General features: G+C 39.2%; 2 protein-coding genes and 1 pseudogene across 8 annotated transcripts; 1 reads left to right on the plus strand and 2 right to left on the minus strand.

Moving 5' to 3' along the window:
- Positions 1 to 1,443: 1,443 nt before the first annotated feature.
- On the minus strand, positions 1,444 to 55,158 carry LOC127426986 (spermatogenesis-associated protein 20-like). Of its 6 annotated transcripts, none has more exons than XM_051674251.1 (17): positions 54,894 to 55,028; positions 52,959 to 53,170; positions 48,728 to 48,865; positions 48,500 to 48,564; positions 48,237 to 48,391; positions 47,995 to 48,138; positions 47,321 to 47,522; positions 46,990 to 47,120; positions 46,523 to 46,627; positions 46,059 to 46,133; positions 42,732 to 42,944; positions 42,363 to 42,555; positions 40,653 to 40,821; positions 33,877 to 34,085; positions 27,223 to 27,422; positions 24,069 to 24,149; positions 1,444 to 2,121 (listed from the first exon to the last, which is right to left on the minus strand). In XM_051674251.1, the coding sequence occupies exons 3-17, from the start codon at positions 48,838 to 48,840 to the stop codon at positions 1,951 to 1,953; spliced, it is 2,226 nt and encodes a 741-aa protein (XP_051530211.1). In that variant the 5' UTR covers positions 48,841 to 48,865; positions 52,959 to 53,170; positions 54,894 to 55,028; the 3' UTR covers positions 1,444 to 1,950. The 6 variants fall into 6 exon arrangements, 5 of the variants coding, with proteins under 5 accessions (XP_051530211.1, XP_051530210.1, XP_051530207.1 ...); XM_051674250.1 differs by having other exon boundaries at positions 52,850 to 53,170; XR_007894886.1 differs by lacking the exon at positions 52,959 to 53,170 and adding an exon at positions 15,753 to 15,997 and having other exon boundaries at positions 1,987 to 2,121; positions 54,894 to 55,158.
- A 7,114-nt stretch (positions 55,159 to 62,272) lies between these two features.
- LOC127426816 (ATP-dependent RNA helicase DHX8-like) lies at positions 62,273 to 81,376 on the plus strand (annotated as a pseudogene).
- A 1,000-nt stretch (positions 81,377 to 82,376) lies between these two features.
- On the minus strand, positions 82,377 to 120,674 carry LOC127426992 (ETS translocation variant 4). 2 transcript variants are annotated; one of them, XM_051674266.1, is made up of 12 exons: positions 120,063 to 120,674; positions 119,298 to 119,388; positions 118,977 to 119,024; positions 113,911 to 113,964; positions 99,889 to 100,018; positions 99,575 to 99,769; positions 98,871 to 99,151; positions 91,889 to 91,957; positions 91,261 to 91,308; positions 90,051 to 90,223; positions 83,399 to 83,500; positions 82,377 to 83,273 (listed from the first exon to the last, which is right to left on the minus strand). In XM_051674266.1, exons 1-12 carry the CDS (start codon positions 120,117 to 120,119, stop codon positions 83,046 to 83,048), a joined length of 1,476 nt encoding a protein of 491 aa, XP_051530226.1. In that variant the 5' UTR covers positions 120,120 to 120,674; the 3' UTR covers positions 82,377 to 83,045. The 2 variants fall into 2 exon arrangements, with proteins under 2 accessions (XP_051530226.1, XP_051530228.1); XM_051674268.1 differs by lacking the exon at positions 120,063 to 120,674 and adding an exon at positions 119,854 to 119,981.
- Between the last annotated feature and the right edge of the window lie 23,505 nt (positions 120,675 to 144,179).

A 144,179-nucleotide genomic window follows, 5' to 3' on the forward strand; every position in this document is an offset into this window, starting at 1 on the left:
TCCTCACAAATCTTACACAGTAATGATCTCCAAAGGAACGATTCTCTTAGAGTCCCAGCCCATGAGCAACACCAGAGATATTCTTCAAAAAATACTTAGACTAGAGAAATCTGTACATAGAGGCTCCTTCTTATCTGAAAGTAATGGATGTATCCTTTCACTGAATAACTGTAAACAAAACACTGATTCCTGAAAGAACCACTAACACACACACAAAAAGAATGTATATGCCCTTCCATAATTTTTACACGAAATAAACTCAGATGGTTCCACAGGTCCCAGAAAAAAGCAGACACTGGGCTAGAAGGAATGAGGAAAAAATAAGACAGACGAAAGCATGGTTATACAAACTCCTGACAAGTCACAAAGACAGGACTCGACAGAACTAGAGCAGAGCCCCCTCTTCACCTTCCTCCTCCGCAAAAATCTGCACTCGTCTGCACACAAACACTGTGAAACATGGCTCCCGGCAAATCTACAAGAGGGGAATTGGCAGCTAAAATCAGCCTCTACTGATGGTAGATATGTCTGCATTAGCTTGCTGTGCTGCTTTGCATGCAGAGCAGGTTTTCTCTCACAAGGGATTGGATTATGGTAGGCACAATTGCTGAGTTTTGCCCTTTGTTGTCTATTTCCTAGAACTGGGCAATAAAAACACTCAATGTCATAGTCAAACAGCCATCTGTAAAATGCAGTGATCATACTGACACAGGAAAGAGGGCAACACACAGAAATTTACCCATGGCTGGTAAAGTGGACAGAGGAAGAGGACAGGATCTGTCTCAGTGAGAGACGCATCCCTCAGCATCTCCTGAGAAATAGAAAAATGCCACAAAATTCAATGGTGTTGTTTTCGCTTGACATATGTGAAAATTTTTACAAGTATAGTTCATCCAAAATTAAAATTCTGTCATCATTTACTCACCCTCATATTGTTCCAAACCAGTTGTTCTGTGGAACACATAATTAGACGTTAGGCAGAATGTAGGCCTCATTCACCATTCACTTTCATTGTGTAGAAAAAAAGATGCAGTGAAAGTTAATAGTGTATGAGACTGTCATTCTGCCTAACATCTAATTTTGTATTCCACGAAAGAAGGAAAGTCAGGTAGGTTTGAAATAACAAGACGGTGATTAAATAATGATAATATTTCTGGGTGAACTATCCCTTTAAAATAAGACTCATTTGCTTTGCAAGTGCAATGCAGCAATAAGACATATTTTATCTTTTCTTTAAAACTCATCTTTTTTTTTTAGTAATTCCTATTTTAATTTCACTGTTTGTGTTGCATTAGATGCATTAGACTACATTTAAACTGCACTAACCATTCAAGACTGCTGGTATTTATGCCAAATCACATCTATCTATAAGTGTGAGCAATGTGTATTTTACAGAATCAATACAAAGGTGCATAAATGAACAAGATCACAAAAGGTTACTCAGTGAGAATTTATTATATTCTATTGAGTCCGAGATCAAGCATATATACATTGTACTGTATGTCTCATTCCACATATACTGATCTCTACATCTAGTCTGTTCAGCAGTGCGTTGCTTATTCAGGGCTGTAGTGCATAGATGAAACATTGTGGAAAAACATGCCTTAACTTTAAGAAAGCAGGTTGTCATAAATCACTCACACCCCTGAGACAAACCTATGAAAGATTTAGTCTCAGCGTTCCACCTCATATTATTAGGTTATTGTATTTCCATCTCCCAGACTACTGGCCTGTAAGATAGGTCTAAGAATGAGGCAGAACATCACAAAATAGGGCAACCCCTAGAGGTTTGCCTTGCCACTGTGTAATGTCTTACTGCGCATTTCATTTATGACTGTTTTTTATGTCTGCAGTTCGCTACTGTTTAATATTCTGAGACATTTAGCGGTCTGACTCAGGAAAGACCCCACAGTGATGGTCTTCGCTGCTTGTGTGGTGTGACGGCAGGTCTCACTCCAACAGCAGTCTCCTGAGCTCCTGTGGGCAGGTGATGGGGAGGGCACAGGTGAAGTTCTCGCACACATACGCAGTGGCTTTGCCATCCTGAGGAACCAGGGTAGAGAGGATAGACAGCCTCTGGTAAAGGAAGCCCTCTGTGTTACCATCTGCCAACATCAAGACCTGAAAAAAAAAGAGAGCGAGAATAAAGGCGCGGCCATATTTGCTTTCGCACAGCGAAATACTCAATGGGAATCCGTGCGATCGTAAATTTCGCACAATGAACTTCCGGTGGTGAAGAATTTGCCCTTGCGGATTTCGCGTGGAGTTCAAGTTTGGTGAACTTAGACAGGCTAATTCGCCACATTGACCTATAGGAAGTTGCTTGGTTTGGCAGTGACCACTGTGCGGGCGGTGCTTCATACATAGCTACACTGAATATTCACAATGGACAAGGATATCATTTTAGCTGTGAGTTTCTTTTTAACTTCACTCTCCCAGAGTACAAAGAGCAGCATAAAAAGAGGCTGCTTGGTAGTTATTTTTTTGCAGATTTCACACACACTCAATGTCTGCCCATACCTTCTTCAACTGTGGAATTTTGCCGTGCTAATGTAAATGTGGCCACGCCTTAAGCTTGCTAAAAGGACCAGCTTAGACCAGCATGCAGGTCCATAAATGTAGCCTAATAAATACAGTGCGTTCATAAAATATTCAGACCCCTTCATTTTTTTCAAATTTTTGTTATGTTGCAGCCTCAAGCTAAAATGCTTTAAATTATTTTATTTTTTTCACATCAATCTCCAATCAAAGTGTAGAAACATCTCAATAATGATTCAGAGAAATGGGATGCACCTGAGCTAAATGTCAAGTGTCATAGCAAAGGGTCTGAATACTTTTGTCAATGTGATATTTCAGTTTTTTTTTTTTTAATACATTTGCAAAGTTATCAACAATCTGGTTTTTGCTTTGTCGTTATGGGGTATGGAGTGTAGATTGATGTGAAAAAATTTATACATTTAAAGCATTTTAGCATAAGGCTGCAACATCTGAACACTTTATGAACGCACTGTATATATACTGTATATATATATATATATATATATATATATATATATATATATATATATATATATATATATATTATATTTTATTGTCAAAATATTTATTATAATAATAATAATGTATTTTTTAATTTATTACAAACCAAACCCGACCCGAACGTGAAGTTAAACTTTGAAAAACTGACCCAAACCTGGCCTGAAACCTGACAGTTTAAGTCCCGTCGAGCTCGGGTCGAGCCTCTACCAGCATTCCATGTTGGGGACCAGCAAAAAATAAGGGGGGAAGGGAGGAAAAGGGAAGAAAAACAGAGGGAGGAGGGCAAAGACTGAGTCATAACTGTCCTCATGATAACAATTAGGTGGGATAGTGGGTGAGGGTGAGCGCGGCCCATATACTCTTACTCTAATGCAAAATTTATGACACCTATGGCTCGATATGCCTCCTTGGCTAGTAATAACCCATGATAAAGTACAGGGCAGAGTGATTACAGTGACAGCCCTATAAATGGTTCATTTCTAGGGTCTTTGTTTATATTTGGCTCCTCTATTTCCTTGGGGATTGAACAAACCCAGAGCCATGTGTGAGATGAACCTGATCTGTCCTTCACATTCACATTTTACAGTCATCAGGATAAAAACACCAATTCCACATCTATTCAAACAATTACACAACCTTTCACCACTTTGCAACATATAGTCACTGACCGTATAATAACCATGGGAACATTATAGCCACCTAAGCAAAGCTATGTAAAGTTTCTCTCTTAATAATTCAATTCTATTGATCAACGCAGACTGTAGCATAACACCCCTCCCATTCTTTTAGCTCTCTAAATGGGAGGAAAGTCTGAAATAACTCAATCGGAGCCAAGTCTAGTCAGGGGGGCTGGCTGGCACAGCAGCAGGGGAGGACACTTGTGGTAGCTATACTGGCTTCTGCCTCTCGAAGCAGAGGAAAAGAAATTGAACGCTTCAACCAAACAATACCACAGCAGGTTGAGAGACAGAGCACAGAGAGAAAGCAAGAGGCTGAGCTGCCCAGTGGCAAAGAGTTACCATAGGGAAAAGGATGAAAGAGCAAATCTACTTTTCCTCAGCGAGACAATTTTATTGCCAAGCCAAAAGCTGCCATTGCATGAAATCCAGGAGGAGGGCACGATTGGACTCGTGAATGTGACAGAGGTTAAATTTTAGGATGGCTCTCGAGGCAGAGCTTAGAACCAGCTTTTTGTAGAATATTCCAAGCCTAGCAAGAGTCTGCTTCTAGTTCCCCGCTTCTAGTCCCCACTCTTGGTCTTCACAAAGGACTTCCTCTGTGTGATTGTTTTGACAGGCATGGTTAACAACTCAACTCTGCAAGTTGTCCCTAAACCTGTCCCTGTACTTCTATGCACAATATATAGTTCCTGTCTGTTTGTGAGGATCTTCCCTTTATTGCAGCTCAGGGGCAGAGACAATTCTGCATCATTACTTTTCTGCTAGCAGCCTGGCAAGGCTTTCTGTTATATTTGCCGTGACCTCATACAGGCTGTCTGCAGACTGACTCAAAGAACTGAATATATACTCCGTTACTAGTGCCACACTTTGTGAAGTATTGCATGTTCTCTGACTGCAATTTGAAACATTACTGTACTTTTGTACTCTCTTGGCTACCTGATCTCCTGTCTGTGCCCCTAGTTTTAGCCCTTAGTCTCATGTTCTTTGGAGTAGTCTGCTAATGTTTATGGCTTTCTCCATCCTATGTCCCTACTGCTGTGTTTTCGATTACGTCTCAGCTTCCGTGTTCGTTCATTTACTATTAAAATCCTTCTAGCCCAGGATCTATCTCCCGATTCACAAATTCCCATGAGCTAAACCATGATTCCATCCTTGCAAGCATGCACTGATATCCTTCTTCCAGACTGTCAGCTCCTACCTAGTCTCACCTAAACACACATACCAAACACATACACACACACACAGCTGATTAGTCTGGGGAATTGCATAAGCTTTCTTTGCTGGCAGGTTGGAGGCTCTCAGGAGAGTGTGAGGCTGTCAGCGCATACAAGTGGAGCACACAGCCATTAGTCATTTAATTATCTGCAGTAAGTTTATTTCTTGGTAGGACAGGAGCAGAGCATCATGACCTGACTGATTCCCGTGTCTTTGTGTACGTATTTCAAAGATAAAGGCCAATGTACAAAATAAGTATTTGGAGCATAGTTAAGTCAGTGTTTCTAGGGCAGATCAAAGACAAGCCATCAAAGGAACTATTTAATATGTTTGATAAATATATATGATTTGTATTGTCATCTAATGAAAAAACATATGCTGCAGCAGACTAAACAGTCAAAATATAAATTTCATTTTTCAGAATAACAGCCTCAATAACCATTTACTTTCATTTAATGGAAAAAAGATGCAATAAAAGTAAACATCTCCTTTTGTGTGCCACAGAAGATGAAAGCCATACAGGCAGAGGCGTCATGTTCATTCAGACTGAAGGGACACATGCCCCCTTAGATTTTTAAGCCAAGAGGATCCATTTTGAATGGATAATTTGAACTTTCAAAAACTTATTTGTACCTTCGATAATTGAATTAAATTATTATTGCATGTAAAAAATGTCTGTGGCAGAAATCTTTATTCACATGTCTAAATTCTGTCAGTCCAATCGATTCACATACTGTATGTTCCACTAAACGTGGCGTCCAGTGGCTGCTTTGGAGATCGCACTCACAGGGAAGGTCGAGCAGCACCAAGAGAAAGCGTGGTGTTATTGTAATAGAAACTAATAATTACATCAACTTCAATACATTTAACATTTGCCAACTATGTCTGATCTCTGTGGAACAGTCCATCAGTTTTTTTTTATAGTCTAATATAGAATATGTTTATGTTTTTGTTCGATCGGTCTCTGTTCATTTACTTTGGTGCTGAAATGCATTTGACAGGTTTTGTGGTGTCTTTTCACTCATTTCTTCATGTTTAAAGAAAGCAGCGGCTTGTCTTATTTCAGTGTGAATAATGTCCTTTTAAGTCATTATAAAAACTTTAAGCACGAAAGGTGGTTTTACATTGTTACTCGGTAGCCGCGGGTTCTGGCTGAATGGATGGAAGCAGCAGCACTTGTGTTCACGAAATATCAGCCACTTAGTTTCATGACTGCTTACAGCATACACTATGCAAGATAAAACTATTTGATCTTTATGTGGCTGCTGCGTGTCATTGAGCACTCAGACATGACTTTAATCAGCCAGCAATTAGCTTTTATTATGTCAGTTCCCTTAAGAACAATCTGATTGATCACTCACTTTTTCCTATATAGTGTATAGGGTACTGTTTGGGTTTATCAAGGGAAACAAATAAAAGGAGTATATTATAAAGTAAATTGCATAATTATACTAGCTAAATTCTTTTTACACAAAGTTAAATTTATGAAGACCCAATCTGTTTTCAATATTCTTTTTTTTTTGAATGAAGTACATTTGTTTTTTAGTTAATTAAGATCCATGAAGAAGAAGAATGCAACTAAATTATTTAATTTATTACAAAGCCTTGGAATGACCTAACTTTGGTTTACAAAAAGAATGTATCTTATTTATTTATTTTTTTCACTCTTTTTCCTCTTCTTTCTTCAATGTTAGGAAGCAATATTACATTTTATTTATTTCATTTTCTTTGTTTTATTAGCGATCACTTACAGTGAACACGGAATACAATATTTACATGATTGCCTGATTAAGAGAGAGGAAACATTTTTTATTGAGCTGAAGCAGTTGTGGGCATTGTTGCGCTTGTGCTGGCACATTTTGCACCACCTCTCGTGTCGTCTATGGAAAGTGCTTGCAAAAAGAGGTGGCAAGATCACAAAAAAGTGAAAACTGCCTGAAGACATGAGATGTGCCCTCTACCTCATCAAATGTAACCAAATGCAACCATTACAGATAGAAATGTATTGACAAAAAATTGCAAATGTAGTGTCGGGGGTTGGGGGTCGGTAGGAATGGAGTTGCAGTGGCTGATCTTTGTGCCCCCTCAAAAAAAAAAAAAAAAAAAAAAAATTTGCATAACGCCCCTGCATTCAGATTTGGAGTAACAAGAGGGTGAGTAAATGACAACATAATTTTTATTTTTAGGTGATCTATCCTTTTAAGCTTATTTTCTTACCCAAATGGCAAACACATTTTTCTTGTTTTAAGCATAAATATAACAAAATTTAGTCCGGTTGATGCTTTAGGAAGTTTAGATGTTAAGGATGTTTGGATATTTTTCCAGATAAACGAGATAAAAAAATACTCATTAGGAAAATTATCCTTTTTTTTTTTTTTTTACTAATTAATCTTGGTTAATGTAAATTTTAACATATCCTTACATTTTCTAAATGAAAAGCTGTATACATTAAAATTTGTAAATGCATTATGAACTAATAAACTAACAATTCACAATTGTATTTTCAAAAATTAACATTAACCAAGATTAATAAATGCTATAATAAAATATTTTTTATTGTTTGTTCATAATGCCTAATGCATTAATGTTAACCAACAGAATTTTATTGCCAAGTGTTACCATTTATTTTTGCACAGAAAACTTAGTACAAGACTTCATCAATTGCAGAATGTACTGTATAAGGCTACCACCAACTCTGTCACACCATCAAGCATGCCACAATCAACAAAATTAGACTCAACAGAAGCAATGCGACAGGGAGAACATTCCATTTCCAGTAGGCTCACAACAAAGGAAAAAGGGCAACTACCCAAGCAGAGAACATTCTCTTCTTTTCTATTTCATCTTATCTACAGCATAACCTCAACAGAATCTGCTCCTCTGGTCTGAGTGGCCAGGATCCTCCAGGAGTCTGTGGAGGATTTAATGATGTTAAGGGTTGACAATTCCTGCAGGGTTGATGCATAGGTCGGTCTGCGCATATATCAGGATCGGCTCACAAGATGGTCAAAGCATCTCTTATTCTGACTCATGAGACGTCCGGATCCCAATGCGACATACATAGGGAGACTGCACCATTTTTAAAAAGACTAAGCTAGCTGAAAATGAGGTGCGCTAGCTTGTCCGCCTGAAGCCAATTTCCTATAAAGTTATCTCTTGGGTTGCTCATTAAAGCTTGTCAGGGATTTATCTGGTAGCAAAGAAACTCTAAAGTGACTTTTTCCCATGAGGTGGAGTACCTAAGGAAATGGTCTCATATGGAGGGTGAAAACTTGCAGGGAATTTTAATTGTTTGACTGAAGTCTTAAGGAAAAAATTGTCTCTCTATGCTGTTTTTCCGGGGTGATCTGAGGTAATCAAACCATTAAGTTCTCAACTTAGTTTAGGTGACTTAAAGGAACTAGAAGTGGTAAGGTAAGGCAAGGCCTTAAAAGATTTGTGCAGTAACACCATTTTAAATCATCTTAAGAATGACTATAGGCATATACGGCAGTGTAAAGCAAAACCCAGTAAAACATTTTGTCAAAATTAGTTATGACTGAAATCATCTCTTAGACTATGATTTGTCCCGTGAAAGACAGATTCTGCTCAGATGTGCTCAAAATCAGAAAAATAAAAAATATATAAAATTAAAAAAAAAAAAAAAAAAAAAAGGCACAAAATCCACACACAAAAACCCATTTAAACAAACAAAACAAAAAAAAGTTTCAGTGTAGGCGTAGCTACTGCATTTTGCCTTGGTAGGGCAGTATATTCTCATGTCTATGACCTGGAACCTACAGTGAAAGATAAATAAGACTAAATATAACACAAGTGTCTTGTCATGACACTAATTAACAGAGACAAAGACCTTGTTTAATCTGAGAGCAGTTGATTTAAAGAAGTCATCCCTTAAGGGGCCATCTATCTCATGGTATGACACACCTTAAAAAAAAGTTTTTGAGCACAGCATACTGTCAGCACACACCACCACTAAAACATCTAAAAACCCTAAAACATTTTTTAGAATCAACCTTACTAATTGACTTGTCAGTTGTTGGACAACTAGTTGACCATTGTGAACCATACAATACATTTCATAATGTTCAAGGAGATTAAATATATATATATATATATATATATATAAATCAAACTTTGACTGTTTTCTTTGCTTTATTTAAATTTAGGGTAAAGGAGAGCTAAATGATTCCCTCTAGGCATCAACAATATTCACTCTTGACTTAACATCCAATCATTACATTAACTAGGATTGTGCAAATGCACTAAGAGAAGGGTACCAAAAAATCTGCTTATATCTGCCAAAATCAGTAAAACCTAGAACAAATAAAAGATGAAAAAACAGAATAAATCTTACTCAAATCTCAGGGTATTTAAGTGTTGAGCATTCACTCTCCTGAAAGCGAGACCATTTCACATGGATCACTCCTTGAGCAGTTCAATATATCTTCTGTATAATATCTATCCATGCATCTCTTACTGTAATGCTTTGGCATATATTTGGGGTTGAGAGATATTACAAGTTAAGCATATCGAGTATCACTCTCGGGGGCTGATTCTACACATGTCAGGCATAACTGCAAGTATTGCGGAGTGTGCGGGGGAATATTTTACCGCCCTGTCCCCTGAAGATGAACATGCAGAATGAGATTCTTTATTAGACATGATTGATGATGATGATGATGATGTGTGACTTGAGTTTGGAAATATGAGTCGGGGCGATTAGATGACATCAAATATGTTTATAAAGACTAGACAAAGACAGATCATGGACTCTTGAAAATTGATCAAAACAGAGTGATAGTGCTCATTTTTAAGCAAATTGCTGGTACTGGGTGTAACCCTTTCTCAGATTTTAAGAAAAGACAAGGGATTGTGAATCACAATGGTGCCTCCTAACCAGATCCACCATTGTGTTGTTTCAGACCTTTTCCGAACATTTGCTACAACTGACTTCTATCCTTCTGTACTCTTTAGTTCTCGCTGGGTTGCCTCGGGACGTCTCTGACTGTTGTCACGTCTCTGCGGTCTTGTTAGAGAATCAGAGCAATTTATCTCAGTAATCAGACCAGAAAGTCAAGATCTCTTTGTGGTACAAAAGGCAATGCTCTACTGCAGGTATACTGAAATTGTATAGTTTGGTGACCACTTGTGTATATATATATATATATATTAAAAAAAAAAAAAACAACATACAGGGTGACCAGGGATTAGTGAATACAATTATCTGATACTTAATTTTTTATTTGGCTTTAAAATATGGATTATTCTACAACTTTAGCTGTGTTATACCATCCTCCTATTTTTATCACCTCATTCATCAAAACAGTTATAAGTGCAAGGAAGTCTTTAAAAGAAACGAACAAGACCATGTCAATGCATATTTAAACATGTAAATCTTATTTTAACACAAATGCATTTAAAATATTCATAAAAGTAAGTTAGTGTTTCAACTATGTTCTCTTTACATACAAATACTGTATCTTGTAGAAAACAAATTCACAATACAATAATACATTTTTAAAGTAAAGAATGTGCTTTCTCAAAGTAATTTGATGCAGGATTCAGTAGTTTAAGATTACCATGAGATGGTAAGAAGGCAAATTCATCAACCCCTTTTGTGTTATATTGACTGTTTTGTGTTAACACTTAGAAGTCTGCTGTTATCACAAATTATTGTAGCTAAATGGAACACACATAGTTTGAAGTATGAATGTGTATCAAGCAGCTTGTCGCTACACACCAATGAATGATGACTGATGCTTAGCTCTATGATTACTGAGAAAAAAAATATTGGTCAATCGTCAGTATCACCCATCATAATCAATGGCAGTGAAGACTCAGAAGTGGCAACTGAACTTTCAGAAAAAGTCTGGATTGCAGGCCAGCTTTAGCCCACAGGCTCTACTATACTGCCAATATCCCATCTTTCCTTTATCCCACTCTGCACTTAAATGAATAGTTCACCCAAAAATGAAAATTACTGTCTATCTTTCCAATAACATGAATGACAAAGCTCACACAAAGCTATCTTTGTGTGATTTGTGTGGCTTGTGTTTGTTTTAAAGCTTGAAAGCTTCTGTCCAGATCCACTGTAATAGCATGGAAAACAAATTAACTCCTTTTCTGTTTAGCGGAAGAAAGTAAGTCCTTTTTGGATGAATTATTCCCTTAAAAGAAATTACTAAAAAAAAAAAAAACCCTAGATGTTAATTCAAAATAAATTAAACTTTTAATTGAACAACCCCTTTCTTTGATGATTACACCTGGACAAATAGTGTAAACAGCTTTAATATGCTCATGTATTTGGCTGGTCTAAATTAATCTTAGAACAGGCTCTTTCCCTGAGGACAAGGAAGTCAGGTGACTGCAGTGAGCAACTGGTTGCCATCATCAAGGAAATGGAGTGCCTGTTCTAATGCCTTGTATTCTACTATAACAAGCCCCACAAGGACACGCACCTGCACCGCACCACCTTTATAATCAAGCCTTGAGCCTAATTAAAGTATATGAATCATCATGTCTGCAGATTGCAATTGGTGGAATTAATTGATTTCGAAGGGTGTCTTGAATTCAAGAGTCCTCCAGCAAATTTGAATTTAATAAGAACAAATGAGATACAAAAGCCAGAGATTATTTTATTGCATATTCCCCGCAGTTAAGCCCTCTGCCCTCAAATCAAGGACCAGATGACACAATAATTGGATTGCAATGAAAAAACATGATCTAGCCTTGATGGCTAACATATAGCGAAGAATGCATCTTTTCTAGGTGTGCATTCATAAACTTTTACTACACTTTGCACAAAATGTTCAGTGAGGTTGAACTTGCCATTATCACATTGAGAGCACAGCAGGAAGCGATCAGGGAATACCCAATCCTTACAGTGGAAGAGGAATTATTCATTTTTGTGTTCAAGTCAAGCGTGTAAAAGTCTCAGGTCACGAATAGAGAATTAGTATGAGAATAAAGAATCAGATCACCATAGGGCCTGTTTAGACACGTGATCACATGTTCATAAGCTGAACCAGTTTTCATGGAACAGCATCCACCATCTTCAATGCACCTATATACCCTGAATATACCCTGGCAATTTTGTCATCAATAAAGACGTTCAGATCTGCAATTCTACTCTATATATCAGACGTTGTCTCTTAAGCCACATTTTGGAATTTTGACAGCACAATAATAATGCATAATGTCTATTGCATTTTGTAATCTAAGTGAAAGCTCATTTAAATGATGGCATAGTATTTGGTTCTAAATAAAACCAATTAGAGGAACCAAATTGTTGATTTTTGGACAGTGTTTCCTTCCAATCATATGTAATTGGTACTGAAAATTACAGATTCATTACTCTGATAACAAAGTAAAATATGCAAACTTCATTTGAGGAAATGACAAACTTTAAGACATGGCCTCACCACTGGCAGTTCTTGCAATGCTACTTTAATAAAAACACGATGGCATTTTTTTTTTTTTTTTCTCAGAAGCACCAGTTTTAACAGCTTGCTAACCTCTAAACATATAAAAAACACTTGGTGAGTTAGAGACATACAACTCTCGCTCGTATACAATGTGCAACAGACTGCAGAAAGGGTGATAATTCTAACGTTTTATTTTTATTTTCAACATTTTAAAGTATATACAGCAATTAAAACACACATCTGATCTCCGCCGTGTGTGTGGACAAGACTCGAGCTGGGAGTTGATTAAAGAAAGAATTGATTCTTCCGAGGCGTTCAGAATCGAAAGTCGGCTTCGCTCATGGGAATCAATTCCACTTAGAGGCATGACATGATCTTTTGTCATTCATCTTTTTAATCATAAATAGTGTGAAGTATGCATAATATTGCAACATTTATTGTAAAAATTCACTTTGCCTTTCTTAAGAGTCGGGATAAATAGTCTTCATTTCATTCAAGAATTTCAAGAATTCATGTTAAGTGCTTTTATAAAATTATAAGCTTCACATTTCTGCCTTTAAACCCCCCCAAAATTGGCCTCATTCACTTCCATTGTAAGTGCCTCACTGTAACCGCCTCACTGTAACCTAGATTTTTGCTCGTAAAAAAAAAAAAAAGGAGGGACAAAATATTTTTGGTCGGTAATCAACATTATGCCATGAATGCTGTTGATTGATTTTAACTTGCATTGAACCCGGAATATTCCTTTAAGGCCTACATTCGTTTTTTCATTAAACATTTAATGCAAGCAGGATTTTAGCATTTTAAAGTCTGCTATATTCTGTGTTGCATGAATTATGTTGCTTATATACATTAACACATGAATGTAAACCATCAGCTTTGTACACAGCCAGGGTAAAATGTACCTTATCTTTGTGTGTGGAAGCATTTTGTGAATTAGAGGCTGTTCTCTGTAGTCCTTTATAATAAACGCGCTGCGCCAGTGAGACACGGATTCCCTAAGCGCGCACTTGAATGCCTTCGCTTGTGCTGCTGTAGTCCAGCATGAGATACATTTCATTTAATAGAAATCTCAATAAAAAAAATGCTTTGGAACTCAAGTCCCCTTGGGTTTAGAGGCACCTGGGCAACGGCCCAATCGGCCCTGTGGTTAATCCGTGCCTGGCCCCCAAATATCCACTGACTCTATGTCTGAAAAGGATGGAATTAATCATCATTATCAATTACAGACCAAACTAAACAAACATGGCTGATAATACAAGAGGTAGCTACATACTACCACATCCCACTAAGTGCACATAAAAAGAAGCCTACCCTTGTATTCAAGACAGGCAACCCAGAGAGTGGAACTTTGAATGAGAAACCTGTTTTGATAAACCTTAGTGTGTTAAGGTTAAGTCTATCACATCCATATCTACACAAACACGTTGCAGGGTGAGCAAGTGTCACATGAAGGGTTTTGGTTTAGAGAGCGATGCAAAGCCTAATGTCACTCTAAACACTCTCGCAATGTATGAGCAGGAAATCTCATCAACTCCAAAGTCTCCAGGCCTCAGATTCAATTTCACTTTTTTTGTCACATAGGAAAGTAGATCATGCCTTATATATTTGGAAGTAATATGTACAGTATGGAAGTGTGTTTGTGTATGTGTGCATGTGTGCGTGTATGCATGCATGTGTGTGCGATCCATGATCTTTTCTAGGCCAGGATTGATATGACTCTAATGAGGAAGAGCAAGCTCTGTTTTCCTTTGTTTATAAAGATTACCCAAAGCCATGGAGAAAAAGTGCAGGATCTGGCTGATTCAGTGAGTTAAGATGACAGCTCTCATTACATTAATGAATGTCTTGACTCTGCAGGTGAGAACCATTATCCCTTTCTGAATCAATGTTAATGTTTTGGTTTGGACGTGTTGCTCAAAACAAACATAGGAATTTTTATAGCGCCACAGAGATGCTTGCGAATTCACTAAAGAGTTGTGGCACTTTTGCGCATAGTATTTCAATGAAAAAACCTGCATATTCACTAACCACACATCTTGAGTAAACAACTAAGTCATTTTTATTCCTTTCGGCGCAAAAACACCTCCGTTCACTGTAAATTAGTCTCTGCATATTAAGCTGGGATAAGAGAATATATTTTAACATACAAAAAGTTACACACTTCAGCTTTAACAATGGAGCTTTAATTAGAAGGCTAAAAGACATCTTCTAACATTGAGCCTTGCATAACAGTGTGTAACAATTTTTTTATTTTTTATTCCTGGGTAGTAAGTGTTATTTCCTAATTGCGTATGCCTCAAAAGTATAGAAAATGTCTATTATTCCCCACAAACTTTGCTTTTGTGACCAGGACAGTGATATTTTGAAATTTACCTATTTTCCAGAACATTCCAGATAGGTTCAGTGCTGAGTAAACTTGGAGTAACTTCTAGAACTTTCTAGAACTTTCCAGTGATATAAATAGTAGTATAAATACAGGGGCCTTAAGCCCACCAGTTCAGTTTAGTTCCAGCTGCCTAAGTGGATACATATCTGCATTTTTCTGAGATGGCATCAAGAGGCTGCAAGCATCCGGCAGACGCATTTTGCTATGTCTGTGGCCAATTTATCAAGACAAGAGTGAAAAAGTACTCCGTGGAAGCATCTGCTAAGATGTGTGAGGCCTACAAGGCATATTTCGGCATGCTTGTCAGGGATCAAGACAAACCCTGGGCACCTCATTTCACCTGCGAGCACTGCAAAAAAAAAGAAAACTCTGGAAGGTAAGATAGACAATTGTTTCTCGGAATTTTGTTATCAAATTTGTTAATCTTTAAAATTTTAAAAGTTTTTAATTTGAAAAGTTTTACAATTTTCAATGTTATTGAAAAATATCATATATGAAAAATTCACATTAGTCATGGGTGAAATACATTTATTTTTGTAGGATGGTACACAGGGGAAAAGAGAGCCATGAAGTTCGTTATCCCAAGAATTTTGCAGGAACCCACTGACCACTCAAGCAACTGCTACTTCTGCATGGTGGACCCTTCCAAACGTCTGACTGGCAAGAATGCACTTGCTATCACATATCTGGACCTTCCTTCATCCATAGCACCGGTGCCACACTGCCATGAGCTCCCCGTACCCACTCCTCCGGAGAGAGAGCAGCCGTCTTTAGAAGAGAGCAGCAAGTCAGAGAGCAAGGAAGATGTTGTACATCCAGATGACGATTTCAGAGATGGAGCTGAGGAGAGAAACCCATACTACCCCAACCAAAAAGACCTCAACGACTTGATTAGAGATCTTGGTCTTACCAAGTCCAATGCTGAGCTTTTGACATCTAGGCTCAAGCAGTGTAACTTTTTGGATGAAAGTGTGCAAGTCGCAGATCAGAGGAAGCGTCACCAACCTTTTTCCAGCTTCTTCACCCGTCAAGATGAGCTCTGTCTGTTCAAGGCAATCGGAATCGCCTGTAACCAGAATGAGAGGCGCCTCTTCATTGACAGCTCATCCAGGAGCCTCAAAGACGTGCTGCTCCATAATGGTAACAAGTACCCGTCTCTTCCCTTGGCTCATTCGGTGAACCTCAAAGAGGATTACAACAGCATCAAGACCTTGCTGGACACCTTGAAGTATGATGAGTACATTTGGGGGCTGAAAGTGAAAGTGATTTACAGTATAATCGTAAATCTCGAAAAACTACTCACTTCTAAATCTTTTGTAGTCATTTTTGTATTACTTTAGTATAAATACATGTTAATTGGATTCATATGTTGTCATATGTTGAATTCATAATTAAGAAATAACACTTACTACCCAAGAACAAAAATTGTGTTACATAGTGTAATCAGTGTTGTGCTTTTAAGATCAAGCTAAAGATGTCAAGTTAAAAATAACGTTTCAATAAAAATAAAAAAATAAAAAATTTTTTTTTTAAATGCATTCTGTTCCATTCCTTTGAGATTTTCTAGTGATTTAACAATGCAAGAATGCATATTATGCAAATGCTCAATAAGAAACCTATCTGATCAGGGTCAGGTGAACCAGAAAGCACACTAATTATATGGGGCTTACTCAAGTCATTCAGGCAACCCAATGACAAATTGATTTAAAAAAAAATCTATTCTTTTATTTTTTTTATTTTTTAAGTTATACAAGCATTAAAAGTTTTGTTTGCTCAAAACTGTTGTTCCAAACATATATAAACACAACTTTATTTTCCCATGGAACACAAAAGGAGATGAAAGGCAGAGGCTTCAGTCACCATTGACTTTCATTGCATCTTTTGTCCAATGAAAGTGAATGGTGGCTGAGGCTAACATTCTGCCTAACATCTCCTCATGTGTTCCACGGAAGAAATAAAGTCATAAAGGTTTGGAACAACATAAGCGAGAGTAAATTATGCCACAATATTTGGGTGAACTCTCCCTTTAAATGCAAGAAGTAACACTTTTCTAAAAACCACCCAACAATTTCTCAACACCAGAATATGCCCGTTAAATCAGTGGTTTATCCAGTTCTCTAAGAATAGCAATACCCCCTGATGTTTTAAGGCAGGGATGATGATTTGACTGCAGGTTCAACTCAATAATAGAGAGTCATCTATTTTTCAGTAAGCCTGATGCAGCCGGATCTTTCAATCATGTCCAAGTCAATTAAACAAACAATTCAGACCAGGGTCCATCTGAGGCTTTGTCACAGCCAGGCAATGAGAAGTGTGTGTGTGTGTGTGTGTGTGTGTGAGCAGTCTCTTTATCAGTGCCTGACCAGATGAAGTTCTGTATCTGTCATTTTTTTTTTTTTTTTTTATTACTGGCTTTACTAACTCATTACAGCCTCTTTTGGTCATCTTACTGTGCCTAGGCAACAGGGGCCAAATTCTTCTCTTCACTTAACAAATCCAAGGGATGTGTGAGACCTGTTTAGCATGTGGACTGAACACATGAGCACATGCAGTTGAATTTAGATTGAAAAGGAAAACAAGACTGGGTTGCTGTGTTTTCAGAGACTGTACAATTTATGCTCTTTGCAGAAGTTATCGTGCCAAAGTGATAAGCGAGACTGTGTTCAGGAAAGTATAGTGAAAGGAACTCTTAGAGACCCACAGTGCCTTGTGCGTGTCATCATGATGGATTTGTTTGAGCTCAAATGCTCTTGGAACAAATGAGTGAGACTCCATTTACTCAGTAGGTCATAGAGATATGCGAATCACCTGCACACGTGCTCCAGATTTTTCCTTCAATTCTGTGCGATTAAATGTCAATGACACACACCAAAAAGTGGAGCTCCTATAATTAGTCAACAGCAAATGTGCTTATTATGAGAATAGTGGCAGAGATGGATTGGCATAAATCATTGAGAGGAGAAGGACTCCATGGCATACACTCCAGAATTATCAAAGCACAGAAAGAAAATAACTCAAAGGAAAATAGAAAAAACTCAACTCATAGTCATAGCTAACAAGCTGAATTTTACAACTGGCTAAGAATAAGAAAGATTAGATATCTTAAAGTGTGTTGAAGAACTTAACTGTGTTAACTGCATCTAAAGCCACTTTTCCACCATCGGGACGAATGGTTCCGAGCACGGTATGGAACGATTACAGTGGCATTTCCACTGAAGCATGGTTCGGCACGATTATAAACAAGGAAAGATTAGCTAACCATACTCAATCGTGCTCGGTCGTGCTGGTGGGATGACTTTAGTATGTGGTGGCTCATTTAGTGTATCTTTATCATTTTATTATGATGGTTTAAGTAGTATTGTAGGCTACACTTGTTTTTCTACATGCCTTTTTCTTCAGGGAAGTAGATTACTAGCTCAATTAAACTCAAAATACATCAATATATTCTCATATACTATTTTCATATAATACTTATAGAACATTTTGTCAATAAATATCCTTTTTAGCTTGTCTGGGAACTTTTAGCTTTCTGCATCGTGTACGGTGGAAAACACAAGCCCTCATGATGGTAATCCTCTTGCCTTTTTCTCTTTACTTTCCTTTTTGAGACATGGTCTGTGTCTTTGCTGTTTGTTAGAAGAGTAAAACCAGGGAAAAAAGTCCTAAAAAATAGAAATATGCGATCATCCTCCATAGCACGCTGCAGTCGCTCTAATGTTTACCTCTCACACCGTCGCCAACAGATGGATCTGTTACGTAGATTCTCCTGATTTCACAGCACCATAGTGGGAAAAACAACTGTAACTGCAGCTGCTGGCCTGGATCGGCATGGAACGTTACGGTTTTGCAATGAGAACTGTTCGGCCCAATGGTGGAAAAGCGGCTTAAATGCTTACAATCTGGATAGATATAAAAGAGCATAAAAACTAAATGAAACTGCATTCATAAGGCATTTATCTTTTGTAATTTAACATATTTCTAAGTGAAACAGAATTAGAGTAAATAAATCTTTTAAATAAATCTTAGAATAAAATAAAACCTTTACGTCATGAACTTATGACGTGGATGGGACGTGACATTCACATCCTCACATTTAAATTCGGTTTCATTAAGAAGTGTAATGAGCAAGACACTGGATGTGCACAAGCCTTTGCCCCATCAAGGAGGATCAATTCTAATAAATGATGCAACATCAGGAGATCAGACTCAGCCTTTGATGCAAGACGAACAATATAGAGTTCACTGATGGAGCAAAAGTTCACACACTTGCATGGTCATGACCGACCTTAGATTCTCCCAACATATCATCATATGGAGCCACCTGCTGTAGCAAAAGCAAGAGAGAAAAACAGCAGGGCCCCAAACTATTTTCCATGTATGACACCCATCATCAGTTCCCTTTAAAAACCAACCCATTATTCCAGCTTTAAGGAAAGGCGGGTGAGGAGTATCTCTCTAGGCGTTTTCGCATATAATAATGGATGCTAGACTATGTGGTGATGTAATCCTCACTGATCAGGGCACTACATTTATGTCATGTTCACTACGAGAATTGTACGAATTATTGGGCATTAAATTGATTCGGACCAGCGTTTACCACCCCAAAACGGACGGCTTGGTTGAATGATTTAATCAGACCCTGAAGAATTTGATTCATAAGTTTGTGCATGAGGATGCTCGAAATTTGGACAAGTGGCTTGAGCTCCTATTATTTGCAGTTTGAGAGGTCCTGCAAGCGTCCACGAGGTTCTCCCCATTTGAATTATTGTATGGGTGTCGACCGCACGGCATGCTCGACGTTATACAGGGAAATTGGGAGGTGGGACAAATAGCAAAAACTAAATTCAATACGTTCTTGACCTGTGAGCAAAACTCCACACACTGGGGCAATTAACACAGGAGAATTTGCTCCAGGCTTAAGAATGTCAAAGCTGGCTGTATAATAGGGGTACTCAGCTACGGGAATTTACACCAGGAGATAAAGACCTTGTATTGCTCCCCGCATTGAGCTCTAAATTACTCGTCAAGTGGCAAGGACCCTTTGAGGTCACACAGCGAGTTAGGGAAATCAATTATGCTGTGAAACGAATGGATAGAGGTGGAGCACGTCAGATTTACCACCTCAACCTCCTAAAACCGTGGAGAGAGGCGGTCCCCGTGACTTTGGCGATGGTGGTTCTGGAGAGGGAGGAGCTCGGACCAGAGGCCAACTTAAAAGAGTCACCCCGGTAACTTGTGGGGACCTTCTCACCATCCCAAGTCATGGAGGTTGCCAGGTTGCAAGGAGAATTCTCCGACGTGTTCTCGCCTCTTCCCGGTCGTACGAATCTCATAGAGCGCCATATCGAAACGACCCCAGGGATAGTGGTACGTAGTCATCCCTACCGATTACATGAGCACAAGAAAGAAGCGGTTTGGGAAGAATTAAAGGCCATGCTGGATATGGGGGTAATAGAAGAATCCCACAGTGACTGGGCCAGCCCGGTGGTTCTGACTCGGTCTGGTTCTGTGTGGATTATAGAAAAGTCAATGTGGTGTCTAAGTTTGATGCGTACCCGATGCCTCGGATTGAGAGCTGCTCGATCGGTTAGGCGCAGCTCGCTTTTATTCGACACTGGATTTGACGAAGGGATACTGGCAGATCCCCTTAACTCCCATGTCCTGTGAAAAGATGGCATTTTCCACACCGTTTGGATTACACCAATTAGTAACGCATCCGTTCGATTTGTTCAGGACCCTGGCTATGTTTTAACAGCTCATGGACAGAATACACAGACCACACGCTTCTTATGCCTGCGGCATCTGAGGGCTGTCCTGAGATCGTTGAGACAGGCGGGACACACAGCAAACCCAAAGAAGTGCACAATTGGAAGAACGGCTTCCACTTGGGTCATGGGCAGGTGCAGCCCCAAATTGATGAGACCGCTGATTTCATGAACAGTGATTGCAGCCTGCCCGAGACCTAAGACCAGAGACAGTTCCTGGGGCTGGCTGGCTATTATCATAGGTTTGTGCCTAACTATTTGACCATCACCAGCCTGCTGACTAATCAGACTAAAAAGAGGGCACCAGATCCGGTCCACTGGATGGAGCCCTGTCAGCAGGCCTTCACGCTGGTGAAGCTGCACTTTGCGGCGGGCTGTTATTGCACTCTCCCGACTTCACTCTCCTCTTTATCTTGCAGACAGACGCATTGGACAGGGGGGTGGGATCGATACTGTCCCAGATGATGGAGGAGGAGAAGCGCCCCATGATGTACATTAGTTGTAAGCTCTTACTGAGGGAGACCAAGTACAGCACAGTTGAGAAGGAGTGTTTGGCTATCAAGTGAGCAGTCCTCACCCTCCGGTACTATCTGTTGGGGTGTGCTTTCACCCCCTGTTCGGACCACGCCTCACTCCAGTGACTCCATCGCATGAAGGATACCAAAGCGCAGATCACCTTTTTAAGTTTGAGGTGGTCCACAGGCTGGGGGCGCAGATGGCTGTTGTGGATTTCCTCTCCAGAAAGTAAGTGACAGTCCGGACTGCTCCCTGGCCTGAGTCAGACGTTGGGGGTATGTGGTGATGTGGGCTTGGCCGAGCAACGTCTGTGGAGAGCAAGGCCGGGAGAGGAAGAGCGGTAAGGATTGACACCTGTGGGAAATTATCTCTAACAGCTGTTTTGTGTTGCAGTGAGAGCTGGAGAGGGATAAAAGGGAAATCCAGACCGCCGGAGGGGAGAGAGATGCACGAAGCTGCGTGTGTGTATGCAGTGTACGGCTGAAAAGCATTATTTTGTGTGTTACACTGAAAAGTGTATATAAATAGACTCACATGGATTATTTATCCGGCTCTCGCTTCCTCCTTCACAAAGAGAGCAAGAGACTTGTCACAGACTACTATAATAAATGGCAAAAGATTAGACCCTGGTGTATATTCTGTTGTGCTTGATATTGATATTTCACAGTTAAAACCTGTAAGGCCAGATTCAATGTGCATGTATGTATTTGCTGTCTGCGAGAGAAGAGAACAGACGGAGAAGCGCTGGGGAAAAGGGCAGGAAGAGTAAAAGGAAGAGCAAAAAAAAACAAAAAAAAAAAAACACAAAGCCAAGCCTAAGGCTAACGTCTATGGAAAACTCAAACTATTTACTAATTATTCCAAAATTCAAAGTGTGGTGTGGTGGGTAGCTATTGACCATGCCTTGTATTATGTGCATCAGCACACATACGTAAAAAATCGGACAACTTCACCTTTAGCTGGAGATTACTTTGTTGAACTCATTAGCATGACTGTGCTCCAATGCATATTACTTTCTGTGTAAACCAATGAATGTGCCATGTACAGAGAAAAATGTCCACATACAGTGAAAGGCCACTACAATATTTAAAAAGGTCACGTTACATCAGCAACTTTAAATAATCAATAATGCTCCAAATTAAAAAACCTAGTTTATGTCTAATATGCAAAGTTTAAAAAAGTGACTGACTTTTAGGCTTATTTTTAGACAATACAATTAATAACAAACTTTCAATTTAGCTAATATTATCTGAGATTTATAATTATGGTTTATGGAGATAATGATATTTTTTAATTCAAAAATAATGAATTAACAATATAATATTAAATATATTATACTACAACAATAATACATAATAGAAACAAATGTGAATAGAATATTTATATGATTAGTTCATATTTTACTTTGTTGAGTACTCATTTTTTATTCATAGATTTATAATATTGGTTTTGGAGAAGAAATGCTTGCGCTTCACTGCTTCCAGCAGCTCATTCAAACAAATAAAGGATATAAAATGTGCACTCCTACAATAATCTACATTTTACAATATAAGGGCTCCGGACTAAAATAATGACTTTGGAGCAATTGGCTCCTAAACTGAAACATTAAGGAGCCAAATGGCAGTTTTTAGTAGACAAATCAAAGATTTTCTCGATGTAGATTGCTGTTCAGAAACAAGATAGAAAGCCGAAGAAAAGGAAGTCAGCTGATAACCCATTCATCTAAGGTTTAATAAACAGTATATATGGTTGAGAAGATAAGTTTGAATTCCCTTTTGTCTCATAAATGTTCACACCCCTTTCATAATTTATACAAATATGAGAGATAAAAGATTTTTTTTATTTAGTACTGCTCTTCAGAATCTACATTACAGATATTTACATATAGTATGCATATAGTAGTGTGTTGTCTTCTTGACCATCAATGAATGATTGCACCTTGTGTAATAGTTGTGTACAAGTCCCTCAATTGTCCTAAGTGTCAAAAGCTTGATATTTTATATATATATATATATAGTGAATTGTTTGGCCCCAGACACAGAGACTACAAGAGTGCAAATTGAATAAAATCCCAGATGCAGTTTATTGTGCTACTCCAATCCCAATCAATAATTACCAAAAGAAAAAAAGTGGTACACAATACAGGACTTTTAATTATAAATAAGCCCGAAATACACATAGGAGTCTTATTTTGAAATGTCTGCGCTCCCAGTTGTGAGCTCACTCACAACTGGGACGGCTGATTCGCTGAGAAAGTGAATCTGATTCAAACTGCTAACCTGAGCTCCTGAGTTCAAACCCCCCTTCAAACCCAAAGATCCGGTTCAAAAGAGTAATTTGTTCACGACTCTCTCACGCTGGGTTTGTTGTTGCGTGCGGAGCAGCAAGCTCGTCAGAAACAGAACGGGTGAAAAGCGGCTCGAGACACACTGGTTGTGTGCGTTCAAAAATATATTAAATAACTCACAAAATGATATCTGACGAAACCGCATATGAACATACACAACCCGACTGTCGCCAATGGCGACTAGATTTTAAATTATTGTCGCAATCAGTTATTTTTGGTCGCATTTGTGACCATTTTAGTCACAGTCTGGAGCCCTGTATAAACAATTAAAAGTAAACATTGTCATATTTCATCAACACTATATCATCAACAGTTGATCTTTAGTGATCGCTTGTCATAAATTTCCGATATGGTTTAATGATTGTGAACTGCTCTACAACAGCTGAAAACACTCACAAGCCCCCACATGCTTGGAGAAAATACAACATTGCCACGTTTTCACTCTGAGGGATGCAGCGCATGCATTCATTTAATTAAATCGTATTCTTTTGAAGTTTGATAATCACTTTAGGTCATATCATGATTCCTGTCTTTCCGCTCCCAAATTTAAGACCTCTTTAAAAGAAAATTAAGACTTTTGTTGCATCATTTAGATATTTAAGACTTTTTAAGACCTTACATTTTGGAAAACTGAATTTAAGACATTTTAAGACTTTTTAAGGATCCGCGGAAACCCTGGTAAAGCACACTTACTTTATGGGGTAGAAAAAGGGAGTTGACACAGGAAATCAAACTTGCAGTGTCTTCGGCATCAGGCTGGCCACAGATAACAATCTACAAGAAAAATAAGATATTGTTACACTGACCAGAACAACTGAACAAAAAAACAAAAAAAACTTGTGAACAGAAAGACTTATGAACAGCAGAATGAACAAATGAGAAAAGCATGAAAGAGATGAAGAAAGGGTCAGTGGTGCTTGTGCAGCACTGTAATGAGGTGGGCAGGTGTGATGCGGAGCAGGCTGCCCTTAGCTGGACCTCTAGCTTGTTATTCCTCCTTCTCTGATGACTTCTCCGCTGGTGAGCTCTGATGGCCATGACACGTTCACAGCTTTTACAACTGTCCGGGAACAGGAGAAAACTTGGGAAAGTGCCCTGACAGGAAAAACTTTTATCCAGCTACAAGACCAATCAGTCTAAGGGATGTGTTAGTCGGAATGTGACTGATCCAAGAGCTAACAATCCTGACAGAGCAGACTGATGACTGGCTATGGATGCTACACTCATATTTTTTTAACAAACAGGAGCTACAAGGGTCATACCATGTTTAAAAGACCATATGTTGTGTTTTGGATGCTGATCACTGTGATGGAATGCTGGTGTACTGGCGTCCCTTCCGAGCATCCATACCTTGGTCAACCAGCTAAGTTTGATGTTGAACAGTATGGCTATTGCTGGTCCACAAGCTAGACCAGCACCAAAGCAGACCAAAAACCAACAGATATTCAAGATGGTTTAAGCTGGTCTTTTCCGCAGGGCACTTCACTAATACCCAAAAAGCTGATTTGGCATCCAAATTTCTAAGGGTTAAATATAAAGTATATACAATTTTTTTTAATTTGAGTCACACTAAATTTGTTTAAAACTCAGCTAAACATGCATGGAAACATGAATAAATACAAAAAAGCATCAAACAACCAGCAGAGAGGGCGCAAGCCTGCAGGCTAATGCATCAGAAGTGACAGTCCCAACTGAAGAGAAGTTCACTCTCAGGTTTTCAGAGCATTAAGTGAAGAGGTTCTTCAGTGGGACTGGATTACATATTCAGCCATGTCCTTAAGTCCATCTAGCACTTGCGATCACATGGTAATATTACCATGGTAACATTAAATCTATTAGTCCACCATGTTTTAAAGACCAAGATTACTTAGCTTGTCATCAAGCTAAGGAATCTGGGTCAACGCATCTCCTTCAGTCTGTGGATCCTGGAATTCCTTGTGGTGGGTTTGAGCACTGACTGAATCATATCTCATCATTGAATGATGAGAAGGTCTACTTGGATTAGGTGGAGACAACTCCAAGAAGGTAATGGTGGACTTTTTGGAGATGATGAATAGGGCCCCTAAGTGAGTAACAACAATCAAGTTCACATCACAGAAAACTGTCCCAAACATGCCTTGAAAAGATCCGGTTGGATCCCTAGATGCTGAGATCTTTTCACCATGCATGCACAATTGAAAGCATCCTGTCAGGGTGTATTAATGTCTGATACAGTAGCAGCACCCTGGCCTGCAGGGACCTGCGGAGGGTTGTGCGGTCAACCATACATATCACCTGTGGTGTACCGATCAACCTGCAGGACATCTACACTAGATGGAAGAGCACTAAGGTGAGAAAAATCATTAGGGATCCCAGTGACTTGATCAATGGTCTCTTCTGTGTTCAGGAAAAAGCTTTAGGAGAACTCAGAAAGGTTCAGGAGGAACTAAATTAAATTCAAGAAATGTGGATCCTAAATGACGACCTCACTAACTGTAAAATAAAAATAAATAAATAAAATTAAAAAAAACACTTTTCCACCTTAAAGGGATAGTTCACCCAAAAATGAAAATTCTCTCATTGTTTACTCATCTTCCTGCCATCCCAGATGTGTATGACTTTCTTTCTTCAGCAGAACACAAATAAAGATTTTTAGAAGAAGTTTTCAGCTCTGTTGGTCCATACAATGCAAGTGAATGAGTGCCAAAATTTTGAAGCTCCAAAAATCACAAAAATCATCATAAAAGTAATCCATACAACTCCAGTGGCTTAATCCATATCTTCTGAAGCGATTTGATAGGTGTGGGTGAGAAATGGAACAATATTTAAATTTTCATCCCTGCTCAGTCAACCTCCACTTTCTTCTTATTGTGTTATTGATGATTCACCTTTTTCATGCAGATGCCCTCTACTGGGCAGGGAGAAGAATTTATAGCACAATAAATTCACCTACCATATCACTTCTGAAGATATAGATGTAACCACTGGAGTAGTATGGATTACTTTTATGATGGCTATATATGTTTTTTGGAGCATCACAAGTTTGGCACCCATTCACTTGTATTGGATGGACCTACAGAGCTGAAATGTTTTTCAAAATGTTTTAATTTGTGTTCAGCAGAAGAAAGAAAGCCAACAATTATTTTAAATGTACATAAACAATAACCATACATTGTGGTTACTACATGGTTAGTTCAGAACGATTACAATAATCAATAAATGCTCCATTTTGCCATTACTCCACCAACATGATTTGCATTATAAACTATTTTGCATACTGAGACACCATTGTGTCACTGATTTTCAATTATTGGTGCTTTTATTGTTTCTGCATTTTATTCACATTTAAGGCCTATTCTCATGGCAATAAAAATAACATTTCATAGCCATTGCATAAGATGGGCATGATACAACAGGTAGATTTGTTGTGTAGACAGACCAGACAAAAAAATAACAAAATAAAAAATAGGATTAGTGCCAAATATTGGATCTCTACATTACACCTTGTAATGTAAATGCAGCCTAACTGACATGTCAAATCAATTGACAGTAGTAGGTTCTATATAAACATATCAGTATGAATATAGTGTTTAATAGCTTATTAATTTCTTTAGTACTTTAGCAGCTTTAATATGGCTTTCACAAAAAGCCATTTTTAATTTGAACTTAATTTATATTAATTTTGAATGATTAATTTAAATTACTAAAAGTATATTCTATATAAATACAAGTATAGTATGTTTAATAACATATTATTTTCTTCTCTCATGTCAAAATTGGCACAGAGAATTGTATAACAGTGAAATTTTGCTGAATTGTCACAAAACTATTTGCTTTAATGAGCAGCTGTTGGGTAAACTGAGGTTACCTGTTTAAGGGTGTAATGTTGGGCCATTACACTGCGGACCATTTCTGGCAGTGCGATTGGCACTTTAACCAGTCTATCAGAGAAGGCAGCCAGTAATTGCTGAGAGCGTTGTATCCAATCCTGTCTGCCTGTGAGGTGGGAGAGCCGCAGCAAGTTCATGGCAGAAACGGAGTTTGCACTGGGCTCAGCACCATCCTGATCTAAGAAAAAGAGACACAATGGGAGTTTTTCGGTCAAGCAAACAGCCCAATGCAACAACCTGTATGTTTTCCATCACAATGATGTAAACAGTTTAGCTCTGGAAAAACTGGCATCATAACATCGATGGTTCCAATATCAATTTAGCCGGGGCTCATTTATGAAGTCACGCAGGGCTTAGAGTGGCTGGTATCACGAGTAAAGTGGCTCGAGCTGTGAGCTGATTTACTTTATCTGCTCTTTGTTTGTGAATGCGTGTGCTGGGAGTGGGTTCCCGTACCCTGTGTCACAATGTAATGAGCTGATTGCATCTGGGAACTGAGAGGGACTGAAGCGATGACTGATGAATAACAGAAATGCTGTCCCAACCAAACACATGCAGACGATACCTGGTAGCTCGCTCTTTGGAAGACAGAAGCACCATACACATACAAAACTTATCTAATAAGAGGACATAGGAAAGACTTTTATTCTTTTTATCTAAAGCAAAGCTAACCTAATAATTGGTTTTCTTTGAGGATGACCCCAAAGGAAGGTTTTGTTGGATTTAGATCACACCTTTAGCATTTGTCCCCAAATGTCCTCAAAGGGAGGTTTTGTCAGAGTTAGCTAATTTCTCTGGACAAGTTAGAGAGTTAGCTGATTTCTTCTGTCCCTGAACTACTGCTGTAGTTATCCCCACACACATCAACACACATGATCTTTCATAAAGTCAATATGGAAAATAACAGACCATAATCTATAATAATGCAACCACACTTCACAAACAACTTCAGTTTTGCACAGCACCAAAAAACCCAGAAGATTCTCAAGCCCAAAGAAATCCTATAGGTTTATGTGACAAGGAGGAGGGCGTTGCCAGGCCGTGAGGGTACACGGCCGGGCACTGAATCAGCTGATCAGCGGGAGAGACAAGTTAAAGGGGGGCCGGAGACACCAGTTTGAGAGAGAGAGATGCACACGGCCACGCAGCATGTGTGTGTGTTTGTTATGTTTGATTTATGTTGAGTTTGACATTAAACTTTACATTTACTGTTCAGCTAGTTCCCGCTTCCTCCTTGCCATCCTTTTACCTGTTACAGTGGTGCCGAAACCCAGGAATTAAGGGAGAAAGAACATCGCCATGGATCCCTCACCTCTGGAGGATGTGGTCAAGACCCTCGCAGCATCCACCAGATGCAACATCAGGCCCTCCTCGAGCTGTGCACTGAGCAGGAACAGCAATTAATTGCGCTCCTCCAGGTCCAAGCGGAGGACCGGCAGATGTTCCAGAGCTTGCTGCACCAGGAGGGTGCTTGCCGCCGTGACCCCGGACCCCGTGATCGCCCCGCCCCAGGTCAATGGGCCCCCTCAACGATCCGGAGGCCTTCTTGGAGCTCTTTGAGTGGACAGCAGGGGCATAGGGATGGCCGAGCACCCAGTGGGCGGTCCGATTGATTCCACTGCTGTCTGGGGAAGCCCAACTCGCGGCGCAGCAGTTACCAGTGGAGAACCTCCTGGTGTACACCGACTTGAGAAAAGCCATCTTGCAATGGGTCGGCCAGACACCCGAGCAGCAGCACCAATGCTTCCGCTCTATGACCATTGGTGAGCATGGCCAACCGTTCGCCTTTGCCCAACAGCTCCGGGACGCCTGCCAGAGCAGGCGTGGAGCCTGGGTCAGTCTGTTGGTGCTGAGGGGAGCTCAGGCCATTTCCGGGACCAGTGCCCGCTGATAGAGGTGGGCACATTGGTTCGGGTCCCCAATGCACCACAGGCCGCCTCCGATCGAGCTGGGACGTACCGCATACCTGTGAGTATTAAGGGGGGTACATACCAGGCCTTGGTGGATTAAGGTTGCAGCCAAACCTCCATCCATCAATGCCTAGTTCAAGACGACGCTTTGGGTGCTAGTCACAAGGTGAATGTAAGGTGTGTGCATGGGGGTATCCAAGATTATCCTGTAGTGACCATGATGATTAAATTTCGTGGACAAAAGCATAGTGTCAAGGCTGCGGTTAGTTCGCGCCTTACTCATCCGCTAATTTTGGTCATGAATTGGCCAGCGTTTTCCACTTTATTAAGGGAAATTTGTGCAGATGGGTCCTGCAACAGAGCGTCTCGGTATGGACTGTGATGTGCTGGCTGGGGAGGTGGAGCCTGGGCCATCTACGTCAGCTCCACATCAGGATGACGTAAGGGTGGGGGAAGTCTCGGCTTCCCCAGCCCTTAGAGGATTCCCTGCTGGGGATTTCCCTCTGGAGCAGACGTGAGACGAAACTCTTAGAAGTACGCCTTCAACCAAGTGAGAGTGAATGGTGGTCACCGCCTTCAGCCAGACATTGCACTCGCCTATCTGTACTTTTCTATTAAAAATGACTGGTTGTATCAAGTGAAGCAGGACACCCAGACAAAGGAAGATACAACACAGTTATTGATACCGAAGAGCTGCCAAAAATGTTATTCCAGATGGCTCATTATAATCCGATGGCGGGTTAATTAGGGCAGGAAAAGACACTGAACCGGGGATTCGCGGAGATGTTCGCAGATGGTGTGCGGCATGTCATGAATGTCAGCTGGTGAATCCGCTGGCACCCCAAGAGCGCCTTTGCAACCGCTTCTTTTGATCAGGGTCCCCTTCAAAAGAATTGGTATGGACCTCGTCGGGCCATTAGAGCGGATGGCATGTGGGCATCGCTTTGTGTTGGTTCTGGTGGACTATGCAACACGATATCCAGAAGCAGTGCCTCTACGCAACATTTCAGCACATAGTGTTGTGGAGGCACTCTTCAGAATAATCTTCCGAGTGGGGATTCCAAAAGAAATCCTCAATGATCAAGGCACTACTTTTATGTCACACACAACACGAGCTGTTTGAATGATTGGGTATTAAATCAATTCGGACAAGCGTGTTCCACCCGCAAATGGATGGCTTGGTCGAGCGGTTTAATAAAACCCTGAAAAACATGTTTCGTAAGTTCGTGCACGAAGATGCATGGAATTGGGATAAGTGGTTTGAACCCGTTATCCGCCGTACAAGGGGTCACGCAAGCCTCCACGGGGTTCTCCCCATTTGAACTGTTGTATGGGCATAGGCCTCACGGTGTCTTAGATGTTGTGAGGGAAAATTGGGAGGAGGGACCTTCAAACAGTAAAAATGAAATTCAATACGTTCTTGACCTGAGAGCAAAACTCCACACATTGGGGCAACCAACACAGGAGAATTTGCTACAGGCTCAAGAATGTCAATCCCGGCTGTACAACAGGGGAGCTTGGCTATGGGAATTTACACAGGGAGATCCCACATCAAGCTCTAAATTTCTTGCAAAGTAAGTCAGGGAAGTCGATTGTGAGGTTATACGAACAGATAGGGGCGGAGCACGGCAAATTTACCACCTCAACCTCTCAAAACCGTGAAAAGAGGTGGTGCCGGAGAGGGAGGAGCTCGGGCCGGACATGAACTTAAAAGCCAATCACGGCACCCCGTTCACTTGCGGAGAACACCTCTCACCATCACAAGTCACCGACGTGACTCGGTTGCAAAGAGAATTCTACGACATCTTCGCCTCTTCCCGGTCATACGAACCTCATAAAACACAATATCGAAACAACCCCAGGGGTAGTGATATGCAGTCATCACTACCGATTACCTGAGCACAAAAAAAAGTGGTTTGAGAAGAATTAAAGGTCATGCTGGATATGGGGGTAATAGAAGAATCCCACAGTGACTCGGTCCGGTTCTGTATGGATTATAGAAAAGTCAATGTAGTGTCTAAATTTGACAAGTATCCAATGCCTCATATTGACAAACTGCTCGATCGGTTGGGTGTGGCTCGCTTTTATTCGACACTGGATTTAACGAAGGGTTATTGGCAAATCCCCTTAACACCAATGTCCCATGAGAAAACAGCCTTCTCCACACCGTTTGGCTTGCACTAATTCGTGACCCTTCCATTCGGTTTGTTTGGAGCCCCGGCTACATTTAAGTGCCTTATGGACCTGCACTCTGTGTATGCCACTGCCTATCTGGATGACATCATTATATACAGTTATGATTGGCAGCGCCATATGTAGCATCTGAGGGCGGTTTTGAGGTTGCTGCGATGGGCGGGACTCACGGCAAACCCCAAGAAGTGCACAATTGGACAGGTGGAGGTACAGTATCTGGGGTTCCACTTGGGTCACGGGCAGGTGCGCCCCCAAATTGAAAAGACCGCTGCGATTTAGGCCTGCCCGAGACCCAAGACCAAAAAGGAGGTGAGACAGTTCCTGGGGCTGGCTGGCTATTATAGGAGGTCTGTGCCCAATTATTCGGACATCACCAACATGCTGGCTGATCACACTAAAAAGGGAGCCCCAGACCTGGTCCAGTGGTGGGCCGTTGTTACATGATCCTGATTTTTCTCTCCCTTTTGTTTTACAGACCGACGTGTCGGACAGGGGGTTGGGAGCCATATTGTCACAGGTGGTCGAGGGGGAGGAGCATCTGGTGCTGTACATTAGCCGTAAGCTTTCAGCAAGAGAGGCAAGGTACAGCACCATTGAGAAGGTGTGTCTGGCCATCAAGTGGGTGGTTCTCACCCTTCTGTATTACCTCCTGGGACAGGCTTTCACCATCTGTTTAGACCATGCCCCGCTCCAGTGGCTCCATTGCATGAAGTATACCAACGCGCGGATCACCCGTTGGTATCTGGCTCTTCAGCCATTTAAGTTCGAGGTGGTCCACAGACCGGGGGCACAGATGGCTGTTGCAGACTTTCTCTCCAGAAATGGGGGGGGGATATGTGGGGGATATGTGGTTATATATATATATATATATATATATATATATATATAAAACAGAAAAAAATAAAAAAATAAAGTGATTACACTAAAGTGTTTTTTATCCAACTGCATAAAATGTAGAGTGCCAGTTGCTTTGGGAGGCAATCCGTCTTCCACTGACATAGAAAGAGGTGAAGGGACTCTGTTCTGACACGTGACGGCACCGCATGGCTCTTTATGGAGCCAACTCTGCACGCCTGGCTCACTACATAATGGCCCAGTCACTCAGAAAAAATGAAAGATCTGCCTTATTTCCATTTTAATTTATCAGAGGCAACAACAAAAACATAACAGTTAACTTTCCCTCATCCATATCTCCTTGGTGTCAGTGCCATTTTCACAGTGCCATCAGTCAAAAACTCAGGCACGGCGGTGTGACTACATGCTCACATCAGCTCGTCCTTCCAATTCCAAGGGAGAATATATGGAACCAAGCCATTCGGGACATTAAGCCCCGGTGCTTATACACTTTGAAAGTATGTGTGCGGCTATTTGTATTGACGTGGGAGAAAAATAGCATGAAAAATCACCATCACATACCAGTTCCACAGCACTGTCGTGCAAAAGGTGATGAATGGCACAAAGTGTGGAATAATGTGGTTGTGATGCTTCTTCAAGGAAATATCAATTGCTTTAACAATGCAGGCTTTGATGTACAGGATCAGCCTTCTATATTGGTAATTTTTTTCCAGAGACGTGGAGGGGTGGAGGAGGAGATATTAGAATTTAACAGAAGCAGGAAGATGGACTGGAAAAGAAAATAGCAAGAGAAAGAGAAATAGGGGTACTCTTTGGGAAAGATGGAAAAAGAGAGGAGAAGGATATTACAGCATAACGAAAGACAGTAATGAGGTTATATAAGGGGAGAGTAGGGTGGTTTCAGCAAGGTATGTCAGGCTGAAACACAGTTACCCATGCGAGGCTCCATAAGGCAGAGAGTGGAGTGTGGAAGAGTGCAGTGGTGGTGCTGTCAGTGACTGGGTGATAGGGCGACAGCGGAGCACAGTGACAGCTAGAAATCTCCATTACTCTTTCCATGTAAATCAAAACCACCTACACACTCCCAAAGCAAAAAGCCCAGACCTGACAGATACATTGCCTTTCCACAACCTTTGTACCAAAGAGGTCTATAATACCTGGAGAGAGCTATCTGTTCACATTTCCATTCATCTCAACGCAGTTGCTTGGCTGGCACATGAATAGCTGCCATCTTTGTTCAAGGGCACTGAGTTCTGGACACTTTCTAATTTGCGAAATGCCATGTGAATAATCACTCTGGAGCCTCAGGAAAAAGACTTCCTAACAATGTTGATTGGCTGATGGCATCACAAGAATGCGCACAGTCCCAAGCTCTTCACTGGCGACTATCTTGTCTGTGCATGTGCTGTGATGCCAAATGCAGACTTTTAAGAGCCCTCCAAAAAAAAATCAGGCACTGCCAAAACATCTACAGTATTTTTAAATGCTGCTTGCAAAAAGTTTTATGAAGTCAAAATACAAGGCTACTTTTGAATAGCTGTCAATGGAGAAAGATGCTTTTTACATCCAGAATGGTGTAAAATGGCATCTACTAGTAGAGGCTGTCAGTCAGACCTTGACTCCATGCATTGTCCAGAGCAGTATCACAAATGATGTCATAATGGTGCAACTCACCCTGTTTGAGAGCCAGCAGTAGTGTTGGATCTGATGGGTCACTGCAGAAGTAGCCGCTGCCCTGGGAATCCCAGAACAGCTGATCCTGTCTCTGCTGGAGTTCTTCAGCCCATTGCAACCAACGGACCCGCTGTGTGGCCTCAAACAGGTCCAGCAGCCCACACACCACAAAGGCATAATCATCCAGGAAGCCCGCAATGGGGGATGCACTAAAGATCACATTTTAGAAGATTAAGAGAACATTAGTGTAAGGTCAAAATTTTTCTTTCTGTGGTTCCGAAAACACTATGAATTCCATGTATGTTTAATGTTGAGTTGACCTACATAACAGTACAATTAAAGTGTGTAATTTCTGGGACAGAACAGTCAAAAAGCACAGAATGTAATTATTATTATTTTTTTCACACTGCACAGCCCCAAGGGGATGAATATACATTACACACATTCACAGGGTAAAGTTCCCCCATTAATTGCACCCTAATTCAATCTAATACAATTGTGTATGTTCACATGGTACACTTTTTCTTATTTTGCTGAGCTTCATATTGATTTGCTGCCAACATAGGCCATTGCAATTCAAGACAGAGAATCTGTAAGAAATGTCATCTAGTCTGTCACCCCTCTCCAATTCTTAATCAATGAGTGTGATAGTCCTCTGAAAGAAGATTTTTGCTGGAATTTCAGCTAAAACACTCAGTAGGTGCAACATTCTCTTGCAAAATCGAGTGGTTTTAGGTTGGCTAGTGATCTGCCGCCTTTTTAGGATAGTCTACCCAAAATGAAAATTCTGTCATAATACACTCACCCTCATATTGTTCCAAACCTGTTTGACTCTCTTCTGTAGAACATAAAGGGAGATGTGAATCAGAATGTTAGTCTCAGTCACCATTCACTTTTAAAGAATTCTGACTAACATTCTGCCTAAAGGTGCGGTCACACATACCATCTCAAAGGTAATCCACGTGATCGTGAATTTCGCGGAATGGACTTCCGGTGGCAAAGTATTTCCTTGCGCTGATTTTGCCTTGAGTTCAAGTCTGGTGAACTTTGACAGGCAAAATCATTGTGCTGACCAACAGGAAGTGGCTTAGTTTGGCGGTGACCTCTGTGTGGGTGGTGCTTCGTACACAGCTACAATGAGTGGCAGATTGACTTAAGAATGAATTGCGGCCAGTAAAAGTGAATTTTTTTCCCACGAGCTTTCTGCGCTGGTTTAGCGTCCGATTCACTAAAAACATGCCCACAAAATCGCTGCTGAACACAATTTGCATGCGCAATCCTGATCTTGCTGTCCGATTCTAAGTGCTATATAGCAGAGAATGCCACAGACAACCACATCTGGCACACCCTGCTGGGACTGTACAGCATCACTTTGATCCAGATACCTCGTTCATCTCTTAAACATGCAGAACGTGTGCTTGATATATGCCAGGTTATAATGTTCTTCTTCATCATTTGATTAATTACTGCTGATATGATCAGTTGAAAATGTTCACAAACATCTCTTAAATAAAATTCATTTTATAGCCTACTTCCTTTTGGCAGTAATAATGCAATTTAAATTGTGCCAGGCAATTTTTGTGAATGAAGCACAATCTACACTGAGCCTAATTGAAATAGAAAGGAGGCGTGTTTGCGCAGAAAGGAATGACAATGACTTCATTTAAATACTCAAGACACAGCACAATTTCAGTGCTGACTGCATCTGCTATAATAGAATCCGGGTGGTTAGTGAATAAGATGCAGGTTTTTTGCACTGAAATACCAAGCGCAAAAGTGGCGCAACTGTTTAGTGAATCTGCCCCTGAATATTCACAATGGACAAGGATATCATTTTAGCGGTGAGTTTTTTTTTAACTTAAGTCTCACTGACTATAAAGTGCAGCATACATTTTTTTTTTGCTGGCACACACACTCAACGTCCGCACACACCATCTTCACCCACAAAATTTAGTCAAATCCTTTTGTGTTCCTTAGAAGTTGTAGAAAGTCATACAGGTCTATAACTACCTGAGGGTGAGTAAATTATAAAATAATGTACATTTTTGGGTTAACTATCTCTTTAAGATGCAAAAGCTAAGCTGCGTCTGTTGCTTGACATGCATACAAAAGGCATTTAGTGGGACCTTTGTGTTATAAAAGCCACATGAAATTCCTTTTGGGTAGTGTAACCCAAGAAGATTGTAAAAGTCTTTGAAGTTCAAAATAAATGTGATTCATCAGAGCACATCAGGGCCCCTTCAGCCCTTGTTCTCAGACCCTTGAAGAGGGGTGGCACTGTGACCAGCTGAGTGTGAGGTAACAGATAGTGACAGCTCTGAAGATAACACACTGTTGGCAGTAGGACAGACAAGTCAGTCTAAGGCTGTGAATGTAACCTCCATGGTTCTTAGTTCACTACTAGTTCAAACAACTGACATTCCGAGGGATAAAAAATGTCACTAAGGTGCCTGTGAGGAGAGCGCCCTCAACATCTGACCCTTTTATGTCATTGCCTCAAGCTGTCAGATCTAGTCCACTATTCACCTGTCATGAACAGTAAGTGTCAGGAGGACCTGGATAAAAACAATAATGCTTGATGACTATTGCTTCAATTGTTGGACTCCTTTGTTGAATCAAAAGGTCTATAATACTTGGAAAAAGCGATCTGTTGTTAGGTTCCATCTATCTAAATGAAAAGTCAGTCCCATGCTTTTAAGAGCCCTTCAAAAAGTACTTTAATATAATAAAATATTTGCGTGTTACAATAGGGAACACTTGGTATTCATGTCTAAATGCGTGTTAGGATTGTGTTTCCATTGTGGACTGTGTGTGCCTTTTTAAATCCCCCTTCTTTTCTGAACAATCACCATGAGAGACTGAACTGGCCCGGTGCCTCGAGGAAATCTCGGCTGACTACTACGCAACGGAGCTGGCCAGGTGTCCCGGAGCGAGGTAAGCTCACTGAAGAATGTACTGATGACTATGTTAAACACACACACTTAGTTACAAATGGGATGAGCGGCAGGGTATGGACCCCTAGACAAACAATAGGCAGGTAGGTGGAATAGAACGGTTTACCTGTATGAGCCCACTGTTAACCCTGTTTGTAACAAGTGAAATATATATGTCTGCAAAAAATAACAAATAAAGAATACATGACTACTTTGAATAGCTGTCAATGGAGATGGAGATGCAGTTTTTTAGTTTTACAACTTCCTTAAAAATACAGACCAGAACAGAACCATTATAGTAGAAAACATCCCATCCTCAACACACTAAAATCAAAAAGGACCAATCAAATGATGAGCCACGATACAAGCAGTGATTCCAAAGGGAATTGTGTTCTTGATTACAGAGCATTACACAGCTTAAAGACAGGACAAAGCATCTCCACTGAAATGCTTTTTGGGCCCAGATGGTGTAGTTACGGCATCTACTAGGGCTATCTGGAAGAGCCAAACCTTGACCCCTGGTTGAACCATGAAGTAGGTTTCTTCTCTGGGACACTCAGCCCATAGCAGGGCTTCTGGGTTCAGAGAAAAATATGATTCCTCTGTTTCAGTTATTGAACTCTGAGAGGTCTGCTCCTGAATTCCTAGGAAGACCAGTGAGACAACAAAACAAATCAGCCTGCCAGTCATTTTTTAATGAACTGCTCTCCCTTCATGTTTCCATTCCCTTCTTTTTTGGTCTTTCTATTCTCCCCAGGTGATACAGTCTCTTCAAAGGGCAACAAAGCTACATCATAACTTTCACACAAACCTGTCAGGAGACTCAAGGCATAAAAAGAGCTAAACTTTATCTATCTCAGCAGTCAGCAGGCTTCTCGCTCCAACCTGATATATCTACACATCAATACTTACAATGCAGTATGATTTTTATATAGCTGAACAAGATTTGGACCATTTGCTACATTCCTTAGGATAGCACCACAGTCACCAAACAGTTCATGAATAATTCACCTGCCACTACATGTTTACCTGGCCTTCATACAACAGCATGTTTCTTCTATTAAAATAAAGACCCTTAATTCCATTTGAGAACTTAAAGGTAAGATAACCTGTCTTATTTGTATTTATTTTTTTCAAACATTGATGCTAGATTTCTCTCTAAATGTTTTCACTTGTTCTGGATGATGCAGAGGGCTTTCACTGTGGATGTGGAATATTAGGAACAAAGCAAGGGTGAAGTTACTCGTGAGGATGATATCAGGCAAATCTGGTACCAAGAAACATCACATTCCCAAGTAATTGAATGATCTTCAATCTGCTTGCTGAGATAAAAAAAACTTGCAGAAATGTCTAAATTTGGTCATTCCAATTGAGTCGAACCTTTCGCAGATCATTTGCTTTAAACAGAAAATTCTGTTATCATCTACCCACCCTCATGTCACTCCAAGCTCGTATGAGTCTCTTCCCTGGTAACATAAAAGCAGTGAAATCTGCTCTTGTCCATACAACGAAAATGTATGGTGATCACTGGAATAAGTTTAATTTAAATGTTTACAAAAAAAAAAAAAATCACATTTTAGGACAGGATTTGAACAACGGTCCCATGTCTTCTTACACATATATAAAGACATGTACATATGTCTTATCTCAACTATGCACCAAGTGATTTAGAACTGCTACTGGTACCCTCTCAAAAAAAATAGATGCATGACACTCCTGGGGCACTTTATTCTCTGGGAGAGAAATCCTCCAAAGAAAATTAAATTTTTAAGTTTTACAACTTCCTTAAACAGACCAGAACAGAACCATTAGAACACATCCCATCCCAAAGGGAATTATGTTCTTGATTTCGGAACAAAGCCTGTTTAGATCAGTGATTAATGCTGTGCAGATTAACTTGGGCCTACGCTTGTGAGCAGTCAGCATTATGGGATGACTGATGTGCTGACACGGAGTGTTAATGAGAGGTACAAATGAGAGGTTTTCCCAAGTATGAGGCCAGTGAATCTCTATGTGCATGTGTGGGTGATTTTATAGGTGAAAATCTTTGTTTTGTGCTGATTCTGGGTCATTCCTACACTGGCAGTATATGTGTCAAGGCAATTAAGAGCTGAAAGCAGACTGAATGTGTGCTAGTTTTCTTGGCCTGCTGCAAAGGCAAACATGCTCGCATCGTAATATGTAAGACAAACAGGTACTGCTTAGTGCTGGGTATCACCAGCCACCTCACGATACGATACGTATTGCGATACACATCACGATACGATATATCGCGATACATCACAATATCCTGGATCGATTTCGCTTTTAATTTCAATTAATTTGGGTATAGTTCAGTTATAATGTCCGTTTTGCTTGCATACAGTATGAAAGAAATTCTCTTTCAGCTAATGCTCTTATTCATTATACAGGGGACCTTCTAACATGTTAAATTACGGACATATCAATTTAACAAATTTGATTTTATCCTTAGTTTTTCATCATTTTGGTGACATTTTAGCTTTTTTTTAAATGTAGTCCATGTATTACATAAATAAATATGGTGTATTGAAATTGCATATATTATACTGCATATATACAGTATATTGTTACATGTTTGTTGTTTACATGCCTAATTTGTCCTATTTAGAAGTATTTATATGTAGAACAAGTGCTAAAATGGTACCGTCTCTTTAAGACCTTTGGTAGGGACATTGACAGTAGTGTCTGTTTGGTCTAATGGCTTCTTTACAGCATCAATGCTATGTGTGATTAGAATTAAATGTTTCTTTTGTTGTTTTTGATAAATAAGTGACTGTAGAGAACAGAAAGTATATTAAAAGATACATTATTAAACATCAAATGGTTTGCTTTTATCTAGTCTTTGGACTAACATTACAGAAAGAGTCAAAAGTTTTACTCTCAGCATGCAGTGAAAAGATCTCGGTACTAAACTTTTATGCCACTACACCACTCAAACACTGGTGAGTGAAATCTAAAACATTACCAGCCAGTGGCTAATCACAGACATTTTTTGTAGCAAATGGGAAGTATTTAAGCACATCTGAATGTTGGGGATTGCACAGCCCTAGTACTGCTACAGTCCGTTTCCATATTCTCTAATAACAAATTTGACAAATAAAGACATTTCATTTTTTTAAGTCTCTTTGTCATTTTAAATTGGCCTATCTTTTTATAACAAAGGGGTATTGTATGTGAGCTATATATAAAAAAAATAAAAATACAAAAATAACAGTTTACAATGCAGTATCATGCTTAGAAGTTACAGTATATAAATCTCAGTGCAACTACAGGATATACAGAGGGGTCCAAATGTCTGAGACCACATAGATTTGGGATCAAAAATCTAATTTAAACCTGGAAATAGACAGAAAGTTGCAGGTAAGACAAATAAATGTTACAACATACATGTTTAAAATATATATTTAAGATTCTGCACAATTTCATGGTCAAATAAGCAAAATGTCAGCAAATTGTGACATCGACCACGTTAACTCTTTTGTACAAGATTTCCTTCCTCCATTGAAGCACACAAGACACCCTTTTGAACATTCTCAAATCATGCTGGGATAACATGGATCATCAGGTTTTTCACAAACTTGTGGAGTCCATGCCAGCTTGAGAGCATGCTGTAATTAAAGCAAAAGGGCACCATACAAAATACTATAGTATTTCTGAATTTCAGTCTAAAATGCTCATAGTTACGCTGATAGTATCATTTTAACAGAATAAAATGCATTAAATTAGAGAAATGCAAAATAGTATCATTTTCAATAGCAGTCACAGATTTCTGGACCCCACTGTATGTATCTTTAGTTCTGGGGAGCTAGAAACATTCCTTACACTTGCTCCACCTCCATGTTATTTCCACGATAACAGGAATGGAGAATCCTCTGGCCCTCTTCCTCCCAGAGGTGTTCTTGAAGAAAACAAGCAGCCTGCTCAGCTCTTTCCAGTAGAGCCTTGTCCCCCAGCACAGCTCCGACACGTGCAAACCCAGACAACATCAGCCCTAACCAACCAAACAAATGGGAGTAGATACAGATTACACATTAAGCTTTGAAAAAATTAACCAAAGAAAATAAGCTGGAATGCTGAAGCCCAAAGTAAACATTTTCTTTCTGTGGTTGTTCAAGGAAAAGTAGTTAAGCGAAAAACGAGCAAAAGAAGGAATACACAAAAATGTAAATTCTGTCATTATTTCTCAAATTCATGTCATCCAAAACCCATATGCTGTTGATGCCTGTTAAGCTCCGGAAACGACAAAAAAAAGAAAAGAAAAAAAAAAGAAAAAAAAATCCATGTCTCTGGAGCCATATGATAGCAATGTGTGATAAACAGACCGAAATTTAAGACATTATTCACTAATAATCTTCCCCTCCAGCTGTAAATTTGAGAACCAAAAAGTTGTATGAGCTACTTTTATGGTGCTTTTTTCTTTCTTTCTTTCTTTCTTTCTTTCTTTTTTTTTTTTTTTTTGGAGTTTAACAGATATGGTCAATGATGAACTGTCGTTGTTTGATTTTTCAAAATATGTAATTTTTTTTTGCTCCACAAAAGAAAGAAAGTTATACGGGTTTGGAATGATTTGAACAATAAATAACGACAGAATGTGACGAATTTAGACGAATTATTCCTTTAAAGAACTAAAATACATTTTTAAAACTTTTGGGAAGATTTCTGTCTGTGTGCCCCTTAGATACTTAAATATCTCTTAACTCGACCTAAAAACAGTTTGAAAAGGTGCAATAGATGCCACCCAAGACAGAGAGGCTTTGAAAGTAGACAGTGAGACTATAAGATCTAAAGTAAAGTGTGTTCAGAGGGCTGGGAATCTCTAACAATAGTCTTGTGCTCTGTGTGCCTGTACCCCTGGCATGTCTCGCAGCTTCGTGAGTGATCAGCTTTGATTTATGCAAAGGGTTACTCTGCAGGTAGCAATATCCAGTCAGTATAAATTAAAAATGTAATGGAGTGTAGCTCTGGAAGGGAACAGTTTCATTAAACAATGTCTCAGGCTTTCTTTAATTAAGATATCAGCTCATTAGTCACTGTTCTGTGGGAGCTTTAGTCAGCAGGAGATCTAAAGGGGCCTTGGCACCCTGTGAAGGCTTTGATATCCTTTCATTAAAGACAAAAAGGCAAAGACCACAACCCAGAGGTCCCCTCTATGTGCTTTAAAAGGCCTGGCACCACATCTAAGTGGCTGATAAAATAACTCTAATATTATAATGTTGCTATTAAAGAAAACCCAATCAAACATTTCTTACGAAGGTTGTCGAACACTGAACCTTGTTCCCTGAATGTAATCAATAAACACGTAAAGTGCAAGTATAGGAAAGGGGTATAGCCTCAGGGGCTACATGCATTGCAAATTATCTTCATGCCTCAGCCATTTATTGATTAATTAATGGCTGTTTCCATTACAAAACACACTATGAAATGCAATTAACTCTAATTGGAGTCTTTACCTGGTTCAGTGCTCTCGGATTTCTAGCAGTATATTACTGGCTGACAGATACCTTTCCTCCAATCAGGATTAAAAAATCTTACCATTCCAGGACGCAAGCATTTTGGTGTCAAGGTGAGGAGGTGGGCGGGCTCTCCGCACCTCAGCCAGCTTGGCCCGGGCATCGGCCAACAGCTCGGACAGCCTGTCCACGCTGATGCCAAAGTGAGCAGCGGTGAGCTCCACCGAGTAACGCACAATCAGCACATTTTGCCCCTGCAGCTCTTCGTGAGGGTCCTACAGGAACATAAAGAGCAACAAGAATGAAAGATCAGCAAAACAAATCGGGAAATCTTCTTTAAAAATGAATATGCATCATAAAATCTGCTTTGTTCGCAAATGAGGTGTTTGCAAACATTAAACACTAACATTTTAAAGGTTCTGGCTCTCACAAAACCCTCAAATTCCCAAACCTGTGCAGGGTCCACGTTGCCTTGCTCTTTCACACCATAATGATGCATGAAGATATCCGCCTGCGTTGCGCTTCCTGTGGTGCCTTGCACGATGTCAGGAAGCAGTTCTCTGATCTCTCCTGCTGTCCACACACAGAACGCTCCCTCTCTCTTCTCAGTGGACTCTGCCGTGGGGAAGGAATCTGCATCTTCAGCGCTATAGAACCCACCAGACTGCAGAGGGCAGCACAATGCTCAAAATCAAATGTGTTTTATGTATTTTTTGCCAACTGTAGGCTATTTGCAAAGGTACATTGTGGTTTCTTGTGGGGATTATTACTTCTTGGCCACCTCAACACTACATCAAGTTATCATACGCACACAGTGGATTTCTGGATGCTGTATGATATATGACAAGTGGATCAAGTGGATCATTTACAGTGCAGAGATAAAGTTTAGGCCAAGCTTTTCAGCAATGGTTTAAATCCTTTTGCAGAGTTCCCTTCCCACACATTTTGAACAATACTTTCCATGACTTTTCCAGTCAGTCATGATTGAGATAAAGGACTTATAAATAATTTTATAGAGACTGAACTCATAAGCCCCGATTTACTAAAGGTTTGCATGTACAAAAACATGTGCAAACTTGAAAGCATGCTAAAAAAAAAAAAAGGTCAGAGCTGATCTACTAGCATAGTCTTTTAAAGATTGTCTTTCAGATGCGCAAAATAGCACGTCTTGGTAATTTTTGCGTGTTTCCCCGAAATGAATATACAATTTAGAGGCGTGCCTCCAAATGTGCATAATAAATGCAAATGAATCTTAGATGCCTGAAAGTAATTTCCGAATCTGAGACTCCCAGAGCAAAAAGCTCAGCGAATATTGATGCTGACTACCACCCCTGGAGTCACGAGTTCGAATCCAGGGTGTGCTGAGTGACTCCAGCCAGGTCTCCTCAGCAACCAAATTGGCCCGGTTGCTAGGGAGGGTAGAGTCACATGGGGTAACCTCCTCGTGGTCACGATTAGTGGTTCTCGCTCTCAATGGGGCGCGTGGTAAGTTGTGTGTGGATCGCGGAGAGTAGCATGAGCCTCCAGTGCTGCGAGTCTCCGCGGTGTCATGCACAGCGAGCCATATGATAAGATGTGCGGATTCACGGTCTCAGAAGCGGAGGCAACTGAGACTTGTCCTCTGCCACCCGGACTGAGGTAAGTAACCACACCACCACAAGGACCTACTAAGAAGTGGGAATTGGGCATTCCAAATTGGCAGAAAAGGGGATAAAAAAAAAAAATCTGTGGGGGGGGGCCTGGGTAGCTGAGCGAGTATTGATGCTGACTACCACCCCTGGAGTCACGAGTTCAAATCCAGGGTGTGCTGAGTGGCAGTTTGTGCCAGCCAGGTCTCCTGAGCAACCAAATTGGCCCAGTTGCTAGGGAGGGTAGAGTCACATGGGGTAACCTCCTCGCGGTCGCGATTAGTGATTCTCACTCTCAATGGGGCGAGTGGTAAGTTGTGCGTGGATCACGGAGAGTAGCATGAGCCTCCACATGCTGGGAGTCTCTGCGGTGTCATGCACAACGAGCCACGTGATAAAATGTGCAGATTGACGGTCTCAGAAGCGGAGGCAACTGAGACTTGCCCTCCGCCACCCAGATTGAGGTGAGTAACCGCGCCACCATGAGGACCTACTAAGTAGTGGGAATTGGGCATTCCAAATTGGGGAGAAAAGGGGATAAAAAATAAATAAATGAGTAAAAAGAATACATCAGTGGTCCCATGGCTCAACATGTACATAATATTGTATTTTCTTTGTGCATTATGAACATTTCAAGTGAAGAGAGTCATGTGCATTCTCATCAACTACTGTTACACTTGTTACATAGCAGGGATTTTATGATGATATCATACAATCCTATAAATAAACATATAAATGCAATATTGAATTAAAAAAAACATTATTTAGTGAAAGCTGTACTGGAATTCTATTTGGTCCAATTACCACACGCAAAAGCCTCCTTTCGGACGGTGTGTCCAACATATTTGCACGTAGTTATTTGCGCAATTTTCTTAGTAAATCACCCGCAAAATGCCCACAACGAGCACACGCAATTTGATAGATTGCACAAGCAAATTAGCACCAGTTATTTGAGATCTTATTAAATCGGGGCCATAAATAGCAAATTCTTGGCAGTGAAATATTTTAGAGCTGAGGATAACTAGAAAAATGTAAATTCAATATCAAAATTATCCTTTTACATGACAGGATTTTATTAATTTCAATCCTTTCAATACAAGTTCAGCTCAGTCGACAGCATTTGTGGCATAATGTTGATTACCACAAAACATAATTTTGACTAGTCCCTCTTTTTCTTTAAACAAAGCACAAATAGAGGTTACAGTGAGGCACTTACAACGGAAGTGAATTTGACCAATTTTTGGAGGGTTTAAAAGCAGAAATGTGAAGCTTATCATTTTAAAAAAGCACTTACATTAATTCTTCTGTCAAAACTCTGTGTATTATTTGAGCTGTAAAATGTCATTTTTACAGTCGTTTCAGTGTTTGTTGACATTAAATTAAAATTAGCTATGACTTTACACAGAAAGGGTTAGTAAGTGATTTTATCACACTAAAATTATGCTTACATGCATATTGTTTATGTCTTGTGGCTATACTTTTGAAACAGTGAGTATTTCAACGTTTACGGATTGGCCCCATTTACTTCAATTGTAAGTGCCTCATTGTAACCCAGATTTTTACAGGTTTTTTTTTAAAGATAAAGAGAGGCAAGTCAAAATAATTTTTTGATAATCAATATTATGCCACAAATGCTGTCGATTGAGCTTAACTTGTATTGAACCCTTGTATATTCCTTTAATATCCTTTTCCAGGCCTGGAAATCACAATTTTAAATTTCCCTGATAATTCCAGGTTTTCCATTATTTTTGAAACCCTGCTTAAACAAGGGTATTTATTCTGGGTCAAGGGGAGATTTTCATGAAACCTAAACCCTGCAATGTACAGGACTGTGAGCCCTAATGTAACTCTCTCGCACACAAATACAGTACACATGAATTAGACGCATAGTGCACTTTGCTGGTACTTAATTACAACATGCATCTTCACAAAGAAGAATTTCATAATTTAAGGGGGTTTTAATTGTGTGTTGTTTTTTCCTGTCAAACCATTCATCATCATAAGATGGCTGCCACCCTGTGCTGGTGCATTGAATTGGTTTGACCTCAAAAAGGGCTCCAACCAGGTTTTTTCAGTGCTTTTGTGGGTTGGTGCTGATTCAGCATGGATGATGCCAACAGCAGGTTCTAATAAGGGAAAATATGGCTTACCTTGTCGTTTAGGTCTCTGGAGACGTAAAGCAACACATCACGAGCCACATCTGCAAAAAGGTGTTCCCCAGATACCTGCAGACATCAACAGCCACAATAACACTGCACCCAATAAAATGTATCAGTTGCTCCATTAGAAAACTCTTAAAATCATCTTAACCTGCTTTATGAAAGCATACTGTGACAACAATAAATGAGGCTTGAGATATAGATATATAAATATAGAATAACAACTGTGGCTTGTAGTTTATTAAACACAAATAGCATTAACAGAAAGATGTAACACCAGTACATACACCCCTTAATATAGTGTCTTGAAGTACAGAACTGTTTATTACAGAAAATAAGTGTCATGCTGGACACAAACAATAATCTTAAATAACTGCACAAATATGTATAGAAATTATTATAATACCATAATATGCACAAACACGCATACTGTAAGCCCACACAAATATTCCTACCTGATAAGCAGCGATGTAGGCCACAGCAAGCTGTCCTTGATCATACAACATCTTCTCAAAGTGAGGAACATGCCATGAGGAGTCTGTTGAGTATCTATGAAAACCCTGAAAGAAAGAAAGGGAACGCTTTACAATGTTCCATTCATTAACATTAGTTAATGCATTAGGTATCAGGAACTAACAATAAACAATATATTTTTACAGCATTTATAAATTGTTGTTAATGTTAGTTAATAAAAATAAAATTGTTAATTGTTAATTCATGTTAGTTAATTATGCATTAACTAATGTTACCATATACAATTTTTGATTTTAACAATGTATTAGTACATACTGTATGTTAAAATGCTGTAAAGGTGTTGAGCTATATGAGTTATAAAAGAAAGCTCATGAAATAAAAGGAATTAAGAATCTTAAATAACAGACAGGTTCTGAATACACAGTTTCTCTTAGAGCATGCATGTCACCTGTGCCACATGGTCATGAATGCCCCCTAGTGCCATCATTCTGAGAGTGTGAAGGACCATCTCCAGCGCTTCTGCTCCTTCAGAGGTGGCACGATTTACTGCCCAATATGACAATAGGAACATCAGGTTCACTGTAGCAAAAAAAAAAAACTGAGCCATAATACATTCTTCATGCAGATAAGTACTTAACAGGTAAATGACTCCCAAACAGGTGGTCAACAGGATCTTGTCTCGACAATTTTGTACCTCTGTCGTAATTAAAAAATAATAACAAACAGCAAATTCTGTACAAGTTGCAAAATCCTTTCAATTCATTTCAATGTTTGTTTACCTGGTGACGGGAACTTTGGTGCCTCTCGAAAGCCTCCATATTCTTCCTCATAAGAGTGAGCCAGCTGCTGGAAACATCTGTTGGCAACATCTGGGCCAAATGGAGGAGTTTCTCCAGGGCTGGCAGAGATTGCTGTCCCCTTCCTAAGGGCTTCCAGTACCCTCTCTCCACTGGACTCTAGAGTTCCTCTGTTACTCTGCCACTAAAACACACAATATGCACATGTATGCATTTGGCATATGCTTTTATCCAAAGCGACTTACAGAGCATTCAAGGTAAACATTCATTTTTGGATAATGTACATGGATAATGGCTGACTGTACATTATCCCACTTATTACATGGCTACTATCCAAATAAATCAATAAATGATTGAAACAAATGCTTGACCAATGCTGGACTGACAAAATTTAGACAACATGAAAATTGTTATCATAACTGGCCTGATATAAGTCATAAAACAAGTGGTTTTCCTATTATTGCAGCAAAGAACAAGAGGGAAATTATTCTCTTTTGACACCGAAAGATCTTAGGGGAATAAAGACGAGTCAGAGAAAGAAGTCAACTGTGTAACTAGACAAACGTTAGTGTAGAGGAGTGTAAGGTGTTAGAAGTTAAAAGTATGATATGGTTTAAAATTCAATCTGAGCTGAAACAGCTGTTGGCTGTTTTTACTTGTTCTATGATTCGTAAGAGGACGGTTTTCAGTCCAGGTCTTCTTGCGCTGTCTCTGGGTGGGAAGTAAGTGCCACCTACGAACGGCCGGAGATCTGGCGTGAGCCACACACTCATTGGCCAACCACCACCGCCACTTGTTGCCTGGGCCAAAAGCAATTAATCCAAATAATTATTCTTTCATTATGCATGACCCTTTATAATTTACAGTATCATAAACAATAAATTCTACAATTTCAAACCTGTACAAATGTCATGTAAACTTTGTCAACATCAGGCCTCTCCTCTCTGTCCACTTTTACACAGACAAAGTTCTTGCTGAGGATTTGTCCGATCTCCTCATCTTCAAAAGATTCCCTCTCCATCACGTGACACCAATGACAAGTGGAATAACCCACTAAAACAAGAGAAAGCACTGTAATATGTATGCCAGGCCTATGCGCCAAACAACACTAAAACATCGTGGACCAACCATCATAGGCACGTTTAACATTTAGGATGTTACCTGATAGAAAAATGGGTTTGTCCTCACTCTTTGCCTTATTAAAGGCTTCTTGCCCCCATGGATACCTGTTAAAAAAGAAAACACCAGGAAATTATAAAAAATAAAATAAAATAAAAAAAATTAAAATACATTTACTTGTGAAATATATTACAAATCTATTCACAACTTTAAGTAATCTGAACTGTGGATGTGATTCCCATTAAGCCTGAAGATCCCAGATCTCCTCACCAGTCCACAGGGTTGTGTGCATGCTGCAGTAGGTAAGAAGACTTCTCCTTAATCAAGCGATTGGTGTGTTTTGGAGTCTTTAATCTGTTTGTTCCATCACTCCCTGATGCCATGCTGAAGCAGACCGCTCCAGAGGATCTACATCAAATGCAGATGGGTGATCAGAGAATGTATCTGTGATAAATAAGCATGCATTAAGTGATTTGTATAACATTTTCCTGGATCACAATCTTTTGTTGGTCCTGGAACAACATTTCTAACAACCAACCATAGCAAGGGCCAGCTGTCACATCAGTTCATGGGACCCAGGACAAAACTTTTACGGGTATGCCCCACTGCCCCGGGCCTTATGAGTAGGCTATATACTAGGGCTGAAACGATTAATCGACGTTATCGACAACGTCGACAAAAAAAAATTGTCGACAAACATTTTCGTTGCTGAATAGTCGTTTGATCTCATTTAACGTAACATGAGATCACATTAAACTCTAATGATGGCGCGCGATAGCATCACTGCAGTTTGTGCCTGATTGATGAGAGGAAGAATTACACACTCTAAACTTTCAAACAGACACACTTTAAACTTTCAAAACAGCTTTAGGTGATGTAGATCGCAAAGTATGAGGGAATTACAATGCAAAAATACAAAATAAGTAAATACAGAAGCACTCTCATTGTGGAATAAGCGGAGCCGGAGCTCTTTAAAGGAAACACCCCAGCATTACATCATAAATGCAGTTATATTTAATGCGTTATAGCTTTATTAAAGTTCAAATAATACGGAAGCAGATCATGTAAATAACTACAAACTCCGAAACTGCCATTTCTCTGTGTGGTCAGTGCCTCTTCTATGAGTTGCGCGAAAGTCCCGATCTAAGGGGGAGAGACTGCATCCGGCTGAGGCACACTCTGTCACGGGGATGCTCATCCCTCGAGTGCGCATGCTTAATGCAGCTAGATTATAACGTGATGGCTTGTGACTTACTGAATAATAATATATGCGTCACTGTGTGTTTCTTATCGTGAAGAAAATTGCCAAATTGCAACTTTATTAATAAGAGAGAGTTTGTTTTTTGTGAGTTAAAGTTGGATTGAAGTGATGGCGCCGCAGATGGCTGCCTCGGTGTGGAGCTCCTCAGTTCTTCTGTTGTTTTTGTTTGTTTGTCCTGTATTTAGTCATCTTTTCCCAGTCAGTTTTAACAGAGACGAACTGCTGAACATTCGACAGCATGTACCAGACAATCTTTTCCCAGTTTTCGAATATTCTGACGTTTTGCTAGACATTTTAGTTGGAGGCGCAGCTCTGCTGTTCAAGAGATGCGGGCGAGGGAGACGAGCCGGTGCACTGGTCAAACTCCGTTGGCACGGATTTCGAACAGCGCTGCCGAGCATTCACTTAGCGAATCTCCGCTCTCTTCCTAACAAAACAGACGGACTACATCTCCTCACCTGCACAAACAAGGACTCTTCAACCTCTGCTGCCTTGTGCTTCACAGAAACCTGGCTGAGTGAAGCCATTCCGGACAGCGCGTTACATCTGCCAGGCTTCCAGATGTTCAGAGCGGATCGCATTGCAGAGTTAACGGGGAAAACGAGAGGCGGTGGAACATGCTTTTATATCAATGAAAGTTAGTGTACAGATGTAACAACGTTAAAGAAGATGTGCTGTCCTAATTTGGAAGCGATCTTTATTAACCGTAAACCTTTCTACTCGCCGCGGGAGTTTTCCTCGTTTATTCTTGTGAGTGTGCATATTGTACCAAACGCGTGTTTGAACACAGCGCTGCAACAGCTGGCTGATCAAATCACAGACATGTAACAACAATACCCGGACTCAGTTATTATTATTATTATAGCAAATCCCACACGTGAACTGCCCAAATACAAACAGCACATCACATGCCCCACCAGAGACCAGAACATACTGGATCATTGCTACACAACAATAAAGGATGCATATCGCTCTGTTCCTAGAGCAGCTTTGGGACTCTCTGATCACTGTCTGGATCATCTTCTTCCAACCTACAGGCAGAAATTAAAATCAACCAAGCCAATGAAGCAGAGCGGGAACTACAAGCCTGCTTCGATTGCACGGATTGGAGTGTTTCTGAGGATGCAGCCACAGACCTGGACGAGCTCACAGATACTGTTACATCATATATCAGTTTCTGTGAGGATATGTTTATTCCTATTAGGACTTATTTAAAGTTCAACAATGACAAACCGTGGTTTACAGCAGAGCTCAGGCAGCTTCGTCAGGCCAAAGAGGATGCTTACAGGGGTGGGGATAAAGTATTGTACAATCAGGCCAGGAACACACTGAACAGGGAAATCAGAGTGGCTAAAAGAAGATACTCTGAGAAGCTGGAAAACAAGTTTTCAGCTAACGACCCGGAATCAGTGTGGAGTAGCATGAAACAACTCACAAATTACAGGACTCCTACCCCCAACCCTGTAGGGAACCAACAACTGGCTGACGACCTGAATGTGTTCTACTGCAGATTTGAAAGGCCCAATCTCACACTCCACACCCACTCTGACCTTCACTTCACACAAACACCAACACCTCCTGCAACCCCCCTCCTCCTCCCCCCTCCTGCTACTCAACCTGCACTTAAGATCTGTGAAGATGATGTGAGCTGCGTCTTTTGGAAACAAAAGACAAAGAAGGCTTCAGGCCCAGATGGCATCTCACCAACGTGTCTTCGATCCTGTGCTAACCAGCTGGCCCCCATCTTCACACAGACTTTCAATAGATCACTGGAGCAGTGTGAAGTCCCATGCTGCTTCAAATGCTCATTCATTATTCCTGCCCCAAAGAAACCAAAAATCACAGGATTAATGACTACAGACCTGTCGCCCTGACATCTGTGGTCATGAAATCATTTGAGAGACAGGTGTTGGCCCACCTGAAGAACATCACTGGATCCTTTCTAGATCCCCTTCAATTTGCTTATCGAGCAAACAGGTCTGTGGACGATGCAGTCAACATAGGATTGCATCATATCCTGTAACATCTGGACAGACCAGGGACATATGCAAAGATCCTTTTTGTGGACTTCAGTTCAGCTTTCAACACCATCATCCCAGCTATACTCCAGAATAAACTACACCATCTCTCTGTTCCCATATCTATCTGTCAGTGGGTTACCAGCTTTCTGACGGACAGGCAGCAGCTTGTGAGACAGGGGAAACTCACTTCTAACACCTGTACTATCAGCACTGGTGCCCCCCAGGGATGTGTGCTCTCCCCACTACTCTTCTCCCTCTACACCACTGACTGCATCGCCAAGGACCCCTCTGTCAAGCTCCTGAAGTTTGCAGACGACACCACTGTCATCGGCCTCATCCGAGATGACGATGAGTCTGCATACAGAAGGAAGGTTGAACAGCTGGCTATCTGGTGCAGTCAAAACAACCTTGAGCTGAACATGCTCAAAACGGTGGAGATCATTGTGGACTTTAGGAGAAACACCCCAATACTGACCCCCCCCTCACCATTCTAAACAGCACTGTGGCAGCAGTGGAGTCATTCAGGTTCCTGGGCACTACCATCTCACAGGACCTGAAGTGGGAGACCCACATTGACTCCATTGTGAAAAAGGCCCAGCAGAGGTTGTACTTCCTTCGCCAGCTGAGGAAATTCAACCTGCCACAGGCACTGCTGTTTTACTCAGCAATCACTGAGTCTGTCCTCTGCACTTCAATAACCGTCTGGTTTGGTTCAGCTATGAAATCAGACATCAGAAGACTACAAAGGACAGTTTGGACTGCTGAGAGGATTATTGGTGGCCCCCTGCCCCCCCTTCAAGAACTATACTGTGGCAGCGGGGGGCGTGGTCAAGCATCTCTCCGGAGAGAGAGAAAGCAGTAAGGGCGCTTACACCTGAGCTAAATTATGTCTAACACCTGTCTCTAATTTCAGTGAGCACGGGGAGAGCGGCATAAAAGAGCCACACCGCCAGTAGACGCGGTGAGAGAGAGACTGGTGCAAGAAAGGCCACGACGTGACATTCTGTTTCATGATTAGTGTATTGAACTGGAAGTGTTTAAGTAAATGTTTGCCTGTAAACCGACGAGTGTGGAACTGTAAGCGTCAGAGTGCAAGATTAAAACTCCTACCTGAACCAGGAAATCTGCTTCTCGCCTCCTCCTTTCTACTAAGTAGTGTTACACATACACTTCCAGAGTGAGGATAAAGGCTGGAAAAATCACTCTGGACACCACTCACCCTGCCCACTACCTTTTTGAACTGTTGCCTTCTGGCCGACGCTTCAGAGCTCTGAGCACCAGGACCGTCAGGCACAGGAACAGTTTTTCCCTCAGTCTATCCATCTCATGAACAGTTAAATTGACCCATTGAGCAATAACTATGTGCAATACACAGTTTAGTCTTTCTTAAATTTATCCAACACATCCAACCTCTTCTGCCATTTCATTCCTCTGAAAAAAAACAAACAAAAAAAATGAAATTTGCACTGTATATAACAGATTTGTATTTACACTGTACATAACATATTGTATTAGATTTGCACTACCCATGTGTATGTATGTATGTATGTATGTATGTGTCTGTACGTATGTGTATAATTAGTTTTATTTTTTATTTTTTTATTATTATCTATTTCTTGCTGCTGTTTTTGTATTGTTGTACACTGGAAGTTCCTGTCACCAACACAAATTCCTTGTCTGTGTAAGCACACTTGACAATAAAGCTCATTCTGATTCTGAAGTGAACAAAAAGGTGAGACAGGGTAGTCTTCGCCCCATTATACACTGCAACAAAATACGTTTTTGATTTGTTTTTGTTTTGGCTTGTTTTCCAATATAAATATCTAAAACTCCTTTAATACAACATACATTCACATTAGGAGCTATACTGCAGAAGAAGAAAAAATGTTATCTGAGAATGTTGCATATAATATTAAAAATAAAAATATTTTACAATATCTAAAAATCCTTTAAAAAAAGATGCATTCACCTGAGAAGCAGCATATAAGATATTTAGACTTGCTTTTAAAGAATAGATCTTGAATATAAGTATATTTTGGTTTTTACTGCACTCACAGAAGTATAACCAAGTGAAAAAATACACTTATATACAAAATACACTTATATTTAAGATACATTCTCTTAAAGAAAGTCTAAATATCTTATATGTTGCTTCTCAAGTAAATGTATCTTGTTTTAAGGATTTTTAGACTATTTTAAATGGAAAACAAGACAAAAACACAACGATAATAGGATTTCTTGCAGTGAATTTCTTTACTGAATTAAACTTAATAAAAGTATTTTTTCTCCCCTTTAATTCAGTGAATGTCATTTAAAGGTATTTTTAAAATATGGTTTTGTACTCTTTATTGTTAGTAACCACGTTTTAAGCTGGGGCACAAGCTGAATAATCGGGTAAGAGCTAATGATTAATCATTGCAATAATTGCCGAATAATCGTTCTAATAATCGATTATCAAAATAATCGTTAGTTGCAGCCCTACTATGTACAATAGGGGACTCATCACAGGGCCCAGGATCACGTTACATGTTGTGACACCACTCTGACCACGACACTGATCTCTGTAACAACCCTAACTTTGTCAATAAAATCAGAGGGCAATGATTGGTTGATCAGTTGAAAGATGTTGCAGGACCAATCAAGGACACTGATCCATGGTGCCAATGAAATAGCAGCAAGTTGCCTTTATGGCCTACATAGACAACTTCGATCAGGTCTCTATGCTGCTTTAGGGGGCATTCAAAGTTTACGTTGTATAAATGGTTTGCATCTCAAATAAGATCTCATTCTGACAATTCTATACTGCCTACTAGATTACTAGCACTTTCAATGTTTTCAACTTGTAAACAACCCTGAAGTTCAGGCAGAAGCTTTCCTGCATGTAAATAATAATGGGTTGTGTCTCACAGTATGAATTAAGCTACCTAGACAGCATTTTTAGTACATCATAGGCGCATTTTAACTTTCTTGCTATGTCTAGGTAGACAGTTCGTTTTGTTTTGAAACACAATAGCCTAAATGTCTCTGTGCTAGCTGCAGTGCTAACGGCGCTTGCAGTGTTTTATAATCTGTTGTGCAAGCAAACGAGTGGTTACCCGATCCGAATAATTCAGCTTGGGGAGCATGAAAGTGACTGTCAGAGGTCAGTGCCTACCTGAAGCTGTCCCAGGACAATTTCAAACGGTTAGGCTCTAACTTTTGGCCAAACTGGAGGGCTTGTGCTGGTCCAGAGCAACGGCTCTTAAATAAAGTGTGAGGTTTGTCTTTTCGCAGAAGGAATCCAGTGACGAGCCTGGCGTGTGGGATGTTTTTGATGGTGCTTGATGATGGAGACCGTACGAAGCCCAGTCTCAGCATCATAGATCCGCACCGACCTGACCGTGCTGCGGATTCACGCAGGCAACTGTCAGTAGAGTGAACCTGACATTCACAAAACCGCCACTAGATGTCGCTGTAGTGCCACATAAAAAAAATCTAGTACATGTTTGTTGACACCATGTAAATAGAGAAATATTTGCCATAGTACTATTATTTATTCATATAAAGCCATTAAAAAAACACACACACACACGAAGGGAAGTGATATTAGAAATGTTATAGTTTACCTGTATATATTCACATAGAGATTTTTGTTGCCATGGCAACAAAAAAATTAAGAACTTAATAGCTCCAGAAGTAAAAAAAAAAAAAAAAAAAAAAAAAAAGACGAATTGATTTTTAACAATAACTTATAAACCTTTCAAGACAGACCTTCCGTGAGCTCCGATGCTGTTAGTCCGTGGTATATGCTTCTGTTGAAGCCATCCGTCTGTGTTACGTCAACTTCATTGTTTAGAAATTGCGTTTAGAGTATTTCTCAGTCACTTTGGTACATTTCTCAGATCACCGTTGCAATTCTCAGAACTACTTGTTCAACCTCCACTTCATCTAGTCACTTGTGCACATCATAAAAGCAATTTCTCATTCTTCTGAACAAATTGCCAATGCTTTGGTACATTAATGCAACTGATTATGTACAATTGTCTGCTGTTTCCTACATTATCAATTGCTTATGTCATGTTGATCAAAATATATTATACTGGTTCTCTGTTGAATAGTTTTACCCCCCAAAACATCTAGGCATTAGTTCATTGCATAAGTCATTAAATGCAAAATGGTTGAACCAGTTGTCATAATCTTTCAGGCATATTTTCTATACATTTCTATTAGACATTTTTTGTAAATGTGTCCTGAATTGATGAATTGCTGTTATGTGAATCTTTACTTTCACTAATGAAGGGGAATGTGTGAAGCGTTAGATCAACCAATGATCAACCAGTTCTCTAAAACAGCTCAGAGGTGCTATTGCATCAGATTTTCTTTTCTTTTTTTCCTTTTTTCTGTATCGCAATGACATCGTACTGCAATTTGTTGACAGACCAACAGTAAAAGCGTAAAGGTGAATCCTGTCCAATCTCTTGCAATCAGTATCCCACATACAGTTATGTGTAGCTTTGTACTGTTGGAAATGCAGCCTTGTGCATTTTCAATCATTGTCATCAAAACCGTAGCCATAGTTTACATCAGGAAATACTGACAGAGCACACTGTTATACTGACAACATGGCTAAGCATTTTTACTATCTTGTTTGTGAACAATGACACAAAGACTTGTCATTCTGGTGGCACTGATATGTTTAACGACATAAATACACCGATCAGCCACAACATTAAAACCACCTGCTTAATATTGTGTAGGTTCCCCTAGTGCCGCCAAAACAGCGCCATCCCGCATCTCAGAATAGCATTCGAGATGCTATTCTTCTCACCACAATTGTACAGAGTTATTATCTGAGTTACCGTAGACTTTGTCAGATCAAACCAGTCTGGCCATTCTCTGTTGACCTCTTTCATCAACAAGACATTTCCATCTGCAGAACTGCCGCTCACTGGATGTTTTTGGCGCCATTCAGAGTAAATTCTAGAGACTGCTGTGTGTGAAAATCTCAGGAGATCAGCAGTTACAAAATTTCTCAAACCAGCCCTTCTGGCACCAACAATCATCCATGCAATTATCTAATCAGCCAATTGTGTGGCAGCAGTGCATTGCATAAAATCATGCAGATATGGGTTAGGAGCTTCAGTGAACCTGAAAGTTCGCATCAACCATCAGAATGGGGAAAAACTGTGATCACAGTGATTTGGAGCATGGCATGATTGTTGGTGCCAGATGGGCTGGACTTAGTATTTCTGTAACTGCTGATCTCCTGAGATTTTCACACACAACAGTCTCTGGAATTTACTTAGAACTGTGCAAAATACAAAAAACATCCAGTGAGAGGCAGATCTGTGGATGGAAATGCTTTGTTGATGAGAGAGGTTATTAGAGAATGGCCAGACTGATTCAAACTGTCAAAATCTATAGTGTCTCAGATAACCGCTCTGTACAATTGTGGTGAGAAGAATATAATCTCAGAATGCTATTCTGAGATGCAGACTGGCACTGTTTTGGCTGCACGAGGGGGACCTACACAATACTAGGCAGGAGGATGTTGTGGCTGATCAGTGTTAATAATATTGAGCAGCAGCTGTCGGAATTGCATTGGAGTGAAGTCACCTCCCCTCTTCCAGTGATTGGCTAGAGGAGGAACTGTCGATAAGAACTAGTGGACCAATAGGGACGCAAAACGCCCCATGATTTACATGAAACTCAACTCACAATTTTGGAAAACCAAGCACAGAACTTGGAAGCAAAAGTAAAGAAAAATACAGCGTAAGCATACAAAAAAAACAAAAAAAAAAAACTTTTTTTTAAATTAGAGGACAAAAAGAAAACAGTAATAACCAAGGAAAACATGATTTTGTTTGCAATTCTGATGACTTTGCTTTAATTTTTCTGTTGTTTTTTTTTGCAGCATATTTTAAATGTCTGTGCTAATTATTTTGATCTGCGCCTTTTATTTTTGTGCTTTTTTTTTTTTTCACGCTTGTTTTTTGGATCCGTGACCGCAATACATTTGACGGGATTTTGATCCCATAAATTCCCTCTTCAGTTATCCAATTTCCACAGGCAGGCTCTTTTATGTTGGCTTCTAATTTACAAACATAATGTCTTCCCCACAAACATTTGATATGAAATAATAAAATATAAGATATAAAAATAAATCAATCTTCTATAACAAATAGGTTAAACACAATATTTTGCTGATATCACAATTGGTAAATGAAAAAGGCCACTTAGTTACATACACAGAATTCTTAAAGACATTTGGTATCCCAATACCAGCGTGAGAATATAGTATTTGTATTTGTATATCATTTGTATTTGACACAGTACCAGCATGTTTTTTAAGACTATTGCAAGGTAGCAATGTATCCAATAAACAGTCAATGTTTAAGACAGATGTTATGTTAAATGGCATCAATATAAAATATAACAAATGTAATAACAGGTGTTTTAGACATATGCAACTTCTCGTAGCAAACTATTGGAATAACCACTTTGAGAACATTAATTGGGAATTGATTTGGACTTACAATAACAAATACTTTGTCAACAATAAAGTTAGTGAAGTGTTCTTTAAATTATACATTTAATCTATCCATCAAACCACTTTCTAAAAATATATAGAAATGATCATTCTGAATACTGTGTATTTTGTAATACTGGCACAGAAACATTTCTACATTTATTTTATGAATGTATTTATGTAAAATTATTTTGGATTGATGTTGAACATGTATTTGATATGTTATGTGGGACTAAGATTAATATACAGAAAAGAGAAGGACTAACAAATCATAAAGCCATCAGGACTATGGTTATCAACAATGCCTTAAAAAACCTCTCTTTAATTTATATATTCATGTGCACTTATTTATTTTGCTATTCTTGTGACAAATTATACTCTTCATGTTTTTGTACCTATTGTATGATCATTAAATAAAGGAAGAAAAAAGATATTTTATATATATATATATATATATATATATATATATATATATATATATATATATATATATATATATATATATATTATATATACACTGCATGAATATATATACAGTGTATCCGGAAAGTATTTACAGCGCTTCACTTTTTCCACATTTTGTTTTGTTACAGCCTTATTCCAAAATGGATGTACATGTACATAAGTATTCACAGCCTTTGCTCAATACTTTGTTGAAGCACCTTTGGCACCAATTACAGCCTCAAGTCTATTTGAGTATGATGCTAAAAGCTTGGCACACCTATTTTTGGGCAGTTTCTCCCATTCTTCTTTGCAGGACCTCTCAAGCTCCATCAGGTTGGATGGGGAGCGTTGGTGCACAGCCATTTTCAGATCTCTCCAGAGATGTTCAATCGGGTTCAAGTCTGGGCTCTGGCTGGGCCACTCAAGGACATTCACAGAGTTGTCCCGTAGCCACTCCTTTGTTATCTTGGCTGTGTGCTTAGGGTCGTTGTCCTGTTGGAAGATGAACCGTCGCCTCAGTCTGAGGTCCAGAGCGCTCTGGAGCAGGTTTTCATCAAGGATGTCTCTGTACATTGCTGCATTCATCTTTCTCTCGATCCTGACTAGTCTCCCAGTTCCTGCCGCTGAAAAACATCCCCACAGCATGATGCTGCCACCACCATGCTTCACTGTAGGGATGGTATTGGCCAGGTGATGAACGGTGCCTGGTTTCCTCCAGACATGATGCTTGCCATTCAGGCCAAAGAGTTCAATCTTTGTTTCTCAAGGTCTGAGAGTCCTTCAGGTGCCTTTTGGCAAACTCCAGGCGGGCTGTCATGTGCCTTTTACTGAGGAGTGGCTTCCGTCTGGCCACTCTACCATACAGGCCTGATTGGTGGAGTGCTGCAGAGATGGTTGTTCTTCTGGAAGGTTCTCCTCTCTCCACAGAGAAATGCTGGAGCTCTGTCAGAGTGACCATCGGGTTCTTGGTCACTTCCCTGACTAAGGCCCTTCTCCTCCGATCGCTCAGTTTGGCCAGGCGGCCAGCTCTAGGAAGAGTCCTGGTGGTTCCAAACTTCTTCCATTTACGGATGATGGAGGCCACTGTGCTCATTGGGACCTTCAATGCTGCAGAAATTTTTCTGTACCCTTCCTCAGATCTATGCCTCGTTACAATCCTGTCTCAGAGGTCTATAGACAATTCCTTGGACTTCATGGCTTGGTTTGTGCTCTGACATGCACTGTTAACTGTGGGACCTTATATAGACAGGTGTGTGCCTTTCCAAATCATTTCTATATCAACTGAATTTACCACAGGTGGATGCCAATCAAGCTGTAGAAACATCTTAAGGATGATCAGTGGAAACAGGATGCACCTGAGCTCAATTTTGAGTGTCACGGCAAAGGCTGTGAATACTTATGTACATGTGATTTGTTTTTTTTTTTCATTTTTTTTTTTTTTTTTTATAAATTTGCAAAGATTTCAAACAAACTTCTTTCATGTTGTCATTATGGGGTACTGTTTGTAGAATTTTGAGGAAAATAATGAATTTAATCCATTTTGGAATAAGGCTGTAACATAACAAAATGTGGAAAAAGTGAAGCGCTGTGAATACTTTCCAGATGCACTGTATATATATATATATACACTATATTGCCAAAAGTATTCGCTCACCCATCCAAATAATTGAATTCAGGTGATCCAATCACTTCCATGGCCACAGGTGTATAAAATGAAGCACCTAGGCATGCAGACTGCTTCTACAAACATTTGTGAAAGAATGGGCCGCTCTCAGGAGCTCAGTGAATTCCAGAATGGTACTGTGATAGGATGCCACCTGTGCAACAAGTCCAGTCTTGAAATTTCCTCGCTACTAAATATTCCACAGTCAACTGTCAGTGGTATTATAACAAAGTGGAAGCGATTGGGAATGACAGCAACTCAGCCACGAAGTGGTAGGCCACGTAAAATGACAGAGCGGGGTCAGCGGATGCTGAGGCGCATAGTGCGCAGAGGTCGCCAACTTTCTGCAGAGTCAATCGCTACAGACCTCCAAAGTTCATGTGGCCTTCAGATTAGCTCAAGAACAGTGCGTAGAGAGCTTCATGGAATGGGTTTCCATGGCCGAGCAGCTGCATCCAAGCCATACATCACCAAGTGCAATGCAAAGCGTCGGATGCAGTGGTGTAAAGCACGCCGCCACTGGACTCTAGAGCAGTGGAGACACGTTCTCTGGAGTGATGCATCACGCTTCTCCATCTGGCAATCTGATGGACGAGTCTGGGTTTGGCGGTTGCCAGGAGAACGGTACTTGTCTGACTGCATTGTGCCAACTGTGAAGTTTGGTGGAGGGGGGATTATGGTGTGGGGTTGTTTTTCAGGAGCTGGGCTTGGCCCCTCGGTTCCAGTGAAAGGAACTCTGAATGCTTCAGCATACCAAGAGATTTTGGACAATTCCATGCTCCCAACTTTGTGGGAACAGTTTGGGGATGGCCCCTTCCTGTTCCAACATGACTGCGCACCAGTGCACAAAGCAAGGTCCATATAGACATGGATGAGCGAGTTTGGTGTGGAAGAACTTGACTGGCCTGCACAGAGTCCTGACCTCAACCCGATAGAGCACCTTTGGGATGAATTAGAGCGAAGACTGCGAGCCAGGTCTTCTCGTCCAACATCAGTATCTGACCTTACAAATGTGCTTCTGGAAGAATGGTCAAAAATTCCCATAAACACACTCCTAAACCTTGTGGAAAGCCTTCCCAGAAGAGTTGAAGCTGTTATAGCTGCAAAGGGTGGGCCGACGTCATATTAAACCCTATGGATTAAGAATGGGATGTCACTTAAGTTCATAAGGCAGATCTAAAGGCAGATGAGCGAATACTTTTGGCAATATAGTGTATATCTGAAGTATATTCCCATTCATATTTTACATTTGTAAGTACACCTGGGTGACTAGGAACATGAAATTGTTCAGCCATGACTTCCTGTTTCAGAAGAGTATAAATATGAAGTAACACACAAGCCAAATTCCCTTAGTCATCTATCACAATGGGTAAGACCACATATATATGTGTGTGTGTGTGTGTGTGTGTGTGTGTGTGTGTGTGTGTGTGTATCGGAATATTTCACAATAAACATAAACTATATTGTTTCTATACTTATAATCAACTAATGATCAACAAACTAAAACTGATTGTTTAATATATTGTCATAGTTTTATATTTGATCATCGCAAAGCTTCATGGGATTGCAGTTAGTACCCTCATGAAAGACGGTAAGTACGCAGCCTTGTTGTACCTTTGACTTTTTATTGGATTTTCAAATACTTTTTTTGCCTTAAAATAAATTCTGTAATGTTTCGATTTACCCCGGAGCTGGTTGGTTTGGTTCATGCTTTACAACTCTTTAACTGAGTTTTTTTTTTTTTTTTTTTTTTTTCAGTCTATGGAAGATATGAATGGGGAAATTACTTCCGGAAGCCAGACGCTGAAAAAGTGAACGGCGTAAACGTTTTCATTCTTCCCACATACGACCGTTAGAGGGCGCTCGCAATCTAACCTGAAAGCGGAAGTTCCCAAACAAGAGAACGCGTTGTCATGTTCTTCCGGTAAATAAAACAACAACACTGCCGAAGGAAGATGGCAGAGATCGGAGAGGACGAGCTGAAAAAGCTCGACTATTTGTCTTTGGTGTCTAAAGTTTGTACAGAAATCATTTATGAATTAGCGATAAGGACCTTGGTGAGTTGATACATTTTAAGCTTAATGTTGTTGGGAACTGTTGCTTAGCTAACTGGTTAGCCACGCTGTGCGTTTCGAGTTAGTGTGTGCATCATTGAACTGCAAAAACATTTATTTTGTTGCACTGTTAGTTTATCTATAATCTGCCTATTTATAATTGAAATAAATACTGGTTACTGCCATTGATGTGGTCGTGTCCTGTAAGAGCTGCATGGCATGTTATTTATTTGAAAATCTTCCCAGTTGATCTTATTTATACCATAGTTAACTACAGGATTCCAAAACAGCACATTGTTATCACAGTAAAACTTTGATAATTTGGTATTAATCACCGCTGCCATCAAGCACTCTTAAACATAAAGCCACAGATTTGGATTTATTGAGGTTTTTAGTGTTGGCAGTTATTTATTAACTGATCTTTTGATGGGTAACAATGCTTACTGAACTAATTTTTAAAAGATTGATGTTAGACTTCGATACTTCACCTGCTGTTTCACAATAATTTATAGATTTGGCTGTAGTAACAGTGTACTGTGTGTTGTGTTTATCAGCTGAATTTGTAATCAGTCTTGCTGAGAAAAACCCAACTTTTGAAGGATTCAAGTCAGTACTTGTCAAAAATGGGGCAGACTTCACGGTAGGGTTGCTGCGATACCAAAACTTTGGATTTGGTACGATACCAGCCCTGGTAACTCTGTATCGATACTAAATCAATACTATAATCAACAAATAAAAAGCCTCAGATTTTTGATGAAATTACACAGAAAACAACTTGATTAAAAGTACTGCATAAAGTCTCACAGATAATTTTTTTTTCTTTTTTTTCTGGATTCCATGTTAAATGTTATGATCAAATTGTGTTTAATCAAATACATACAGCTTTAATTAAATAAAAATATAATATACACTGGTAGCCAAATGTTTGGAATAATGTACAGATTTAGCTGTTTCGGAAGGAAGTTGGTACTTTAATTCACCAAAGTGGCATTCAGCTGATCATGACGTATAGTCAGGACATTACTGATGTACAAAACAGCATCATCACTATTTGAAAAAAGTAATTTTTGATCAAATCTAAACAAGCCCCATTTCCAGCAGCCATCACTCCAACATCTTATCCTTGAGTAATCATGCTAAATTGCAAATTTGGTACTAGAAAATCACTTGCCATTATATCAAACACAGTTGAAAGCTATTTGGTTCATTAAATGAAGCTTAACATTGTCTTTGTGTGTGTTTTTGAGTTGCCACAGTATGCAATAGACTAGCATGTCTTAAGGTCAATGTTAGGTCAAAAATGGCAACAAAAAAAAGAAACTGCTTTCTTTAGAAACTCGTCAGTCAATTATTGTTTTGAGGAATGAAGGCTATACAATGCTTGAAATTGCCCTCAAAAAACTGAAGATTTCATACAAAGGTGTACTCTACAGTCTTCAAAGACATAGGACAACTGGCTCTAACAAGGACAGAAAGAGATGTGGAAGGCCCAGATGTACAACTAAACAAAAGGATAAATACATCAGCGTCTCTAGTTTGAAAAATAGACGCCTCACATGTCCTCAGCTGACAGCTTCATTGAATTCTACCCGCTCAACACCAGTTTCATGTTCAACAGTAAAGAGAAGACTCGGGGGTGCAGGCCTTATGGGAAGAATTGCAAAGAAAAAGCCACTTTTGAAACAAAAAAAACTAAAAGAAAAGGTTAGAGTGGGCAAAGAAACACAGACATTGGACAGCAGATAATTGGAAAAGAGTGTTATGGATCTTAACCCCATTGAGCTTTTGTGGGATCAGCTAGACTGTAAGGTGCATGAGAAGTGCCTGACAAGACAGCCACATCTATGGCAAGTGCTGCAGGAAGCGTGGGGTGAAATGTCACCTGAGTATCTGGACAAATTAACAGCTAGAATGCCAAGGATCTGCAAAGCTGTCATTGCTGCACGTGGAGGATTTTATTGATGATAACTCTTTGAAGTAGTTTAAATTCAAATTGTTATAATCATTTTTCACCTTATTAATGTCCTGACTATGCATTGTGATCAGTTGAACTTTGGTGAATTAAAGTACCACTTTCCTTCCATAAGTGCAAAGTCTGTACATTATTCCAAACTTTTGGCCACATGTGTGTGTATATATTATATATAAATGCAATTTTAATTTTGGTAAAATAAAATGCTGCACAAATGAGCTTCACAGTATTAATGAAAGATTAATGAGAAAAGGAAAAAAAATCTGATTATCTGTGGCTCAAGGCTGCAATGGCTGAATCACAACATGCTGATAAAACACTTGCATTTGTGACATTGCTTACAGATAATAATAAAACAGCCATTTAAAATTACATAATTGTTATTATGAGTATTATTGCTACTTTTTGAATATTTCATTTTTATTCAGTAGTTATGTTTTTCTTCAATTTCACGCATCCAGTTGAATGGAGATTTCATTTAAGCGGGACTTTAATTTTGACAGACGTTTGAGTTCTTCCTGTTTGTGACTGGTTAGTTATATCAAGTTTCCCATTAATGCTGTGATACTCATCGCGACTCTCGAGTTGAAAGCTCTGAGCTGCACTAATTGTTTACACCCGTTTATACTACATGAAAACTAAGCACCGTGTGAGAGAGAATCATGACAGAGCAGAGCGGCACCTCTTGTTCATTCTGTAGCGTTCAGCGCATGTGACTGTATATTATTTAATTAAATTACATCCTTCTGTTTAATGATCACACTTGGCCATATCCAGAGGTTTTTTTTTTATTTTCAAATTGTTATTGATTTCATCTCAAAACTGTCACATCTCATATCATTTTGCTAATGACTGCATACTGTAATGTGGTACCGAAATTAGCAACAAGACGATATCGTACCGTTATAATTTTTTTGGTATCGGGATTAGTACCGGTACACCGCGCAACCCTACTTCAAGGTAAGGGTATTATTTCCAACTGTAATTTGAGACTTTTTTCCTGTACCTCTGTAAAGAATTTGTTCTATCTGCAGTATTATGTCTTGTGAAATTTGAATGTAGTTTTGGACGTGTCTGACTCAATCTCTCTGTATTCAATCTCTGTCCTTCAGGATTCGCTCATCAGCAACTTCGTCTCATTCAAACAATGCGCCCTCCTGCGAAAGCATCTACAAGCAAAGGTAAGAGCACTTGGAGTTCTGTAAATTGTCTGGTTGAATTGCAGTTCATTTTGGATTTAACAATATCTCAATACATCCAAGTGTGCACCCTACATCATTATATATTTCATGATATCATGATAGATTTCCATCCCTCCTGTTTTATGATAATGTGATATTTTTTTTCTTGTGACCCTTATTGTACAGCCTCTTTGCCTATGGCTAAGCCAAAGAGTGAAAAGGACAAGCTGAAGGAAATGTTTCCAGCTCTGTGTAGACCTGATAATCCTACTACCAGTGTAATTCTTTTGTTCATTCTGATTATGAGTGAATGTTTTGTGTGTGTGATAAAAAAACAATCAGTAATCATTCTTTGGTACTACATCCATTCTTCTAACTAGTCTATGCTTGATGAGGATGATGTAAAAGTTGCTGTGGATGCCATGAAAGAGCTCGAGATGTTTATGCCCAGTGTTAGTGGAATGGACTTTAGCAGCAGCAAACATAGGTGAGAAACTGTTCTTGTTACAAACAAACATAAATTAGGTTCAATTAAACCTGATTTTGCACTGGTACTCTGTAGTCAGACAACACTATCTAACCAGATGCTATAGACTGTATGCGCAGTTGTGTATAAACCTACATTTTGTATAGAATTGACAACCTTCTTTATATAGACTGCTGAGTATTGGATTGTCTTGCGTTTACAAGGATGTTGACCAGGACACGGGTGAAGACCTAAACCCAAACAGGAGGAGGAACGTGGGTGGAGAAGGTCAGGAAGATTCTGCTATGAGAAACCCTGATAGACCCACCAACCTTAACCTGGGCCATGCTCCAGAGGTAGAGGATGACACGCTGGAACACAAGACTCACTAACATCTCAGATCCAGAGAAGTGGGAGATCAGACAGGTACATGTCCATCTATAAAGTTTATAGAATCTACTTCTTGATAATTGTTAAACATTTGTTTAAACGGTTGTTTTGTGCATCTTGCTCTTTCTGTTCTTAGATGATCGCTGCCAATGTGTTGTCTAAGGAGGAATTCCCAGACTTTGATGAAGAGACAGGAATTCTGCCTAAAGTAGATGATGAGGAGGGTATGTCATTGTCATTTTTGTTAGCATGTTACATTATATGCATGTTTATTTTTTCCGCATTCACTTTTGGTAAAATAAACATATGTTTTGTTTGAAGATACAGTATTAAGCACGTTTATTTTTACAATCTGTTAAGCATTTAAGTTTGAAGTTGGTCAAGTTTGTCATTGTTTATTGTCGAAGCCATCATTGTTAATTCACATGCTCTGATACACTGAGTTTTGGTGCTCATGTCTGGGACACAAGTTTGAATCCGGTTTGTGATGTTACTTGATGCTCTTCCCCCTCTTTCTCCCAATCGTTTCCTGTTTTCTCTATTTTACCCATCAATAAAAGTGCCAGATAAGATGGCAATAAATAAAATCCTTATTCTTTTGGCACACTTCACAATGTCATTGTTGTTGAAATACCAGCTGTCCAAACAGTCTGTCCTCACATTTAGTGTGTATGTTTTGTTGTTTATCAGATGAGGACTTGGAGATTGAGCTGGTGGAAGAGGAGCCTCCGTTCTTGAGGGGACACACCAAACAGAGCATGGACATGAGCCCTGTCAAGATCGTCAAGGTACGCACTCTCACTCGAAAGCTGCCTGAATAATGTTCTGCTGCTTTAAAAGAAGTAAAGATCTTGATATTTTACTAAACTAGACATAATGCTTGATTATAACCTGCTAGAGCTGAACAATTAATTGAATCATGAAGCGTCACTTACAGCATTCCATTTAAATTTACTTCCATTGTGTTAATTTTGCTATTTACAATTTTATAAATGGTTGAGCATTTTAAACACTCAGACTTGTCAGTTGAGTGCATAAGCCTTGTAACAAAGGTAGAATATTCCCATTATGATATATTAATGTAACAACAATAAAAGTAATTAAGGAACACCATTCTTGGCTTGTTTTTGGAAACGTAGCCTACATAAAGAACGTGGCTTGCATTTGCCCATACAAAGTAATTTTAATGAAAATGATATTAATTACAATATCAGTAGAAGGGAAATTATGATTTTTGTCATAATTGTGCAGCTCTATAACCTGCATATATTCTGTTTTTTTTGGCAGAACCCTGATGGATCTCTCTCCCAAGCAGCCATGATGCAGAGTGCCTTGGCCAAAGAGCGACGGGAGGTGAAACGGGCCCAGAGGGAGGCTGAGATGGACTCAATCTGATGGGCCTGAACAAACACTGGGTGGACCCACTGCCAGACGGTAAGACATTCAGACTTGCAGTATAGCTTTATCTGTAGTCTCTTGGATATGGAATAATGCTGCGTTCCATTCTAATTGGAAAGTCACAGTGTCCAACTTCCTACTTGGAAAGTGCAGTCTAATGCACTTAAAGTAATAGTTTACCCAAAAATGAATATTCTCATCATTTACTCACCCTCATGCCATCCCAGATGTGTATGACTTTTTCTGTTGAGCATAATCAAAGATCTTTGGAAGAATATTTAATTTCTGTACGTCCTCACAATGCAAGCGGATGGGTACCAAAACTTTGAAGCTCCAAAAAGCACATAACGGCAGCATAAAAGTAATCCATGTGACTCCAGTGGTTAAATCCATACCTTCTGAAGCAATATGACAAATGTGGGTGAGAAACAGATCAATATTTAAGTCAATTTGTTACTATAAATCTCCACTTTCACTTTTACATTCTTTTGTTTTTGGCGATTCACATTCTTTGTGCATATCGCCACCTACTGGGCAGGAAGGAGAATTTATAGTGTAAAAGGATTTAAATATTGATCTGTTTCTCAACTACATTTATCATATCGCTTTTGAAGACATTGATTTAACCACTGGAGTCTTATGGATTACTTTTATGCTGCCTTTGTGCTTATTGGAGCTTCAAAATTGTGGTACCCATTCACTTGCATTGTGAAGACCTACAGAGCTTAAATATTCTTTAAAAATCTTGGTTTGTGTTCACAAGAAAGAAAGTCATGCACATTTGGGATGGCATCAGGGTTAGTAAATGATGAGAGAATTTTCATTTTTGGGGGAACTATCCCTTTCCACATTGTTTGCATAAATGCATAAACATTGCTTAATTTGGTTGCCAGGAGATCTCTTTGTTGACAGTCGAACACCTGCAAAGCTAAAGGTAGCATTGCCATTTTGTTTATTTATGCATCATCCTCTGAGCAATGGGCAATGGAATGGAAGAAGATATCAAGTACAAATATCCTACATCCAACTTTGAACGAAGCACATATAATGAATATAAAGAAATTATAATATAATGAAACGTATATGGGTATTTTCACGAGTACCAGAAATAGTTTTTTAAAATATGTATTAAAGCTAGATTATTTGAATAAATTGAAGGGACTGTTGTGAGCACTTCATGTCCTCCATCAGAATAAAAGGAAAGGGGATATGAATGACACTGATCAGTGCTGATATACTTCCTGCCTATTTTCCATACTGTGGGATAGTGAGTTCACAGATGGCCATCTGATTTCCTGAGGTCTGCTATCGAGACAGATGGTAGCTGATCTGTTCTTAACAAGCCTATCTCTTCTGCTTGTATGCCCTCTGGCCTTGTATGAGCTCCAGTTACAGGGTTGCTATCTCTTTGTGCATCCCTAATAAATGCTTTTTCATGTCTTCACATGCACACCCATCCATACAGCTGACGGTAGGCAGATAGCAGCCAACATGTGGGGCATAGGTATGATGCCCAATGACATCCCAGTGTGGAAGAAACACACCTTTGGTGGCAACAAGGCCTCCTATGGAAAAAAGACTCAACTGCCCATCCTAGAGCAAAGAGAGAGTCTTCCCATCTACAAGCTGAAAGAGCAGCTCATTCAGGTGTGTGACTTGAACTTGTACAATGATGGCCAAAAATATTGGCACCCTTGGTAAATATGAGCAAAGGCAGCTGTGAAAAATATGTATTTATTGTTTATCCTTTTGATCTTTCATTCAAAATATTAACAAAAATATATCCTCTAATGGATATCAAACAATTTCAAACAAGTTTTATTAAAAAAATAAAATAAAAAAAGATATATATATTTTTGTCATATGTGTGGCACAATTATTGGCACCCTCTTACTCAATACTTTGTGCAACCTCCCTTTGCCAAGATAATAACTCAGAGTCTTCTCCTATAATGCATAATGAGGTTAGAGAACACATGGCAAGGGATCTGAGACCATTCCTCCATACAGAATCTCTCCAGATCCTTCAAATTCCGAGGTCCACATGGCTCATTTGAAGTTCCAGTAGTGTCTGGCAAACCAAAGATGCTTGAATTTGTTGTTGGATGAGAGCAGAGGCTTTTTTCTTGAAACCCTCCCAAACAACTTGTTGTGATGTAGGTGACGTCTGATTGTAGTTTTGGAGACTTTCCGACCCCAAGACCCAACTGATTTTTGCAGTTCTCCAGCTGTGACCCTTAGAGAATTTTTGGCCACTCGAACCATCCTCCTCACCGTGCTTGGAGACTATAGACACGCGTCCTCTTCCAGGTTGATATCGAGTTGATTGGAACTTCTTAATTATTGCCCTGATGGTGGAAATGGGTATATTCAATGCCTCAGCTATTTTCTTATAGCCATTTTCCATTTTGTGAAGCTCAACAACCTTTTGCCGCACATCATAACTTTGGTCTTACCCATTGTGATAGATGACTAAGGGAATTTGGCTTGTGTGTTACTTCATATTTATACTCTTCTGAAACAGGAAGTCATGGCTGAACAATTTCATGTTCCTAGTCACCCAGGTGTACTTACAAATGTAAAATATGAGAATATATATTTTATGGGAATATATATGGGAATATACTTGAGATATATTTTACTCATAAGAAGTTCTAGGGGTGCCAATAATTGTGCCACACATACACTACCGTTCAAAAGTTTGGGGTCACTTTTCAGAAATGTTTCTCATGATCTTAAAAACCTTTTGATCTGAAGGCGTATGCTTAAATGTTTGAAATTAGTTTTGTAGACAAAAATATAATTGTGCCAACATATTCATTTATTTAATTACATAACTAAAATTTTATAAAAAAGAAAAAGTTTTTGAAATTGATGACTTGGACCGAATAATTAAGAAAAGCAGCCAATAAGTGCCCAACATAGATGGGAACTCCTTCAATATTGTTTAAAAAGTATCCCAGGGTGATACCTCAAGAAGTTGGTTGAGAAAATGCCAAGAGTACATGTCTGCAAAACCTAGGCAAAGTGTGGCCACTTTGAAGATGTTAAAATATAACATAGTTTTGATTAATTTTTGATTTTTTTTTAAGTCACAACATAATTCCCACATTTCCATTTATGTTATTCCATAGTTGTGATGACTTTACTATTATTCTAAAATGTGAAAGAAATAAAGAATAAGTGACCCTAATCTTTTGAATGGTAGTGTATATTTGACAAAAATATTTGTTTTTATAAAACTTGTGTTGTGTTTGCAATTGTTTGATATCCATTAGGGGATATATTTTTGTGAATATTTTGAATGAAAGATGAAAAGTATAAACAAAGACATTATTCACAGCCTTCTTTGCTCATATTTAAGAAGGGTGCCAATATTTTTGGCCACCAATGTATTTGTATTCATCTGAATCAAGACTTTAGTTGTGCTAAGAATCCACTATTGTGTCTTTACAGGCTGTCCATGACAACCAAATCCAGATCGTGATTGGGGAGACTGGATCAGGGAAGACCACTCAGATCACTCAGTACCTGGCTGAGGCTGGATACATGACAAGAGCGAAGATCGGTTGCACACAGCCCAGAAGAGTGGCAGCCATGTCTTTGGCTAAAAGAGTGTCAGAGGAGTATGGTTGCTGTTTAGGTCAATAGGTAAATGCTAATTCCCATTAAAAAATAAATAAATTCTACCTTCACAATATCAACAATCTAATACTTTATGCACAATCTTCCACTTTGTGACCTTACAGTCATTGTAGAAATATTGTACACATACAGCTTCCTTCTAAAGGCCAAAGTATACATTGTTTGTCCATGTTGCTGATCGCTCCACTCACAGTATGCACGGACCCAGACTTTTCGACACGGATAGTCCTCGTCTGTGCGCATCGTCGCCGCATGCGCCTGCCGTGGACTGTACTAAAAGAGTATCACAAAGCAGTCGTAATGCACATGCGTCGAATGCGCTGTATTCGCTCGTGGTCAAAAGTGTATACTTTGAAAGGCAACACGCTCAACCGGCTGCGATACGATCCGGAACACTTAGTATACCCAGGTTTTAAGGCAGTATCTTAGAAATTATATGTCACAAGTGACCAGTTGGAAACACTACATAGGCAGTAACTTTATGCATCATATAAATAGTGCTTCTCACGCAAAGACTCGGCTCACAATTGGTTTTAGTGTAGTTTAGTGTTAGAATCTTGCTAAGATAACAATGCGATACTCTAATTTACATAAAAACACACAGCACACACCAATGTTGAGAAAACAAGTCCGTTTTTAATTAGATTGGACTATGTTGTATAAATTATGTTTAGCCTAATATAAACTTTATTTCTGTGGCTTTGTCTGCCATCAATGGATTTTTTCACTGAGCTTTTCGTAATTAACCTAATTATGCTGCTTACCTTTTGGAAGAGGCTTTGCCTCAGGCAGCACCCCTATGATGCTGCTTATGTAGAGCCATAATGTCTCGATCTCTTTCGGTGTCTTTGTAGGTGGGCTACACCATCCGTTTTGAGGACTGCACGAGTCCAGAAACAGTCATTAAGTACATGACATACGGTATACTGTTAAGAGAGTGTCTGACTGACCCTGATCTGGGCCAGTACGCTATCAGTATGTTGGATGAGGCCCATGAGAGAACCATCCACACAGATGTGCTCTTTGGTCTGCTCAAAAAGGTAATTCCGCTGACTGAGGCTTTGTACAAACCAGCAGTGGGTGTTAAAAGTGTGGTATCCTGAATTGATGGCTCAGGTTAATCTCACTGACTCTTAGTAAGCTTTTCACTATTTGTCCATCTCTCATTATGAGCCAATTGTAATGGTATCTTCTGTCTTTTATTACTTAGACTGTACAGAAGCGAACAGACATGAACCTCATTATAACATCTGCTACGCTGGACGCTGTGAAATTTTCACAGTACTTCTATGAGGCACCTGTTTTCACTATCCCTGGTTGCACATACCCAGTGGAGGTTTTGTACACTAAAGAGCCTGAGACTGACTATCTGGATGCCAGTCTGATCAGAGTCATGCAGATCCACCTCACTGAGCCTCCAGGTAAACTTTCCACATGCTCTGATTATGTGCATCAATTTCATTTATAAAACCCCACTGCATATTAGAGCTGAGCTACACTCTGCATGGATTATTCACAATATATTTGCTATGATTTTGCTGCTGAATTTAAAATTTGAATTAACTGTGAATATCTCAATGACTTGAATGCTTTTAACATTTATTTGGCCGATAAGTTTCCTAATGAACATGTCATTCAACTAATTTTGTGATCCCTTCTTGATTATATCAGCAGGTGTTTTAATAGTGCCTCTGATTTAATCTTGCATGATGTTGGTTAGTTTAAATCAGTTCACTGTAATTTTCAGTGAATCGAGTCAAAACTGATCCAACGTATCATTGCAACTGATCCAAATGTTCACAGAAGTCCTATGCTTCCTGATTTAAACAAACTTTCATCTTTTAAAGCCATTTCAGAGCAAATTTATAAATATCAAGATATATATTGAAATGCTAAAAACTACTGCAATGTAATTTGTGAAAATTAAGCCTATTGTAGTAAAAAATCCTCTTTAATGTGCAGGTGACATACAGGTGCTGGTCATATAATTAGAATATCATCAAAAAGTTGATTTATTTCATTAATTCCATTCAAAAAGTGAAACTTGTATATTATATTCATTCATTACACACAGACTGATATATTTCAAATGTTTATTTCTTTTAATTTTGATGATTATAACTGACAACTAAGGAAAATCCCAAATTCAGTATCTCAAAAAATTAGAATATTACTTAAGACCAATACAAAGAAAGGATTTTTAGAAATCTTGGCCAACTGAAAAGTATGAACATGAAAAGTATGAGCATGTACAGCACTCAATACTTAGTTGGGGCTCCTTTTGCCTGAATTACTGCAGCAATGCGGCGTGGCATGGAGTCGATCAGTCTGTGGCACTGCTCAGGTGTTATGAGAGCCCAGGTTGCTCTGATAGTGGCCTTCAGCTCTTCTGCATTGTTGGGTCTGGCATATCGCATCTTCCTCTTCACAATACCCCATAGATTTTCTATGGGGTTAAGGTCAGGCGAGTTTGCTGGCCAATTAAGAACAGGGATACCATGGTCCTTAAACCAGATACTGGTTGCTTTGGCACTGTGTGCAGGTGCCAAGTCCTGTTGGAAAATGAAATCTGCATCTCCATAAAGTTGGTCAGCAGCAGGAAGCATGAAGTGCTCTAAAACGTCCTGGTATACGGCTGCGTTGACCTTGGACCTCAGAAAACACAGTGGACCAACACCAGCAGATGACATGGCACCCCAAACCATCACTGACTGTGGAAACTTTACACTGGACCTCAAGCAACGTGGATTGTGTGCCTCTCCTCTCTTCCTCCAGACTCTGGGACCCTGATTTCCAAAGGAAATGCAAAATTTACTTTCATCAGAGAACATAACTTTGGACCACTCAGCAGCAGTCCAGTCCTTTTTGTCTTTAGCCCAGGCAAGACGCTTCAGACGCTGTCTGTTGTTCAAGAGTGGCTTGACACAAGGAATGTGACAGCTGAAACCCATGTCTTGCATACGTCTGTGCGTAGTGGTTCTTGAAGCACTGACTCCAGCTGCAGTCCACTCTTTGTGAATCTCCCCCACATTTTTGAATGGGTTTTGTTTCACAATCCTCTCCAGGGTGCGGTTATCCCTATTGCTTGTACACTTTTTTCTACCACATCTTTTCCTTCCCTTCGCCTCTCTATTAATGTGCTTGGACACAGAGCTCTGTGAACAGCCAGCCTCTTTTGCAATGACCTTTTGTGTCTTGCCCTCCTTGTGCAACGTGTCAATGGTCGTCTTTTGGACAACTGTCAAGTCAGCAGTCTTCCCCATGATTGTGTAGCATACAGAACTAGACTGAGAGACCATTTAAAGGCCTTTGCAGGTGTTTTGAGTTAATTATCTGATTAGAGTGTGGCACCAGGTGTCTTCAATATTGAACCTTTTCACAATATTCTAATTTTCTGAGATACTGAATTTGGGATTTTCCTTAGTTGTCAGTTATCATCAAAATTAAAAGAAACATTTGAAATATATCAGTCTGTGTGTAATGAATGAATATAATATACAAGTTTCACTTTTTGAATGGAATTAGTGAAATAAATCAACTTTTTGATGATATTCTAATTATATGACCAGCACCTGTATTGGTGTTCTTGACGGGTCAAGAGGAGCTCGACACGGCTTGTGAGATCCTATACGAACGAATGAATGAAATCCTTGGTCCTGATGTCCTAGAGCTAATTATCCTCGCAGTGTTCTCTGCCCTGCCCAGTGAAATGCAAACCAGACTCTTTGATCCAGCACCACCTGGAATTAGAAAGGTCCCAGTCCCAGCTTTCTCTCTTTTTTTTTTTTTTTTTTTTTGTCACCTCTTACATGTACAGTGCATCCGGAAAGTATTCACAGCGCTTCTCTTTTTCCACATTTTGTTATTTTACAGCCTTATTCCAAAATGAATTAAATTCATTATTTTCCTCAAAATTCTACAAACAATACCCCATAATGACAACGTGAAAGAACATCACATGTACATAAGTATTCACAGCCTTTGCTCAATACTTTGTTGAAGCACCTTTGGCACCAATTACAGCCTCAAGTCTTTTTGAGTATGATGCTACAAGCTTGGCACACCTATTTTTGGGCAGTTTCTCCCATTCTTCTTTGCAGGACCTCTCAAGCTCCATCAGGTTGGATCGGGAGCGTCGGTGCACAGCCATTTTCAGATCTCTCCAGAGATGTTCAATCAGGTTCAAGTCTAGGCTCTGGCTGGGCCACTCAAGAACATTCACAGAGTTGTCCCGGAGCCACTCCTTTGTTATCTTGGCTGTGTGCTTAGGGTCGTTGTCCTGTTGGAAGATGAACCTTCGCCCCAGTCTGAGGTCCAGAGCGCTCTGGAGCAGGTTTTCATCAAGGATGTCTCTGTACATTACTGCATTCATCTTTCCCTCGATACTGACTAGTCTCCCAGTTCCTGCCGCTGAAAAATATCCCCACAGCATGATGCTGCCACCACCATGCTTCACTGTAGGGATGGTATTGGCCAGGTGATGAGCGGTGCCTGGTTTCCTCCAGACATGATGCTTGCCATTCAGGCCAGTGTGTTCAATCTTTGTTTCTCATGGTCTGAGGGTCCTTCAGGTGCCTTTTGGCAAACTCCAGGCGGGCTGTCATGTGCCTTTTACTGAGGATTGGCTTCCGTCTGGCCACTCTACCATACAGGCCTGATTGGTGGAGTGCTGCAGAGATGGTTGTTCTTCTGGAAGGTTCTCCTCTCTCCACAGAGAAATGCTGGAACTCTGTCAGAGTGACCATCGGGTTCTTGGTCACTTCCCTGACTAAGGCCCTTCTCCCCCGATCGCTCAGTTTGGCCAGGCGGCCAGCTCTAGGAAGAGTCCTGGTGGTTCCAAACTTCTTCCATTTACGGATGATGGAGGCCACTGTGCTCATTGGGACCTTCAATGCTGCAGAAATGTTTCTGTACCCTTCCCCAGATCTGTGCCTCGATACAATCCTGTCTCGGAGGTCTACAGACAATTCCTTGGACTTAATGGCTTGGTTTGTGCTCTGACATGCACTGTTAACTGTGGGACCGTATATAGACAGGTGTGTGCCTTTCCAAATCATGTCCAGTCAACTGAATTTACCACAGGTGGACTCCAATCAAGTTGTAGAAACATCTCAAGGATGATCAGTGGAAACAGGATGCACCTGAGCTCAATTTTGTGTCATGGCAAAGGCTGTGAATACTTATGTACATGTGATTTTTGTTTTGTTTTTTATTTTTAATAAATTTGCAAAGATTTCAAATAAACTTTCATGTTGTCATTATGGGGTATCGTTTGTAGAATTTTGAGGTAAATAATGAATTTAATCCATTTTGGAATAAGGCTGTAACGTAACAAAATGTGGAAAAAGTGAAGCGCTGTGAATACTTTCCGGATGCACTGTAAATGCAAGCTTTCCTATATATTTCAAGTGTAAACCGTAACAACCATCTGCATGTACTTTTTTTTTTTTTTTTTTTAGGTGGTCGTTGCTACCAACATTGCAGAGAATTCTTTGAAAATTGATGGGATTTACTATGTGGTGGATCCAGGTTTTGTCAAGCAAAAGGTTTATAACTCCAAAACTAGCATCGATCAGCTGGTTGTTACCATGATCTCTCAGGTAACATCCATTCCTAGTGACTGAGAGAACATGTAGTGAACATACAGTATATAAAGTGCCCTATAAATGTAATGCCATTTATTAACCCTGTTTTTGTGGTCCATAGGCCCAGGCTAAGCAGCGAGCAGGCAGAGCAGGTAGAACAGGCCCTGGCAAGTGCTACAGATTTTACACCGAACGTGCCTACAGAGATGAGATGCTCACCACCAACGTACCTGAGATTCAGCGAACTAACTTGGCCAGTACTGTACTGTCTCTCAAGGGATGCCACTAAATTAATTCCCCGGTTCTCTTTACAGGGTTGTGGAAAACCTGGAAATATCAGGAAATTTTATAATGGTTATTTCCAGGCCTGGAAAAGTCATGATGATAATCAAATGGATAATTCACCCAAAAATGAAAATCCTCTCATCATTTACTCACCCCATGCTATCCCAGATGTGTATGACTTTCTTTCTTCTGCTGAACACAGATGAAGATTTTTACAAAAAATATCTCAGCTCTGTTGGTCCTCACAATGCAAATAAATATTTACCAGAACTTTGAAGCTCCAAAAAGCATGTAAAGGCAGCATAAAAGTAATCAATACTACTCCAGTGGTTAAGTCCATGTCTTCTGAAGTGATACGATAGGTGTGTGTGAGAAATCAATCAATATTTAAGTCCTTTTTTTACTATAAATCTTCACTTTTTTTTTTTTTTTTTACATTTTTGGTGATTTGCATTTATTTATTGATATATTTATTTTTGGGCATATTGCCACCTACTGGAGGGGCTTGGTCAAAGGTGGAGATTTATAGAAAAGACTTAAATATTAATCTGTTTCTCACCCACACCTATCATATCGCTTCAGAAGATGTGGATTTAACCATGAGTCTTATGGATTACTTTTATGCTACCTTTGTGATTTTTGGAGATTCAACGTTCTGGCAACCATTTACTTGCATTGTATGAACCTAAAGAGCTGATATATTCTTCTAAAAATCTTAATTTGTGTTGTGCAGAAGAAAGAAAGTCATACACATCTGAGATGGCATGAAGGTGAGTAAATTATGAGAATTTTCATTTTTGGGTAAACTTTCCCTTTAATAAATTAAGTCATGGAAACTTCTGTTGTGAATAAATGTTTGTAGTTATGCACAGGTCTTTTGTTGGTTAGAAATTCCTCTTTTTGAGTGCAATCTCTGTATACATTGTTTTAAAATCCTTGTCTAGTAATACAAAATGTCTCTCCAATCAGGCAGTGGGCATCAATGACCTGTTGTCATTTGACTTCATGGATGCTCCACCCATGGAGACCCTTATCACTGCCAGGGAGCAACTCTACACTTTGGGAGCACTGGATGATGAAAGTCTGCTCACACGCCTTGGATGAAGGGTAAGTGAAGAATTGAGCATTTACAGTTGAAGTCAGAAGTTTACATACACTTAGGTCGAAGTAATTAAAACTCATTTTTTTAACCACTCCACAGGTTTAATATTAGCAAACTATGGTTTTGGCAAGTCGTTTATGACATCTACTTTGTGCGTGACACGAGTAATATTTCCAACAATTGTTTACAGACAGATTGTTTCACTTTTAATTGACTATATAACAATTCCAGTGGGTCAGAAGTTTACATGCACTAAGTTAACTGTGCCTTTAAGCAGCTTGGAAAACTCCAGAAAATGATGTCAAGCCTTTAGACAATTAGCCAATTAGCTCCTGATAGGAGGTGTACTGAATTGGAGGTGTACCTGTGGATGTATTTTAAGGCTTGACACCATGGGAAAATCAAAAGAAATCAGCCAAAAATTATGGACCTCCACAAGTCTGGTTCATCCTTGGGAGCAATTTCCAAATGCCTGAAGGAACCACGTTCATCTGTACAAACAATAGTATGCAAGTATAAACAGCATGGTACAATGCCGCCATCATACCACTCAGGAAGGAGACGCATTCTGTCTCCTAGAGATAAACGTAGTTTGGTGCAAAAACTGCAAATCAATCCCAGAACAACAGCAAAGGACCTTGTGAAGATGCTGGAGGAAACAGGTAGACAAGTACCTATATCCACAGTAAAATGAGTCCTATATTGACAACCTGAAAAGCAGCTCGGCAAGGAAGAAGCCACTGCTCCAAAACCATCATAAAAAATCCAGACTACAGTTTGCAAGTGCGCATGGGGACAAAGATCTTACTTTTTGGAGAAATGTCCTCTGGTCTAATGAAACAAAAATGTAACTGTTTGGCCATGACCATTGCTATGTTTGGAGGAAAAAGGGTGAGGCTTGCAAGCTGAAGAACACCATTCCAGCCGTGAAGCATGGGGGTGGCAGTATCATGTTGTGGAAGTGCTGTGCTGCAGGAGGGACTGGTGCACTTCAGGAAAAAAATGGCATCATGAGGAAGGAAAATTATGTGGATATATTGAAAGCAACATCTCAAGACATCAGCTAGGAAGTTAAAGCTCGGTCGCAAATGGGTCTTCCAAATGGACAATGACCCCAAGCATACCTCAAGTTGTGGCAAAATGGCTTAAGGATAACAAAGTCAAGGTGTTGGAGTGGCCATCACAAAGTCCTGACCTGAATCCAATAGAAAATTTGTGGGCAGAACTGAAAAAGTGTGTGCGAGCAAGGAGGCGTCCAAACCTGCCTCCAGTTACACCAGTTCTGTCTGGAGGAATGGGCCAAAATTCTAGCAACTTATTGTGAGACGCTTGTGCAAGGCTACCCAAAATATTTGACCCAAGTTAAACAATTTAAAGGTAAATCTACCAAATACTAACAAAGTGTATGTAAACTTCTGACCCACTGGTAATGTGATGAAAGTAATAAAAGCTGAAATAAATAATTCTCTCTACTATTATTCTGACATTTCATATTCTTAAAATAAAGTAGTGATTCTAACTGACCTAAGACAGGGAATGTTTTCTACGATTAAATGTCAGGAATTGTGAAAAACTGAGTTTAAATATATTTGGCTAAGGTGTATTTAAACTTCTGACTTCAACTGTATGTACTGAAAAAGAATGGAACATACTCCTGTAAGGGTTTTGGGTGTACAAGCATCAATTCCCATATGAACTGAACAAGATAAATGTTTCTTGTCTCTGTTTGTGTAAGATGGCTAAGTTTCCCCTGGAGCCCATGCTGTGTAAGATGTTGATCATGTCTGTCCATCTTGGCTGCAGTGAAGAGATGCTGACAATTGTGTCAATGATCCCAGTACAGAACATCTTCTACAGACCAAAGGTGCTCCTCCAGGCAACACTGCCCACACACAAACAGTTTCCAGATCCATGAGTGATCAAGCAACAGTTTAAATCAATAAGCCAAGTCTGTGTCGACTCCAATAAGGAATGCAAGCAGACTGATGATATTTATCTCATGTCTTTCATCTGAATCTCAGGACAAAGAAGCTCTGGCAGACCAGAAGAAGGCCAAGTTTCACCAGCCTGAGGGAGACCACCTGACTTTGTTGGCTGTTTACAACTCATGGAAGAACAATAAGTTCTCCAACCCCTGGTGCTACAAAAACTTACATCCAGGCGCGATCTCTTCGACGCGCTCGGGACATTCGCAAACAGATGCTGGGCATTATGGAAGGGTGAACTTTAGAAAGCTTTCCTCATGTTACGTTACACACTGTACATTTTACACAACATAAGTATTGAAAAATCTTTGTGTCTTGGACCAGGCACAAGCTGGACGTGGTATCGTATGGTAAAGCCACAGTGCGTGTGCAGAAGGCCATCTGCAATGGTTTCTTCCGGAATGCAGCCAAAAAGGACCCCTAGGAAGGATACAGGACCCTTATAGACCAGCAGGTGGTGTACATCCACCCATCTAGTGCATTGTTCAATCGCCAGCCAGAATGGTAATCTTGCAAAAAGAGTGTAATTGCATTAAGGGGTCTATTATTATGTATGTTTCTTGTGCTAAAGCTGGTTTTGCTCTCCTCAGGGTGGTATACCATGAGCTTGTGTTGACCACCAAGGAGTACATGAGGGAGGTGACCACCATTGACGTGAGGTGGCTAGTAGAATTCGCTCCAGCTTTCTTCAAAGTGTCCGATCCTACACGCCTCAGCAAGCAGAAGAAACAGCAGAGGTTGGAGCCCCTCTACAATCGCTACGAGGAACCAAATGCCTGGAGAATCTCCAGAGCCTTCAGACGACGCTAGAACATTCTCAGAAGGTTCTCATAGCCTGCAAGTGTCTGATGCTGCTGCTGGCCGAAGCAAAGACTTGGGGCAGAGTGGAGGATAACATGAACAGATGCTACAAAAATGTGCTTAAAACCCTTCTTTCTGTAAGGGCCCATTTGTAGGTGCCAGATTCCTCCCTCTACTGTGAACTACATTTGAATTTAAAAGGGAAGTTCCCTCAAAAATCAAGGTGACCTGATGTTCTGCTTCTACTCTATGATTTTTATGTTTCACTTCTGTTTATTTTACACTGCTGAGAGGCAAAGATTCTCACTTTGAATCTTAATAACTGAAGGATCAAAATATGAAATTAAAAATGGTTAACATTTATAATAAACTTGCATAACATTAATAGCCCTACAATAAATGCTAAATCCGGTCAGTTTAATTTTTCGACAAGCTAATCCTTGAACATGTCTAACTGATCATTTTTACAATGCAGCTGCTTTTTTGTTCATTGAGCCGTTTGTCGTAGAATGTGTTAATATCAGTGAACATTAACTGACTTAAATGCTGGGAGAGTTTTGGTTTTATTCAGTTATCTCCAGTGCAGAGGTCTGGTCTTATTAAAATGAACAGGATGTTTGAGTCACTTTCCCTATCACACTCAGATCTCATCCTTATTTTGGAATTTTTGCAGGATCAATTTATCAGAATGTAGTGGAGGTTTTGTATTGTAGCGCTTTTATTGGAGGAAACGACGGCGGGGTGGAAATGACCAACATTTTTAATATTGTTACAGCCTTTATTGTCCTATCTTGGGATCATTTGTCAACTTAAACTGTTTTCTTTATAAAGGCCCACTAGGATTGTTGTTTCTGCCTTTTGCCAAGTATTCCATTGGTTTACTATTGGAGTGTGTATTACATGTAAACTCTGAGGCTACATTTTTGGTAAATCCCCCAGAAATAAGACTTAAATTCAGTATTTTTATGAAGGCAAATAAGGAAAAAGTAAAGAGACAAGGTATTTAATATATATCTAACATGATTTTCTTTTATGCTTGCAGAAAATGATATAGCTACATGTTTCAAGCATTAACAAGAATCTCAGTCTCAAAATATAATCCTAATTCATGTATTTGACAAGAGCCACAAGAGAAATGAACAGTTTCCAAAATGTTTGTAGCAGTTCAACAATATATAGGTACAAATGTTGTGCATAGTTGACCAATCCAGACTTTATTTCAACCATAAAGTCTCTAAATAAGACATCATCTTATGGATGGATACATGGGAGTTCCCAAAGGCTGTCTACTCAAGTGTGTCCTCTGGTAAATATACTATTGCCACTAACATAAAGAAATGTGTTTTATGATTGTCAGACTTTATACTGGGGGTTAATATTTAGTGGAGACTAGGGCTAGTTGTCACTTTCACTCTATAGTCAATTTCTGTATAGGCATATACTTTAAAAGCTTTGAACATTTATAGGAGAAAAAGGTATGGTTGAAAACACATTAACCAATTGTGTCAGCATGCCCCAATAATAGGGCCCAAACAGATCTGAGCTTTATTCATTATCATATAAGTTGAAGATTTCATTGCAATCATAAGAAACAGAGACTGTTCTCATGGTATAGTAGTAATATTGGGTCTTTATTAAGCAATCTCTTGAACCACAGTAATGTGTTTAGATTAGAGAGGCCTCACAAGTGAGAGGAATGTGGAGTCCCTAATGAGATTTAATTAAAAAAAAAAACATAGCCGTATATACAAGTGGATGGGGTGTGCATGTGCAATAGATGCAGGGAGAAGTAAACTGAGAGGACTGGGATGGGAGAATGTTGGTGGCATTAGTACATGTAGCCTTTGGAGTATGGTTGAGAGCCCATGTTGGTGGCAGCTGGTTCAGGAGGGTAGGAAACCCCATCATCGAGGTGAGATAGCGGTACTGTGTCCTCTTCATTGACATAGCGTTCGAATTCTGCCTTCAGACTTGGACGCTGATTGTCAGGAAAAGCCAAGGATATAAGAGCTTCCGGCTCACACACAAATTTGTAAACATAACGCTCGCCTGCCACCTAAAAACAAAGTTTAATTTCAGTGAACAGTGTAATGAAATCAAAATAGTAATCAAAGTTGGTGATATGAAGTATTACTTCTTAATATAGTCAAACTTTTAAGTTAAAATAGAATTATGCCATACCTTTTGCATAATTCCCTTCTCATAATAGTAGCGCAAAGAGCGACTCAGTTTGTCGTAGTTCATGGCTGGACGGTTCTTCTGCATCCCCCACAGTCTTGCCACCTTGAGTGTCAAATAAAAAATTATTTTATATATATATATATATATATACACACACACACACACATACATACATACATATTCACACTGTTCTACATTTAATATTTGGTCATAATAGCAAAAGGGCTGCAACAAACTTATTTTGATAAACGATTAATCTAACATTTATTAGGCAATTATTGCAACGATTAATCATTAGCTTTTAACTGATTATTCAGCTTGTGCCCCAAATTAAAAGGTTATTAAACATGCTTAATAACAGTAAAGAGGACAAAATCTTTTAAAAATACCTCTAAATGACATTCACTGAATTAAAGGGAACATACTCAAGTTTAAATCACTAAAGAAATTCACTGCAAAAAATCCTATTGTTATCAAGTGTTTTTGTCTTGTTTTCCATTTAAGATTGTCTAAAAATCCATAAAACAAGATACATTTACTTGAGAAGTAACATATATGATATGTAGACTTGCTTTAAGAGAATGTATCTTAAATATAAGTGTATTTTGTATATAAATGTATTTTTTCACTTATACTTCTGCGAGTGCAGTAAAAACCAAAATATATACTTATATTCAAGATCTATTCTCTGAAAGCAAGTCTAAATATCTTATATGCTGCTCCTCAGGTGAATGCATCTTTTTTTAAAGGATTTTTAGATATTTGTATTAATTGTATTAATATTATATTCAACATTCTCAAATAGTTTTTTCTTCTGCAGTACAGCTGCTAAAGAAAATGTACATTGTTTTAAAGGAGTTTTAGATATTTATATTGGAAAACACGCCAAAACAAAAACAAATCAAAAATGCATTTTGTTGCAATGTATGATGGGGCGAAGACTACCCTCTCTCACATTTCTGTTCACTTCAAAACATTTTAACTCACAAAAAAACAAACTCTCTCTCTTATAAATAAAGCTGTGTATTATCTTCACGATAAGAAACACACAGTGAGGCATATATTATGATTCAATAAGTCGCGAGCCATCACGTTATAATCTAGCTGCAGCAAGCACACCTGAGGGATGAGCTTCCACACGCCAGTGTGCATCAGTCGGGCACAGTTTCAATCTCTCCCCCTTAGATCGGGACATTCGCGCAACTCGTAGAAGAGGTGCTGACCGTACAGAGAAATGCCAGTTTTGGAGTTTGTAGTTATTTACATGACCTGCTTCCTTATTATTTGAACTTTAATAAAGCTATAACGCATTAAATATAACGGCATTTAAGATGTAACACCGGGGTGTTTCCTTTAAAGACACTCGACAAGCAAGTTCTGTTTCATTCCTATTGACCGCCAGAAGCAGTGTTAAGCACTAATGGATAATCGCAGCGGCAGCTAGATAGGTCGAGAAAATATAACAACAAAGTCACGTCGTGACGTAGACCGAGCAAGAATATAATCCACAGTAGCTCGGTACTCAGTCTCTTTCGCTTTCTCGCTCTATGATAGGTCGTTTCTCCGCGCTGTTCAGTGCAGTTTACCTGAGTAGCGAGGACTCGCCCTCTCAAGCTGTGACAGCACACTCTTCACTATTCATCTGGACAAAACTTCATCTTTCGTGAGTGTATATTTCATTTTCTGATTGTTAGTGCTGGAGATACACTGAGCTTCACGGTACTATCTGGTGGCTGGTATCTGACCACGCTAAGGTAACGGTTGCCCCGTAACCTATATTATTTATCGATTCATCTGCCATTACATGGCTATTTCCAGTGATAACTTACTGCGAGCCATATGGTGCTATCCGACGGCCGGTTATTTCGTTCTCGTGTTTCTCTGGCTTGCTTGTTCACAACTTACTATTTTCGGTTCTATCCGAAGATACAATTGATAGTCCAAGTTTTTATTGATTATATCTTGGCTGTCTGATTTCCTACAGTCTTAACCAAGGGCGTGCAGTAATCGGCTGACTCATGGCTCACAGCTTCATTGTCACTGGCTTCCCGCGGAGTTGTAAGCTGTGTCCGAAGATGCTTCTCCCTGATGACGGACACGATCGCTGCAAGGGGAGGACTGGGAAGAAAATTCAGACCGGGATTTTACATAGAAACTGGCCCAAAAGTTGTTGGGGGGCCCTAAAATGTGTCCCATGCGGCCCCATTTCGTGGCCAGCCCACCAGGAAAAGTCCCAGTTTTCCCAATGGCCAGTCCGCCACTGATCGCTGCCCATCGTGTTTAGAAATCCAGCATTTAAGAGAAGCTTTGACGGATCCGTGTTTGCACTGTAGTATGCTGCCTAGGTCAGAGAGACAGCTTCGCCTCGCTGAGTTAGATCCTTGCTCGCCTGTTAGCCTCGCACAGCATGATTCAGCCCCACAGCGCGCTCAGAAGCACCATGCGTTGGCAGCGGCTGGTGCTCCGCAGGCAAACCGACAATTCTGAGCATTTGCTGTCGAAGACTGTTGCTAATCTCTCATGAGAAATGGCAGAAATGAAACGTCTTCTTCAAGCTCTCCAACCTCCAGCGTTACCTGCGAAGGCTTACGAATCAGTGGCCTATATAACTCGAGCAGAGAATACTATCTGCCAGCTGCTTCTTGCCTGCAACACCAAATTGGGGTCATCAAATGTAGACACTTCGGTACCTCAGTTCCTACAAACGACTTTGTTGGCCATGGGTCATGTGACTCGCAAACTGGGTACACTTTCAGCAACCCTGCTAACAGCCCGGTGCCAGGTGTGGCTTGCTCAGGCAAAGCTGCCTAAAGATTGTAAAAAAGACTCTGAGGGACCTGCCAATCTGTTTGGCCCCAATGTCTCCGAGGTATTGGAAAAGAGGGTGAAGTTGTCGGAAGCTTCCCACCAGCTGACTCAGGTCCAATGGGCACCTAATTTTAGGATGCCGCCAGCTCCAATGCACCATCGCTATCCAATACCAGAGCAGCGATTTCGTCACCACACTGCTTCCCAACCTCAGGCCCCACAGCATCCTCGGGGTGATGAAGAGGCCCAGGGCTGTCGCCCTTTTCAACGTCAGCCACAAGGGGGACCACGTCAGTGCCCCCCCATAGGAGCTAAAGGCAGAAGCCACAAGCCCTGAAGTGCTTGGGCCGGCAGTTGGTCGTTTCTCCCTACAACATTTAAACTATTGGAGAACCTCAGTGTCTGACCCATGGGTTCTGGCAACTTTGAGCAGGGGAAATTTTCTGCAGTTCCGATGCCGGCCCCTCAAGTTTTCAAGAATTCTTCCGACAGTTGTCAAAGGTGTATGTTCTATGGCTCTTGCTTTGGAAATTCGTTCATTTTTAGAGAAAGGAGCAATAGAGAAGGTTCTTCCCCTCAATCAGAGGGAATGTTTTTACTCAACATACGACATCTAAACATGTTCCTAAAGTCTCTTCCTTTCTGCATGTTGCGCACTGCTGACGTTCTTCGGTCCGTAATGAAAGAAGACAGATTTGTAAGTGTAGATTTAAAAGACGCTTACTTTCATGTTCCTATTTCACCACACCACAGGAAGTTCCTGAGATTCAGCTTTCAGGATCAAGTTTACCAGTTCAAAATCCTACCGTTTGGTCTGTCTCTGGCTCCCCGTGTTTTTACAATATGCATGAGTGCAGCCCTGTCTCCTCTTTGGTCCAAAGGCATGAGGATTCTGCCCTATTTGGATGATTGGTTGCTTTGTTCCCCAACAAAACTGCATGCTCTACGCACAGCAAGATATTGTTAGAGCACATTCAAAAGTTGGGCCTCACAGTGAACGAGACGAGAGTTGTTTGGTTCCAGTACAGTCCATAACCTTTATCGGAATGACACTGGACTCCCTCGCGATGTCTGCCACATTGTCGCTCATTCGGACGGAAGTATTGATTGTCTACTGACTCGTTTTCGAATGGGGGCAAAACTTCCTTATGGTGTTCTCCTACAACTAATGGGGATGTTGGCGGCTGCCACCTCCGTGGTTCCTTTAGGTTTGCTCCACCTCAGGCCCCTACAGAGATGGAACAACAGTTTATGGCTGAACCCGGCAAGACATCGTCATCGTATGATCATTGTCTCCCATTCTTGCGTCCGTGCACTGAAACCTTGGAAATGGTTAGCGTTTTTGATAGCTGGGGTGCCCATGGGAGTTGTTCCTTCTTGCCAGGAAGTGGTCACAACCAATGCTTTGCTGACGGGATGGGTGGCAATATGGAACCAGAGGGTTAGTTGCAAATAGAGGCCTTGGAGCATATCAACATTCTAGAATTGAAGGCAGTGTTTCTAGCGTTGCAACATTTCTTACCAGCCCTTGTAAGCCACCATGTGCTTGTCCGTTCGGATAACACATCGACGGTTTTTCATCTGAATCATCAGGGCGGCACCAGGTCTCTCAATTCCTTACAACTGACTCGACGGATCCTCTTATGGTCTCAGTACCGACTGGCGTCATTGAGAGCGGTTCATCTGCCAGGATAGAACAATCAGGTGGCAGACGCTCTATCCAGGGATCTACAACAGCCGGGAGAATGGAGGCTTCACCCGGATGTTGTACAGTTGATCTGGCAGTGCTTTGGCGAGGCAGAGGTAGATTTGTTTGCATCGGAAATGACGACTCATTGCCGTCGGTGGTTTGCGAGGACCGAAAAGTCAAGTCCATTGGGACAGGATGCTCTGGCCCACAAGTGGCCGAAATGCCTGTTGTATACATTCCCTCAAATTTTCTTGTAGCACCCATGGAAATGCATTGCATGTTAAGCTTAACAATCAGACAAGAGCTAAAAAGAAAACTGCTTAAGACAATTCAACAACAATTTAAATGGCAAAATAAAATATAATAATAATAATATTATATATATTATATATATTATATATATATATATATATATTTGCATGATTATTTTTGTTGTAATTCATTATGCATATGTTTTATAGTTGAGGTCTAATGGTTATTTATTGTTTTGTTAAAAAACATTGTCACACTAAAAAAATTATTCAATAAGGATTAAGGATAGAAGGATATTGTAGAATAAACACTACAATAAAGGTAATACCTACATTAGTTAACATCATCTAAAAATAAACAATAGTTTTACAGCATTTATTGTTAATGTTCATTTAAAAAAATACTAATACATTATAACATTAAAAGTTGCATATGTTAATGTTAGGTTATGCAATATGAACATGAGCTAACAATGAACAATAGTATTATTATTAATTAAAGGTGCACTCATTAATTTTATCCTCATTAAGAGTTTTACTCCAAAAGAAATTAATAGTAATTTTGAAACATCTTGCACAAAATGTCCACTAACATTAAATTAAAACTCCAGTCATATCAGTAACCTTATAAAAGCAGTTTTATTCTACATGCCATGGAGAGGGTCCCTTCATGGGGCGGCCATTTTAGGATCACATGACCAGCCCAATATTACTTACTTAATCTCACTTTCACTCATGGATTATATTAAACATGGCTGACTCTGAATAGGGAATTTTGACAATGGCATCTGTAACTGAAAACTTTCAGTTTGAATAATGCTGCATCCAGGCCCCTAGGTGTCAGTGTTAGTCCAAGGTGACAAAAAAATATTGTTAATTGTCAGTTCATGATACCAAATGCATTTACTCATGTTAACAAATAGAATCTTATTGAAAAGTGTGACCAAATAATCTGTATCAGTCCTAAAAATACAATATTGGTCAATCTCTACCATGATAGCTATATTACAACTGGTTAGCCAATATGATATGCTCTGCTGTTTGTACTCAAAATTGCAATGAGTTCATCTGAACACAAGGGGTCATTAGTGAATGCATGATAGCTCCCAACCATGAGACGGAAGGGTGAGTCCCCACAAATGTATTCCGTTCCCTTTTATATAACCAAATTACTATGAAACTATGACCAAAAACAAAACACAGCACACAGCTCAGGAATCTGAGTTTAGCTCTCAAACCTAGAGGAAATACGTATTTATCCTTCAACAAAACTTCAAGGTTCAACTTGAGGACCCTTGAGAAAAACTGTCCCCCTACCGCAGGCCTGTAAACTTGTGGGGATGCTGCCATTTTTTCTCAGAGGAAAATATAGTTTGTTTGGAAAGCCAAGCTTTAATTGTGATAGTAAAACTTTGTTTGTAATGAATGTTTCATATGGACAGTAGGGCAAAACTGATGGATGCATCTCTGCATGAAAGTCTGCTGAGTCATGCCATTTAGCCGTCTACTGACCACAGACAATGGGAGGTTAACGTCCATGTCTCGACCGCTGCAGTGTGCTTAGGCTCCGGAAAAATGGAAGGTTGTAATATTTGGTAATGGAGCCGTTCTCCACTTTATTTCACTATGCTGTTAAGCGGGGTAAATAATGCATGGCAGCTAATGGAAAACTGGCATTGTGTGGATGAGTTCTTAGACCCTAGGAAAGTGTGAGCTAATTGCAAGCAAATCTCAAAAACACATTGTTTATTGTCTTTATACTCTAATGAAAGTTGAACAAAGATCACATAGAATTGATCTGAAAACCAAACATTAATTTTGTCCACTTAGTTCTTCTTGAATGATCAATTACTTCTAATATCTTTTGGATAAAAGTTATATTTTGTGTGACATTTTGCATTACCTCCTCTGGTTCAATGAGTTTGAATTCCATGCCACGGCCGGTCCACGCAATGAAATGCGCATTGCCAGGGTCGTCGAGGAGGGCCACCAAGAACTGCCAGAGCTGCAGTGAACCACGGCGCTGATAGGGGGCGCCCTCACGAAACACGCCACCGCCTTCCTGCTTTACCTCGCCTAAACACAGAAAAGAGATCATCCATGAATTCACCTGTAAACCATAATTACATTCAAAAAAATTCTTAATCCAAGCTAAAAACAAATGATATCTGTAATGCTGAATTAAGACCAGGGATTAAGGTTTTAAAAGGGTGGATGATCATCAGAACAAAGGAATAGAAGGTGTGATTGCATAAATCTATCATTTCCTCTCTTGTCTATAATTTCCCTTTAAAAGTCAAGCCTTAGTGGCAGTATACTTATGTTTGAGCATGGGAACACTGACAGTAACTGACACCACAGCTGGCTGCTTCTACTTGTTCAGCTACTGCAATATCCTGCAGCAGTTCAAGACCTGACTTTCAACTGGACTGTGAGAAACTGACAAATTTGCTGCTTTACAAAATCCAGGGTCATCATCATGTACTCTCTGAACCAACTTAACAATACTTATGCACTAATAGTTGTGCAATTCAGCACTACTATGGCAAGCCAAATTTACTTTTAATCATGTGCAAGAGATGAATTTTAGGTATCAACAATTAAATTTTCACTAGTTAAAATGCTAATTCTTGAAATTGGGAATAGGATTACATTTGCACTAGTAAAAATGTTATTCTTCATATGATAAATGTCATTATTATTCACAGAAATATACATTCTTGATATCAAAAAATTTAATTTCAACTAGTAAAAAAAACAATAAATTTGTCAGTCAGTTCAGCTTGTCATAGTTCTACTGGTTACGGTTTACATACTGGGATCCAAAAGTCTATGACCACACGCGAATATGCTTTTATCCTTCTAATATACAGCAATACAGTTTTTTCTTTCATTACAAATGATACTTAGTATAACAATTTAAGTGCAAGTTGAATTGAATTTCTCAGTATTTGGTATGTCACCCTTTTGCTTCAATAACAGCATGTACTCGTCGTATTGCAAGGCTAAGATGCAGATAAATTAATGTTCTTGTTTTTGTTGGTGTAGCTTTAGTTGCAGTACTAATTATCTGTAGAGACCATAGAAGTTATGTCTGGATATGTAAGACTCACCTTCAAATTTCTCAGGAACAACGCGGGAGTCATTTTCAAACATGTAACCTAAAGAGAGGACAAGGGAAGTGTTAGTGCACAGCTTTGACGTGGGTCTTTGTGCCAGTCAAGGATACAAAGACAATATGATAAATATTGTTAATGCATTAATGGCAATCATTAGTAATAACATATCCTCAAGGTACAATACAAGTAACTGGAGATATTTTGCACTGGAATTTATGATACCACATGAGGTATGGGAAACATGTAATCTTGATGGGTGTTATTTTTTTAGTTCTGTGAAGCAAGGTACTTTCAATTTCTATATCTAATGGTTCATTACAGATCATCTAACAACTGAAAATTCCCAAAATGGTGCGGCAAATGCAGCGAACGGAAAAGATGGTTATTTTTCTTCACTCCAGGAAAAACACCCGTCTTTTCCAGTAGTAATATTTACCCTAGAATTCTTTAAGCAAGGGAGAAACGAATGTCCGTGCCAACAGCAACACAGACCCTCAGGTCTGGTTAGCCAGTGACCGCACAGTTCTGGCCAATCCTGATGTGCTCTGAGTGTGTACACTAGAATTATACTAGAAGAACAAACCATGTCCTGAGACTAGATCTTTGTTAGTGTGCATCTAACCTTCACTGTTGTGCTGTGGGTTGTGATAGCCCTCGTTGTGATGGTACATGGAAGGGCAACCAGGCACATCTGTGGGATAAACATAAATCCATGACCCTCAGTAAAGAATGAATACAAATTAAATGACAATCTTTATCTATGTTTCCGCTCTGTGAAAAGACAACCAGTGCTGGTCCTTTTGTGGCACTATTTCTTTAGTGTGTGACTGGTACATCTGCATAAATGATAACCTCTGCCACTGTGTGCAGCAGGACAAAAGGAGCATTTGTCATAAAAGTCATTTGTCATAATATCACCTGTCTGCAGATATATTTTTTAGGTAGTAAAGAGCATGGATGCAAAACAGTCACTAAGCACTGCAAAAGATAGAGCACAACTTCATGTCCATGGTAAAGATCTGTCGTACCACTCTTCTGTCTCAATGCAATTTTAATGTGCTTTATTGTCATGACAAAAAAGCTACCTTTGTATTGTCAGTGATAGCAGTGTAGTTGTGTATGTACAATGACAAGGAAAATCAAAGTGCAAAGAAGTAACATTAACAGATAAAATGAAATATCAGTCATGCAAAACAGTCTAAAAGTCAGTTAAAATAAAGACACATGCTATTTGCACCTTGGTGCAAATAATGGTAAATGCTATTTACACCCCATTGCAAATAGTGGCAGATATTATTTGCACCCCAACCCTGGTGCAAATAATGGTAGATACTAATTGCACCCTGGTACAAGTGGCAGATATTATTTGCACCCATATTTAAATACTAATATACAGTATATAAGCATCACTGCAGTGTGTTTATTGTGCTTATTTAGAGTCCCACAGACACACTACATTACCTCCACCCCTAAACCTAACCATAACCTTACCTTTTAACAACAGTAACCATGGTTTCACCATGGTATTTTTTGTAAATTTACAGTAACCACATAATTAACCATGGTTACTATATTACCACCATATTACTGTACTAACACCATGGTTAATTGCATTAAAAAGATGGTTTCTGCCAAAAAACATGGCTACTACAATATTAGTAATACATTGATGCAATCTACACAAAAGCGATGTGGAGCCACGGGAGGGAACAAGTGCAATTGACAGACCCCCCCCCCCCCCCCCCTCCGGATCAAACACTTCTCTGCACTCCCCGACATTCACTGTGGCCAAATCACCACGATTAAATCAACATTTATGTTCATTTTTATATTATTTTAAGTAGTATTAAAGGAAATATTAAGAGTGGAAATAGGAGGAGGCCTGGGTAGGTCAGTGGTAAAGACGCTGGCTACCACCCCTGGAGTTCGCTAGTTCGAATCCCAGGGCATGCTGAGTGACTCCAACCAGGTCTCCTAAGCAACAAAATTGGCCCGGTTGCTAGGGAGGATAGAGTCACATGGGGTAACACTCCGTTAAAGGCAACCGAAATAAAGATTGCGGAGTAAACAAAAAAAAAAGTTCCAATTAACAAATGTAAACAAAAATGAACAAATTAAAGTAATATTAACTGAACAAGTAATTTAAAAATAGAAACAAAAGATTAGATTAAATGTGCCACACACACACATAAAAAAGTGAAAATGAGAAAAGTTCAGAGATCACTCTGTCCCTCATAATGTGCACTCAGTTGTTACCAAAGAGCAGTTCTTGTGTTGCTCTAAACTCTCTCTTGCTCTCACCCTCTTTCTATATGTACTGTTTAAATAAAAAATGGTTAGTTTGTGAGGTGGAGCAGTGATTCATGCCTGGAGAATGCAGTGGCTGAGGCCCTGATAAGAGGTCACCAGAGAAAAGAGCTCTCGACGCTGAGGGACTGGAGCACTTTTCTACATAGGCAGCTCAAATTAATGTTACTGTTGACTGAGATCTTGGACTGTAAGCAATGAAGGGGCAAACTTGTTTACTCTTATTCTGAAATTCTGCCATGTGTGCAGAAACACATGCAAAGAACCCCTTCAAAAACAAAATTGGCATGGCGTACAAATAAGTGTCAGTAAATTCCAACACTCTGTTCCTTTTTCATGTTTGCAAGAAAATACAATGGGTTTCAAAAGTCTGAGACCACACTGAAAATCTGGGATTCAAAATCTATATCAAACATAGAAAAAATAAAAAAGTTTTAGGAATTCAAACATTTTAAAACAAAGAAACATTAAAACAAAATGAATAGCAAATGTTGTGTACTCTTTCTAGGTCACTAATCAAATAAGCAAACTTGTGACACTGACCATGTTAACTACTTTGTACTAAAGGCCAGATTTCCTTGCTTCCATTGAAGCACACATCATGCTCTTTGGAACATTCTCAAATCATGCTGGGATAACATGGATCATTGGGATTTGCACAAAGTCTGTGCTAGCTTGGGTGCATGCTGTTATTAAAGCAAAATGGGGGCATACCAAATAATAAAAAAATAATTCAATTCACTTACACTGTTTTTCTGTTTTAGCTCTTTGTTTTTGTTTTGTAGCAGTGGGGCAGCCACTGGCCTGGGCAGGGATGAATCTACTGATAATGTGCTGTACTAACAGGGGCTTTACCTCAGATAGCACAGTTTATCCACACACAAACGTCATTTTGTTTCAGGCTATCCCCACCAAAGTTGCCACATTTCTGCTTGTATGAATCTGACCTCTAAAAAGTATCAAGCTTTCTCAAGGGCATTTGTTAAAAAAAGACAACTAGTACCACAAAAAGAAAAAAGAAAAACTGAGTCACGTGATGCCATGCAAGGTTCGGACGTGTGATTGGCGAGCTCTGTGCACTTTGCTAGTTTTAACACTATTATTGTCATAAACCGGTGAGATTCGATACACTCTGTTCCTTAACTATTCTAGGAAGACAATATGTCAAAGAATTCAAAATCTTTGGGCTCTGGAGACATTAAAAGACACTTACGTGCTCAAGCTGATGCCCCTGACAAGACCGCGGACCAGGGAGCAGATTTGGCCGGTGAAGTGCGGGAAATTCGGCGAGAATTGTTGAACTTCTCAGCAATGCTGACGAAGGTCGTTGCTGACTTGGAGGATCTTTCTGTAATATGTCGATCGATCACTGCCATGGAGATGAAATTCACTGAGGTGGTTACAAGAGTGGGGGACGTCGAGAAACGGATGATAATCTGGAGTCATCGGAGAGGGAATTTGGGGATTTGGAGCATGTCTGGGAGAAGCTGGAGGATATGGAGAATCGTAGTCGGTGAAATAACGTCCGTATTGTTGGAATTCCTGAGGAAGCAGAGGGTCAGAATATGGTGGAATTCCTGGACGGGCTCTTTTTGAGTCTGCTCGTTATAACAGGCCATAAGCTGGAAATCGAGCAAGCTCACAGGGTTCCGGCTCGGGGATCCACTGAGGGAGACAGGCCCCGATCAATTCTGGCAAAATTTCTGAGATCATCCGATAAAGATCTCGTGTTATGCGAGGTGAGGATTAAAGGAAGGCTTTCTTAGAAAAACCACAGCATTTTTCTTGTTCCCAGACTTTGCGAATTCGACAAGAGAGAAACATGATCGATTCAAGGAATGCAAGAAACTCTTACATCAACGGAAGGTTGCTTTTGCACTGATGTTCCCGGCCAAATTGAGAATAGATGCTAAAGGATGGCTGCAAAACATTCACATGCCCACAGCAAGCATTGTCTTTCATAAATTCAATGGAGTAAGTTATTTTGTGGTACTCACGTTGCAGCCAAGTGGGCCTGACTCACTGAACATTCACTTGACTGTACGAGGAACTGAGCGCCTTTTATGTTTCTTTTTGTGTTGGTTCCGCCTAGCGGCTGGAGTTTGTTTTGTGGAATAACACTCCTTCAGGACAGTGTTGTGGATGAATCTGCACGTTCTTTGTGCTTATGCCACCTATTGGCTGGAGTTTGTTTTGTGGAGTATTTCTTGCAGGACATTGGAGTGATTAGGTCATTTGTTGCACTCATGTAGCAGTCGAATGGGCCAGCTCACTGAACATTTGTTTGACTGTCCGAGGAAAATGAGCAGCTTTCTTTATCTTTTTTTTGATGTTGGTTCCGCCTAGCGGCTGGAGTTTGTTTTGTGGAGGAAACACACCTAAGGGACAGTTATGTGGATGAATCTACATGTTCTTTGTGTTTATTCTGCCTATTGGCTGGAGTTTGTTTTATAGATTATCTTTTGTTGTGTAATTGTGTTTCACAAAATTTATATAGAAACACCGGACTTGAGCATTCTGAAGGCAAAGTTGTCACGGGGGCTCTCATAGGCGTACGTGGACTGTTTGAGTTTAGTGGGATGGACACCAGTTGGCGCTGTTGTGCGTAGGGTTAATGCGCATGTTTTTCTTTTTTCTGTTTGTTTGGCTCTGGGGGACGTTCGGGGTTTGATTGTTGTCTTTATAATTTTGTTTTTGACAAACAATCGATTTTTTCTCAAATGTTAATATGAGTGGATTGTCTCTCTCCACGTGGAATGTGAATGGGTTGGGGCATCCCATAAAAAGAAGGAAGGTTATTTCTCTTCTTAATCATAAGAAATATAATAAAGTGCTTCTTCAAGAAACTTATCTTTCCCTGCAGGAAGCTGAAAATTTTGGGAAGATATGGGGTGGACACGTTTTCTTTAGTGCTGGCTCAAGTAAGAGCAGGGGAGTCATTACACTGATAAGTAAACATCTGCAATTCAAATATCTCAAACAGATTAAAGATAAATTAGGAGTAGTCATTATTGTTCAAACAGAAATTCAGGGGCAAAATCTTATTTTGGCTAATATTTACGCACCTAACGTTGATGATCAGGGTTTTTTTTTATAGATCTTGAAGGGATGTTGCAAGTCACTGGCACCCCTCATGATATAATATTGGGAGGAGACTTTAATCTTTTGATAGACTCAGTCCTTGATCATAGTGAAGCTAAAATGTGCAAGCCCCCTAGAGCAATATTGACACTTCACAGGATGTGTTAATATCTTGGTCTTACAGATATTTGGAGACATTTGAACTCATCTGGTAGGGACTATATATTTTTTTCATCAGTCCATAAGATTTATTCTAGAATAGATTTTTTTTATTATATTTCATCTGCTGTTGATTGCTAAATTGGAATCATCTTAGTCTCAGATCACGCCCTGGTGAGTTTAGAGGTGTTACCACATACGGAGAAAAAGAAAAAAACCCAGAAAAGTCAAATTCATGCTGGCTTTGTTTAAATTTAAAAGAATTAGTTTCTGTTTTCATGACCATAACACTTTTTTTATGGTCATCTATGTCCGTTAGATCACTGTTGGTAGTCTTTTACAGAACACTGATAAGCAGGACCTACGCAGGGTATTGTGTTTCGACCCTGTGCCAGTCACTAAGCTGAGTGGGAGAAGGTGAGCTCATCTGGGTTGTGAGTGTATCGCCCGAGCCCGCCGGCTTCAACACCATGCCCCTTCCCTTCAATACAACTTCCACATCACACACCTCCCTCTCCTCCCTCCTGCCTTGCTCGACCAAGCCAGTGCACAGGCTCGAGTTACTGAGGCTACTCCTCATTTTTCCATTATGAGTTCATCTTTCTGCAGAAAAGGAAGCCGCTGCTGCAACCCTACACCCGCGAGCTCTCCACTGGGGATTCTAGTCTTTCCAGTGTCCTCCATTTTCTCAATGAAATTCCTATGCCTCCCTCCCTCTTGAAGAACAGACAAAAGGGGAGGGGTGAAGGAGTGACCAGAGAGAGAAGTACAGAAATACTGTTGAGACCTTCGCAAAGTGTCAGTGGATGTGGAAGATTTCGTTTGAAGGGCACAGAGATGATGAGAGAGTAAAACAGAGTGTGAGATTTAGGGATTCCATCTGCGCTGATTTTCAATTGTTTATCTATTTAAACATCTTTGACAAGAGCACCTCATCTCGCTGTTTTTTTTTTTAGCATCTCATGCAAAGTGCCACATTTTTTTAGATGCTGTGTCAAGGTAGAAATACTTCAACTTTTAAAAAATGCATCTTGAGACAAGCACATTTTGTGATATTCATTATGCAGTGTCTAGCTTAAATATTTTTGTACACTTCACGTTCTTGCATTCTATCTGCACAATTTTTTTAACTGTTTGTCTATGCACACATGCATCAGATGGATGTCTTTGGCCTGTGCATTGCATCTTGATGTGTTTTTAGCATCTTAAAGATATGGTGTCAAGTTCAAAGTAGTTCAACTTTGGAAAAAAACGAATCTCAAGAACCATTTTGTTCCATTTTGTTGCACTCTGTCTTGCTTTTTGTAAACACAAGAATGCATCCTGTGTGAATGGCCCCATTCAATGCAATGACCCTTTCTTACCTGCTTGCTTCTAATAGAACATGTACATACTGTATGTACAGTATAATATAAATCTATATTATATAGATCTAATAGCACATCGACAGAACAGACAGAAGGGTAGGAGAGGAGGAGAGCATGAGTGAGGAGACCGGAGACAGAAGTACAGAGACATTTGCAAAGTGTGAGTAGAGAAGAACAAACAAAGTCCTTTGAAAGGGAAGGTGTGAGAGAGAGAGAGAGAGAGAGAGAGAGAGAGAGAGAAATTGTTTTACATTTTAACCACCAATTTACTTTTTACATTGCTAGTCTAAACCACAGTCTTTGATTTTCCAGAAACAGAGAGGAGAAAAGACACCATTTCAAAGCTTCTCGCATGGCTCAAATTTCGGCATGAGTAGGACTCTGCCCTAGGATCATGATCTTTTTACTGTTCTTCGAGTGAATTATTTCAGTGTCGACCTTTTCCACAACCTAGCGAGTTGTCTACATAGTCTGCATTTAGAATCACCAGCAACATGCTGATGTAAAACTCTACTGGAATCCTTAGTGATTTGAGTCTCTTGTGCGGAGTTCTATTTGTTTGGTGTGCATGTTACATGTAGAGAATTCCAAATCATTCACTTATGAGGTTCCATCTCTGTTAGAATGATGCCTTAAAAGGTAGCTACCTATGTAGCCACTATGTTTTAGTACAGAGCCTGACTCTCTTACCAGGTTCATAAGTGTAGTCAGTGGGTTCCTGTTTGACCATCAAAAGGGCAGGAGGAAACCGGTGAGGCTGTGGCCCAGCCATGTGGGCAGCCTGGTCGTACAGAGGGTCCAGATACTCCTGCTTGAAGTTCTGCTGAGGAGGATAAGGCAAGCAGGGGTCAGAGTGCTGCCGACTGTAGCCACCACTCCCACTGGCATGGGCAGGATGCATGCGCTGCATTGCCTGGCCTTGGGAACTGAATGGTGGACACATCTCTGCCGAGCCGGAAGGGAACCTGGAACTGTGAGAAAAATATAGGATGAAGCCTTGATCATCACAAAAACTCTGTTAAAATGCAAGGATCCATTACATGCTCTCTTCTAATTAAACATTTACATATATATTGTATGTATAATATAGATCAATTACAACACTGAATAGAACAGTATTTCTTAAACCTTGTCCTAGGGGACTCTAAATACAACACATTTTGGATGCATCCTTTATCTAATACACCTGATTCTACACACTAACTCATTAATAGGCTCCATGACCTGAACCGGGTGTGCCAAATAAGGGATGTGGTGTTGAGGCTCCTCCAGGACCAGATTTGAGAAACACTAACAGATCATATGAGTAACTAATAGACAAAATCAGTGAAAAAGTGTGTTTATTCGATGAGTATCAGTCAGACTAGGAATACCGAGAGTGTTAGTGGCATTACCTAAGGTTCATGGGGTAACTGTGGCTGTGACAAGCATGGGACTGGCTGGCTGAGGGAGGATTCATGTACCCTGACTCCGGCCGAGTGCCCACTGTTGGTTTTGGGGAGTAATGCTGCATAGGAGACATGGGAGTCCCTGGGCAAGAGCTCTTTGATCCTGTTGCTGCCACGGCTGCTCTTTTCTGCTCGTAGGCACTGCAGAGAACACAGACACTATCAAACTCAACAATGCTTTTCTTTCCAGTTATAGATCATGTTTGCACCATCAGAGTGAGTTTAGAGGATTCTATATTGCTTGGCTTGTTTTAACTGACCTGGCGTAAAGGCACTGCTCTCCATTGGGGTAGCTGAAGCTCTGCTTGTGGCTGCAGGACTGGCTGGGGTCTGAGCCGGGACTCTGGGGCTCTTTCTTGATCTTTACAGGCGGGCTATGAAATGCAACTGCTGCAATACAGAGAGAAACAGGTACACTAAAAATGGCAAATACTTTGGGCTAAAAATACTACACAAGTTCATGACTCACAAATCTAAACAAGAGTACTAAGAGAAAAGATACACATTTGTGCATTCCTACTACTTTATAAGGGCTTGGCTTGTCCTTAGCTATAGTGAGGGCAATAGAACATGCAATCATACCTACACACCCACACAAGCATTTAAGCAAATATTTGTAACTTCTCACCTAGATTTAACTCCACCATAGTTGACATAGTAAAATGTATTATGTTCCCTGCACTCAACTTCAAAGGACATCATAAGCAATTAAATAGTGCTGTTTGAATACACCAAGTATTGTAAAATGTTACACAAGTGTCCCCACAAAGAGTAATGGAGAAAAACAAATTCAGTCATCTCCTCTGATAAAATGTCACCTGGTGAAAGTTGTTAGAAGGCGCAGCAGATACTATTAAGTAGATGGTCTGTGTGTCTTTGATTTGACTTGCTCATGTCACTTACATTGCCACTTACTTGAGGGGCAAATTGTCTTCACAATCTGACATAAACCATGTTATGTTGCAGTTGCTATACTGGCCAACAGATGTGTAATCCCATTTAAATTACTCACCAAAGTAAAAATTTTCTTGCATTTGGTGGTGGTTAATTGTTCAATACTTGCAAGTCACTAAAATTTCTATTAATCACTATTGAAAATGAGATCTAACACTTTAAGTAACATTTATATGCATGAGGATTCAAAGAGCAGAACTGCTAAAAAACAATTGACTGTGATTAAATGAGTATGTCTTTTATATACACACAGCAGCTGGTCATTTAAATAAGAATTGTAATGTTTCTTCAGGCCAGCTTTTAGAGGAGATTTTGGCATTTGGCTGAGGAGTAGCAGAGGAACCACCCAGCTTGCATGGGGTCTGGGTCTGAGCTGCAGTGCTGTTTATTATTGGATGTGAGCTGCCTGGCTCACAGACTGCACGGTACAGGATGTTTTTCTGGGCCGCTCAGGGTAAACAGCAGCAGCTGTGCTAGCCCAGCTGAGCAGAAGCTCTGTGTTTATGGCTGTTTATGTGATGATTGTCGTGGGCGTAGACCTAATAGAACAGGCACTGCTGAAACACAAGCCCAGGTAATTACACATTTCATTCACAAAACAAAAACAAAAAAAGGAGGAGGGAATGGCCTTCCTATACTGTAACACCCAATGTCCTGTCATCTGACAGGCAATACTAAAACAGATAGAGAGAGAGAGAGACCAAGTCAGGACAAAGCCAGGTTAAGTATTTACAAGTTTTCCACAGTTGTAGGATAAAAAAATAAAATAACTAAAATTATGATTTTTAGGCCTGGAAAAGTCATGAGAATTAGACAAATCTTAAGAAGTCCTAAAAAAACAAACAAAAAGTCTTTATAAAAATCCCTATACTGAAAGCACATTTTTCAAACTTTACTCTGCCTGAAATATTTAACTGCCTAGAAAAAGCTCTTTTTGTGTAGAGGAAAGTCTCTTTAGAGACTCGTTGGGGACATTTTCGTGTAAATGTATTAATTCAAAAGATTTGTATCTGACATACTAATGGAAATTCACACCAACATTCTATATCAAGTGATTTATAATAAATCCTTGCTCTTAAATTACCTGAAAAAGGTCTGTGAAAAGTCTGCGAAATTCATTGGTCAAAAAGTTTATTTGTATCTTGTTTTACCCATGCAGGACAGTGTTGGCATTGTCTTCTATTCAGCCCATGAAAACATCCATAGCGGAAATATTGTAAAAATAGAATCACTGTAGAAAATAAAACCATTGCATTAAAAAAAATTAATAATTCTTCTCTAAATACACTTAAAATGGGAAGTAACAGAGTAAATTTTTTTCGGCCACGGATAGAGGGACACCTTGGAAACATGAAACATAATCATAACATTATATATGTCCAGCTGTTGTTAAATATCCCTGAGTTTATAGACTGATGGCAGCCGAGTAAACAGAGAAGTGACAATGAAGGAACGTCTTGTTCTCCTTTTTCCAGTGTCATTTACCTCAAGCACTCCATTTCTGCTTTCTCTCATTATGATTCATGTGAAAGTTGCATCACTTTTCCCCCAAACCACTCATATTTTTAGGTATTATTTCTAGGATACTAGATATACTTGGTTCTTGTCCTGTTAAGTGCGTGGGAACTTACCAGAGTGCTTACCAACATAATGCCTAATAGTGAAAGAGGAACTCTTTATAAATATGTTTTTACTTAAATGGAATTTAGGTTTTACTGGAAAGACTCTGTAATCCATGCCTTCTGTATTATTGCAATAGCTCATCAAAGAGTTTAAATCAGTGGTGTCAAAGACATCAAAGCAGGATGACTTGAGGAAAATAATAAATATATATATATATATATATATGCTAATATATATATATGTCCATTGATCACTTTGAACTACAGCAGGACAGATTAACTTGTTCAATTCTTGTGTTTCTGTTTCATGTTGTCTCACATCCTACAGGTGTAAAACCTTTAACGATTTGGTATTCATGCACATACACGCAAATGTATGCTTTTCAACTGAAACTGGATCTGGGTCATGCAACTTCAGGCCGACCCATTTCATTTTTCCAGTTGCTTGCAGCAATAATGATGACGTGTGCAAGGAAAGTCACCACTGAATGATTATTAGATAAAATATTTTTTTGTTGTTGGCCAAATATTGCATTAATATTCAGTTTTATATGGCTTATTAAAGCTAATAAAGTTATCCAGCGAAGGGTCTCTTTTTCTTGTCAATATTAGACTGATCACAATGTAAATTTGGCAGCAACAGGTCAAACGTTTTGCTGCTGAATTCGGCTTGTGTCTGCCGAAATTTGAATCACTGCCTCTCTGTGGCCAAAGCTGGAAATATTGTTAAAAGTATGGGTACATGTGAACTCCAGTTTCAGGGTGAAATGTCCACAGAATAGTGCCAAAAGCAAGTTATATTTTCAGTTGTAAATGATATAATACAGTCAACAGGAATGCATTCTTTATTCACTGTACCCCTTAACCCAAACCCCAACCCTAAACCCAACAGTCAGTGGAGTAGAAAAAGCAACCTCCGAATCATGCTCATCATTGGCTGTGTCTCGTTTGGAAGGCTGTGTCCTCTGGAGGTCGCATTTGTCAGCCGCATACATCAGAGGCTGTCTCATTTCAGAAAAGCGAGTAGGACACTTCGAATACAGCCTTCCAATGCAACCTTCTTTCATGGGTATTCGGAGGATGCATGAGGTGTATCCTTCGTGGGCACTCACAACCCACAATTCTTTGCTTCAACGGAAAAGTCTAAAAAAAAAAAAAAATAACAACGCCAATTTGCCCGTAAATATGATGTTCAAACGCAAGGAATGTTAATTCCCAAGTTGAAGTACCTCAGTAGATAAGTGCAGAGTATATAATATGTATAATTATATTAATATATAATTAAAATAATTTATTAGACTAAAAGTACACCTGTAAAATCTATTTTCTTTTCTCTTCAAATCATTGTAACAGTCCTAAAATTTACCTCATACATTCCCTTCCAAAGGGACTTTGTTCCCATCTCACTTAAAGTGCTGGCGCTTGTTAAAGAGTGGCGTGCTGTCATAGCAACCATGTTACATTCCGTTTTCGTTTGTCCTACGAAGGCTGTCATGTTTAAACAAGGCTTGTTTAGAGGAGGACGCTCGGTATACTGCAGCCTTAAAAGGACACGTCCTACCTAGCACGCAGCCTTCGAAACGAGACACAGCCATAGATTGTATGAACGTGTTTACTTCCTGGTTTCCATGGGACCAGAACCATATCTGGGAGGCAGCATCACAGGAAAAGATAAACACATTTTAATTGATGCAAAAAATGTCTGGGGGATAGCGTTTGTCAGTTATTAGGCTAAATGGAGTCTATGTCAGGGTGCATGAATCATGTTGTCAGTATTAATGTTTGTTAAATATTCCTTAAATACTAATTTCATCTGTAGGCCCTACATGTAATGTAAAGCCTCTGGTGTTTTAAATTAATAATAAATTTTGCTCCTATTTTTTCTACCCATTTTGGTTCTTAAAGCAGTATAAAGTTAATTCTGGACTTTTTAAGCTCCAGAAGAGCATGTTCATGGGTACATCAAGGTTTTTTTTTAAAAAAATGGTCCGTATAAAGTGATATTTTGTCCACGCAGACCATGAGCTTAAAATTAGTTTGATTTTGACACCACAAATCTGCCATTATTATAAACATAGATTTAAAGCATCCTCTCCTTACTTTTGAGTGCTGATTTTAACTTTCACATCTCCCTTCAAGCTACATCTAAGTGTGAAAAACCAGTAGCATTGTACCTAAATGACAAGAGTGTCTCCATTCAGGATGGGCCTATAGAGACAGGCAGGGCTAGAGGTGGGAAATGGACTTTACATGTAAATAGCATGATTCAGTGAAGAGGATCGGGGTGAAAGGTGATGGTCATGGTTGAGTGCTTTAGGAAGTAGGGGATCATTATAGAGGGCTAAACAGTCAACTACCACCACAACCAAATCTCAGGACCCCGATAACCCCCCACCTCAGAGAAAAAAGGTCCACCAGCTGTGACAGATGGAGGTAAGGTGACTTAACAGAGAGCTCTGAGGTTTCGTCCACTGGTTGTGTTCAAAGTACAAGTAATCAATAGCGAATTGATTAAAAAAAAAAAAAGTTTTTTTGTTGTTGTTGTTACTGTCCAAGCTGCTCTTTTCTATACAATAAAAGTGAATGGAGACCACGGCTGTTATGCAAGATCCTCAAGGAAATATTTTCAGTGAACATCATCTTAAATTTCAGTCTGTTCCTAACACAAAGCTATTATTTGGTTTTAGATTACTAGTAAGATAGTGTATGAGTCATATGGATTATTTTTATTGTGAACTATCCCTTAAAGGCATTACAAGAACTTTTCAGCACTTTACTTTTCAGTTAAACCTTACCACTAGTGATTATCTGGACTGTTTAAAGCACTGTATGTTCAAGTAAGGATTACATTCTGGAAATTATCATCATGACAGCTACACTTAAGGCCAAATCCTCATCAACTCAATTTAAACTAAGGTTTGAGTAATAACATCTCTAGACTATAAACATATCATACTACACAGGAGGAACATGACTGCTGTGACCTACAGTTAGATAAAGCACAATATCCTGAATAGAATGAGTTATTATGCAAAGACTGTTGGATAAAACTTTGAACAAACAGTAACCAAAGGATTATCAAATTGGGTTTGGTGTGATGGGAGCAAATCATTCATGCATGTTTGATATTTTAGCTGATGTTTAGACAAAATCTGATTTTAGATTATGATAACAGCCTCAGTCAAGAGATGCCACCTGGCTTCCAACTGGCCATTTGAGACCAACAGTGACAAATCAATAAGTACAACAAGGATGCCAATTATGTCAGAATGGCTTAAATGCTAAAATGTCAGTATTGGTTTTGGGCAGCCCACTTAACACTGCTCTCTAAGCTAGCCTGTTGATATTTTTTCAACTGGCTGTCATAGGAAGTACATCAGGTGTTTAATAGAAATAAAAGTGACAGCACTGCGAAACAGAATGTCTACTCTAATAATAATCCTATTTCAGAGTGTCAAAACACTGTCTACTAAAATAATGATTCTATTGTGGAATGTACATTCATGTCAGATAATGGATCCAAGAATGTCACAAAGATCCAAAGTCAACCATTCATAAATTTGTTTTTTTTTTAAATATGGAAAAAGACTGGAAAATTCTAGAGAAAACATGCAATTAGACAGAAAAATTGATATATTTTCAACAGTAATATATGTTAATATTTTCTAAAATAAGGTAAAAAAAAAAAAAAATTACCTTTTGGTGTACAGTGAAAGTTTGTTATTATTATAGACTTTTACAGTCTTTGTTATTGGCCATGGTTGGAAAGGCCACTTTTGATGAACTTTAAATCATTGAGTTGCTTTCCTTTGTACATTTTGGAGTCAAAGATGCCTTCATCTTTGTCATGTCATCACTGTATTTTTCATTGTAAATTCTGACACGTCTTTTTTTAAAGTGTTGTTTTTTTTTTACATGTATACTTTATTAAATGTCAGGACTGTTTTGTTTGAATTTAGAAAGTAGGAAAGTTTTTGAGATGCTTTTTTGCTCCTTTGGAAAGGTTCATGTAAATCCATCTTTACTGAAAGGATTAATAAAGTCCAGAATGGACTGTTCTTTTAACCACAGCTTTTGCAGGAACAATGCTGTCATTTCAGCAGAGTGCCGTAGCATATGCTGGACATGTGGTGTTCACGTCAACACAATCAGTATGTTAAAGGGAGGGAGCAATAGATCACAAACACAGCACAACAAAAAAGGAAGTTCTGGCATGCCAAAGCTCTCAGATGGTGAAGGCCTGGGGTTTTCCATAAAAATTGCATTCTACTGGATTGGGTTCGATTGTGACTTCTGACTGTCAATGATTTCCCATTCGGCTTTCAGACGGCTATTTGTAGCTTAAAGATTGTCGACAAACTTGAATGACAAGATAAGTAGAAACTGACAAACACACAAGGCTCATATCTCGTGTGAACCCGTACATGTGCTCTCTCAACACATCCTTTGTCAGGAAGAGCTTTGACACAGCTTTTGGATGCTTTATGTTTTTAAGTGTTTTTGTGCAGAAATTTCATGCTGTGACTGGGTGTGGACGAGACTGGCTGGAGGCATGTGGCCTGAATGACGTCCGACATGTTTTTGTTAACCCAACACTATTACTTCCCTTTATGATAGATTTTTTTTTTTTTTTTGATGAAGCCCTAAGCCAATAAAGAAACACACCATCCTGTTTTTAGAAGAAAAAAAAAATAAAAAATCACATTGTTACAAGACAACCTACTAAAAGATTGACTTTGGCTTTTAGAAAAACAAAGACTAAAGTGAAAATGGTATAAGTGGATGAGCATAATATAATAGAGATGATATAGTGTGATGTCACCCAATGCAACATGATAGTGTTTTATGTGGAAAGAGTAATCAAATATTAGCCTCCCATTCATCAGCCCTCGATATATAGCAATCCCCTCTAAATGTTTAATGCATATATTGATTTTCTTCTCATTGCAGAAATTGTATAATGAACTCTACTGTAGAGATGGCCATTCAGAACGGAGATGTGTAGTGTCTTTTTATCTCCAAAGGAGATAACACCTGCCCATTGGATTTCTGTCAAGCCTGTGAGAAATACCTTTCTACAGAGAGTTGTCTTGTGTCCCATCTGTGCTGATATCTTAATTATACAGGGTGAGATAGAAAAACGCTCAATCAAGGTACTTGATCTACTGCTGGGATCACCCTGGATCAATGGATCCGTCATTGCTTTTTCAATACGAGGCCTGACCCTTCGCGTTTCAGCAGAACTGCTCTGAAATAATGCTGAACCAATTGACCGAGATAAGTGACTTAGACCGAGCAGTGACTTGCACTATTTAGCTGGATAAGACAAAAATGGTTCCAAAATTTTTTGACCAATACATTTCATGACTTTATCCATGATATTTCCAGTAGTTTGAGATTGCTGGGTAAGGCTTTTTAGAAATAATTTTCATTCATACCAATTTGCTAATGAATCATTCAGACCGATTTGCAAACCGGTTTGCCCAATGTATCGAAAAGACCGGACACAAAAGAATGAATCACTTACAAATTAGAATCAAATCACTATAGCTTGTGAGATTGTTTTACTCTACAAAAGAGCAATATATAGCCATTTTTTTTAGAGCAGTGCATAAGTAGAAAAACATATTTACAATAGTATTTTCCTTGACTTTAAAGATGTTATACATTTATAATTACTGTTATACAACAGTCTCCAAACACTGCTATCACAGTGCACTGGAATCATGGGTACTGGATTCAGCATCCAAATCTCTGATATCTATTGGTTTATGAATGTTAAGTTACAAGTGTGCCATGTTATCATTAGCCTTTATCTCAGTGTTTCTTTCAATATCAGCAGGATAAAAAAAAATAAAAAGAAAAAGAAAAAGGGAAAAAGAGCTCCCAATTTCCTGCCAATTTTCAAGGACAATTTCCTGGGTAGGTTTAGAGTGTTTCCCCCCTAGCCACAGTTCTCCCTCACTGCCCCACTGATGCATTAAAATACACATTGCTGTCCATTCAATGAGCAAAGTTATTGCCACACTGACCATACCTCAGCCTGCAAAGTGTATGTTCTAACTTGTTCCAACACCAGACTGGCACACAAGCTTCCAAAATCGGGAGACTTTTTTTTTCACACAAGCTTCTGAGCTGCCGTTTACTGGCACTTCCAATCTGGTAGGTATTCAGCTTACAAGAAAACATCATTTTTGAGAACATAACAACTGCCTAGTCTTGAGCAATGTTCCTCTAATAAACTTTCATACTTAAAAAAAATTCAAAAGGTAACATCTAAATTAAATAGTTTTATTATACACCAGCAAAAGTAAATTTGATAAAACTTTACAATAAGGTTCCATTTGTTAACATTAGTTAATGCATTAGGTATCATGAACAAACATGAGGTATAACTTTGTAATATGGCGCTTTTCGTACCACTGTCTCCTTAAGATGATTTGCTTGTGTTTTTCCTCTTTTGTAAGTTGCTTTGTATAAAAGCGTCTGCCAAATGAATAAATGTAAACAATTAACAATATATTTTTTACAGCATGTATTAATGTTTGGTAATGTTAGTGAATAAAAATGCAATTGTTCATTGTTAGTTCATAGTAAATTAACTATTGTTACCAAATACAACTTATGAGGTAAAAAATGTATTAGTACATGTTGGAATTTAACAAAGATTAACAAATGCTGTAAATGTATTATTCATTGTTAGTTCATGTTAACTAATGTTGGTAACAAATGAAACCTTATTGTAAAGTGTTACCAGTAATTCTTACTTAAGGTCTACAAAGAAAGAAAGAAAGAAAGAAAGAGAACGATACAGAAAAACAAATCTTTAAAGGTGGTGTTCAACAGCGCAGCTCTTAGGCAGTCCAAATCATGAATGGAGATTCCGTTTTCACTTAATGTGCTGCCTCAGCCAGTCCCTCACAACCAGCCCATTCATAAAAAATGTGGGGCTTAAATGTGCGCGTGTGTCGGTGTGTGTGTACGCGTGTGGCTTGTTTCTCTGCAAAAAGTTAGTGAAAGAGGAAAGACTGGCCCCCTCTACGGGGTAGAATGACGGGTCTCTGCACTCTTGAGGATGTTTTTGTAGACTTTGTTCCATAGCGGCTGTATTTTGGAAAGTTGAGAGCTATCGAGCTGCATATTTTGCTAGAGGAGGGGGGGTTGGGGTTGGGGGAAGAGTACGACAGAATTATCCAGCGATATATCAGACACTTTGAGAGCTAACGTAAGGGCACAGCAATCCAAACAAGCTTGAAAATTCAGGGACTTCATCTTTCTCTATTTTCTTCTCTCTTGCTCTTTTTTTCTGTAGACTTCTCTTCTGTGTAAGTAAATTTATAGCCACAACTTCCTTTATAATTACTACAAGACACAAAACCAAACAATGGCCATCGCATCACTGCATTTGCTGGATTAACTCACATCTTGGAACACTCAAGTGTTGAGACAGAGAGAAAGGGAGAGTAAAGGCTGTCCAAATTTTCACATTTCAGCACACTTAAAGGAGAAACGGGATGGGGTAGGGTTAAAACCTTTATTCAGAAAAAGGAACATGAGGGGTGGAGTCTACCCTGCTCTTGGGCATTTTCATGAATGGGAGAAAGACTTCTGTCCTTTGTGTGCTATTACAAACAGTACAAATGCTGTTAAAAAAAAAAAAAACTAAGCTTGCTTTAAATTAAACAAAAAAATGTTTTAATTAAAAATCACTATTTCACAAATAAAAAAAATCAACACTCAAAATCAATACAATTTCTGAAAGGTTCTGTGTTAGTTTTGTAATCTTTTGTTCTGTTTCTTTACTCCTGGGTGCTCCCAACAGTCTTTTCTACAACAGTGTCTAGTCTGAAGTCCAGAAGTCATGTCATGTATTCATTTTAAAGAAATATTCTGGGTTTAATGCAGGTTAAGCTCAATCGACAGCATTTGTGGCATAATTTTGATTATCACAAAAAATGCATTTCGATTTCTTAAAAATAAAAAAATCAGGGTTACAGAGAGGCACTTACAATGGAAGTAAATGGGGTCAATCAGTAAACGTTAAAATACTCACGATTTCAAATGTATAGCCACAAGACATAAAAAGTATGTTAACATGCTTTTAGTGATAAAATTGCTTAACTTCTTCTGTTAGATGATTTATGCAAATTTACAACTTCATTGCCATAACGACATAACACTGTAAACCATGTAATCCAGCAAAAATGCCAATTTAAACAAATAACACACAAGTTTTAACATGTTTTAAAATAAGGGCTTCACATTTCTGCCTGTAAACCCCTTAAACCCCTTCACTTCTATTGTAAGTACCTCACTGTAACCTCAATTTTGCATTTTTTTAAATAAAAGGAGGACGAGTCAAAAGTATTTTTTGTAGAAATCAACATTATGCCACAAATGCTGCATGTCAATTGACCTTAACTTGTATTGAACCCAGAATATTCCTTTAACACATTCACTTCAAATAATACTACTACTATTAATAATAATAATAATTTTACATTTAATTCTTTTTTTATAAGCTTACATATTTTTGTCTTGTTTTCCAGTTAAACATATAGACATCCTTTCAAGAAGACATATTTACATGAGAAGCAAAATTGCATGTACTTGTTTTCAGAAAATATCATTTTTTTATATAAATAAATTAAATAAATTTTACAATTTAGTGAGATTTATGCGTCAAACAAGAAAAAAAATGCTGATGGGGTAAAAAAAAATAAAAAATAGATATATTTTCTTGGAAAACAAATCTTACACAATTGTGCTTCTCAGGTAAGTTGAATGTTTATATATTTTTATTGGACAACAACAAGACAAAAACACTGATTAAGAAAATTATTTGTACAGTATTTTACAGACAGTATTAATGATCCCCAAAATACAGAATTAGTCAAAGTGGGCATACTCATGTTCGTAGCCCAAGTTTTGGATGACAATTTGTGCATTAGGGAGAAACATTCAACCAACTGCTGAGTTTTATTGCTGATAATGACAAACAGAGGTCACAGCAACAGCAAATGGAGAGTCTCAATGTGGGGGGGGGGGAGAAAGGGATGGGGATAGATTTGCCAGATGTGCAGGTGTTGCACAACAGCATGATCACCTCCCCCCACTTCTTTAATCTGGCATTCTGCTCTGTCCCAGAGTTTTAGACTCTTAGTTGTGCCCAGACGGGAAACAACTTTACTGACAAAACAACTGAATGCTTGACTCGATGTATCTTGTTTTGCCACTGATGTGTTTACAGACAAAAGGCCAAGAGACAGAAATGAAACATAATATGATGGCACAGTTTAGCAAAACATCTGACTCACCTAAATGTCATGTTAATCTCACTTAGTTTGAAGCAGACTAACATACAAAAGCCCTAGGAAGTAGGCTGTGTTTTTTAATCTACCCCTCTGAAAAGACCAGCAAGCTGGTCACCAGCATATATTGGATTTTGGATGCTGGTGTCCCCAAGAGAGTTCTTAACTAGCTTAACCAGCAAGACTACCAGCTAACCAGCTAAATTTAGCTGGTGAACAACCAGTACTGACCAGCATAAACCACCTTGGAACAGCATGAAAATTCATGCTGGTTTTGTCAACAGTGTATAAAGCTGGTTGCATAAGTAGACCCACACCATAGAAACCACAAATCATAGAGACCACAAATGTGGGAGAACATGTTTATATTTATAGCTGCCTTGTCAACTCAAGCATTTTCTCAATGAGAAACCTCAAATGGAGAGCATCCATGAGTTATAACTGCATTACATCTAAATGAAAGGGTGGGTGATGCTGTCAGTCAAAGCTTTGCGCCACTTAACTAATGTGACAGGCCTGTCAGCTTGAACTCCCATCTTCTCTGTGAATTTTAGGAAGGCTGTCAATGCCAAAGAGCACTGGTGATTGGTTATGTCCTGATGGGGTTAAGTAGACATGACCTTTTCCTGCCCCAGAGTTCATCTTCATTTCCTCCCCCTCATTGTTGCAAAACAGACAAAAACAATATGTTATGGGGAGCATCTATCTGTCACTAGAGGTCAAATCTAGAAAGGGGTTCCATTGCAGTGTTTGCAAACACAGGTTTTAGGATTACGAGTCCTGAAGAAGTCCTCATTCTTAGCAAGCCACCCACTGCCCAATTCATGTTACAATTACTGATTTGGAAAAAACAAATTCTAATTTTCTATGAGTCATACCTTGAACTCTACAACCTTTGAAAAAACGGCTACCAGTGTTTCCACCACAGGTCACAATAGACTTGCCAATGTGGTAAAGACCCAACCCAATACGCTTGTGAATGGCTCCAACAAAAGGTTCAAGGGGATCTGTTTACAGAGTGCACACCACAAAGCCTGGCATGCAATTGACAGGAGATGCAACAAAACGAGGAAGCCAGTTGAAAAGGCAGCCTCGGTGTTGTGCGGTATAGGAATTTGCTTTCCCATTTACACCTCTGATGGGCACAAAAGGGAATCTTTGTGCTTGACTACTGAATGATCTTTTACTGGTTTCCTCAGCTGCTCAATTGAGCCTTTCAGCCACATGCAAATGGAAGGTGCTCTTTAGTACAAACATCCAAATGCGTCAGTGTAAGAGTAGTAGGTCATGTATCAAGTGTTTCTCACAGTGCTCGTAACACCAAGCCGGAGGAGATGACTGTTCCTCTGAAAACATCCACACCCCAGCCTCCAGCAATTTGTTAATCAATCAGTTTTTGGACAAACAATCGCAGAAAAAAAAACTTCTTCCATCTCATTATCTCTCTCAGCCTCTCAGGTTTCAGATATTTAATTAAAGCTGAATTGTGTTAATTCTGGGCCACGAAAGTCACTGATTGGAATTACAAAAATAATTGTTTTCAAACAGGCAGATAGTCCTTTCCAAAATTCAAGCCATTGTTTGAGCCGATGTTGCTGGGTCGGGCTGGCTGGGATGCTCAAACAAACAGTAATGTTTTGATAGTGCCACAGTATTTACACTTTTATTGGGTGTCAACCAACAAATGGCTTACTTGTCTCTGCCTTTTAAAGGACTCCATTTATGTTAAGCTCAATCTACAGCATTTGTGGCATAATGTTGATTACCATAAAAATGTATTTCGTCTCATCCCTCCTTTTCTTAAAAAAATAAAAAATAGACGCACTTACAATGGAAGTGAATGTGGGCAATTTTGGAGGGTTTAAAAGTGTGAAGTGTGAAGCTTATAATTTTATAAAAGCACTTACAATAATTCTTCTGTTAAAACTCATGTATTATTTGAGCTGTAAAGTTGTTTACAGTCATTTTAGGATTTATTGACATTACATCGTCATGGCAACATAGTTGTAAAATTGGCTATAACTTTACACAGAAAAGGTCAGTAAGTGATTTTGACACTAAAATCATGTTTACATGTATATTATTTATGTCTTGTTGCTATACTTTTGAAAAATTTCATATTTTAACATTCAAAAATTGGCCACATTCACTTCCATTATAAGTGCCTTACTGTAACCCAGATTTGTGGGTTAAGTCAAAAAGAAGGGACAAGTCAAAAAAAATTGTGGCAATCAGTATTATGGCACAAACCCTGTCGATTGAGCTTAACTTGTATTGAACCCAGAATATTCCTTTAAAATGGATTAGGGGACAGTATTCAAACATTACATTAAAAAGTACACACTACAGCTTTAATGTTCATGCAAGATATTAATTAAAAGGATGCTGTACTTACAATTCTCTGAGTGGAAGTCAGGAACAAACTGCTCATCGCTGTCAGGAACTTGAGCTGCAGAGACCACCAAAGAGCTCAGTCAAAATAAGCATTATAAAAAGATTCATGACCAAAATATGAACCTGAGATTTTTAGTCATATTCTTAAAACTGTTGAAAGCTTTTAACAATATTTTATGGTAGTTTAGATTTATGTTTTCCTGTGGCTTGTGATTTCTGCCCTCTGTGATTCAAAGATCAGACTCCAAATGTCTTTAAACCAAGTCATTATTTTTGAGCACGCATAGCCTAAATGGACACTGAGATTTGATGAAGGGATGGGCTGTCCATTAGCCTAGCTTGTGTCTCCCTTAATCATCTCTGTGAAACCTGAGTTACTGCCTCTGGACAGACCATGACCTTCACCTCCACTTTTCCATGTGCCAGCACTTTTCCAAGGGCAGCAGATCAATATCACCACTGAGTGTTGTGTATGCGTATGTGAGTGTGTGTGTGCAGATATCTTGATTACTGCTGAATTCCATCAGATGAACTGTAGATGGTCTATTGAATAAAAAATTTGCTCATTGCTTCTTTAGACACTAAACTGATTGCACAAAAGGCAAAGTGAGATCGTGGATTCATGCAAAAAAAATAAAAATAAAAAATAAATAAATAAAAATAGCAAACCCAGCTACAGCTGTACTCATAGTAATCATGCTAAGCTTCTGGTACTCCCAGACATTTGTAGTGAGAAATTGTCTTTGGGTAATTTAATGGACTTACAAGTAAACTGTTGTGTAAATAAACATAATATACAGGTCTTATTTAAACAGAAAAGGGGTGATCAATGTCCACACAAGATGTGCTGTCCTCCCACCTACCCATCACCAACACTCTAGCTTGATCCTTCTGATAGATTTACCGACTTTCAAGCTGATGTAGCCAGTTATCTAGCTTATTCATCGTCAGCCAGTTTCGACAGAATAAAAGGGGAATCAGAAGAGAGTATATCTAGCAGCATCGCGTTAATACTTAAATCTCTCTTCCTGTGCAGTGCGCACATGCAAAAAAAAAAAAAAAAAAAAAAAATAATACATTTAAAAAAAAAAAACTAAACTAAAAGGACATTCTCAGACAATGTTGAGGAGCTCTGCTTAGTGAAGTGTTCTGGAATTCATCACCTGCTTTAAAGTCTTTGAAGAATGGCCTTTAAGGTCATGCAATAAGTGTTTGGGGAAAGAGAGGGAGCAATAGAAAGAATAGAGCAGATAAGTATAAGGGAAAGTAGGGGAAGAGAACGAATGCAGTATGTTTCCAAAGCCAAGAAGCTTTGATCCTTTTCTTTATGGAAAGGTTAATGCATCTAGCATATTTCTTAGGTGTTGAGAGAGAGTTAAATGTATATGAGATTATGTTGAGCTTCAATGATGCCTGTCTGTGTCTCTTCAAAGGTCACACTGGGTCAAATCAGCTGACAAAGTCAAGCAATGGATCTGTCCTACACACTGATTGCATAATTATGCACAGTAAAAATCTATAATGTCCCATAAAGGGTAATAATAAAAACCTACAGTTTTTTGTGTATTTGTAAATTTTCAGACGGGTTCAATATTGGAATACAATTCCACGGATCGCCACTGAATTCAGGTGGACAAAAAGGCCTGAATTCACAAGTCTCTATTCTGTACTCTGCGTATGATGCTGAGAAAACAAAGCTGTCAAATTAAGATCTCAAACAGCTGAAAGTAGTATGAATAAAGACAAAGATGTGGTCACACTGTAATGTTCTGGAATACAACAGCTAAAATGTAACCATACTGATACAATAAAGGCTTCTGATTTCATAAGCACTGGTCATAGTCACTTCCGCTTTCTTAGTGCAATGTCAGTGTGAATTTCCCCAAGACCACTTTCTGGAATAAGCTTCAAATAATGCCAATAATAAAAACAATTTAAAAAAAAAAGCTTAAAATACTTTTTCTTTACACCAGCTTCTGTAAGCACCACAAAATAAACTGCCACAAATGCCTGAATTGAATTAAATTTACATGTGAAGTTTTGACCTTTTTCCAAAAATACACAAATAATAAACAAAAGGAGGTTTAAAAGACCTGTTATAGAGTTGAATAATTAGTATAGTTTTAAAAGATGGAACAAGCTGATTATTATGGCTTATCAAAAGGCACAGTACACTCTCAAAAAGAAGAGAAATTCAGGTTCTTCCTCCTTTGTCCACTGTTCTGTCTTGCAATCCACATGCAATACACATGCAATAGCTCAGTCATGTGGGCTCATACGATCAGTGACAACTCTCATTTTTCTTGGACTTGTTCCCTTGTTCCAACCAGCAGACCATAAACTCAGACACCAGAAATGTTGGAGATTTAAATCCATCTCTTTAACATTAATCTGCCACGTCCTGTGTGTCGGAAACAGTACTGATGCCCTTTTGAGCATGCTCTAACAATTGACATTAATTTCATAGATGCTGCTCTTATCCTGTTGCTATACTGTAATTATATTAGGACCATTTAAGTTTTCTTCTTTTCTGCCCCCAAGGTGGATCGTTGGGCTGCTTTTATGAGTCAGAGCTAAGCCCAGTATTCGGCCCACCAGATCAAACGATAAATCTTTCAGTCTTATCTCAACATTTCTGAAAAGGAACACATGTCATTTTTAGATACAGAAGAAAACTTTGAATGTCGCCAGGGCTGACAGAAACCAAACCCTATCTCTCTGCCTCTCTTGTTATTCTCTGTGTGTATGTGAATGTGAATGCATACGTGGTCGCATCAGACCATGTGTCTGTGTGTGTATATGTTTGTTTCAATCCAGTAAGCTTCCAGGAACATCTTGTCTAGGGCTTTGAAACGCAAGTCTGCACATGACCCAGGTTTGTCTGTGAGAGCATGGAGACATGTTTCCTATTTCTCTGAGGGAACCTGAATGAGTTTTTTTTTGGTCAGGCAAATCCTGGGAGGAGCCATGAAGTCCGTCTTAAAAACTTAAAAAACTGCTGACATGACTGGACATGCTTTTTTATTAACTACCTTTTCCTCTTTCTCCATTTTTTCTTACCCTTTAAAGGGCAAATCCCCTCCAGCTCTGTCTGTTTTAACAATATGGTGCATTACTCATCATAATCACCTAATAATAAGCCAGTTCTTCCAAAAAGAAAAAAGTTCACAGCGAGCAAAAAGTGTGTGAGAGCAATAAAGTTGTTCCCTGCTCAACTTCATAGTGGCTTAAGCGTCAGTGCTACTCCTTTTCTGTTCCACCTGTTAAATTTGACTGGACTTGTTGTGGAGTCAGGCTTTGAGATGGGTCTCACTGTTTCTGGTTTACGGTCATTGCCTCGTCTGTCTCCTAACTGATGTGTGAAGTTCGCAGTTTGACACAACATAATAATAGCTGACAGTTCTGTTCTGAGGATGAGGGAAGCAAAATAGTATGCCGATAACTAAAAAGGTTTATTCTCTTATTCTGGTTTGACTATGCATTAAAGGTGCACTCAGTAATTTTTTCCCCATTAAAAAGTTTTACTCCTAAAGAAAATAATTGTAATTTTAAAACATATGTATAAAATCACCACCACTCACATGAGATGAGGACTCTAGTCATATCAGTAACCTTATAAAAGCTGTTTTATTCTACATGGGGCAGGGGCGCTCCCATGGGGGCTGCCATTTTAAAATCACATGACCAGCTGAATACTCCTTGCTTAATCTCAGTAACCGTCTTGTTATTGGGCACTTTCACTCTTGGATTAAATTAATCATGACTGATTGTGAATAGTGAATTTGTACAATGGCATCTGTAAGTGAAAACTACTGATTTTGAATGATGCTGCATCCACACCACTAGGTGTCACTGTAAGTCCAAGATGACACAAACAAAAAGTTACTGAGTGCACCGTTAACAGATCTAAAAATCCCTCTGCACATAAACAACTGCATATGGCCTTTGAGGTATTCCAGACACAATTAAGCATACTTACATTTAAACAAAAAGTCTCAGTTTCACTGGTTCACAAAATGGAAACAAAGAATGAATGCATCAAAAGGAGGGAATGTACTGTAATTTCTTCTTAGTCCCGGTTACATCCCCAAATCATTTCTCGATTTTAAGGTATGTTATCAGAAAATACTGTATTCTCATATATGCCATATTCCATCTTAACTGCATGTGAGTCCAAACAAGTTTTTTAATTTCTGAAAAAGCATGCAACAAAAGTATGCATTTACATTCTCACTAATATAAGCTTTTAAATTGCATTAATTTCACCTCTTAATTAATATATTTTCATACATATGACGTTTGCCACAGGACAGATGCATAATTCATTCAAAACAGCAGGGATCCAGCCAACCTGTCTCATTGACAGCAGCCTTTGTGTTCTCCACACTCTGACATGTACACAATAAATTGTTTCTGGCAGGGTTCATTTCAACTATTTGCCTCCAGACTGTCCAGCTTTGATGCTGTTTGTTTGCATTGCCTGGGTGTACTGGCTTTAAAGGCCACTGTAAGGATATTCCAAATAAAATGTGCCCGGCGTCATGTAATCAAGGCATTTTTGTACATTTCACGTAAACAACAAATTTAAAAGATCCTTCTATAAAGCACAGCCACCAAAAGCTATTTAATGTTTAATGCTTTTAATAATAAATCAAGTTAATGACCAAATTATTTTGTGTCAAATAAGTGTCACATTATCATTATATGGCTGCTGTACCATTTGATGACAATGACTGTGCTGATCTACCACATACAGAATCTTAAACATAGCCCTTCAATACTGTTTTAAATGACCACACCTATTATTTATTATTAAATTCTGAAGTTCTAAATTTTTAAAGTGGAAGACATTAATAATTTCCAACAACAGCCTTGATGAGCAAAGCCGCCATCCCAAACTGAAGACATCTTTCTACTGTTTTTGTATAAATCCCTTTGTCTCACTGAACACCCTAACATTTGCTTTACATAGGTTGTCCTCGTGTGACATTTCCTTACAAACTGCCACTAGAGGGACATATTTATTTCAGTATGGATGCACAATAAATGCTTCGAATAGGTGCATACCTTCGGTGAGCCATGTCTCCTGAAGTTGGCTTAAATCCTGAAAGAGATCTAAAAAGAATAGAAACAAGTTACAAATCTTAATGCATTTGCTTCAATAAAAAATCATTATTTATTAAAAAAAATTAGGTCTGCCATTTTGTTTTAACTCTTTCCTCAACAAAAAAAATAAGAAAATAAAATAAATAATATGCCTTTTTCCAGACAGCTGTCTCAGTTCTAAAACAAACCAAGCTGTTTTGGGATGTTGAGCTAATTTAATTTCTCTGACCAAACAGCTAGATCAAACAATATTAAGTTTTTTCCACTTGCTCATTACTTTACCTTCAGATTCCTGAGGGGGTAATTCGGTGTCCATGTATTTCCTTTTCGTCGCCATCAACAGTCTATTTAGGGGCCCATTTCCTTGCGACCTCTACAAAAAGAAAGTAGATTATGTAAGTGGAAAATACAGTACATCCACAGAGAACAACACTGTAACTTCAGAAACATGATGACAGCTATTTAGGCACACTCTTAAAAGGACCTTAAAATAAAACTGACCTAAACAGAATAATAATACTAAAACAAAACAGTACAAAAGTGCTCTTTGTTACAACACACCATGCCAAGGTACAGAAATAAAGAAAACTTCCAAGACAGACTACTGTCTAATACTTTTATGACTTTTTCAGAGCAGCTGAGGTGATGCCTCAACATCAAAACTCATTACTGTGCATTACCTTTTACATCAATAAACAGTTTATATAAATTCAAACAGTGACAATTCAAGTATCCTCAATGAAAAGGTAAGTTTTGATATCTCTGGTACACAGTAAGCAACCATACAACATCAAATCAAAACTGAGAAAAGCGTTGTGCTGAGAGGATGCAACTTTACCTTTGGAGCACAACATTCAATTCACGGAGAAAAAATATATAGTATTTAGTATTTACGACAGTTCTACTTCCTTTCAGCCCAAACTGAGAACAGTTTTCAACGCAGCAGCGCTTGTCTAAAACAAATCACATGCAACGACGATAACGCAACAGCAAAACATCCCCGCGTGAAGCCAGACGAAGCTTTGAGGTGAATAAACCCATACTCACATTAGCTAAAGTATAAGGCACTTGCTGATCCAGATATCCATCCATCTTATAATTCATGCCTTAACCGTTTGTGGTCATTTAGGCTGTGTTTTAATGAGATCCACGCAGACAGAGAAGGTAAGGAAGACGAACAGAGGCAGCAGCAGCAGTTTGTCAATGGAGCGCGAGGAGGCTGCATACGTAATGAGCTCCATTCACAAAAACACCAGCGTACGTATAAACACTAGACTCGCTCCTGAATCAAAGTTCAGACAGCGCGAGACCGCATTTGAGGCAAGGCGCTATTGTCTGCAGAGTTTTGGAAAGTTGTGTGTGTGTGGGATGCAAGCATTTTACACTGAGAATCCTAAAATTAACTATGGAAAATGCCACGTTTGCTATACAGTATAGAAGTGATTTGTGGTGGTATTTAGTGCAAGATTGCAAGGTTGTTCTTTGTAATTCGTACTAAATAATCGAAGCCAACAAAATGACAATTATGTTACCTATGCGTGATTTGTATTTGTGGTCACATGGCGTTGGTAAAAGAAAAAAAAAACACTTTTCCAATATTTTTTTGCTGACTTTAAGTTGCGTCTCTTCGTTGTCGGATGTTTACTCGGTTGCATGGATTTTGATTGGCGGATTTTTCTCTTTCAAGAGCTCAAATTTCTTGTCTTTGTCTCTATGAATGACTTTACCTATGAATGAAACCTCTCTACATCTTCTAACCAATCAAACTCAACGCTTAACCGAAGGCGGGGCTTACATTATTGCAGCCAATCACTGCTTGAGACTCCCTAGGGCTTTCCCTTCGAGGTTGCCAGTTGTTTTTCATTCACAAAAAGGGGAAAGTCGAGGAAGCAAAAACATGCCATTCATAAAACTTGCCCCAGCAGGAATGTTTTATGGTTGTTTTCAGCGTTTGCTTGATTAACAACAGATACAATTTGCAAAAACATCACGTGGTCCATCCTGAGCGAAACTGACTGCACGAACCGTGAATGGTTGCAATCTCAGTAGTGTATTGAGTGTATTTTGGCAGTGAAATGCGCAAAAACAGAAAGTAACACATGCTGTCCAGTGTCCACTATAAATCAGAATACATTATTTAAAACATATGTTCTGTAGTAAACTAAACTGTGTGCGCAGCAACTGAAGTTGTAACTAACAGATGTTTGGCCATTTCACGCGCTTTGCGCGGACATTTTGAAACAGCAAGTGCCCCTTACAAAAAAAAAAAAAAAAAAAAAAAAATGCAAGCCGTGTTATTTTTACTACAATAAAACTGAGGTAACTTGGTATTAGCCAGAATTATAATCAAAAAGGAAATTAAACAATATCACAAATGTTTTTGAACGAATATTATTTGAAACCATGCTAATTAATTATGGTTTTACAGGAGTAACAATATTCTGTATGGTATTTTATCTTTTTATATATATATATATATATATAATATATATATATATATATATATATATATATATATTTACTTTAGTGTTTTAGAATAACACGTTTTAAAATAGCACATACTGATACATGCAAGTGGATGTTTTAGTAGCCTTTATGTAACATAAAAAAAAAAAAAAAAAGAAAAAAAAATGTTCTCCCACCCTTTATTATCATGGGCTAAAAGGTAATATATGACTGACATATTACTCACAGCTGCTTTTGTATTTTTCTTGCTGTTTGTTAGACAGCTTTATGAACCAGGGCAGTGATGTCTGTGTGTTTTCAGTTAGTGCCAGTCATCCATGTGATGTAAGAGATGAATGAGGAATATAAGGTGAAGACTGTTGCTCCCCAACATACACACAGACACTCCACCCCATCGAAGAACAAAGCCCTTCATTTTTCTTTAATACCTTGTAAGAGTGATGTTTACTGATGCATGTATGCCTTTCATTAAAAACAGATTTCCTGAAGGTGACTTGTAACCTAGTCTTGAAATCTAAGTCAAAACACTGTTTTTTGATGATATTCTAAATCTAAATTTAAAATGCACATAAAAAGTTTTATCTTTGATGGGATTTCCATTATCCCATTTGCCAGGGCTGTTACTGTTTATGAAATAACAATTGTGTCCAGAATATTTAAAGCCATAAAAAGAACTCACCATAAGAAATTATTATTATTGTTATTATTATTATTATTATTTGCTTATTAAATTTTTTCCCCAAAGACCTCGATTAAAACATTAAGTGAAAACATAGCTTATTTTGGATATTCATTGTAAATTTCTGAGGGAAATTTTATTAAAGGTTTGAATTTATTAAATAACAGTAGGCTAGATATTGAAAAATGTTAATCACATAAAAATAACTCCTGTTTTTATTTTGTAAATATTTTAAAAGGTTTTTAAAAGCCCTTTCAAAAGTTTTTAACAATAAATAAAGCCATAGCTTTCAATAGTCACTCTGTACTTTGACCCCCTGTTGGGATTTCCATTATCTCCCTTGCCAGGGCTGAGCCATGTGTTCAAGACATGAAAAGTCTGCTCACATTTTTCCTGCCAATTATTTATCCTTTCTCTTTAGTGTTTATATAATGGTGGTATCAGATACTTCAGATTACCACTGTCTTTATTTAATATGTGTCAACTGACATGCTTAACATTGTTTTTAATATTACTTCTTAATATAACAGTTATAAGAATCACAAACAATTCAGTTTCCTCCATCATGCATGATGTGACATTGACATAATTTAAGTAAGCATGAGGGAGTCACAGTATATGAGACAAAATCCCACTTTCCACATCGCCGACAATAATATAGCCATTGGTGTCCAGTGGGGCTTGTAGCATTTAGAGTAAACAGGAAGTTAAGTGTGTGCATAGGCAGGCGCTTGGTAAGGTGCCGACCCTGGGATGTTTACAATGCACTGAGTGTGCGAGGAAGGGCAGCTCACTGGGCTGGGCCATGTCAACTGGAAGGAGATTCCCAGTGCAAACAGTGCCGTGTGAAACTTGGGAACAGGGCATGTGGGCAAGGGCGGGGGACAAACATTTTCTTCGATCCTCTACTAAATATCACTAAAAATAAGCCACACAGACGTGCTGGCCGCTGACTTATCTGACTTCCTTTTTGTGCCACGCTGCCAAATTTGGAAATGGGCTGCATTGCATCCTGTACAGCAGAAACCAAGGCGCCAATGAGCACATCCTCAGATTTCCTTCAAACAGTACAGACCTGCATTTTTTTTTTAATTATTATTATTTATATAATTTGTGTTGTGATTCAGTAATAGGCCAGATTGGAGGCTGCTTGTCACACTTTTTACTTCAGTGAATATTTCTCAGAGTATGTTTATTTTTGAAAGTCAGTTTTTCTGACTTTCAGCCACATACCTTGAAGACTACAAAAAAGCTACCTAAATTGTACCTTAAAGGAAGAGCTCACCTAAAAATGAAAATTCTCATCATTTACTCACCCTCATGTCAACCCAGATGTGCATGACTTTTTTTCTTCTGCTGAACACAAAGAAATATTTTTAAAGAATATCTCAGCGCTGTAGGTCCATACAATGCAAGTGAATGGTGACCAAAATTGTGAAGCTCAAAAAGCATAAAGTTTGCATAAAAGAAAACCATATGACTCCAGTGGTTAAATCCATGTCTTCAGAAGCGATATGATAGGTGTGAGTGAGAAATAGAGCAATATTTAAATCTAAAGTATGTATTTTCTGCGCCACTAGCGCAATCTAATGGAATTGCAAAAATAAACAATGTTTTTCTACACAGTTTTCTGAATACACCCCCAACTGCCGCTATTTGAACAAAAGGGGGGGGGGGGGGGTCTAAGCGGTCGCTCAAAACAAACAGAACAATTTCCAAAGCGCCACACATAGACAGTGCTTGCCGTTTCCGAGAAAATAAACATATGAATGGCTTACTTAAAGTTGTCACTGCTTAATAAGCTCGAGGAGAAGGTATTTTAACACAGAAAAAGTTACACACTTCAGTTTTAAGTTCTTTTTTACTTTTAAATTCTCCCCCATGCCCAGTAGATGGTGATATGCACGAAGAATGCAAGTCACCAAAAACAAAAGAAAAAACTCTTAAGAGGGCTGTTTGAAAGTGGAAATTTATAGTAGAAAAAAAATCTTTGCGTTCTGCTAAAGAAAGAATGTCATACAATCTGGGATGGCATGAGGGTGAGTAAATGATGAGAGAATTTTAATTTTTGGGTGAACTATTCCTTTAAGTGCATTCAAGATATCAGACACTGTAGATGTTTGAAATGTAGATTAATTATGCTTGTACAATTCCATTTTGTTTTGTTTAAGAATTTATGTAATTTATAAGCATCTCATTCACCATGAAAACAGCAGATATGAATACAAGAATACAAGCACAGTGGATAAAAATAATGGAACAGATCAGTCTGTCTGTTGTAAATCATTGTGTGGTACAACTAAATCATAAGATGGCAGACAGTTTGCCAGATTTACAATCTTTGGCAAAGGGTGTTTGTGTCACACTGCCTTTTCCTGCTGTTCTGCACCAGCTCACATTAATTGATTTCCCACTATCCCATGTGGAATGTCTGACACTGTGGGATGTATAAGATGAGATGCAGGTGGAAATCATGTGTATTTTTTGATGTTTGTCTTTGTTTCTGAATGTGTGAGTATCATTGTGTTGGTGTCTTGCTTTTCTCGACAGCAGAATCAGTGTTTGTGTTTTGGACCGTGTGTGGATGTGTATGTCTGTTTTTGTTTGTCTGATGGGCATCTATGTGTGCTTTGACACCAGTCCTTGCCCATTATTCATTCCTGCTGGGAGTTTGGCCGTTGCCAGGATGCCTGTCTGTGTCAGACTAGGCAGGAAATGTCTCTGCTGGCATCTGAGCAGGCATACGCAGCTCGATCCAAAGCATGGCCAAAGCACCTGCAGCCCCAATCTCCTGCCTCAGACAGAGGCCTGCTTGTTTGTCAACAGGCCCCATCCCTGTTAAAGTCAGGGTCTCCCCGTAAGCTCGGTGCCATGGAAGATCAATCAGACTGACACAATGGCCTCCTGCTTTATAGGCCTGTCCTCCAGCGGGATCTTTCTGATGCCCACACAGCTGCACAAGCCAGCTGAATGTACACATCAGACACAATGACCTCTCCCTCTTATTCCCTCTGACAGTTTTTCTGTGGCTGCCAGCAGCACATCAGGAGTCCATAGAGAAAGACTCTATTTTTTGTTGTTCTAATTCTGGTGGGATCGGGGTGCTGCGAAGACACAGAGGAGTGTTGTTAGCGTCTCTGACAATGCTGCTTTTGTTTAAACGCTCAATTGTTGGTTCAACCAACTAGTTGACATTTCCATTTATATCCCATTTCCCAGGCCATTTCTTTGCTAATTTAAGGACAAAGCAAAATCACATGTACATCAGCTATAGTAATCCACTTGTGTCTGGGTACAGAAGGGGGTAGGAGGAATTTCTGTCAAACTGAAGTGAAACAACTCAGTTTCTATGTTACAAATACAATTGTAAACAGCGATTCAAAGAATGAATTCAGGTTATTCATGTAACCACACCAGTTTGCTTTGTATTTAAAGATCCAACACATTACACAGTTAATTAAAAAACAAAACATTCCATCCATATCTTCTGCTGTGTTTGTAATTGATATGTTAATAGTTATATATGTACAACCAACCCTGTAATGAAACATTTTACCACATAACGTGCCATCTGCAGTCACCAAATTAAGATGGGGATTTGATAATTGAATAAAGGAATAAACAGCACTCTGAGCTACACGTGGTTTGTGAAATAAAAGCTGTTAAGCATGCACAAAAGAGTTGGCCATAGGAGTTTTTGCTGTGTTTGTAATCACTGAGTAGCAAATCCCCCTCCAGATTTAGTATTTTTCCACTTTGAGTTTTCTGAAGGGATAAATGTAGAATCAGTTAGATTTCAAGCTGTAATTAGTCTGCCTTCATACAAACAGAGAAATATAAACAATGTCTCCAGATTTTCCTCGAAATGAACACAAGCCGATTTGGGAGTGCAAACAAAAAGTTTTGAGTGTTTAGTTTAGGCTTATCCGGTTTTGTGTTGTCTGATAACATTCAACTTGAACACAGATGTACAGCTTGACACCCTCTTGAAGCTGAAAAAATTTGCTAGCTGACTGAATTTCAGATATATTTAGTTTTATCATTAGTATTTCGCACCATTTTGCATTGACTTGTAGATATGGAATAGCAAAAGATGTAAGATCCAAAATTTTAGGTTCGAACCCTTGAAAATCAGCCAAAAGGGTTTGAAAGTCTAAGGAGAACTACCGGCCAAAATGTACAATGAAATACACATTGTCGACCCTTTCCATATTGCTATTAAAGTCCAAAAAGAGTTCCAAAGACATTTGTATTCCTCTGTTGACATGGGTAGTTGATATTAAAAACTTTACGTAAGTTGAAATGCACTGCAGTCAGTGTGATATGCTATACTGCATCTACAAGTATATTAAAGCTGAAGTGTGTAATTTTTGCACCACTAGCATCACCAAACAGAAGTGCAAAAATAAAAATTGTTTTCAAAAAGCATTCAGTTGACCAAACAAACAAAAGTCCCGCCCCAATGTCCCGCCGTTAGTTGGGCCAGTGTTGTTGTGTCGGGCTTGACAGGCCACTTAAACAGAGCATTTTTTAAGCGCTTTAGCGTCAAAGTGTTTACAGTTTTTGAGGAAATCAGCCTAAGAATGGTTTACTTATATTTGTCTCTGCATAATAAGCTGGGATAGAAGAAAGTATTTTCACCTTGAAAAGGTTACATCAGCTTTAAACAGCATTTTGCTAATTCTTTTATAACTACTACAATCATACAGACAGAAGCTTTCAAAGGAAGTCAATGGAATTTTTGATTGTCTATTACAAAAAAAGTCCAATCAGGTAGAAATTATTTGCAACCTATGTCAGAACAGACTCAGGATGAGTCCGAACCTTTGCCAAGTCTGGCGGACATAGCTTGATAACTTTAGGATGAGTTAGAATTAAAATATGTGTCTGTACTGTTTTGTACAATAGCATTGAATATTTGTAATTTTTTTAAAGAAGTATTTATCAAGGGGGCCTGGGTAGCTCAGTGAGTAAAGACGCTGACTACCACCCCTGGGGTTGCAAGCTCGAATCCAGGGCGTGCTGAGTGACTCCAGCCTGGCCTCCTAAGCAACCAAATTGGCCCGGTTGCTAGGGAGGGTAAAGTCATATGGGGTAACCTCCTCGCGGTCGCTATAATGTGGTTCGCTCTCAGTGGGGCACGTGGTGAGTTCTGCGTGGATGCCACTGAGAATAGCTTGAAGCCTCCACACACGCTATGTCTCCGTGGTAACGCGCTCAACAAGCCACATGATAAGATGCGCAGATTGACAGTCTCAGATGCAGAGGCAACTGGGATTCTGGGAGTCACTACGCCACCACGAGGACTTAGAGCGCATTGAGAATTGGGCATTCCAAATTGGGGAGAAAAAAAAAAGTATTTGTCACATCATAGGAGCATTTGAAATGTTCTACAGAGGTATTAAGGTGATTAAAATGGTGAAAAACTCAAAAGAAATATACAGTACACTTTCCTTTAGATGTTCAAATACATTTTAATCTAAAATCTTGATGTTGATTCTAAAAGTTCTAACATGATCACAAGAGAAGTTGGCATGTTGTTTACGATAGTTCCAAAATCCTAGGATCTGATCAAAATGCAGACTCACCGACAATCACCATTTTCTATCAGACATTTTTGCATCTGCTCCAGCATGTTAATCTTCCCCAGTAGACTGATCTCACAGTGAATTTGGAAACAGAAGGTTGATTTTTCTTTAGCTATAATCAGTCTTTGCTTACTGAAATGTGAAACACTTCCCCAGTGGCCAAAACGATAAGTGTTGTTGGGCGTATGGGCACATCTAAGCTCCATTTTCTGAGCGTAATGTCAATGAGGTGGCACCAAAAGTGAGTTGTGAAGCGAGTTGTTTTGAGCTGCACAGGCTGTAATACAGTGAAGAGGAATGCTTATTTTATCAACTGTACCCCCCAGCCCAAAGACCAAAACCTAAACCTAACCATCAGTGGAGTCAAAATGTAATGTTAGAGGTAAAAATGCAACCTCTGAATCACACTCATCAGTGATTATGCAAACTCGATTACTTCCTTGTTTCAACGAGGGATCTAAACTCTGGTCTCCCACGCTGCTGACGAAACGTGCTTCGGGTCGCGCCACAATGTCATGTTGTTTCTGAAAGTTCAAGGGTATTTAATGTTTCAGTAATCCACATGTTTTAGGAGTTGGCAATAACTTTCTCTAAACCCTGTTAATCATGGTGGAGGACATACATATGAAGAATGATGTGAAAGTTTTACTATGTTAAACGCAGGCTTGCCTTGAGCTCTGGTCATGAAAGGCAGCTAGAATCTGCATGTCTGGCATGTAGAACCTTGGCTCTACTACAGTGCCATTTGTTTGTGGAAAGCATTGAAGGCTAAAATGCCTCCATAGTTCCTGCAGTCCTTTGAAATGAAATGTGTCCACATGGAGTGATGGCTCACATTCACTGGAGAGACAGGTGACTGGTCAATGTTTGACAAAGGAAAGAGCTCAACAATTTAACATTAAACAGGCAGAGTATTGAAGCCTGTATTAAAATGGACCAGCTGTCCATACGGTGTTGTTATGATAATTTAATAATTGTGATGTTGGCTTTTTAAAGGTGCACTCTGTTTTTTTCATCTTAAAATTATTATTTTTTTTCCTAAAGAAATTAATAGTAATTTTTAAACATTGGTATAAAATTATGACAACTCACATGAGATGAAGACACCAGTCATATCAGTAACCATATAATAGCTGTTTAATTCTACATGGAGAGAGTGCTTCTATGTTAGGATCACATGACCAGCCGAATTCTACTAGCTCAATCTCTAATTCCTGTTATTGGACACTTTCCAATGGAGATTTATAGTAAAAAAGGACTTAAACATTGACCTGTTTCTCACCCTCACCTGTCATATCACTGACATGGATTTAACTACTGGAACAATATGGATTGCTTTTATGCTGCCTTTATGTCCTTTTTGGACCTTGTGAGATTTGTTCACCATTCAACATTGTATGGACCTACAGAGCTGAGATATTCTTCTAAAAATCTTCATTTGTGTTCGGCAGAAAAAAGAAAGTCATACACATCTTGGATGGCACGAGGGCGAGTAAATGATAAGAGAATTTTCATTTTTGGGTGAACTATCCCTTAAAGCCTGCTCTGATTCAGGTTTTTATATCTTTTCTAACTGATCAGACTTACAGTTTTCCTGACTCAAATTTTACATTCACTGAAATAAAAATATTTTTTATATGGTAACATCTACATAACTGCTTTGTTTCAAGTCAAAAATATAAACATCACTGTATCAACCTGACTGCATTAGGTTACACCAAAAAAAACTCATTTTAAGGGTTAGATTAGGTAGAAATAGCTCCTTAAGGTAACAACTACAGGTTACCACTTTTTGCAGTGAAGAATTACTTTTGAAAAAGTCTTTCTGACTGATGGCAGGACCTACAAAACCTTCACACTTCAATTATTCAAAATTATTTTAACTTTAAAAGTTGTCTTGACAAACTTTACCTTTCTAAAATCTGTTTGACATTCATATACAGTGGCCCCAAAAAGTATTAATCCACACAGAAATGTCATTGCTTTAGATAACAAAACATCAAACCAAGGAACATTTATTTAAAAGAAAGATAGCACAAGCACTCTTTTCACTTATTCAAGGAAGTTTGTTAGGTTTTAAATGATAGATATAGTTGGTAATTATTTGGGCACTTTTTGGTTGTCAAATTTAGTGGAACATGCCTATACATTCAATGTGATGAACTACAGACACAAACACTAAGAAAAGTAAAATTTGTTCTGAGGTACTAAGGTAATATTTTGTTATCTATGTAGAGTTTGCACATTTGTTTGTGTGACAAATACTATTTGGGGCCACTGTAATAGCCCACTTAACGAACAGTATATGCAAGCAAAATGGGACCTACAGTTGCAATCAAATTTATTCAACCCCCCTGACCAGCAATATATTCTGGTGGTTAATTTTGATTGCAACTGTATAGCATAGCTTAAGTCTAGTGCTGTGTAATGTTATTTTAAATAAACATTGCCCTCGATTTCAGGAGTCTAGCAGGGATCCTGTGACTGATCTGAGATCTCTGCCTAATGTTAGTAAATGAAGTCAGTGGTTTATGAAGGCATGAGCTCATTTTTCCATTCATGCTGCAGATGTAAAAGACACCTCCACTCTACTTCAATTTAGATCATTAGATGAGCACACACCATCATGTTTTCTCACCTTCCCGAAACCTCACTCTGCAGCTATCAGTACAATCCCCTCCCCCCCCCAAACACACACACATGCAATGGAAGAACACACACAATCACACAGTACACCTGTATTTTTAAGTAAGGTACACCTATTTCCCTGTGCAATTTCACAATAATCTGACAATAATTGCGGGGTGCATATCGAATGGGGTTGTATAAAACATCAAATCTGTCTCCATCACCCATCACCCTTCCCCTTCCAACCTCCACCTTATCCATCACACTATGACATCAGCCCTCGTCTCGGTTACACATCCTCCCTAGAGTCCTGATGGCTGAGATAACGCAGAAAAGTCACTGATTAGCTGAGAATATCGTTACATAGAGTAATAGGGGTGACTACTTCTCTCTGTGTACATTTCAAAGAATTGTATCAGATGCTAAACCTTACAATGAACCCTGCAGAGTAATAATCTGTGCATTGTGTAGGCCATCCAACTTTAATCTCTCTGATCTTCAGAAAGTGATGATTCAGTTGAGTCATAGGAGTGGGCATATGAAGTCGGCATCATTTAGCCATAGCATATCTCTCACAGCACCTGTTATGTTTACCTGCTTTGTCTTATTTGAGTTGCAAACCATCGCTAATGGCCTTCCATCAAATCTGGACCACATGCATTGGACCACGATGCATTTTCTTTAAGGTGCCTCCATGAATATTTCAGCCAAAGATGTTTGTATTGTGTGTGAATGGGTGTGGCTGACTGGCTACAGAAATATTTTTCACCCAGCTATTCAATTACGCTATTGCATAATCACTGGAGATTCATAACATGTCACTTAGCCATTTGTTATTTAAGCTCTTTGGAGAACCTGTTTGTGTAGAGCATCATAGTCCATGGGAGAATACCAGAGGTAGGATTAATTTCACCTTTAAGCATTGCTACTGTACATGATGGCCCCGTTTCTTGGCACACTCAAATTTCACATTCTAAAGCCACGCACATGTATACTGAAAACATCAGAGGGGTAAAATAGATTATCCAAAGTTTTCATTTACAGTGTCACAGTTGTTTCTATTCACAAAAATTCTTGCAAAATCTCTCAATTCCTAGTGATGTGATTTTAATTTTTATTATTATTATTTATTATTTTTAAACAACAGTCTCATTCTGCTCTCTTGGGACAAAGTACCAAGGTTAATCTCAAGGTTTTTTTTACCCTGCATGCCCTGAACAGAATAGTTGGGCACATCATCTTTCACTGAGGCTATCAAGTCTCATTCAGCCCTGGGCAATCTGGAAGCATCTCCTGTTACCCCGAACTGAGTATCCTGGGACTGTCATGGTGAAAGTCAATACAAGCCCTCTAATGCACAAAGGTGGCAAAATACACTATATGACCAAAAGTTTGTGGACACCCCCTTCTAATTAATGAATTTGGTTACTCCATTAAATCCAGTAAAGAAAAATCTTAATGTTTCTTTATGTAATGGCTTGGGCTTTGTGTGCTTCCAAATTTGTGGCAACTGTTTGGGGATAGCCCTTTTCTGTTCTAGCATGACAATGCCCCTGTGAACAAAGTGAGGTCCATAAAGAAATGGTTTACTGTGTCTAGCGTGGAAGAAATTGACTGGCCTGCACAAAGCCCAGACCTGAACCCCACTGATCACTTTTGGGGTGAACTGGAACAGCAACTGTAAGTCAGGCCCCATCGACCAACATCAGTTCCTGACCTCACTGATAGCCTTGTGTCTGAATGAGAGCAAATCCCTGCAGCCATGTCACTACATACAGTATAGTGGAAATCCTTCCCAAATGAGTGGAAGCTGTTATTACAGCAAAGGGGGAAATTGAGCCTAAGGTTTTGAAATCAAATGTTCATCAAGCACATATGGTGTCCACAAACTTTTGGCCATATAGTGTGTCTGTCATTGAGCAAACATTAGAGTGAACAAACAGTTATGTACCCACATCGTCATCATTCTCTAGGCCAGTGTTTCCCAACAACTGTGCCGCGGCACACTAGTGCAACAAGAAATATTTAAAAACTGTCCAAATTTGTGAATGTCTAATAATTTCTTTTAATTAAATATTACCTTATCGTTTACGAATATCAGAGACCCCAGTTACTGAACTAATTTAAATTCACCAAGAAAACGCTTAGACCTAAACATAAACGAGTCCTTTTATTGCTATCAAAGCAACTGCAAGCTTTTTTTTTCTCTTCCAAATACATGTTTTCAATGTTTATTGTGCACATCTCCCACTTTTTTACGTGGCAAACTTGTAAAATCGCCCCTCTGTGACGCTTCCTGCAACACTTGTCGTGTGGAGGGCAATGCAGCGCTTGACGCTGGCGTTTAACGGAGCGTTGACGCCTCGACCCAGCTCATGTGAAATGTGCTTTACAATGACGAAAGAACATTATTGAAACTCAAAATTATTATTATTTGTCTATTATTGTGTTTTTTTTTTCTGATAAAAGCCATGCTCAGCAGTTTAAATAGGCTACTGTAGGAACATGATCTGTAGATCTGCTTTGTTTATAATTCTTATATTGAAGTCAGTAGATTTGTAGCCATGCAAGTTTTAATAAAGGAGAAGGTAAGGACGTTATTGAAACTCACTATTATTAGACTATTATTGTTGTCTTTTTGTATGAAAAATAATGAAGGAAGACTATTACGGAAGCCCGTTTTGTCCATGTTTTAACACTTTTTTCTGTCTTGTTTTCTCGTGATCATGACTTAATTTTCTCATGATCTCAACATATCAAAAGTTGTTTTCTCATGATCACAGATTAATTTTCTACTTTGTTCTCATGATTTCCACTTAAAGTTCTCGCAAGAAAACACCTTTTTTCACCTGGAGCAGCTCATCGTCACGGGGAAAGCATCTTCATCTTCTGTTTATCGCAACAGTAGGCTTCTCTAGGTCAAAGAAATGGATTTTATTTAACTTAATCTAGTGACTCGCAAGTCTGCTGACCTGCATCTCTCAGTCATAATCCGGTATACATGGAGTAATGATGGGAAAATGAAGCTTTCTGAAGCAATAGGGCTTTCATTACAAACGTATTTAAATTAGGTTCGTAATCAAAGCTTCTGTACAAGGTTAAATTTACTGTCATCTGGTGGTCAAAAAATGAAGCACAACAAGCAATAAAATGTATCATCAATGCTTTTATGTCGTTTTCGTCTTTTTCTAACTAAAGTGTTTATAAATAAATATGTAATAACTAAGCGAAGGCTCAAAGGCTTCATATACAGTATGAGTTAAGAAGCTACTGTGTTCTGTTAAAAAATAAAAACAATGTCTGAGAGCAAATTAATACTAGTGATTTTCAGACAAATGAAGCCGTCACAGATCACGTTTTTTTTACAAAATTATTGAAGCTCCGATTCAGTGCTTCATTGAAACAAAGCTATTTCAGCTATCTTCAGGCCTTGATTAATGAGATACGTCACACGCTCCTGCTCCTCTGACACTGCAATACTGAATGACGTCTCTGGAATGATTCTGCCGTGATGTATACTTAAGTCGTGACCACGAGAAAACAACTCTTGTTATGTCAAGATCTCGAGAAAATTAAGTCGTGATCACGAGAAAACAAGACAGAAAAAAAGTGATAAACCTTGGACAAAATGGGCTTCTGTAGACTATAGATCTGCTTTGTTCTTTTAATGCTTAAACACTATAAAGTCTCTTGGACGAACGACTCAAAATGATTCACTGACTCACTCATAGGTCATAAGACGCTCATTTGTCGCCACCTAGTGACATTTCCAGAAGGGGTCACTGAACTAATCAGTTACTAAAATTGAACAAATTTGTGAAACAGAAGCAAGCCTCACCAAAATACTCTCATTTTGCAGCTGATTCTGCACAATTGTAAACTTGAATAAACTTGAATCACTAAAATAGCTGGAACTGATGCTTTTAGCTTATTCTTTAAAAACAAATATCCCCAGAAAAAATGTTGATGGACCAGTGATTGTCTTACCTTTTTCGCACCTCATGAGTTTGCATCCCTGTAATTTATTGTGGCATTGCAAGAACAAATCTACAAATTAGAAAAGAAGCAAATTTGTTGTTTTTCATTACCCATTTAGCGCTCTTGCCACCTGTGACCTCACACAGCGTAGCCTACCTATGTGACTTTTTTTTTTTTTTGCATAGCCGAATTTCAAACATTACAAGTAAACATGCTACTAAGATGGACAGAAAACATTGACAAGTTCTTGAAAAGGAAAAATACTGACGATGCCTGTGTGGGATAGTGGTGTGCCATAGAATTTTTTAGTCGTAAAAAGTGTGTCGTGGCAGAAAAAAGGTTGGGAAACACTGCTCTAGGCCCAAACCATCTCACTCTTCTTACATTCATATGTCAGTGGATGTCAGAAGGAACAGATGGAGTAATTCAGCAAAAGTACTTGATAAGGTTTATGGCTCTATCTCTCAGCAACAGAACCCAATAAATTAAATCCAGAGGCCTGTTTGTTGGAGGTAAACATTTTCCAAGCTCAGTGGGTTTTCGGTAAAGCATCTGACTTCCGCTATATAATGCTGAGCTACATATATTTAGAAAATTGAGAGTAACACATCAGTTTCCATACTTTATACATCCATGTTGGTTTTATGTTTGTGATTTAATTACATAATTGCATAACATATTCCTGTTCCTGTAGCTCAACTAGTAGAGAACTGGTAGAATATGGTGCTAACAATGGGTTCAATCCCCAGGAAACTGTAACAATTAATGTTACTGTTCCTTTAAGGCCAACACATTGCTGTGTGTGTATAATAAGTAAACTGTGTTGCGTGGATTTAAATATGATCAATTATACAAGATTACAACACAAACTGATAAAATTTACTGAATGCACTGTAAAGTGCTTTGGATAAAAGTGTCTGACAAATACATACACCTACATATTCCTACATAATAACAATGCATTGTTGTGTTGAAAAAGCAATACTGTCCTCTTATAGACTGAGTTAGCAGGGTTGTTCAGACAGGGGCAGAGCCAGGAGTTTTTCCACAGGGGTGGCCGGGCAGGGGCCAGCGATCAGTCTGTGGTGGCACAGAAATTTTCGGGCAGCACATGTTAAGTCTTTTGCCCAAAAATGGCAATTGTGAGTAGGGTGGCCAATGGGGTCAGCCACGGCCACCCCTGGCCACCCCCTAGCTCCGCCACTGTGTTCAGAGTTCTAAGCCAATTGTAATCACACACCATAATTGTTGGCACACTGACCTTTCCATTTCCAACCATCATTTTTACAGTAATGTTGTGGTAGAAAATGCCACCTTGTGGTCATTGTTGGAACATTTGTGCCTGATGAACATATCTGTATCACAAAATGTATGCTTACTGTAGGTAAAAAAGGCAGGATTTTCTTTTTTTCTTTTTTTTTTTCAAGAAAAACTATATATATATATATATATATATATTTTTTTTATTAATAACAAGATAGGTTTCTGTATTTTAGTCCACTGGTGACCATCTGAATTGACTGTTATGGTTTATTCTGTTGAACCATGTTACTTTATTGCATTTATGTTCGGCAATTACACACATATATTGACTGCATAGTTGGAATTGTATACATTTTGACTACTTTTTGACTACTTATTGTCATCAAGTAGATTTGCTCCCTTGATACTTGAGTTGGAATATGCATGTGCTCTCCAGCAGATGGCAGGACAAGCATGTGATGTCAGGATATCTCCCGAATGTTCTGAAGTTGTAGAATGAATTAGCTCCAAATTTAGAATATAAGTGTCTCAAACAAAGCATAACAATGTTAGTCAGCTTTCTACATTTACAGCTAATTTCCTTGCCATGATCACATCATAATATAGTCATAAATTATGCATAATTTATGCATTAACGTATTAAATGTCAAATTGTGAGTGTGTGTGTATGTATTAATCATAAAAATGAAAAAAGTGCTTTGATTGAAAAAAAAAAGAAAGACTTTGTGAGAGTGAGAAGCAAAGAACGCATGTAAGAGGGAAAGTGAGTCAGAGTGTGTTTGTATAATTACTGTAGATGTGCTGAGCCCCTTACATCATATACCAATTTGTAAGTGTGAATGGGAGCAACCCATGGAAAACTGGTAATGTCTTGTTCTTTCCAGAACTTTCAAAACTAATTAGACCTCACGCTCTGAATGTACACAGAGACACACATCTGCGCATACCTTCACTGCATAATAATCTTGTATAAATATTAAAACAAATCTTTCCCAAACAGGGAAATCTAATATCTTTAACACATTCACCAGGTTCTAAACATTTAAAGGTCAGGTTTGTAGATCACTCATTAGACCTCCAAAACATTTGATTTCTGTGCTTCATTTCTCCCAGTATGCATTTTCACTCATCATCTTTCCCTTTTCCTTCCATTTTCTACCTCTCCATCTCTTTCATTTGCCCTCTGTTCTTTTTACCCTTCCACTCCACATTCCTGGTGAAATATGGACAAGTACATGTGTGAAAGCCAGCCTGTAGTGAACCACATGGGCCGTACGAGAAGCCTAGAAGGTCGGCAGGTAATAATGGCAGGCTTCTTGGAATGGACTTGGATTTCAGCAGCATTTTATTTTCTGTTGATGAGGAAAAGAGCAGACAGGAGACCATCTGGAAGTGTAGAATAACACCAGTTTGGCTGGGTGGCTGCAGTAGATGACAGATTCTCTATGTTTTCCCTTGCCTATTTGCTGGTGCGTCTATGGAACATTCATGTGTTCAAATAAGACTTCAGAATGAGTTTGTTCTGTGAAAGTCATTGTGCAATCCCCTGCAAGCATGTTAAAAAGGGCTGTAATAGACAAAAGGAGTGAAATTTGTGTAGTGTTGATAATTTACATTTTTATATTTTGTAAGAAAAATGTCCCTTTCTCACTGAATATCTCTAAAGGACAGTTAATCATATTCTGTCAGTGCATGTGTTTTTCTCTCTTGTTTGTTGTCACAGGTGCAGATGAGTAGCTTTTGTTTACCTTAGGTCTAAAAGTTTCTGACTCTCTCTGCCATCCAAATTACATTTAGGATTACAACTGAGAATAAAATTATATGATTTAAACAGGATAATTTCTCTCATACTATTTCATATTTTCGGCTGGCTGTTAAAGGTGCACTCAATTTTTCCCCATTAAAAAAAAAAAGCTTAACTCCTAAAGAAATTAATTGTAATTTATAAACATACATATATAATCATTACCACTAACATAAGATGAAGACTCCAATCATACAAGTAATCTTATAAAAGCTGTTTTATTCTATAATATATGCAGAGGGTTCCCTCATAGGGGCGGTCATGTTAGGATCACATGACCAGGGGCCGGTTGCACCAGCTATATGCAAGTTAAAACTTAGTCTAGTTGGGCGTAAATGGGCACTAAGTCACAATTTACGCACTACTAAATATTTGAGCATTGCACCATTAAATTTAGGTTGGACATAACCCAACATATGAACTTAATATTTACGGAAGACTCTGACCAGGAGTAATGGTTGGAATAAAAAAGCAGACTGATATTTTATGATATCAATGAGCTCATGTTTTGCATGACAGGCATCAATCATTTCGACATACATGATGTTGACATTTACACTCGTTTACATTTATGAGAGAGAAAAAAAAAATGTACTTTTAAGTGGCTCTTCAGCATGAAACCGATCTAATGGTGCAGTTTTCAGGGTGTGTGGCCCGATGTCAAGTTTCACATTCAAAATATATATAGGATATTAAAATGAATAAATGTATTTTTTTCAGCCTGTTGTATTAGTATTTATTTATCACCCCTTATTTATTTTAGATACAGTTCCTATATATTGTTATTTACACAGGGCAAATATACTATTTATCAAATCTATATTTATTTCATATTGTATTTCAATGGGGATATTTTTTACAGCTGACAGTTACGTGAGTAAACAAGGTTTGAACATCAACCGTAACAAGATCAAATTGAAGTTCATGGCTTTTTAACACTTCTGTGTACAAATTTGAAGGCTGCTTATTGGATCAGTACAGGTAAACATCATAATATGCGACTACGCATTACTTTACGGAGAGCTTATGACCTACTAGTAAATTTTGCCTTAAGAAGAGGTGGTGCAACCAAATTAAGCGCTGACTTAGTTACAAACTAACTAGAAGTTACTAAGCCCTTAGTGTGAAATTTACGTCCCAATTTACGTGAGACCTTACGCACAGCTGGTGCAACCCTACCCAGACGAATAGTACTTGCTTAATCTTAGTAACTGCCCTGTTATTGGACACTTTCACTCGTGGATTAAATTAATCGTAGCTGACCATGAATAGTGATTTTCTGCAATGGCATTGGTAACTGAAATCTATTGTTTGAATGATGTTGCATCCAGGCCCATAGGTGTCAGTGAAGTCCAAGATGACACAAACAAAACTTACTGAGTGCAAGAATAAGAACAAGAGATTAATTTATTAATTATTCTTTCAATTAATTTCTTTTCAATAAATTTGTCAAAACACAGTCTGAATCGTTCATGATTCAGTCAAAATCAGGACAGCATACTGAATCATTTCGAAGGGTTTCTGACTCTGCAAACAGTAATGCGATACTTTTGAGCGCAGAGAACCAAAAGAACACAAGATTAAGCTGATATTCACCTACAGTTAAACTAAGCCTACAAATGCATCCTTATTTGCCAGCGATGAAGAAGTTTGCAGCTTGTTGATGACTCTGTTCTCAGGTAGTAGACATTTCCAACCAAATGAGTATCATACCTTTTTTTTTCTTTTAGACATTTAATTACTGATGAAGCACTATGATTTAGCACTGATGAAGATTTGCACACATTAAATTAATTCCCCCACCTCCTTTTTGCTGGACTTCCAACTGTTTAGATCCATCAGCGAAAACGAGAGGCGGTGGAACATGCTTTTACATCAATGAACGTTGGTGTACAGATGTAACAGCATGGAAGATGATGTGCTGTCCTAATTTAGAGGCACTCTTCATCAACTGTAAGCCTTTCTACTCACTGCGGGAGTTTTCCTAATTTATTCTGGTGAGTGTGTACATCCTGCCACAAGCATGCGTGAACACAGCATTACAACAGCTGGCTGATCAGATCACAGACACGGAGCAACAACACCTTGACTCACTTATTATTATTCTGGGAGATTTTAATAAAGCTAACCTCACCTGTGAACTGCCAGAATACAAACAACATATCACATGCCCCACCAGAGACAAAAATATACTGGATCACTGCTACGCCACTGTAAAGGATGCATATTGCTCTGTCCCGTGTGCAGCTTTTGGACTCTCTGATCACTGTCTGGTTAATTTTCTCCCGATCTACATGCAGAAACTAAAATCAGCTAAGCATGTATTAAGGACTATAAAGAGATGGACTAATGAAGCAGAGCTGAAACTACAAGCCTGCATTGACTGCACTGACTGGAGTGATTTTGAGGCTGCAGCTACAGACCTGGACGTGCTCACATATACTGTGACATCATATACAGCTGCAATCGAAATTATTCAACCCCCCCAAGACAGTAAGGATATACAAAGGTAAGCTCTTCTGTTGACCCAGAATTTTAAAACTTTACATCTATATCAGTTGAGCGACACATTCAAAGTCATAGTGTGGTATTTATAACCTAATATTTGTAAATAGCAGGATTTTTTTAAAAACACAGCCATGTCATAATTATTCAACCGCTATTGCATGTAGCTGTTTCTTAAATATGTAAGGCCACACAAGTCATCAATCTGCAATGGCACTTATTTAAGTTTTAAAATGTAAGTTTAGCATTGCAAGCAAAAATTTATTTCTGCTATTTCTGGCATGGGACCAGGGCAGAGTCAATGGAAGGTGGGGCCTTGAGAGGCTCAAGGGGTGGAGCCATGGAAGGCGGAACCGTGAGAGACTTGAAGGGCGACACCAGGGAACTTGGTACCCAGAGAGTAACTGAAGACTCGAAGGACCAGGGTGGAGCCGATGGCAGGGAGGACCAAGGCGGTGCTGGAGACTTGGAGGAGCAATGCATAGCTGGGGGATCGGAAGACTGAGGCAGAGCCGGTCGGACTGAGGACCAAGGTGGAGCCGTAGGGAAGGAGGTCCCCGGTGGAGCTGACGGATCGGAGGGATGAGGCGCAGCCAGAGGATCGGAGAGCCAAGGCGGAGCCAGGTGACCGACAGACCAAGGAGGAGCCGGAGGGATGAGGGACCCCGGCAAAGCCGACAGGCTGAAGGACCACAGCAGAGCCGAGGGAACACAGAGCCAAGGCGATGTCGAGGGACCGACAGGCCAAGGTGGAGTCCAGGGCTCAGAGGGTCCAGGTGGGGTCAGAGGGTTGAAAGTTCCCCTTGCCTGCTCAGGAGAACTAAGGGTGGTACAAGATCGGGAACCATCTCTAATAGCTCAGATGTGGCTGTGACGTGGCGTGGAGCAGGCTCAGGCGTGGCTGTGACGTGGCGTGGAGCAGGCTCAGGCGTGGCTGTGACGTGGCGTGGAGCAGGCTCAGGCGTGGCTGTGACGTGGCGTGGAGCAGGCTCAGGCGTGGCTGTGACGTGGCGTGGAGCAGGCTGAGGCGTGGCTGTGACGTGGCGTGGAGCAGGCTGAGGCGTGGCTGTGACGTGGCGTGGAGCAGGCTGAGGCGTGGCTGTGACGTGGCGTGGAGCAGGCTGAGGCGTGGCTGTGACGTGGCGTGGAGCAGGCTGAGGCGTGGCTGTGACGTGGCGTGGAGCAGGCTGAGGCGTGGCTGTGACGTGGCGTGGAGCAGGCTGAGGCGTGGCTGTGACGTGGCGTGGAGCAGGCTGAGGCGTGGCTGTGACGTGGCGTGGAGCAGGCTGAGGCGTGGCTGTGACGTGGCGTGGAGCAGGCTGAGGCGTGGCTGTGACGTGGCGTGGAGCAGGCTGAGGCGTGGCTGTGACGTGGCATGGAGCAGGCTCAGGTGTGGCTGTGACGTGGCATGGAGCAGGCTCAGGTGTGGCTGTGACATGGCATGGAGCAGGCTGAAAATTGAAGCTCGGTGATCACTGGACTTTCCAAAAAAAAAAAAAAAAACAGTTTTCAGCCAATGATCCTGCATCTGTGTGGAAAGGCCTAAAAAGCATCACCAAGTACAAGACACCTCCCCCTCGCTCTGTAGAGAGTCAACTAATGGCTGATGAACTGAATGTGTTGTACTGCAGGTTTGAAAAGCCCAATCTCACACCCCTCCACCGCTCTGATCTTCACTTCACATCAACACCTCCTGGAACCCCCCTCCTCCTACTCAATCTGCACTTATGATCTATGAGGAGGATGTGTGCCGGATCTTTTGGAAACAGAAGACTAGGAAAGCTTCAGGCCCAGACGGTGTTACACCTGCCTGCGCTGACCAACTGGCCTCCATCTTCACACAGATTTTCAATAGATCACTGGAGCAAGTTTTCTGCTGCTTCAAACGCTCCACCATCATTCTGGTTCCCCCCCCCAAAAAAAAAAACAAAATCAAAGGAATTAATGACTACAGACCTGTCGCTCTCACGTCTGTGGTCATGAAGTCATTTGAGGGACTGGTTTTGGCCTACCTGACATCACTGGACCCCCTTTAGTTTGCTTACCGAGCAAACAGGTCTGTGGATGATGCTGTCAATATGGGACTGCATTATATCCTGCAACACCTCAACAGACCTGGGACTTATGCAAGGATCCTATTTGTGGACTTCAGTTCAGCCTTCAATACCATCATGCCTGATCTTCTCTCAACCAAACTGACCCAGCTCTCTATGCCCACCACAATCTGTCAATGGATCACCAGCTTTCTGACAGATAGGCAGCAGCTAGTGAGACTGGGGAAACTCACATCTGGGACTCTTACTATTAGCACTAGTGCTCTTCAGGGATGCGTTCTTTCTCCACTGCTCTTCTCCCTGTACATGAATGATTGCACTGCAAAAGACCCCACTGTCAAGCTTCTGAAGTTTGCAGATGACACCATGGTCATCGGCCTCTTCCGCGATAGTGATGAGCCTGCAAACAGACGGGAGGTTGATCAGCTGACTGTCTGATGCAGTCACAACAACCTTGAGCTGAAGAAAGTGGACTGCAGGAGAAATCCCCCCGCATTTGGTTCAGCCACCAAATCAGACAGAAGGAAACTACAATGGACAGTCAGGACTGCTGAGAGGATTATTGGTGCCCCTTTAGGCCATTTTCCTCATCAAAAATTAAACTGCCTCAAGACTCCCCCATAGTGCAATAATGTAAATACATATCTCATGCACATATGTAAATTCACATTTTTAATTCAATAACTGTACATACCCCTACCTTGCACATACATTACCACTTGCACATATGCCATTCTGTTACATGTCCTATTATTTGTATGTCTATTTATACTCTTACCTTGTTTAATATTCTGTGTCTCACTGTAATGTTCTGTGTGCACTTGTTTCTCCTATAACAAAATAAATAAATAAATAAATAAATAAATAAATAAATGCCTTGTGTACGTGAGAACACTTGGCAATAAAGTTCATTCTGATTCTGATTCTACCTCCTCCCAAATTTATAGATAGTTTCAGTAACTGAAAAAAGAAAAAGAAGAGTGATAATAAAAATGTCTTCAGATAATTTACCATTTTAGTACTAATAATGATTAGTGCTGATTGCAGCTTTTCTGTATTCTGACATACTGGTGAAGCAGATTGAGATCAGAGAACATAACTACTGCATTTCCCACTTGATTCAACCACAAACAGCCTTCCAGCTGGAACTGGGACTTTGTTTTTTACCCTTTTCTTTTTTTTTTTTACAAGTATTTCCTTTGTTTAGAGAGTGAGAAATATTTCTTGTTTTTTACTCCTTTCGTAAAAACGTTCTCTTTTCTTTAAAATTATCTTGATTTTCCTGGTGAGATTAACAGATCGTTAATGTGGCTTTTTAATGTAGAGAAGTTGGTAGCTTACCTAGCTACATTTTTTATTTGCTTTACCAACTGAGAACTGGTATACATGTAACGCTCAAGAAATGCAATTTCAGGTTTGCACACATTAAATTAATTCCTCCTTCCAAATTTATAGATAGTTTCAGTAACTGAAAAAAGAAAAAGAAGAGTGATAATAAAAATGTCTTCAGGTAATTTACCGTTTTAGTACTAATAATGCGCAATTTAAAAGTCACACACATTTTCTGGCCTAATTTTCTATATATAAATAAATAAATAAATAAATATAAAATTCTAAATGTAACCACAACTTGGTCCAGTGGACGTATGGGCATAGAGAATGCACCAACATTAGGGCAACCCAGCTTACATTTGCTCTTAATTTTAATGTTTGGATGAGGGGAAGATTTTAAAATTCTGTTTAATTACATTGATGCTTTATGCATTTAAAAGTGGCTGTTTTATGCTTATAGTTAAAAAAAAAAAAAAAAAAAAAAAAGATCTTCCACATTAATTGGTGTGCTGTATTTTTACAAGAAGTCTGATGTCACAGTTAAAGCTCATAATAAATATTATAATTACATCAAGCATTAAATACTGTAAGTATTTTCAGATATACAGTGTAATCATGTACCTTAACTCTGCCACAAATATATTTAAGTTGTAGGAATATTTGTGGTTCAATACAGGTCAAGCTTAATTGACAGAATTTGTGGCATAATGTTGTTTACCACAAAAAAAAAAAAAAAAAAAAAAAAAGGCAAAAATCGAGGTTACAGTGAGGCACTTACAATGGAAGTGAATGGGGCCAATTTTTTGGAGGGTTTAAAGGCAGAAATGTGAAGCTTATAATAAAAAAGAAAAAGCACTTCCATAAATT

This window comes from Myxocyprinus asiaticus, chromosome 36 (assembly GCF_019703515.2).
Source record: "Myxocyprinus asiaticus isolate MX2 ecotype Aquarium Trade chromosome 36, UBuf_Myxa_2, whole genome shotgun sequence".
NCBI lineage: Eukaryota > Metazoa > Chordata > Actinopteri > Cypriniformes > Catostomidae > Myxocyprinus > Myxocyprinus asiaticus.

Coding starts and splice junctions, on each gene's coding strand:
- LOC127426986 (XM_051674247.1), bottom strand. CDS start 55,099: ATGATGCTGAGACTGGGCTTCGTACGGTCTCCATCATCAAGCACCATC. Junction 42,945..46,058: donor CCAGAGACCTAAACGACAAG/GTAAGCCATATT, acceptor TGCCCTCTGCAG/TCTGGTGGGTTCTATAGCGC. Junction 24,150..27,222: donor AACATTACACCCTTAAACAG/GTAACCTCAGTT, acceptor TTTTTCTTGTAG/ATTGTTATCTGTGGCCAGCC.
- LOC127426992 (XM_051674266.1), bottom strand. CDS start 120,119: ATGAATTATAAGATGGATGGATATCTGGATCAGCAAGTGCCTTATACT. Junction 99,770..99,888: donor GAGCAGTGCCTTTACGCCAG/GTCAGTTAAAAC, acceptor TGTTCTCTGCAG/TGCCTACGAGCAGAAAAGAG. Junction 99,152..99,574: donor AGTTACCCCATGAACCTTAG/GTAATGCCACTA, acceptor TTTTTCTCACAG/TTCCAGGTTCCCTTCCGGCT.